Genomic DNA, 144,179 nt, shown 5'->3' on the forward strand with positions numbered 1-144,179 from the left:
TTACTTTCTCATTTATAATATTAGTAGGGATTGTATTATAATTACAAGCTGTTATAGACTAACATACAAAAATGTGCAATTTTGAATTATATGAAATACAATAGGGTCGAATTGATAACCTCCTTTTTTCGAAGTCGGCTAAAAGTGAAGAGCACAAAAAAAATCGAAGTAAACCTAAAATACTTTTTAGCGCCATCTAGTTTGAAAGACGCCAAGCGGACGATTTAAGTCTAGAAAACGTCTAATTTAAAAGAATGCTTATAATAATGTGAATATACCTTTAATTTAGGATTAAAAAACCCAAGGCTGCCTTGGGATTTAGAGTTAACGTGCCGTGTACTTGTAGATTGCACCTTATATCCGCCTCAGAGAGTAGCTATTCGCTTGAGTAAGATGTACAGTCACCAACATGTAGTAACTTCCTCAATTTTGAACCCTTTATGTGCAAATTGTCAAATTCGCAAATTGTCAAGCGGTCGCAATTTGCCAAATTCGCAAATTGTCAAATTCGCAAAATGTCCAATGTGCAAATTCGCAAAATGTCAAGTGTTCAACAAAATCAAAATACTAATATTTTCGTGTTATATCAAATCAACAAAACAAAAACCAAAGTTAAAAGTTGTTCAATTTGAAATGAGGTATAAAAATTTGTACCTAAAAAAGATTTTATTGTTGATTTTATATTACGGTTTTATGGTTTCAAATTTAAAAAAAAAACCTTAAAATTTTAATGATTAAATGTTCTGCCAATTAATTACTTGACTTTTATCATTAAACCTAAAAAACTAGACATTTTGCAAATTCGACAATTTGCGCATTTGACATTTTGCGAATTTGACAATTTGCGCATAAAGGTTTTGACCTTTTTTGAACCTTATGGTAAAGAATTAAAGTTCAAAATGGGCAAGACTTGTTGGCGATCGTACTATAGTAAATTAAGGACTAATATTTATAAAGTAGGGTGTACTAGTAATGGGGCAGCTCTCTTCTCTTTCTACCGCATAGATCTGTCTCTTTATATACCATTGGGTTGCCAAATTATGTTGCTTTTGTTCGTTTGAATCAAAGAATGTCCACTGCTGGACAAAGGCCTCTCCCAAGGGTTTCCACAACTACCAATCCACAACTTCCACCTTCGGCCTGATCATCATTTACCATCAGAGATACAGGCCAAGAGCTTCCTCGTTTATTACATAAAATAATATCAGCTATGCTTTCACCACTTACAGAATTCAATCCATCATCAATCTGATTAGTCTGTGTCCGTTTCAAGCATACCTACTCTTGCCATTTTCGACATGTAGAGTTGATTGCTCCGCATTCATTTGCACGGTGATCAGGCTTCTGTCCTCATATAACCTGCGACCAACCTTTTCCTCTGGCACGAGAAACTTTCGTCTTCGAATCGAAAAAATTCTGTACTCAGCCTTCGAATTCAACGACAACGTGACGATCTCGATTGTCAAAATTAGTTTCATGCTACCATTTCTCATACTAAGTTCACATTACGTCACGCTCACGGGCGCTGTTTAAGTCTTCATACTAAATCTTTTGATGGCGATTCGAATACGCAAACGATTCGAAGTCAAAAAAAAGTTAACAACATTGTTGTATTCCGGCAGTCAGGTAATATAGCCAGTTCCTCCGTGGTTGAGGATTCCGGGTGAAGCCCGCTTCCACCTTCGGCCTGATCGTCACTTACCATCAGGTGAGATACAGGCTAAGAGCTTCCTCGTTGTGGATAAAAACAAAGTTTTTCGTGCTAGAGGTACAGATCATTGGTCCTTCGAGCGAGTGGCCTATACTTCGTCTTCCCGTGGTCGCCAATCGAAAATTTTTCTGCCCTAACCATCAGTTCTATGAGCTATGTGCCCCGCCCATTGCCACTATACTCGGAATTATAATTCGATTCCACATTTGACAATTTCAGTGTTGCAACGTTATGACAAGTACTAAATAGTGACGTTGCGAAATTATTCGATATGGAATTGGAATAATTCCGGATCGATTCTTCTCGTTTATAATTTTACTCTCGTAAACTAAGTATATCAGGAAATTAAATATTTCTGAACCGATAATTTAGTTTTGACGATTAACTAACGATCTGAGACTTTTCTTTTATAATTGTGTGTGTAATAAATAAAAAAATGTGATCATGAAGGAATCAATAATTTAGTCTTTAATTGGCACACTGATGGCATGATGTCTGTACACTGAGGATGTCTATACACACTGATTGTTTATCGATTTTTGTGTACACATCACTACACTATTATATGTGGTATCATTATTTCACAAAATGACAGTAGCTAATGTCAAATGTGGAATCGAATTATAATTCCGACTTTAAGTATGGTATTTTGTAGGCTATGTCAGTTACTTTGGTTCTTTTACGGATCTCCTTATCACATTTCAGACCCAGGTTTAATTTAATTGTGGAGCTATAGGTATACGCTAGACCTGTAGTTTACCATACAAGGTGTCCCAAAATTAGCACGTCACACTGACACAGGTAGCTGAGTCTAAGACGCGTCTAGGGTTACCAGGTCCAAAAACACAAAAGCCGAACTCTGTGTTTCATTTGGCCGGACATTTTAAAGCCGGACAGGCCGGACAACACAATATTTGGCCGGACAAGACCGTAAAAAGCCTAACATGTCCGGCTAAAGCCGGACACCTGGCAACCATAGCGCGTCGAACAAGCTTAATATGCCCATAGAAAAGTTTCATAAGTTTTAAGATAATTGTGTTTTAACCAATTTTATTTGTTCATTTCAATTGAAATGTTTGATCGAGTTTTGAAATATGACTCATATTACTTATTTTTCAAAATGGACTTAATATACTTGTTAGAGGCGTTTTAAGCTCATTTACCTCTGGTGTCAGTGTGACGTGCATATTTTGGGACACCCTGTATATTAATTTAAGGTACAAAATGTCTATGGACAGCATATTTCAACAAATATTACACCCCCATCGAGCTAACTGCACCTCGCTTGAATGCTAATCTCCTCGCACTCACCCGCACACCTTTTTTCGCCCTGTTCGTACCAGAGCGGCGATGTGACGTCACGGCTGCCAGGTACGCAGTTAACCATATGTAACAAAACTGTAGTCTGAATTGATGTCGTACCTTTATTTTGATGCCATTGTTCTAATGAACTTGAAGTATAATTTAGTTAATGTATTAGATATTTAATCGTATAAGTAAGTTATATTCTGTGTCTATGATGTATTATTTGGTAATAAGCAAATATAATCAAGTATTTTGTAATGAATTATCAACTCTTGTGTTTAAATAATAATCAATGATATACATTTACTACTCACACATAAGCATCGTACAATAAAACTGGATAGAATAGAATTACAAATTATTTATTTATATTTCTATTAGTTGTACTTTTACCGACATTGTAACAAAAGTAGGTAATATTCGTTCGTTTAATTTGAAAAGTTAAGTCATACAGGGTGGAAACGATAAGTGGTCTCACTCGATTATTTCTAAACTGGTCAAGATATCGAAAAACTGGTTACAGATCCTGAAAGTGCTTCACGAGTTCATTCAAACGATATCAATAAATAGGTTACAGAATAAACTGAATCTATCAGAAAATTTAATGTTTCCAGCTTCCATCCAGTTTTTCGATAATTATCTACTATTTATTTACTATAATTTAGAAATAATCGAGTGAGATCACTTCGTTTCCACCCTGTATACACGTGATTCTCTCTAAACTTATCATCCGGTACAAAGAGAAGTTTAGTTCTTATGTTGGTGATATGTATTTGATGCCTCCGACTGCATTTGTGAACACTAAGTTGTCTTTTCTACTCGTCGTATAAATATCAAATTAATCAAATAAAATAAAAAATATTTTATTCAATTTTGACCACCAGTGGTACTTATAAACGTCAAAAAATTCAGTAAAAAAAAGTTAGCCCTTAAGTGTCACTTTACATGTCTCTTTATCATTGATGAATTTTTAGGGTTGCGTATTCAGGTTTTTTGTTTTTAAATAACAACTGTAATTCTATTACTACTCTAGCATAATAAACTTATTTAGTTGTAATAATATTCCGATAATATTTTAATTTATTGTAACGGTCACATAAATGATCTCTTAGTATAACACATTTATAGAAAATGTAGTAACTTATATAGGGTGTTGATTTTAATGTATGCAAGTATTTATTTAATAATACCTTTTATACAAACTCAAATCGACGTATTGTGCTAGGGATTATTCCCACCTCTCGTTCCCACCGCTGCAACTCCTGTGTAGCCAGGATCTACAGCTTGACCGCCAATAACCCAACCAGTGAAGGTCAAGTTTGTCCCGGGGGAAAGTTAAACTTTCATTAGAAAAACAAAGGAGGAGTTCAAAGTTAAGAATCGATTTCCCTATTATATGCCGACAGTTAAAGTGCCCTCGTTCTATGTTCGAAGATATCTATAAAAGCGAAAGGTCACTGATTGACTGACTCACTCACTGATCACGAAATCTCAGAAACTACAAGTGCTAGGAGTCTCAAATTATTGTATGGGGGTTCTTTTTAGAACGTATTTTAAAACGGGATTCACGCGTACGACGCCGCGGGCGGCCGCTAGTTTACATTAAAATCAACACCCTGTATTTATGTAGGCGTGTGTAGACTCTTATCACTCGACTGTATTTTAATTTATATTACTGAACGTAAACGGGGTTTTATCAATATATCTGTAAGTAGAATAAGATTTGGCATGTATTCAAAAATAAAATATTTATAATTAAATAATTATAGCGTTGTTTTTTCTTAGCAAAGGCTCCTAGTTTTCTTCTAACATCTCTACTTATATGCTTAGTGCGAGTTTGCATTGAACATCGCTAGCGAGTGCGTCAAAATATCTATGAAAATTTTAGTTCTTGAAAGTATCCGCTAGGGACTAAACTCGCACTAAGCACACTGACCATCAGAGTTCAGGTTTGAATAAAACAATGTATTTAAAAACCATTGGTGTTATTACATAAAATTAAAACAGACGTTAAACACGTTTAAAATGTCATTTCCATACTACAACTCGATCAAGCTAACTGCGCACCTCGTTAGAATGTTTCCGCGTTCGCCTCGTCCGTGCTAGAGCGTCTATATGACGTCACGGCTGCCACGTGTGCAGTTAACTCGACGTTGTAATCATTGTAGTCAATTTGAACAAATATTCAACGCCCGTTTAACTTTTTGTAATAAACCCCGTCTATGCAATTTATTGTTTTTTTTACATTTTTCATGCTGCTTAATAAATAATGATGCTTGTCAGTCCATCGAGTGAAGATTGTGAAGTTACAGCTCTTCATGGATGAAGAGGTAACTACAGCTGGAACAGAGAAAACAAATATAATCATCATCATCATCATTTCAGCCACAGGACGTCCACTGCTGAACATAGGCCTCCCCCAATGATTTCTGTGTTGATCGATTGGTAGCGGCCTGCGTCCTCCTTGTGGGTGGACGTCCCACGCTGGGTGGCCTCCACTCCAGAACCTTACTGCCCCATCGACCGTCAGTTTTGTGTACTATGTGCCCGGCGGTGGAACTTACCAATAGTCTTCAAGTTATACAGTAGGTGGCGCGGTGGTATCACCAGCAGCTGGAGTGGTATCTTTCGTCACATTGGATAGCAGAGCCACCTTTTCAGCATCGAAGCATGTGGTCTTACCACTACGGCACTATTCCCACCGCTGCAACTCCTGTGTAGCCAGGATCTACAGCTTGACCGCCAATAACCCAACCAGTGAAGGCCAAGTTTGTCCCGGGGGAAAGGTAAACTGTCATTGGACCCGCAACGAATTTAATCAGAACATAGGAGTTCGAAGTTATGGTTCGACTTCCCTCCAGGGCAAAGCCGATGTTAGGAGACAAAACAAAGACCAAAGGCAGTGGACTTACCAATTAGTCTTCAAGTTATACAGTAGGTGGCGCGGTGGTATCAGGCTCCGCCGGGATGGTATCACCAGCAGCGGGGGTGGTTTCTTCCTTCACATTAAACAGCAGAGCCACCTTTTCACCATCGAAGCAGGTGGTCTTATCACGACCACAAGAGGTTGGACTTACCAATAGTCTTCAAGTTACACAATAGGCGGCGCGTTGGTATCAGCAAGTACCGGGGTGGTATCACCAGCAGTGATGGTGGTATCAGCAGCAGCCGGTATGGTATCTTCCGTTACATTTACATTGGACCGCTGAGCCACCTTTTCTGCATCCAAGCAGGTGGTCATACCACTAGACTAGAGGCGATGGACTTACCATTAGTCTTCAAGTTATACAATAGGCGGCGCGGTGGTATCACCAGTCGCCGTGGTGGTATCTTCCTATACATTGGACAGCAGAGCCACCTTTTCAGCACGAAGCAGGTGGTCCTATCACTAGACCCTGGGTCAGACTGGCCGACTCGAGATCCGAGGAACGCGGGTTCGAAATTCGAATCTCACCGCCGCTCGACTATTGTGGTGAGCCCACTCGTAACACAAGCTTATTTAGCTTAACACGAGGGAATAGTTATTTGTGCAATACAAATTACTAATAATCTTTAAAAAAAAGCACAGGTGGTGGAACTTACCAATAGTCTTCAAGTCTATGCAGTAGGCGGCGCGGTGGTATCGGCAACCGCCGAAGTGGTATCAACAGGTACCGGGGTAGTATCACCAGCAGCGAGAGTGGTATCACCAGCAGTGGTGGTGGTATCACCAGCGGGCATGGTATCGTCCTTCACATCGCCGTTTCCACCTTTTCACCATCGAAGCAGGTGGTCTTATTACGACCACAAGGGGTGGAACTTACCAATTAGTCTTCAAGTCTATACAGTAGGCGGCGCGGTGGTATCAGCAACCGCTGGAGTGGTATCACCAATCGCCTGAGTGGTATCACCAGCAGTCGGAGTGGTATCACCAGCAGTGGTGGTGGTATCACCAGCGGGCGTGGTTTCGTCCTTCACATCGCCGGACCGCCGGAACGTGTTTTCATTGTTGGCATCGCTCTCCTGGTCAGATCCAGAGGGATTATCGGATGCTTCAGTGGTCGTCTTCGTGGTCGCTGTAAAAGGTGTAAGATTTGAAAGGTATCCCACTTTGATCACCCAGGTGATCAAAGCGGACTTCTTATCCATGGGTGATCAAAGGACACCAAAGTGTCGCTTAATTCCACTTTGATCACCTGGGCAAGGATAAACCTTAAAAAAACGAAATGGGGTGATGTACTTAATAAAAAAACTGTCCAAAATTTGTGGAGCACTTTTTTATCACTGTGTATAATAAAAACACATAATTCGTACTTACCAGGTACAATTTCTGAAAAATGTTACCAAACAATAATTTAAAAATATTTTATTTATTAACTTTATTTCTTGTATAGTCCGGTCGCCGAGCACGTAGAATTTCGTACAATGACCCCAAGCTACCCTTATCGCTCGCGCGTAATTATATTGCTGTCGCGCTCGCACACTCACTGCGGCCGCCCGTCGCACAATAGCGACAGCAATAATAATTGCGCGCGAGCGACAAGGATGGGTTGCTTGGGGTCATTGGACGAAATTCTACGTGCTCGGCGACCGGACTTTAGATAGAGATACTTTTGTCAGAAACTTTACTTACCATCTTCTAGAATTTTTATAACAAAATAAGTAACAGTATTTAACTATTAAGCTTTATTTTAATACATTAAGTACATAGCAATTAATTGTTTACGAAGCATACCAGTAGGTATTCTTTTTAGTAATAAAATTAGTCTTACTTTCATATTCTGCAAAAATATAAAAAATTCCCTTGTAAAGATTCACATAAAAATACATAGTTTATGATGGTATGAACTAATTTTTATAATTATGAAATCCCATGAAACTGAAATATTTCAAAAAACATTTGTATGAAAAAAACTCCGTAGCACCCACCTTCAGGGTCTGTAATTTTCAAATACAATAATATGAATTACCTAGTTAATTTAATATTGTTACAGTGAAATCATCATTATGTGAAAAATCTAGGTATTTATTCTAGTAATTTATAAACTACACAATACTTACTCTCAGCTGTAAATTATACCATCAATTTATTAAGTGACAAACAAATATCCAAAAACTTTTTCTATAACAAGTAACATCAATAAAGATTACTTACTGTAATCATCTGAAAATAAGTTAAAAAAATAAATTAAAAAATATCGACTTCTAAAACTGATAAAATAAAGTAAAAAAAATGAAAATGAAGCGTTATTTAACATTTTATTCGTTTCAACCAAACGGCGTTCACTACTACGAAGGCCTCCAACCAAAGGTTTCCACAACGAACGGTCCTGCCTTGACCGCCAATAAAAACCCAACCAGTGAAGATCAAGTTCGTCCCCGGAGAAAGTTAAACTGTCATGGGACCCGCAACGAAATTAATCAGAAGAACATAGTTCATAGTTCTACCCGGTCGAGTTAACAGCGCACCCTGACAGCCGTGACGTCACCGGCGCTCTGATACGGACTGGGCGAGCGCGGGTAAGTGCGAGGGAGACTCGCATTCCAGCGAGGTGCGCAGTTTTAACGGGACTATTCCCACCTCTCGTTCCCACCACTGCAACTCCTGTGTAGCCAGGATCTACAGCTTGACCGCCACAAAAACCCAACCAATGAAGGTCAAGTTTGTCCCGGGAGAAAGTTAAACTGTCATTGGACATTGGAGGTGCGCAGTTAACTCGACCCAGTTAAGGCTCGATTTCCTTCTGTCTTTTCCATTTTGATTGATCACCCAGATGAGCAAAGTGGAATAGACCCTTCCCTCCAGTGGAAAGCAAATGACAGTACGTCTAGCACGAAAAACATTCGAGTTCGAATCGTTTGCGTATTCGAATTGCCATCAAAAGATTTAGTACGAAAACTACAACAGCGCCTTTGTAAACGTGTCGTAAAGTCACAGAATAAGTGGTAAAGTGAACTTAGTATGAGAAATAGTTGCACGAAACTTATTTTGAGAATCAAAATTGTCACGTTATCATTTAATTCGAAGGTTGAGTATCGAATTTTGTCGAATACGCAAACGATTCGAAGACGAAAGTTGTTCATTCTAGCATGAACAATTTTTGTTGTTTGGTACAGGTGACAAGGCTTGATACTCACGCCATAGCTCGTTGGCTTGCAAGGCTTGATCAGGAGAAGGTAAGCTGTAGATGTAGCCTATTTGACAGGGGTTCCAGTGATCGCACACCTCTCGATCCGGGTCCAATTCTGTCACGAATCTGTACGTCTGGAAATAACACGAAATGTAGGTTAAGGAGGTAATATTAGTAATATTTAAGTTTGATAAGCACCCATTCTTTGGGCATTCGGGCAGGAAAGTCCTCGAGTGGCGACCACGGGCTGGAAGACGTAGCGTGGGCAGGCCTCCTACTAGGTGGACCGACGATCTGGTAAAGGTCGCGGGAAGAGCCTGGATGCGGGCAGCGTAGGACCGTTCATTGTGGAAAACCTTGGGGGAGGCCTTTGTCCAGCAGTGGACGTCATTTGGCTGAAACGAACGAACGAAGCACCCATTGCAGGTGGTACCCTCAAGGGGCTTATTCCACTATTCCCCGTTAACGCCAATTGGAGCTTATTAATGGGGAATAATGAACTTAAAAGTTCATTAATCCCCATTAATACGTTAAAAATAAAATCCTAATATAACGATGTGGAAGTAATTGGGAGAGGCCTATGTTCAGCAGTGGACGTCCTATGGCTGAAATGATGATGAAAGGATATTTTACCCTATCGGGGTAGTATCTGTAGTGCACCACCACGTCATCAGTGTCTTCTAGCGCACACTTCGAGCTGGTGTAGTTGAGCGAGGTCCGTTCTGCGGGCGCGCAGCCGATGACCACCGACCCGTTGCGAGGCAGGTCCGGGCCCTCCACTTTGTGCCCTGAAAAGGTACAGATGATGGCATATCAGATCAGATTATACATTGGTGTGTTATGTTGCAATATTGATTGCAGTCGCCTGCGTTTAGACAGCTGAGCCCCGATTACGGTAATTTTTATCGTCTCCAATCCAGACGCGTTTCTCGATTCTGCGATACGATTGGTCAAAACAGCTGACGTACGCTGTTTTGATCATTACGCTGACCAATCGTATCGCAGAATCGAGAAACGCGTCTGGATTGGAGACGTTAAAAATTACCGTAATCGGGGCTCTGATTTATTTTTCTACAAACTTCACAAACTACGACAATCGGTCATTTTTAACAAGGTTGTGAGAAAAAAAAAAATGTACGACAACGCGTAAAACGGAACGTTAAGATTGCAAATAATATGGGTAGTTGGTAGCGTTGAGTGTTGGCGTTGTCAAAAAGTTAATACAATTCAGTTGATCACGAGCGGTGGTGAAGTGTGTTTCAAGTGTAATAAAATGTTTATAGTGATATGTGTGTGTTGTTTTGTTACGGCGTGTAGCGGTAAGTCCATAACATTTTATTTAAGTAACATTTTAAGATTTCGTTAATAATATGACTTCTTTATTAAAACCTCAAGTCGGGTCCAGACGGGTGTAATGTGTAATGATCTTACATACGTGTAATGTAACACGAATTCTACGTGTGGACGACACTATAGCATTACATGTAAAGTGCTACCCACTATGGGGGTTACCTACGCCATATCGAATGACAAATGATCGAAAATCAAAATATCGAATACGTTTCATCGAACGATCAAAATATCGAACGTTCAAAATATCGAATGCTCAAAATATCGAACGTTCAGAATATCGAAAGATCAAAATATCGAACGATCAAAATATCGAACCATCAAAATATCGAAAGTCGATATAGACGTTTTTATTAAATTTCATCTACCTTGCTCGGCTCCGGTGCATGGTTGTGTTTGGTGACATGACTGTTTTTCCTTTTTGGGACAGGCTAGGCTTATAATAGGTCCCCACGGACATTATTCTCCAAATTTATAAACTTTTCAGGCACAAAAATACTTAAGGCACACATTAACTGGCAAAACAAAACTGTACGACCAAACACAACCATGCACCGGGGCCGAGCAAGGTAGATGAATTAAATAAAAACGTCTATATCGACTTTCGATATTTTGATCGTTCGATATTTTGATCGTTCGATAAAACGTATTCGATATTTTGATTTTCGATCATTTGTCATTCGATATGGCGTAGGTAACCCGCCCATAGTACCTATTTCCATTACATTACAGTGAGTGTGCGAGCGTAACAGCAATATAATTACGCGCGAGCGATAAGGATGGGTAGCTTGGGGTCATTGAACAAAATTTACGTGCTCACAGACCGGGATTTAGCTGGGATGGTGCAGAGGTGGACAGCTATAGCGTGTTTTTTTTGCTCAATTTAGTGTAGGAGGTACTCACGGTTGCAAAAGAAGTACTTATTGTCAGCGACATAGAGGTCCTTGTCCTCCGCACTGAGGCACGAATCATACATGACGGGGGTAGGCTCAATATCGTTCTCGCACATGATGATGCCCGAACCGTCGGGCTCCTTCGGCACGTGGTTTGCTGGGCAGCGGAACATGAGACCTGGAACATAGACAATCTATTAAGTAAATAGGTACCAATTTGCCAAGAATGTGGTCTCAAGACAAAAGTCTTTGACCAGTAGGTGTATTGCCAGTGATGGTATATGGATCTGAAACGTGGTCGCTTACTATGGGCCTCATAAGAAGGCTCAAGGTCACCCAAAGGGTGATGGATCGGGCTCACCTTTCTTAATCAGGGGATGTTGTTCCCAATTACTTATTTTGGCTCAAATACCTACCCTTCCTAAATAAGGGGATATTTGTTCAGATAATTTTTCATACGTTTCCTAATAATGAGGGGAGGTTTGTTCCGTATTTCCGCGATGGTGACCCCCATCTCCCCTTTCTGGATGGCGGTCATGACGCGTTTGTATTATTGAATGACAGTTTATAATGAAAGGATATTAAAGAACTTTGTTCCGATTTTATTCATACCTTTCCTAATAATAAGGGGAGGTCTGTTCCGTATTTCCGCAATAGTGACCCCCTTCTCCCCTTTCTGGATGGCGGTCATGACGCGCCTGTAAATGCCTGTAATAATGACTGACGTTTATAAGGGGAGGATGTTTGTTCCGATTTTTTTCGTACCTGTCTTAACAATGAGGGGAGGTTAATTCCGTATCTCAGCGATCGTGACCCCCCTTCTCCCCTTTCTAAATAGCGGTCATGACGCGCCTGTAATAATGACTGACTTATAAATGAAAGGAGGATGTTTGTCCCGGTTTTTCTGTACCTTTCCTAATAATGAGGGGAGGTTTGTTCCGTATCTCGGCGATGGTGTCTCCCTTATCCCCGTTCTCATTGCCAGTCATGATGCGCTTATAATAATGACTGACTTACAATGAGGGGAGGAAGTTTGTCCCGGTTTTTTCGTACCTTTCCTAATAATGAGGGGAGGTTTGTTCCGTATTTCCGCGGTCGTGACCCCTTTCTCACTGGTCATGACGCGCTTGTAAATGCCTGTAATAATGACTGACGTTTAATAAGGAGAGGATGTTTGTTCCGATTTTTCGTACCTTTCCTAATAATGAGGGGAGGTTTGTTCCGTATCTCCGCAATAGTAACCCCCTTCTCTCCGTTCTGAATGGCGGTCATAACTCGCTTGTAGAGGCTCGTGCGCCGCTCCTGTTCTGCTATGATGTATGGCAGCAGTTCTTCTGATAGCACATCCACTTTCTTCTTTGCTTCTGCGTTCATCTGTGTAAAATTAAAACTTGATAACTGTGTCAATTCACTCAAAATTATGATTATTGTTTGTGTACTTACCCTGTCAGCATCTTTGTTGAATTTAATACCGGTGCCATCCTAAATCAAACAAAACAGTATAGTTTAAATAAATTTTAGACAGGAGTATTTATACGTGTCTAGACAGTGTTTAATTAAAATTAGAAGTTTTTAAAGAGAGTAAAGAGTCGTAAAGTAACAATCAAAGTAGAGCTCCCGCAGACTTCAAACTTTTTATTGGTCGATCGTTTGGTCGCCTTATTTGTATGAGAAATCGATCAATACCAAATCGGTGTAATGTGCGCACTTGTATTACATGATGTTTATTCTGATTAATTAACAGTCCGACTAAACTATTGGCTGACAAAAAGACTGCGGGGACTAAGGCTGACTTGCCGGCAGTACTGGATCTGTCAATAGGCCGTATAAGCCGCGTCCTAGGGGCGGCAGATTTCAGATGACGCTTACTCGATTTCAGAAGATAAAAGTTAAATAAAGATCGAACCCCACCCTAGCCTACGGGCGGCAAAAATCCGCCACTGGTTGCCGGTGTTTTTTGTATTAAATTAAGTTTGACAGATGTTTGACGTTTGTTAAAAAAACCCAGCCTAAAAGTGATTTTGAACTAGAAGTGTGATGTGAGTACTTACCACTGCCTGTCTTCGAATGATGTTGGCCAGATATCGTCCTCTTCTGGTTGAGGGTAGCAGAACACTGCCCGGCTGGACCTCGTCTCCTATCTGATGGAAAATTTTCCCATAAAGCACTCACGTTGTATTTTTATTGGCAGTCAAGCTGTAGACTGGCTACCACAGAGTCCACAGACCACACAATGTGCTGGCTACACAGGAGTTCGACTCTATGAAAACCTTAACTCGAACTATCCTTTCTGATTAATTTCTGATTAACTTTCCCCCGGAATAAACTAGGCCCACGATCGGAAGATATTGCCAGTAAAGTTGTAAATTCTGACCGCACAAAAATTGCAATTTTTTTTTATGTGACAGGAAGCAAACGAGCAGACGGATCACCTGATGGTAAGTGATTAGCGTCGCCCATAGACACCCGCAGTGTGTAGTGTGTGCAGTGGTGGGAATGAGAGGAAAGAGCGTTTTTTTTTTGTTGTTTCCATATCTAGGGTAGAAACAGAGATTCGTATTTTGGAAGTCCCGTTATCAGTTCTACGTAATTTCCTTGTAGTCAGGGCCTCAGAGGGTAGCTATAGGAAGGGTAGGGAACGAGCACGGTCGTGTCTAAGTACTTAGTTATAAAGCTACAACCCGATCGAGGTAACTGCGCACCACTGAGGGACAGAGTAACACATTTCTTCTCAGTGTCCACCAGTAGGGCCCAACGGGAAAATTTCAGTAGCGCTGTCCCCCACTGGTGGACATTGCAACTTTTCTCGATGTCCACCAGTGGTGGACAAATAGCGGGTAAACCCTTACCCATGTGACATGCAATAAATAATTTGAATTTGAATTTAAACGCCTCGCACTCACCCGCACACCTCCCCGCGTTCGTCCCGTCCGTACCAGAGCCCCGATTACGGTAACTTTTAACGTCTACAATCCAGACGCGTTTCTGATAAGTTTCTGATTCTGCAATACGATTGGTCAAAACAGCTGACGTGCGCTGTTGAACGACCAATCGTATCGCAGAATCGAGAAGCGTGTCTGGATTGTTGACGTTAAAAATTACCGTAATCGGGGCTCAGAGCGGCGACGTGACGTCACGGCAGCCAGGTGCGCATTCAACTTGATCGGATTGGCTCCTACTCTTCGGTTGGTGGATTTACCAGGAGCCTAGGGCGTTAAACCAGAGTAAATACAAATGAGTAGGTTATCTTCATAGAAACGCACCGAGCGCGGTTTGTATGTAGGAAGCGCGCCAACACAAAACGCGCACTGACAATGTGCCGCTCGTTCGTCGTCGTCGTTTCAGCAAAATGACGACCACTGCTGGACAAAGGCCTCCCCCAAGGTTTTCCACAATGAACGGTCCTGCGCTGCCCGCATCCAGGCTCTTCCCGCGACCTTTACCAGATCGTCGGTCCACCTAGTAGGAGGCCTGCCCACGCTACGTTTTCCAGCCCGTGGTCGCCACTCGAGAACTTTCCTGCCCCAACGGCCATCGTCTCTACGAGCTATGTGCCCCGCCCACTGCCACTTGATTTTAGCAATTCTGCGAGCTATGTCGGTTACTTTGGTTCTCCTACGGATCTCCTCATTTCTGATTCGATCACGCAGGGAAACTCCGAGCATAGCCCGCTCCATCGCCCTTTGGGTGACCTTGAGCCTTCTTATGAGGCCCATAGTAAGCGACCACGTTTCGGATCCATATGTCAACACTGGCAACACACACTGCTCGAAGACTTTCGTCTTGAGACACTGCGGTATTTCGGACATGAGTATATGGCGAAGCTTCCCGAACGCCGGAATGTGCCGCTAATCCATAATAAATAAATTTTGTCAGTGTGTGTGTGCGCGCCGCTTACGTATTGGCGTGCTCACATACAAACCGCGCTCGGTGCGTTTTTATGAAGATGACCTACTCATTTGTATTTACTCTGGTTTAACGCTCTAGGCTCCTGGTAAATCCACCAACTGAAGAGTAGGACACCTGGCAGCCGTGACGTCACATCGACGCGGGGCGATCGCGGGGGGTGTGCGGATGAGTGCGGGGGAGAGTACCTTGTATTTACTCTGGTTAAACCAACTTTTACTTACAGGCGGGTACCCGCATTTCGCCGTCACAAAAATACAAAAATACAACGCCAAACGTCGTACTTCCATCTCCTGTGAGTTTGACAAGAGAACTAAAGGTCATAAAATATTGTTAATTGGTCCCAATTAAAATATACCTATTGCAGTTTTATGCGTTTCCCAATTAAGTAGTGGAGGTAGTGATGGTGCTAGCATAGCATACCTAGAGTTGAAATTTACCTTCTTAGTACCAGCACAGAATAGTAACAAGTACCAGCCCATATGTTGTCCCGAAGTGGTGGTAGGGCGAGCTATATTTGGGACGTGTATTTAACAAGCACCCTGGAAAGTGTCTTCTAAGTACTGAATTTATTTTATATAAATCTAAACTTTCTGTGAGCGGGCAAAGCCGCTGGCTGAAACTAGCATTTTCATATTAATTGAAAGTTGTAACATTAACAACGTCGTGTCGTCGCTAATTGAAACAAAATGAGTCAAATTATCAACAAATTAGTTTCTCTTGCTTGCGTGTGGCACCAGCGCTATGATAGGCTGGATATTATTGTTTTGTAAGTATTTTTATGTATTTAAAACATTATCTCTAAGTTACTGGCTTATTTATTACGTAATCAAAATCCCTCAATTGACTAAGCTACGACTCTATAATACGTGATTTTGTGATGATGTTAAATGTAGGGTACATCATACTAGGGGATAGTACCTACCTAATTTAAAGTTAGGTCTTTCACAGTCAAACCAAATAAGTTTATAAACATAATTTCGTGTTCCGTCATTAGAAATGACCTGATGATGATGAAGGAAGTAACCTACCTATTAAAGCTGTAGAAACGTAATTGGTGTTTTTCAGGTGCTTTACCCCATAGCTCTGTGACCAACAATGTTACTCTAAACGAAATAGCAGAAGCATACAAATATTTCGAAGCAGCTCACAGTAAGAACAATGACGTCACTCCACGAGAACCATACAAATTGCCACAGCTTCCTCCCAAAGACGTGTTAGCTGTCATTCACGATCTGAGGCCATATTCTCAAGGCCTAGCTGCAGATATAAAAACTCTTCCCCCATTGCTAGAATCCAGAGAAATAAGTCTGGAGGATGACCAACAAACTTCAAAACAAAACACTACACCAACGCCAATTTCAGAAAGAGAACAGCGAAGGAACTTCTTGTCATGGATCCAGAATCTTTTCTCTGGTGGTAGTGGCAATAAGAAATCTAAAAAGAAGAGTAACGCAACACAACCTGTTACTAAAAAAGTTACAACTACTACTACAAAAGCACCGAAGAAGAACAGAAGAATGATGGAATGGTTTAAGAACCTCTTTAAAGGCACTCCCGTAATCACTACAACAGAGCTAAATAATCCTGAAGTACTAAATACAGAACTATTTGACATCATAGCGAATATTACTGTAGTTTTCAATAAACTCCACGATGTGCTTCAGAAGCTGAACGAAAATATTGCAGAAGAACGCAAAGTTAATAGAAATAATGCTTATTTTGTGCTAAAATTTCCAGTGACTCCTAAGACCGATACTGATGTGCATTACAGGCGTAAGAGAGACACGAAAACAACACAAAAATATGCTAAAAATGATACTGAAATTGAAAATGAAGTTGAAATCATAACAGAAGGTCCAGAACTTTCAACAAAACAAACAAGAAGGACCACCAATGAAATCGCGAAAGATAGTTTGAAATTCAAACTTCTAGCGCACCTTGCAGATAGTTTCAAAGAAATCAAAGAAAAGATTGCACCGCTAGCGTATGTTAAAGAGCTACATTCTTCTAGAGATGATTATAAAATTGGCTACATCGCTGCTAGCGTGGATACTTTAGAAGCAAACTTAAACAAATTAATGAAAGAGCTCCAAAAAAATAAGTACGTCTGGGATGAGACAAAGATTCTGGAATTTTTCGATAAATTAAAAACATCAAACCATGTGCTGAGGAATCTCATGAAATACCTTGATGTATTGACGCAAAGAAACCAGCAAGTTTATGGGGTCAAAGAAGAGGGCGTAGTGTAGCTTATTAAAGTACCTAATAACAATTATACCAATGTTTCATTAAATACTTCAGTATTACAAAGAGAGCAGAAAATAGCGGAGTTCTTCATCTTCTTCGCTACACTCTTGCCAGAGTGGTCGTGGTCGTCACACCCGGTCACACACAAATAGAGGAGCCAATGTAGGACCTTTAGGAATACCAGAACCACTCCCGCTCTTTCCATAAATCTATGCCCCAATCCACCAGACCATAAGGCATTTTATCGGTACCTAGAAGAACTTAGAAGCATATTAGTTCATTAATAAAGAGAAAATTACCCGCATGATTTAAATTTTATAGGAAGGAAAAATAATAAAAAAAAAAACAAATTGTTTCTTAACTACTTTATTCATATCAGTCTATATTTACTTATAAATAACAAATATATTTTATTATGATTCGTAACGATCACATCCATCCTTATCTTCTACAAAATAGTGTTTTTTCATATTCAAAACTTATAATTACAGTTTATTCTGTATTTTGCTAAAAACAATTTTATTATTTAAAATCTTATTATTACCATGATGATCCATGAAAATTGATTTTCTTTAAAAACATTTCAACGTGCTTTTAGCGCCATCTTTTAATGTCTTACTTGACTTAAGTTGTAGAACAGCAGCAACAAATTGTACTACTCGACAACAGATGGCGGTAACTTTTAGCGACATCTAGTGTCAAGTACTCAAAGATATTTTATAATAAAAACTTGAAAATACAGTGTGAGTCACGTTAAAGTGTACTTATGAAAATAAATGAAACTAGACCTATTTTTATCGACAAAAAAGAGGTCAAAATTTTTTTGGGATTTAAAAAAAAATAGATTTTTTTTCTTTCAATTACTTATTGTAAAGAAAACGTAATAACTTTAAAACTAAGAGGTATAGCCTGATAAAATAAAAAGGATAAATAATAAATAACAGACAATACTAATTAAATACATAAAATACCCAGAAAATGCCAACAAATAATAAAAAAATATACTTTTTGAAAAAAACCTGCTTTTAAATTCGTGTTTTTTTGGTTATTTGATAAATTTCTCCAAAAAATGCCCCTATAACCGGTAGTTTTTATTATTTTGTATTATTCTCTATCGTATTACCTTCGTAAAACCAAAAATCGCATGTCTCTATCCCTATCACAACGTTTGCAATGATCGTTTGAACTAAGCCTCTCCGGGCGCGCCATTCAACGCTTCGTTAACAACGAAACTGAAAATGACTCTAGATTTGTAATTTTGATAAAGGCAAGTTAGATTTCAAATAAAAACAAAAGATTTCGACGTAAAATAAGCATTTTAGTTAAAATTAAAATTGTCTCTACCTGCAGCGGAGAATAATGTTGTGGCAGGCCTTTGTTCAAACGATCATAGCAAATGTTGTGATAGGGATAGAGACATGCGATTTTTGGTTTTACAAAGATAATACGATAGTGAATAATACAAAGTAATAAAAACTACCTGTTATAGAGGCATTTTTTGGAGAAATTTATCAAATAACCAAAAAAACACGAATTTAAAAGCAGATTTTTTTCAAAAAGTATCGTTTTTTATTATTTGTTAGCATTTTTGGTGTATTTTATGTATTTTTTAATATCGCCTGTTAATTAGCATTATTACTGTTTTTATTTTATCAGGATATACCGCTTAGTTTAAAAGTTATTACGTTTTCTTTACAATAAGTAATTGGAAGAAAAAAAAACTATAAAAAATTAAAAAAAAATCTCAAAAAATTTTTGACCTCTTTTTTGTCGATAAGAATAGGTCTAGTTTCATCTATTTTCATATGTACACTTTAACGTGACTCACACTGTATAAAGTTAGACAAAACGTTTTTTGTACTTGTCTTGTAAGATTAGTAATAAAAATAATCAATAAGTTTATTTCTATCCTTACGCTCTTAGTATCTAGTGAAGTCGTATTGTTCACTGGTAAATAAATAAAATAAAGATCAACAAATTCAAATGAAAGATAACAGTTACTATCTTTACAACTTAGTTGACTTTAAATTTAAAGTAGAGAAATCTACGTCCACTTGATGATTAATTGAGCAAATTCCCACAAAATATTGAATGAAATTTTAGGCACAATATTAAACATAGAAACTTTCTCTAAGCGCCATCTATCCGGTAATTGCAACATCTCTTGATATAGCCACTGCTGCTATGAGCATTCTATATTTTTGGTGAGAGAGAGAGAGTTATTTTTTCCTATCCTTCTCTCTCTCTCTCTCTCTCTCTTATAATGAGGGCTATCGTTTTAGCGCTCACCAGTCAGCGCCACTGTAGAGTAAGGTCCTGTCACTTGCTAGTAGCGAAGACAGTGGCGCCAACTTGTGAGCGCTAAAGTGGTAGGAGGACTATCGCATCTGCACTCATCAAGATGGCGCCACTGTAGAGTAAGGTCCTGTCAATCACCAGGGGTGCCAACTGTTAAGTATAAAAACGATAGCCCTCATTATGTGACTTTCACTACTCTATTCAGGATTTGACGATCATAACCTATTTGCTTGAGCTTTCCTGATGGGTTGCAGTATTGTGTCCATTACCACTGTAGCAGCATTCACTTTACTGCACCTGTAATACGAAAAAAGAGATTAGGAAGTGAATTAACTTCGAATTCGTTAGATCGTTTACTAGCACCGCCTGCGACTTCGTACGCGTGGATCCCGTTTTACAACCTTAGGGGTGGAGTTTCGTATTTAATCCGTTCTTAGTGAGCACTTACATTCTAAAAGGAACCCCCATGCAAAGAGACTCCTAGCACATGTAGTTTCTGAGATATCGTGATGAGTCAGTCAATCAGTAAGTCAGTGACCTTTTGCTTTATAGACTGATATAAAATGACATAGATTTTATCACTGTCGTCTGTATCTGTCGCAGAACTAATGAAATGTAGAGATTATGGGTTTTCAATTAGAGACACATAATATGCCCGTTTTCACCATTAATCCCTAATTTTTAATGTGACCTCTCGAGATATTTAGTAGCTGATGCAATTAGCTGTGCTGTGATACGATGATTTCTTTCTCCTTTAGGACGTAGCACACTAATCAACCCGGAAAGGGATCATAACCGTATCAACTCGAGGCGGTCAGTATTCTTTGTATGGAACCCCATACTGCAACGCACACTTATCCGCACCGTAACGTAAACGCCTCGCCTCGCAGTTGACAGCGAGCGAAAGGCGATGACAGCTCGCGAAAGGCGATACGGTGTTGATCAGTTTACGAATTGATGATTTACGGAGAAAGAAATAAAACAAACCGGCCAGTTGGAGTATAGAACGCCTTCAAGTTTATGTCTTGGAAAAATCTGTCTTCTAAAGGTGATATGACCATTATTTGCTATCTTGCTATTACAACTAAAAAAATATAGGTACCACAATGTCAAGCTTGACGCGCCACATACCTCGGGAACAGCTCGTCGCACTTGAGCGGCGCCCAGCCCGCCAGCGCTTCTGACACCATCGTCTCCAGCGCCCTCTCTGCTGCCAGCTCACCCGCGAGCATACGGAGCGCCATTCTGCGAAAAATGTTTAAAAATTCATTTATTTTCTCTAAGTAGGCTGTACCTAATTCAATTATTTTATTTTTATGGTTAGTAATGAATACTATATTAATTTTATGTATATTTTTTACATAATTCCAAACATCCAGCGCCTTCCTGCTACATTTATGAGGTCGTGAACTTTACAACTGCATCCGAACATTAATATGGGCTTGTAGAAGCAGTAAAAAAAGAAGTCACTATTGTCAACCTAAATTCTCATTCTTGTTGTTGATGTTGTTGATGGAAAATCATCAAACACTTATGATGCAACTTTTCACTACCACACAGCCTTATAGATTTATTTTTATACTAAAAACTTTTCAATCATCCATCATGGTTCTCTTACCCATTAATCCTCGCCATGGTCCCATAAGGCGCATTCAATTTGCTCGTCGCCACCAAGTTTTTACAGTACAGCATCCACATACAGTCCAGTTCAGTATACGTCCCGTTAGAGCTCCCAGAGAATGACGTCTGAAGGTGGTTCAATGCTTGGGTGTTGCCATCGATGTTGCGAGAGAGCTGTGCTTGCGGAGCGTCTCGGGTGGAGAGCTGGTTGAGGACCGCTCTGAAAGTGGAAAGGCTTTGAGGTCAAATCATTTTTTTTTTACGTGACAGGAGGCAAACGAGCAGACGGATCACCTGATGGTAAGTGATTACCGTCGCCCATAGACACCCGCAGACCCAGGGGCGTTACAGGTGCATTGCCGGCCTTTAAGGTGAAGATACGCTCTCCTCTTGAAAGCTTGCAGGTCGTATCCGTCCGGAAACACCGCAGACGACAGTCCATTCATGAGGGAACCATTCTGACTCTATGCGTTGCACGCTAGTCTGGGGAATAAATCACCAGATCATGCGGGAACACGACCCTCTCTACCAGAAGCAAATGGAAGATCATTCCTAAATAAGTACTCTATGCTGACCAGATCAAGTTAGGTAGATATGACTGTCACCTTTTACGACATAGGATTGATTCTAATCTGCTTCGCTGGAACCAAAGGGCTATGAACAATGTTGGGTGCATAACTTCACCAATCGACAAGGTTTAATGAAACTCATGATAACGGACTTTTGCACCTATTGGGAATTGAAGTCAGGGTTTCTGACCACAGAGGCGGGTGTTTTCATCGCCATAAATGGCTAATTTTCATGGCTAAGTAGACACAATAAAATTGAAGTTTCATTATTTGTATTGGTTGCTGTTGGTTTTCCTAATAAAATCTGTCTAGGTATAAATAAAAATGAATTGCTGTTCGTTAGTCTGATTAAAACTCGAGAACGGCTGGGCCGATTGAGCTGATTTTGGTTTTAAAATGTTTGTTGTAGTCCAGGGTAGGTCTAAAGGGTTGGTCAAAATTTGCTTATTTACTGCCTTTAAGGCGGAACAAAGTTCGCCGGGTCAGCTAGTAAATAAATAAAACTCACTTGGTGTTCTTGTAAGCGCGTCCCAGGTGTATGGCGGCGCGGGCAGTACTCATGCCGACTTCCAAGAAGCTCTCCAGCAGACTCTTGCCGAGGTCGAAGTCTTCCACGTCTTGACGGGCGTTCTGGCGTTTACTGGAAAACAATTTAAACTCGGTTGAGTTAAATGCGCACTTGGCGGCCGTGACGTCACATCGACGTTCTGGTACGAACGAGGTGTGCGGGAGAGTTCAAGCGAGGTGCGCAGTTAACTGGACCGGGTTGTAGGCTCTTATTAGGGCACTTAACATGTCCAAATATAGTTTTTTTTTTTCACAATTTCCAAATTCCAACCACAAGTTGAGCACCATTTAGTTTAGTGGCTATAGCAAGAGCAGACTTGCTGTCAAGTCATCCTGGACCCTCATGGGTGTCTAGAGAATGAAAAAGTACGTGAAAAAGTTTGTGAATGTTTTTGGAGTTAACTCTGGCAATTTCGAATATTTTTACAAATCTTGTTTGTTACTTTGTCCAGGAGGACTGAGGGCTTAGTTTGAGTTTACCTCAAACGTCGTCCGTCACTAGTGAGTGCGTAAAAAATGACATATGCATGAAGGATTGATTGTACAGTGGAAATTTTCAAGAACTAAAATTTCCATAAATATTTTTAACGCGCTCACTAGTGAGGACGTTGATGTTAACTCACACTAAGAAAATAAGAAAAACTTTATATTTGACACAAAAAGAAAATAAAAAACAGAACAAAGTGACTTAAAACTATACACGCGATTTTTGTGCCAAAAAGCGCCCGCTCAGCATTAATCAAGACACGCGTGCCCCGACGCTGGTTTTCAGCGGGTGCCTCTCCGACCAACATTTTAAATTACAAAAGAAAACAATAATGAAAACACTAAGCCGTCTAGTCATCTACTCTCATTACTGCACTAACCTGAACACCGGGACGCTATTGTCGTGGTGGTAGACCTCGTTCTGCTTAGTTTCCACCTTGCTGGGGTCCATGAAGAGTGCGTTAAACGCGAATACATCTGGGTCTTTCAACATCTTAGCACGCGCTGACTCCTGGAATTAAACTCTGGGTGAATTTAACCCCCTTACTAATAAAACGTTACACAGTTGTTCAACACTGTTTTAAAATGACATTTCCATTCGTCACTTTAAAACACTGTTCAACGAGCGTGTAAGTTTTATTAGTGAGGTAAGGCATTTTATGGCTCAGTGTAAAGTCCTAAAAGTGTATTAATTGAAGCTATTTGGCTTTGAAAGTTCCTAAATATTTTGAGTTCCACCTCTGCTTGATCAGGACAATAAAGTAAGTCGATTTTGAGAAACAGCACCGCAGTAATTCAGTGACCGTTGTCTGTCAGTCTCTTTTCCATATCCCAAATTCTTTATTTGCCTATAAAGCAAATGCCACGCTTATGGAGACAGGCTTGGGGATTGGGGAGCGGTGGATACTGGATTCTGGCAAGACCCAATGAATAGCCGGGTACTTCTCATTTACACTCAAATTTGATGGTCACACAATAATAGTTCATAAACGGTGTAAGTTAGAACAATAACTTTGAAATCAGATGATAAAATATCTATTTAGCTACATACAAAATAAATTTTATCGTAATAGAAGCAAAAATAATACGAAAAAATCACATGAAACGATAAAAAACGGGGTCATTTTTCGCGTTCTCATCGTGTCACACCTTCATTTTCATTCAATTTGTGTGTAGCATATACTAAAATCATCGTAATTAAATATACTTTCCACACAATAGTCAAAAAAATTCTTCTTATAATTATTTTGAATTGAGAAAGCGAAATACGTTGGTCACACGATTTTAGGTACCTAAAATTTTGAGTAATAATACAAGATTGTCGTTAAACCGAACACCAGCAACCAATCACAGCGTTTTATTCGGTTAACGTCAGTCGCGCTTCGAACATTGGGGAGGTGAGATAGGTCGATCGTCGCTCCGGGAAAAAAATACGTAACTTTTTGTGATTATCCATAGACATACCGTCGATTGCTTGCACAATATTTTCTACCTCTAAAATTTAAACAATTTAATTGAAACTTTACCATTGAAAACTTAACATGTTAGACTTATTTGTGTAGTATTCGACTTGAACCGTTAAATTCAAAATTAAGGATAATTCATAAAAAACTAAAATTTTCGTCACCTTCGTGGCATCACCTTCGTGGTGTTTTATACACGAAGGTGATTTTAGGCCACGAAAGTGATTTCTTGCTTTGGTTTATTTTAAAATATAGTGACGAGAGTGGTGTTTATGTTTTTACAATATTTTAAAATTAATTATACGTGGTAAGTAGAGATCAGTACATCAATAAATAAATAAGGGTCTCGTATTTTTGTTATCGGTCTGTATGACTGTATGCATGTCTGTATATGTGACTGTGTATCTGTTTGTAAGATAAATTTAATCTGAAGTTTGAGTTAAAAGTTGTACAACAAAAATACGAGGCCCTCTGGCCTAAATAAAAAAAATATTTTTGTTGAGGGACTGATAATCAGTTAGAGTTCTTTTTATTGAGGTACTGATAATCCGTTTTTTGCTTCTTTAGCATTTCAGAATGCCACCAGTTTCCCCCTAAAACCAATTGCGTAGAATCTTGTAACTTAGTAGGTGACGTAATCGGTAAAATTTTATCTTGTATTTACCTATTTATATTATGTTATTGCTATTTATCTATGAAAATAAGACAAAATATATGTTTTATAAACACTTAAGAGTCATTTACAGTAATAAAGTTTGAAAAAATTATTGCTGTGAAGTACAGAATCACTTTCGTGGCATCAAAAAATTCAAAACGTTAAAGCTTCCAAACGAGACTCACTATTTTACTGGTTTACTGAGAATACAATCTTCACATCAAGCGCTACAATTTTTGTTTACAAAAAGTTGAAATAAGTTAGAAATAAAATTCGCCACGAAGGTGACGATGAGAACCGTGGCGATGAGAAATAGCCAGCCATGATCCTAAGAAAGAAATTAACTTAAATGACATGAAATATTACCTGATTTTCCCACGCCATCAGCTGAATGTTATGCAGCAACATTACATCCAGGGTCAAAATACCAAACGACAGCAAATCCGTGCTATTACTCAAAATCATCCTTTTACTATGATTCGCACTAGTGTAGTTATCTCCAAAGTAAATGTCTTTTAGTTTGCTCATTATTATACTAACATTCCCTTGCACTAGACTTTCATTTAAAGCTTTCAAAACTTGACTAAATTCAGTACTTTTGTTAGCAATTTTCGTAGAATTCTTCACAGTATCAAAATCGGGATCCGTGGTTATCCAATCATGTAGTTCCTGCACTTTTTCAATTAAGTAATTAGTCATTGTATTACTTTGCATGTAATCATCGTATAAGTTTTCATCGTTGTAGTATTCTTCGTAATCATCATGCTTTCTTAGACCAACCATGTACCCGTTGGGTAGTTTGATTTCTTCGTGGATAAATACATCGGGCAGTGTTGGCTTGAAGTCTGGGATAGGTCTTCTGATACCCGTTATTCCCATACCAGCTAAGATATGGCTGGGTAATCTTGCCTGATCTTTCTTCTCGATCTTTCTTTCTGTGTGCTCAATAGTTGTGTCATGTACTGGGTGGATTTGAGGTTTGGAGATTAGATCTTCAGTTTTCTTGGCTTTTTCTCTGTGAGCGACTACATTTTTGAATATGGACAGCTTTTCTAGAACGTCTATGTCGTTTTCTACTTCGTCACTACCAGTAGATGTAGGGTCACTTTCTGTGGTGGTGGGGATCGGTTTTGGTGTGATATACACTGGGTGTGGATGCGAGTAGATAAGCTCCTGTAAATAAATGAAAATTTTATGTAGGATATTAAAAGAACTCTCTCTTGGGTAAATACAATTATATCTTAAAGAGCTCACTGGTCTACTATTTCAATTTCGTTGGTGTTTGACTCAAGCATTACGGCTCTTCAGTATAGAGATGGGTTTCCACCCGGGTAAAAACCCACATGAGGGTAAAAACCCAATAAAAACCCGTTTCATTCCACCCGTGGGTGTTTACACCGGGTGAAAACAAATAATTTTATAATTATTTCAAATGGTATCTTTTCTTTATTTTTATTGAATTTTTCTCATTTAAGTTTATTGATTAATAAGTAATAAGTCAAATTTAACACTAATATGCATTTATATCGTGGCCAAATCGTAAAATTGAACACGTTATGATGATGTGACCAATTATTTTATAAAATGGTGTTATTTCAAGAATCGTTGAACCGATTTAGAAGAAATTTGGTAGGAACACAATAATTTGTGATCATGGCAAGGACATGGAGGGGGGGATGCCAAAGATGCCAAACTCTCTCTTTAATGACATTACGGTATAAAGTTACAAATAACAACACCAACTACAAAGTACTTTCGCTTAAAAACTTGAAATCGAACCGCCCTTCCGCCACTGTAAGGCATTGTAACGTTTTTCAAGACCTCCTCTCCCCCCAGATTGCATTACGTAACACTAGAACGCCCCCTTAGCAACAAATACCACTTCTCACTTTAAAAAAACTCTATTTTTGTTTTCACCCACCAGAATGGGTGATAATGGGTAAAAACCGGGTTTTTACCCAAATCACCCAGTTTTAACCCAATCGGGTGAAATGGGTTTTTACCCACTACCCATCTCTACTTCAGTATCTTCTTTTGAGTAACGCAGTCGGGTAAAAAGGTATGGATTCAATAGTATTGTGGATCCAAAGAAAACAGCAAATAGTGAATATGTCCCTAAATATATATTTTTAGAAATAAAGAATAAATAAATCATAATAAAAAATTAAGCAGGAAAACTATTTAATATTCTGGGAAAACAAACAATATTTACTTTTCGCGATGTAAAAATATGACAGCGCCATCTCTCATTCAAATCCAGAACGAATCTCTGGCAGCTTACACCTAATAGCAACTCTGGACACATCTGTGGCAAGACTTACCGGCTCCTCCAAGGGTCTGGTGTAGGCCTGCGAGCCCCAGCGTGTGACGACGATGGTGGCGAGGACTAATGCTGCGCATACCGCGAAACAGGAGGCGCTTGCGATGATCCACACCTTCAGAGGGACCTGTGGGATAAATTAGCTGCTTTAATTTCAGTGTAAAAAAGGTCTTATTAATAGTGCTTTTTATGAACTTTCAAGGAAAACTATAGCGGTTAAGGTAGATCATATTATAGTTTAAGAGTAATAGTCGTTTAACTCATCTATATTAATATTATAAATGCGAAAGTATCTGTCTGTCTCGCTTTCACGCCTAAACCACTGAACCGATTTTGATGAAATTTGGCATAGAGATAGTTTGAGTCCCGGGAAAGGACATAGGATAGTTTTTATCCCGGTTTTTGAAACAGGGATGCGCGCGATAACGTTTTTTTGTGACAGACAAAATTACACGCGGGCGAAGCCGCGGGCGGAAAGCTAGTGTATTATAAAATTTCATACCTCATGAAAATTCCTTAGAAGAAAATATGAAAAGTGACTTTGGATGAAGTAATTGCTTGGCTCTAAAATTATATTATGGTAACGACGAACAACTACGGAACCCTACACTGCGCGTGGCACGACACGCACTTGGCCAATTTTTAAATAATCATCGACTGGTTTTGCAGGGTCTTATGGCTTTCATACCGATCACCCACGACCCACGAGGGACACGATGCCTGAAGGGGGTGAGTAACGTGAATAGTGATGTCAATCAACCAAAATCATTTTGTTACGAGTCAAGGGTCTTTTCACAGTCTACAGTCCGAAAGCAATTAACACATTGAACGCCAACGCGGTCAATGTTGTCCGACACTGCACTTTCCTACCAGGCCAAGTAAAAATTTCATTTTTTTTCAATTTTCGTCGATTGTTTTTTTTTGTTAAATCGTTACATTATAAACATAAATAAAGGATTTTATTAACATATAGTTGTTTTTGAGTCTTTACATCGAATTATTAAGCGTCGGACATCATTGACCCCCATGGCCCCAGCGAGCGAAAATTCGAAAATCCGTTCCGTAGGGCCGCGCGGTCATGTTGTCGACCATCCCCGCTCGCATCCAAAAAAAAAAAGGAGAACAACCAAAAAATAAAGAGTTGTACATTGGTAGGTTTTTGATATATTATATTACGCATAAATAGGAATATTATAAGGTATAAAATGAGAAACGAAACTAGCAGGATAAGTCTTAAATAGTGATTAAAAATAATAATAAATAAATCGATGATACCGTAAAAGGAACGCTAAAAGTGATTTTTTTCAAATTGTTTTAATTAAAAAAGGTTTAAATTTTATTTAAAAAATTGAATTTATCAATAATTCGTATAAAAGTTGTCCAAAACTGAGCCGTCCCAGCTATGGCATTGTCAGGAAGGCGCTACTATCAATACTGAACTATTAGTTCCCATTTTTGCCTCGTTGGACAGCCATATAATTATGAAATTTACAGGAAGGTGCTACTAACAACTGGGTTATTAATCCAATTTTTGCGACTTGACGTTTTAGAAATTGTTTAACTGTATTTTGAATTTTCCATCCATCACTGTAGTGTCACTTTCGATCGGTTCTTTTTTCAAAACCAATTTTGAATTGTCAGTATATCAAATAATATTTAAAAATACAGGGTGTTTGGCGCATCGTGTGCCAAAATAATTTGGCGGATAGAATGGGTCATTTCCTATATTTTCAGCCCCCTTAACACGTTCCATGACAGGCGGCTACTTTTAAATTATTTTTTTTAGTAATTTCACCAAAATACCCAAATCGCATCATTTAACTTCGATTTAAAAAGAAACTACTAGGCGTAGCTTCAAAGTAAATATTTTGTTTTGACGTGCATTGATGTAGGGTTGCATCAAATCTAAATTTTCTGGCAAATATCATCTAGGTTTTTTTAAATTCAACTTTGAAGTTTTCCGAAAAGTTAAAAATGGACTGAACATTTAAGTTTACATGGCTATAAAAAAATAAATAAAAGAGATAGCGATCTTCGGATTTTATCAAAACTTCTCTATTCTATCCCTATTCAAACGGTATACTAATCTTGTTTTAATAATAACAACAACTTTACAAATTCCTTAAATTAGTGAATTGACTCTACTCGGACTGATTTGCGAAATTTGTGTTTATAGCCCCTTTTTGTGTGAATAGCACGTTAAACACCTAACAGGTAAAAATAATTTATCTTATGCAATGTAAAAACCTTTTCCCTATCGTTTTTCAATGTGGATTTTTTGAAATTAAGGACGAAAATAATTATTTTGATCGTTTATTAATTATTACAAATTTAGTTCAAAATGTCCGCCTCGGCAACGTATACACTCACGACATCTTCTTCTAATTTAGACTGTTGTCGTATGCAGCCACATTTCTCTTTTTATTACTACAAAGGCTTTTTTTATTCGTTGTTGTAGTTCTTCTATTGTTTGAATCCGTTACGTACACCAGTTCTTTAGCTCGTCCCCAGACGTAAAAATCTAACGGAATTAGGTCTGGGGAACGTGCAGGCCACTGTATAGGGCCATCTCTTCTAATCCACGAGTAGAAAACGTCTTTGTAGTAATAAAAAGAGAAATGTGGCTGCATACGACAACAGTCAAAATTAGAAGAAGATGTCGTAAGTGTATACGTTGCCGAGGCGGTCATTTTGAACTAAATTTGTAATAATTAATAAACGATCAAAATAATTGTTTTCGTCTTTAAATTCAAGAAATCCACATTGAAAAACGATAGGGAAAAGGTTTTTACATTGCATAAGATAAATAATTTTTACCTGTTAGGTGTTTAATAACGTGCTATTCACACAAAAAGGGGCTATAAACACAAATTTCGCAAATCAGTCCGAGTAGAGTAATTGCACTAATTTAAGGAATTTGTGAAGTTATTGTTATTATTTAAATAAGATTAGTATACCGTTTGAATGGGGATAGACTAGAGAAGTTTTGATAAAATCCGAAGATCGCTATCTCTTTTATTTATTTTTTTATAGCCATGTAAACTTAAATGTTCAGTCCATTTTTAACTTTTCGGAAAACTTCAAAGCTGAATAAAAAAAAAACTAGATGATATTTGCCAGTAAATTTAGATTTGATGCAACCCTACATCAATGCACGTCAAAACAAAATATTTACTTTGAGGCTACGCCTAGTAGTTTTTTTTTAAATCGAAATTAAATGATGCGATTTGGGTATTTTGGTGAAATTACTAAAAAAAATAATATAAAAGTAGCCGCCTGGCATGGAACGTGTTATAGGGGCTGAAAATATAGGAAATGACCCATTCTATCTGCCAAATCATTTTGGCACACGATGCGCCAAACACCCTGTATACTCAAAATTAAAAATAATTATAATGACATAGCTGATTTAACATGCCAATAATTTGACCTACATGAATAATAAAAAATGTTCTCGAATAGAGTATCGAAAAGAGAAAAAATTTTTTTTAATACATTAAACAAATCTATTTTTCTCGACAATCCTGCTAGGTGTAAGCATCTAATAAGTACAATAATTTATGCCACTAATAAGGTTTAAATGGCATAAGTTTTGTAGCTGTACAAAGAACTTAGTACCTGTACCAACCCTTCGTACAAAGTGGTTGTTCAACAATGACAGTGATTTTTTTTTATTGTCCTGCATATTATAAATTATATAAAATAAGTAAACGATATGTTTTAATTAATAAACCGTTATTATCTTGCTAAAAAGTTGATAAATTTGCAAAAATACATTGTATAATTACCATGTTTCATTGCGCTACCGTTATCCACATTTTTTTTTCTAAGTCCGAGCTTTACCTGAGAACCAAGTGACGTACACTTATCTTGGGAGCCGCGCGGGTCAGCTTATATGAGAATTATTGAAGAAATGCTGTCCATCGGCTCAATACAGAGGTTTAAACATAGGTCTGACTCGCGGTCATCATTGTCCGACGCGGCCCGAACGGAAAGTTAAAGTGTCGCCCATCATTGTCCCCCATGGCCCGAACGGAACAGTGCCATTTTTAGGCTGGCAGCGAAGGTGTTAAGTATTTTTGGGAGATTCGCACCGCGGTCCGAATTACTCGTGGAGCGAAATATCTGACCTATGGTCAAAGTAAACTCTTGAGACATCTTGTGTAGTTGTAAATTATACCCAGGTGCTGTTCTTCAGAAAATTGTGAGTGTTGAACTTACGTTACAAAATTTTATATGCTAAAAATGTGCAGTCAAATGTGCAGCAGCGCCTAAAAATACTTACTTATTAATAAGGAACAAAAGTTTGGCCTAATTACCAACACCTAAATTGTCCCAGAGAAAGCATGCAGCCGATTATTTCATGTATAAAGACAGTTAAATGCAATCGGAACACTTCGTTTCCGTGGTTGAATTTGTGCCGCTGTCCGTTTTGCATAATTCATTGCGCCTTACTCTGACCTTTAGCGCTATTTGCCTTGTATTTTGTTATTGCGCTACTTCGAGTGTATTTTTAGTAATAAAAGACGATCAAAATGACCAATTTATTGCTCTATGACATCATACATTATAATTTTCCTTTGTCGAAAGCTGCAGGTAGTCGAACCTTAACTTCGAGCTCCTCCTATGTTCTTCTGATTAATTTCGTTGCGGGTCCAATGAGTTTAACTTTCCCCGGGACAAACTTGACCTTCACTGGTTGGGTTTTTATTGGCGGTCAAGCTGTAGATCCTGGCTACACAGAGTTGCAGTGGTGGGAACGAGAGGTGGGAATAATCCCGTGCCGAAAAGTACAAATCATTTATTATGCTAGGCCCTTTCATGAGCTTGCCCACCACCACTAATCAAATGCCTTATTAAGTTTTTTTTCCAACTAAGTATCTATACTAATTATTACAATCACACTAATATAGTGTGTATGATTGTTANAACCAAGTGACGTACACTTATCTTGGGAGCCGCGCGGGTCAGCTTATATGAGAATTATTGAAGAAATGCTGTCCATCGGCTCAATACAGAGGTTTAAACATAGGTCTGACTCGCGGTCATCATTGTCCGACGCGGCCCGAACGGAAAGTTAAAGTGTCGCCCATCATTGTCCCCCATGGCCCGAACGGAACAGTGCCATTTTTAGGCTGGCAGCGAAGGTGTTAAGTATTTTTGGGAGATTCGCACCGCGGTCCGAATTACTCGTGGAGCGAAATATCTGACCTATGGTCAAAGTAAACTCTTGAGACATCTTGTGTAGTTGTAAATTATACCCAGGTGCTGTTCTTCAGAAAATTGTGAGTGTTGAACTTACGTTACAAAATTTTATATGCTAAAAATGTGCAGTCAAATGTGCAGCAGCGCCTAAAAATACTTACTTATTAATAAGGAACAAAAGTTTGGCCTAATTACCAACACCTAAATTGTCCCAGAGAAAGCATGCAGCCGATTATTTCATGTATAAAGACAGTTAAATGCAATCGGAACACTTCGTTTCCGTGGTTGAATTTGTGCCGCTGTCCGTTTTGCATAATTCATTGCGCCTTACTCTGACCTTTAGCGCTATTTGCCTTGTATTTTGTTATTGCGCTACTTCGAGTGTATTTTTAGTAATAAAAGACGATCAAAATGACCAATTTATTGCTCTATGACATCATACATTATAATTTTCCTTTGTCGAAAGCTGCAGGTAGTCGAACCTTAACTTCGAGCTCCTCCTATGTTCTTCTGATTAATTTCGTTGCGGGTCCAATGAGTTTAACTTTCCCCGGGACAAACTTGACCTTCACTGGTTGGGTTTTTATTGGCGGTCAAGCTGTAGATCCTGGCTACACAGAGTTGCAGTGGTGGGAACGAGAGGTGGGAATAATCCCGTGCCGAAAAGTACAAATCATTTATTATGCTAGGCCCTTTCATGAGCTTGCCCACCACCACTAATCAAATGCCTTATTAAGTTTTTTTTCCAACTAAGTATCTATACTAATTATTACAATCACACTAATATAGTGTGTATGATTGTTACTTCTTCACGCTAAAAGTACCTACTGAACGGATTTTGATTAAACTTTCCAATATTATTTTTTACTAAGTGCTATAATTTATGACAAACGGAATTTCACGCGGCAAAACTATAGGTATAGCCGAAAAGGGGCGGCGCAGTAAAGAAAAATTAAAAAAACGGGAAATACACCCTTATTCACAAACGATGCTTGCTTAAGTGAAGCAGCAAATCGAACGCACAGCGTTGAATAGAGCTCTGTGATTGGTTCGTGTGTCGCGCACCTGAGAAATAAACTTTGAACTGTCATTAGGTTTATCGTAAGTTCTGACGATTACACCTTTTGACCCAAAATTTGAGCAACAATTGACATTTAACGTCAAAATGTAATTTGAATTCAAAATTGGAATGCACGCTCTATCATCGGCTCAAATCCAGCGCTTGCGCATAGACTTCATACATTTCCTGTATTACGTGTTGCTCGTTACCCAACGATAGCAGTCAACCTGCTTTTGCTCGCGGTGTATAATCACAAGTGACTCCACCAACCATGCCATCTTACGCTAGAGGTGATAGAGTGGGATCTGCCTGCTTTACCTATACATAAACTAAGAAGCTTCTTCCGGCGGCTTCTCTCGCGTCGGACGCAGAAAACTTTCATATGACTATTAAGGTAGCCATGTTTCTCTTAGCTCTTAGTATCATTTATAAATCTCTTCATAGTTTCAAACCAATTTGTATGGGTAACTAAAAATGTGACTTCGTAGGCGTGGACGTGGACCCCGTTTTAACCCCATAGGGGTAGAGTTTCGTAAAAGAGTTTCGTAAAATCCATTCTTAGCGGATGTCTACACCCTATAAGGAACCTACCTGCCAAGTTTGTAGATGTTATTAATAAGTAGTTTCTGAGATTTCGTGATTAATGTCAGTGGAATTTCATTTTGGTGAAACTCAACAGATTAGTCCAAAATCACTAGCATCTTCGTTTTTTATTTGTAAAACTTCGCTCTGTGAAGGGTTCGCAAAATTGACTAACACGCTGGTGGATGCCAAAATCATCGGTCTGAGTCTGACCTGACAAACTAAAATTTTTTTTTTTGCAAATTTGAGGGTAGAAGATAATATACTCACAGCTCTGTCCCTCTCGCACGGCAGCGGCCTGGCCCTGGCGGGGGTGGGGGGCGGGTAGCGGCGGCTCCAGTCGGTCGTGACGGTGGCGCGGCTGTCGCACGAGCCGGCTGACGGCGGCCGCTTCTCGTACTCGTATTGGAACATTTTCTGGAACAACAATATGCCAGTTATTAAAAAGCCATTATTATCTGCAAATGGGCTTTTAAAAAGCGCTTGTAGATGTCCCAGTAGGTATTAACTTTAACCTACCTACCACTACATCGGGACACCGGGCCTTGTTGCATGGCAACATTAAAATGTAGAAGTCGTCTCGACTCCCACAAATACACAAGTGAAAACTGAAGATTGTGTTTTAATTAGAAAACCTGCAGTATCCAGCCTTTGCTGAGAAATATACTAATGTGCTTATTTCCCATTATGAAATAGGTCATCATCAGGATATTCACCCTCCACTAGGAGAACGATCCTCTTCAATTTACTAGACTAGAGGACAAAAGGAAGGAGTTGGCCTACACTCCCCACGCTGGCTAGACGGATTGGGGAGGCCTGATGTTCGCATTTTTCGCTAAGTGCCTCTAAGGGAAGAGTGGGAGTGGTTATTTCAACCAAAGAACGTCCACCGATGGAAAAGGCCTCGCCCAAGGATTTCCACTAATCCCGGACTTGCGTTGCTCGCATCCAGGTGCTTCCCGCAACCTTCACCACACTACGTCTTCCGGCCCGTGGTCGAAGGACCCACGATACCCCCAGGGGTATCGTCAGGGGTAACGTGGGTTTGAAGCCCTAGCCACATCACACCAGCACAGCCCATTAATTATTTACTTTCGTAGCAGATCTAATTTATGTGTGTGGTGCATTTTTCCCCATGCTTGGACATTGGTTTTAGAGATCATGCTCATCATACCATGAAATCTAGATTAAACAGCGTGAGAAAACTAAGAAATCACATGTTACAACGTTGCATTTGCTGACAAAACTGAAGATTTTCAATCTTGTGTTGTAGGACATAATGATTTTTAGAGTGAAAGCGCATAGAGCGTGGATAATGTGTGGAAAAGTGAATAAGCATTTACGGAAAATGACTGTTATGATGATGGTTGGGTTGGGTGACTGCTCATTTTGTTGGGGAATTGTTTTTTATTCTCGTGGGAGTTTTAGCATGATGATTTGGTCATCATTCCCATAATTTTGATTTCTCTAAGAAATAGGTAGTAATTTATTTGTTATATTCCTATCTACTTCATATTTACTTCACAATAAAATGCATTCATAAATTTAATCATAAATAAATAAGTGCAAAGGAAATTATTTTCCTTGAATTTTAGGTATGGCGCCATCTAGCGGGGAGTAGTCAAATTAAAATTTCTCATGCTATTTTCAAAACAACGTTGGATTACGTCTAAGTATTATATTATCTGTGTGGTCTAACTAACCATTGAGGAACAATAAAAAAACAATACTTAATTGCTTGCTGCTGAGTTAGCTAGGTATATTGTTTTAATTACGAAAAAATTTATTACTCTCAAATTTGTACTTCCTTCCCAGGGCCGCGCCGCCCCTGTGTGCGATGTGTGCGGCGCACACAGGCGCCAAGACAATAGGGGCGCCGCACCGCTACTGCCACCTTTTTTTTTTAAATGGAGTATCGATAAGTAAGTAGGTACAGTATGCGCAACATAGGCCTTGTACACAACAAAACAAATATTACGCTTATTAAACAAGTCTCTCTTTCCACACAAACTTTCATCCCTTAATTCTATTACTCCCTTTAGGATAACATTCTTAGAAACTTTAAATGTCATTTTTATTTCTGTCTAATTGATAAGTAAGTGAATGTTGAGTTTGATTGGTAACTCTATATGTGTTTTAGAATGCTGTCTGTTTTCTTAACAATAAAATAATCAAAACAGACTCTGGTCTGTCTGTATACCAAATTTCATTCAAATCGGTTCATACAACCTTTCATCCTCCTTTTCAACCCCTTATAACCCCTTTTTAGCAATAAAAATTAGCCTCTGTCCTTTCTCAGGCTCTAGACCCTCTGTGTACACAATTTCATTCAAATCGATTCATACAACCTTTTTTTTTTCGTCAGGAAATGCATGAAATTTCATACCCACTGGCCCGGAGACCACTGGAACCAGTAGGTTATGAGAGGCTCTCCCTGCCAGATGGGCAGGGCCTACTCACTAAAATCTGACGGTGTCCTCCCGAAGTCTTTGGGACGGATCTGCGAGTTATTGTCCGAGCTAGACGGCCTAGACATTCTTTCGCGGCTCCGCCCCAGACTATGGCTCGCTCTGTTTGAGCGAGGGACGACTGGCTTCAGGGGAGTAGTACCTCCCCTGGTCTTCGCTAACGGTGCGCGTGAACACATGCGCGCGCCCCCGCCACGGGNTATGGACACCTTTCGGCTCCATCATCAGACCCTGATGGTTACCATCTATGATTAAAGTACTCGTCAATAAAAATTAAACGAGCCCTGTAGGCAGGGCCGCGCCGCCCCTGTGTGCGATGTGTGCGGCGCACACAGGCGCCAAGACAATAGGGGCGCCGCACCGCTGCTACTGCCACCTATTTTTTTTTTAAATGGAGTATCGATAAGTAAGTAGGTACAGTATGCGCAACATAGGCCTTGTACACAACAAAACAAATATTACGCTTATTAAACAAGTCTCTCTTTCCACACAAACTTTCATCCCTTAATTTTATTACTCCCTTTAGGGTAACATTCTTAGAAACTTTAAATGTCATTTTTATTTCTGTCTAATTGATAAGTAAGTGAATGTTGAGTTTGATTGGTAACTCTATATGTGTTTTAGAATGCTGTGTGTTTTCTTAACAATAAAATAATCAAAAGCCTAAAAAATAAGTTTCAAGATTCTAATTGATTCATTTAACCTTTTATCCCCTTTTTACAACCTCTTTTTCGCATTAAAAATAGCTTATGTCCTTTCTCAGACTCTGGTCTGTATACCAAATTTCATTCAAATCGGTTCATACAACCTTTCATCCTCCTTTTCAACCCCTTATAACCCCTTTTTAGCAATAAAAATTAGCCTCTGTCCTTTCTCAGGCTCTAGACCCTCTGTGTACCTACACAATTTCATTCAAATCGATTCATACAACCTTTTTTTTTTTTCGTCAGGAAATGCATGAAATTTCATACCCACTGGCCCGGAGACAACTGGAACCAGTAGGTTATGAGAGGCTCTCCCTGCCAGATGGGCAGGGCCTACTCACTAAAATCTGACGTTGTCCTCCCGAAGTCTTTGGGACGGATCTGCGAGTTATTGTCCGAGCTAGACGGCCTAGACATTCTTTCGCGGCTCCGCCCAAGACTGTGGCTCGCTCTGTTTGAGCGAGGGACGACTGGCTTCAGGGGAGTAGTACCTCCCCTGGTCTTCGCTAACGGTGCGCGTGAACACCATGCGCGCGCCGCCGCCACGGGTCCTCCTTTAGCGGCCACCAAACACCCTCGTGTCTAGTGGCCGAGGACCCTTTAGAAGGGGCATGGATATGGTAGTGTCTCCTGCGGTGTCCTGGACGTCGGCGACGGTTCAGTGGAACATCAGGCGAGGCCTCTCGCTCCCTCTCCGCCGCTTCTTCTGCGACATGACCTCCTCGCAGAAGTGGAGCACCACATGCCATGCATCTGGGCTCTCTAGCATACGAGGCAGGATGGCCCGTAAAGAGAGATTTTGTCCTACCTGTTCCACGAGGATTTCGCGCTCTGCCACCCAAGCTTGGCACACTTCGAGTGTGTGCTGCGCGAAATCCTCGATGCCTTCTCGACAATGCCAGCAATTGGCACTTTGCTCCCGTCCTATATCCGAAACTCCGAAATAAATAGTCGCCGAAACAGCCGTGGCCATTAGTATTTGGGTCGCGCTATAGGAGAGATGACCGTGTCGGTTCATACAACCTTTCATCACCCTTTTCAACCCCTTACAACCCCTTTTTAGAAATAAAAAGTAGCCCATGTCCTTTCTCAGGCTTTAGACTATCTGTGTACCTTTCATTCAAATCGGTTCATACAACCTTCCATCCCCCTTTTCAACCCCTTAAAATTCCTTTTTAGCAATAATAAGTAGCCTCTATCCTTTCTTAAGCTCTAAACTATCTGTATACCAAATTTCATGAAAATCGGTTCATACAACATTTCATCCCCATTTTCAACCCCTTAAAACCCCTTTTTTGCAATAAAAAGTAGCTTATGTACCCTTCTCAGGCTGTAGACTATCTGTGTACCAAATTTCATTCAAATCGGTTCAGTAGTTTTGACGTGAAAGCGAATACATACTTTCATACAACCTTTAACCCCTAACAACCCTTTTTTTTGCAATAAAAAGTAGCCTATGTCCCTTCTCAGGCAGTAGACTATCTGTGTACCAAATTTCATTCAAATCGGTTCAGTAGTTTTGACGTGAAAGAGAGACAGACAGACAGACAGAGTTACTTTCCCATTTATAATATTAAACAAAAAAGCGTCAAAAGTGGATATATTTATTATAATTTAAGTATGTTTAACGGTCATTCTCCGGATCTGGATTATTTTGTTGATTACCCCGACCTTTTTTATTTTTGAATTTAGAGTAAGTTTAGGTAAAACATTTCAAAATAGACATTATTACGAGCATATTTTTTATATTGGCCCATCTGTAGCAAGCAGGAATAAAAAGTTATGCGACATCAAAATTTTCATGGTCGGGGTAATCAAAGTTGGGAGTCAGAGTAATCAAAAATAAAACAAAATATTTTATTTTCTAAAGTTTTTTTTAAGTTATGGTAAAATAAATGTTATTATAACTAGCCATTTGTTATTTTGATGTATAAACGACAATATTGTAAAGTTTCAACAAAATCTGTTAAGTAGTTGTTGCGTAAAAGAGTAAAAAACATACATATTTGGTTAGTGAATTGGCTATTTCGAAGAATTTACAAGGAGATTTAAATAAGAAGATAGCAATACTACAGTTCACACTAAAAAGAGAGGTAGGGCCACAGAGAGCGAGATAGATATAAGTAGGTATTTGACTCAAGTTTTTGTTTCAACTTTGCCCTCCATTTTTATCTTTAGCTTCATGGAAAAGAGGCGCTTCATAGGTTCCGCACACAGGCGCTGCCGGCGGTCGGCGCGGCCCTGCCTGTAGGTACACATTAATCAGAGTAACAGAGCGTATTGAGTAGCGTCCTGCTGCGTTCCCACATCATTGCCCAATACAATTAACAATAGGAAACAATAGTTATACTGTTCCTTGTATGTGTCGGCGGCTGAGCCCGCCAGTTTTATTTTAGTCGCAAATACACCTTTAAAGAAATCACATGTTTTACTGTTCCAACCTTCTGACGTACGTTTTGTGGAATCTATACTAATATTATAAAGCTGAAGAGTTTGTTTGTATGTTTGTTTGTTTGTTTGTTTGTTTGTTTGTTTGTTTNATCAATTTTTGACGACTTACGATTTTTTTTAAATTACTTAAATAACTATTATTAACTATCTCTGTAGTTTAACAACAAGAACCAAAGTTATTCTATTAGATAAAAATATTTGTTACTAAAATATTATGATATTCGGGTACTTTTTGGCCCCGGACACGTGATTTTCTTAGCCGGTGGAATGACCCTTAAAATATTACTGTTTTTATTTTATCCGGATATACCTCTTAGTTTAAAAATTATTACGCTTTCTTTGCAATAAGTAATCGGAAGAAAAAAAATTCTATAAAAAATTAGAAAAAAATCTCAAAAAAAATTTGACCTCTTTTTTGTCGATAAAAATAGGTCTAGTTTCATCCCAACTTCCCATCCCAACTAATATTATAAATGCGAAAGTAACTGTCTGTCTGTCTGTCTGTTACGCTTTCCCGCTTAAACCTCGCAACCGATTTTGATGAAATTTGGCATAGAGATAGTTTGAGTCCCGGGAAAGAACATAGGATAGTTTTTATCCCGGTTTTTGAAACAGGGACGCGCGCGATAAAGTTTTTCTGTGACAGACAAAATTCCACGCGGGCGAAGCCGCGGGCGGAAAGCTAGTCTATTTTCATATGTGCACTTTATCGTGACTCACACTGTATTTAAGTATAAAATTCTTTGTATTAAGTATGTAAAAATTTAGTTCGAGTTTTCTTTTTCGTAGTAATTGGCAAGCAGAACGAACGGGATTTACCTATTAGTATCCTAATTCCTAAGTGGTTTCCAGTTTTAATACACTTATGATAATAATATCTAAGTACTGTAAAACTGAAGAACATTTATTTTAGTCAAAGTTAACAATTAAAATATTCGTTAAAAATTTAAATTCGTTTTTTTATGACGATTCATTAGAAAAGAGGCGCTTCATAGGTTCCGCACACAGGCGCTGCCGGCGGTCGGCGCGGCCCTGTTCCTTCCGAACCGGTGGGAATCTTATACAATAGCCAATCTGTATGGTGAATGGGACTTATCATTTATCAATGAACACAAGCGTACCATAACACAAGGTTTGTTGCACGTGTGAACCATTGTTAGTGTAGGTACAAATAGTTCGCAAATGGACAAGGAAATAATGATAAATATGAATGTCCATTCCATGGATTAGAGTCCTCCACAGTCCTCCAAAGATTTTTAAGACGGATTTTAGGACCTAGATGTCTTAATATTAGGTAATTTTGTTAAAAACTCCATCTACATTCAACTTCGAACTCCTTCTAAGTTCTTCTGATTAATTTCGTTGCGGGTCCAATGACAGTTTAACTTTCCCCCGGGACAAACTTGACCTTCACTGGTTGAGTTTTTATTGGCGGTCATTGCGGTCAAGCTGTAGATCCTGGCTACACAGGAGTTGCAGCGGTGGGAACGAGAGGTGGGAAATGTCTCTGGCATTCTCACTTTGGCAATCGACAATGCAGACCGAGTTTCACGCCCGTATTCACAAACGATGCTTGCTTTTAAGTGAAGCCGCAAATCGAACGCACAGCGTTGAATAGAGCTCTGTGATTGGTTCGCGTGTTACCCTGTGCGTCCACGCGCACTGGGAGACCTCATAGTAATGTTTGTGAATACTTCACTTCAAGCACTGCATAATATTAGTTTGCATACTTAAAACCACCGTCAGAGGCCATCGACCCGAGCATAGAGCAAGTAGAGCGGCGCAGACGACACATTCTGCGCGGGAAGCAGATCGCGACGACTTCCGAGTTCGGCGCATGCGCCTCAGCCTCGCTCATGGCGGGAGAGAGAATATTAACAAGCTCTTAATGATTACAACAAAAATATCTTTAGTCTTGGAAGTACTTAATAAATAAGTTCACTAGCTTTTGCCTGCGGCTTCGCTCGCGTTCAACTTTGGGTGCGTTCAGACAGGGCGTACGGGCTCGCGCGGCTATCTCATCATCCTGCTCACTCAAGAGCAGGGTGAGCAGGATGACCAGCGTGCCGCGCGAGCCCGTTTGCCCAGTCTGGACGCACTATAAGGGGTGAATTTTGGAGATCCTTCTGAGTCAGACAGTATCCGTTTAGTGTTTTGATGGAGCTGTATGTACCTACATTGAGATCAGTCAGTCAGTATTGTAATGGTTTGCTTTTTATAAAAACAGAATACTTAAAACTAGATGTATGGAACATTTTAAGGTAATAGGAACCCTCAACTAAATTACAGTTTACCTATAGGTACTACGTTAATTTGTGACGAACCCTATAGTTTCAAACGAAACTTGAAAAAATCTCAAAACTGCCTTAATTGCGAATTGAACCCACGACCTAATCGCATGTCGAGCTTCTCTAACCACTAAACTATGGAGACATTCGATCAAGTTCATAGTTCTGTATTCTGAGTATTTCTGAGGTAGCTAGATACAAATTTTAATAATCTGCCGATGCCGAGTTTCTTTCTTCGAAATTATTATTTAACGACGTAAGTAAATAATGACTGTATTTTCCCATACAACTTTTACATATTAGGTTCTCGCCATCATGATAATGAAGACAAAAGAAAAGAAGCTAAAAGCCATGGTACCCATACCACGCTAGAGATAGTGATGTCAACATTCGACCCGATGACCTGTCGATAAAATTCAATTGATTTCTTTCGTCGATTACCGAGAGCGTCTAAAAATAGAAACCGTATCGTTTTTCTCTATTTGTGTCTGTGACCATAAATAAATCAACGTCCGATGATAATTTTTTGTCGATCACTTGTCGTTGAGCTTTAAAATTAATTGTTTTGTTGATATACATTTAATTTGTTACCTAAAATAAACTGGAGTTTAGAGACTTGCGTTTGAATATTTATTTTTAATCACTATTTTTAAATGAAAAAAAAATCATTCTAAAACAATATTAAAATTATCTATTGATTGAGAGATTAGTAAAAGAATTGTTCCTAATAATAGAAATTCATCTTTTGAGTTATTAAATTATTTTTTTCTGACGATGAGACTTCTGAAATTTTGGTTTGATATTATTCCTATAGTTAGCTGTTATCCGCGTCTTTATACCATAACATAGGACATAATCTGGAAAAACATCTTATCATTGTAGTCCTTTTACATGACACTTACATATAAAAGCATTTTTTTTTGCACTTTTATGTATTTAAACATTGTAGGAATATAAGTATTAATTCTCGCAAAAGGTCATAAGCCTTGATCTCCTTAAAAACAAAGGTTATTCGATCAAAGTCACAAAAGTTTTGTGAAACATACTTAATTACTTAATAGGAACTTGACCAAAATTATATAATTGCCACGGACATTCGCACGGTCGTTTCAATGGTGTTATTATGACAGAAACAACAATTTATTTGAAGGATAGTAGGTACCTCCCATCATTAAAACTTCTGTAAGTAGTAGGTACTTACTACCTACCTAATCATCCATTTGCAATAAAAATATTTGTACTTTTATTTGGAAATACTTAAAATTCATGTCAACATAATTTTTTAGTAAGACTTCCTAGTGCCAAATTAACTACTTCTTTTTTGTTACACGAAAAAAAATGTAATTAGGAGGCAGTTAGGAGATATTTTTTATGCAGAACAAGGCTTGATTTTACCGCAATCGACAGAATGTTGCCCAATGGGCAACATGGAAAGCATTGGGGGAGGCCTATGTTCAGCAGTGGACAGGTATGGCTGAGATGATGATGATGATGATGACCAAATGTTGTGAGAATGCTATCTATGATGGTGCATCTGCCCTGTAAGTCCTTATTCACTGTCGGCTTGAAAAGGCCGGGGTTTTTGTAAGGATTAATCAAAGGATAGCGTCTTAAACCTAGTAGTGGTGTAGAAGGTAATAAGGCGAAGCCTAGCATTCTACCCGCGGTAGAGGCAATAGTAGCTATACTAGAATGTCAATACATTCATAATCTTAGTGAAGCAACGCTGGGCGTGGTTGGGCTGTGGATGGGTGACCGCTCGATGGTGTTTATAAGAACCGCTTCGAAGAGCACAGTAAGCGTGGTGTTCCGGTTTTCATCATTGGATCGATAATGGATACTAGCACTTTTCTTATTCACTGATAAAAGTTATTTATTTTAATGACTATCACCATGCAACATGCATATTGATTTCTTGCGCTTTTTATGCAATTTAATAGGCACTCAGAGGGCAGGTATGTATGTACCATCCTAGACTGCATCTCACTTAACACCAGGTGCGATTGTGGTCAAAATACCTGCCTTACCTAGCATAAAATAAAGAAAAAAGTTAATACTATAAGTTAACAGAATTAATTAGGTATTATAGCTAAGTAAGTTAAATAACACACTTTTGCATTGGGATACCTACTTAACTGTTGTAATGGTTTTGTAAATAAATAAATAAAAAAAAAAACACTTTTGTTACAGTTATTGGAACATGCCAAATTCTTCTGAAACCGTTAAGCTTTCGTTGTACGTGAATGCATAAAAAGTTCTTTACCGTAATATTTTCATTATAAACTAAGAAGTATCACGTTAAACCTTTTATTAAATCAGTCTGATAAGAAAATTAGCATACTCTGGATTGCAGTACACATTTCTGCATAAAAACCGGTTGACTGCGGTACAGTTAGCGTCTGTTATATGTATAAATTACTTTAATTAAAATAATTGAGAACGTTGCGCCGAGATACGAAGCGGGGCGCGTGCGACATAATCTGATACAATTAAATGAAAAACGAACTTCATAAGCTAGATAAAATTTTATCTTATTATGATCATCATCATTGTCATATTTAGTCTCTCCTATAGGAGGGAGACCCTTCCTAATTTACCAGAGGCAAAAGAGAGGCAGCACTCTCTACGGCTGGCCAGACAAGTTGGGTAAGTCTGAATTTACCCTGAAAAAATTGTCCGGAGAACGCGTTAACTACGATGATGGCACATCAATCTTAGCCCAGTCACTGGTATCTTACATCTTACTAATGTTAGTAATAAGAGTACCTATCTAATTTTGCAAAAAAAAGTATAGTCTGATGTACTGTCGACTGTGCTTCATGAATGCAAAATGTGGTACGCATGTGACATGCGCGGAACTCCATTTGCTTGTATTGGTGCGATGCGTGTTGGTTTTATTAAGAATGAAAATTTTAGAAACTTTTATTAGCTTCTGTTCTTTCAGATAATATGTTGAGAATGTATGCATTTTCAGCCGAATGATGTCCACTGCTGGATATAAATGCCTCCCCCAAGGATTTCCACTAGGTGGACCGACGATCTGGTGAAGGTCGCGGGAGATGCCTGGATGTGGACGCCGCAGGACTGGTCTTTGTGGAAATCCTTGGAAATGCCGAACTTATTTCAAACCAATTTTAAAACTTGAAACAATGTCACCTCGGGCGTTAAAAGGTCGCGTGAGGGTTCAATTTCCACGTGAATCAATCGTTTTTTTTTTTCAGTTTTACTTGTTCGTTTCAGCCGAATGACGTCCACTGCTGGACAAAGGCTTCCCCCAAGGATTTCCACTTCACACAGCTCTTCACTTTAGTTTTGTGCTTTAGTTCTCTTGCGGATCAGATTGTAGATCAGTGAGGAGGAGGATTTACCCAGGCATTTCCAACACTGACCAACCAGATGGGTTGGGGAGGTCTGATGTTCGCAAATTGGTGTAAATAGCAAATAGTAAATAGCAAATACGTAGTGGCGTAATCTAAATATACATCCGCTAAGAAAGGATTTTACGAAACTCCACTAAGGGGATAAAACGGGATCCACGCGTACAAAGTCGCGGGCGGCCGCTAGTCCTATTTATAATTAAGTCGTCTGCCTAAACCACACGGCTAAAGTCTACATTACGTGAAGTGAATTAAGGAAAGTATCAATAGTGGTTAACTAAGTAACCTGCAAGACTGTAGTAATCGTAACAAAGAATCCTCGCAGTTCTCGGTTCAGATACATATCAATTAATCGTATGCCACGAAAGTCAATTAAACGACTTACTTAAAGGGCAGTCTCACGTGTTTATTGACCTCACTGGTTACTGGAAAACACCTATTTTTAAAACACTACCTTCAGTCTGCGGCTTTACCTGATAATATAGCTCTGTCGATAATAATATCACACATTTCCCAAAAAAATGTACCCACTTTGTCTTGTTCTCACATTTTAAAAATAAATAAATGGATCGAGTGAGACATCTTAAAATTATTTTTAGGCTAGAAATATTTTTTAGTAAAAAAACAATGATCAAGACAAGAATAACGACGGTTTTGGTCGGTTTTTAATAGGTATTAAAGGGCTGTCGCTCAACTTTTAATATTTGAAACATATTTTTAATTTTTTAATTATCAGAATATTTTAAACTGAATGGGTCTCATTTATCAAAAATCATACATTTATAGTAGCTGTAGGTACATGTGCCTGTAAGTTTGTGTCTTTTTCATAATTATCCTGGGTGTAACATGATCCTGCTGGCGTGGCTGGCTCCTTTTAAAGGACTTCGAATAGAAAGTAGTTTCAAACTTGAAATAAAGCTCACTTTTAAAACGTACAGGCTAAAATTTTAAGGACTTTCTCTTATCAATATTATTACGTCAACTCTATCACACCGCTCTCTTATTGTTTCTTCATACACAAATGTAGAAATTAAATACTTGGCCAATATCTGAAAAATTCAAAAGCAAAAAAAATACTTGCATCCTTTCAAAAAAAATTACCTAATCATTTCAAAGAGCGATTAAGTGTTTCTAAATATCCAATGTACATGGAGCAATCGCCTCTTTAGCTACGTCTAGTCATATGCATATCCATGCAATACCGTTGCAATTGCAATACGCATTCCTGTTTGTATGCAAATTAATTGAAAACACTTCGTAAATAATGATTAATGTTTTTTAAAAAAAAAGGCCAGTAAACAAAACAATACGACTTACCAAAAACTAAATCAATTATTTTATTTTCGAAGTTATCGATATATTTTCCTAATACGTATCTGTCACATCACTATCATTTTCTTTTTTCGTAAATGTCATTCATAAAAAAATAAACACAGAGCAAGGAGTTTTGTCGGAAAAGTTCGCACCAAAATGGCGTGTGGTCCCGCGCGCGCTTTTTACCAAACTAAAGCAAGAAACAGTTATGAGTACGTTGTCACCGCGATCGGGGAAAGTTTCAAAGATGCGCGATGTGCGCAAATAATTTACGTTTATTATGCTGTGCTCTAGTTTCTCTATGACCCTTAACTTTTCGGTGAAAACTTTTTAGATGAATCTGCGACCATAGATTACAGCTATGTTGGTTTTTACAGCTTCTTTTTACTTTATGGCTGAGTTTTTACTGTTAAATGCATTAGCGTACTTTAAAGAAAACATAAACAGTAGTTAGTAGGTACCTACTATGATCCACCATTAAATTAGTAGTTTTGGGACAGATAAGTAGGTACATAAAGTCTTTTAACAGTAAAAATTGTATAGTTATTGTTCCTATAATTCATTTTAAGATTACTAACGAACCCCTGTGCGATCTAAAATCCTGAAACAGATTCAGTATACTATTATGTAATATTTTTTTATTTTTATTAAGAGGGAAAACATAAAACTGAAAATTATTTAGCCATGGCACGATCGACTGGGCTAAAAGCCGTGATATACCGGTTGGCCAACGGCCACCCCACTATACTCAACTCAAATTCCCTGTTTTGCCTAATATTTTGGTTAGCTGGAAGACAATGCCACATGACATTAAGCTGCTCCATCTGTACCAATAGCGATTTAGATAAAACTTCTATTACTCAAACTATGTATCCCAAAATTTTACCTCAGAAGGACTCAAACCAACGCAGCTGGAACGCAAACCATCTTCATCTTTCTAACTATCCATGATTTTTATCACTGAGAAATTAACTTAACAGTGACAATTAACTATTAACTATGATATAAAATAATCATCACTGCTATAAAAAAGAAGAGAAAAAGTAATGTGTAATTGTAAGTTCAAATGGCACTAACGGTTCATACAATGACGGTAATTCTACAAATTACTCTCGTCCAAGCCCTGCTAAGGGCCGCCGCAAACGACCACACAAAAGGGTTGAAGAGAATTTTCTTATGGCATTATGTAAAACAGAAAAAACATACAGTCGAATCGAGAACCCTTTTTTAAGTCGGTTAATAACCAGTTAAGTCCTAGCGGACTAGGTACTAGCACGGAATCCCAGAAAACACTCACTATTAATAATTACTTTATTTATTTATTTTACTAGCGGCCGCCCGCGACTTCGTACGCGTGAATCCCGTTTTTCCCGCTAATTCCCGTTCCCGTGGCAATTTCGGGAATTCCTTTCTTAGTGCACCTCTACGGTACCTAAGCTACGTCCCTTCCAAATTTCAAGTGCCTACGTTTAGCCGTTTAGGCTGTGCGTTGATCTGTCAGTCAGTCAGTCAGTTTCTCCTTTTATATATTTAGATTAATTTTATTAGGGATCACAAACAATTGTACAAACAGATTTAACAAAATGTCTAAATCTTGTAAACCTTATTTTTATTAAAATAGTAAGACACGGGTCTTAACGTGACGTTTTAGTTGAAATGGAACGCGAAATTTTAAAATCTTATAACGTTTTTTTATGTTGTTAACCAAGTAGTTAAGTATTATTGTTTCCTGTCATTGTAGAAAAACTTCCAACACCAAGTCTAATTTTTTGTCGTGCGTTCTGCCTAACTCTATTAGTAATGTAATCGCGATTACGCTGTTTACATAAAACAGTAATGACTGAAAGATGCGGTTTTACTACACGAAGAAAGTTGTAATGTGCACTTAAAAGCCTCTTACTTTACGGAACTTGAGTACGGAAATAATAAAATTTTATAGTAATTAAGAATCTCTTTACTTCCCAAATACACGAAAATTATTACCTACATTACGTTAAAATTTATACGTTAAATTAAGCTCGCCTGTTGTACCACTGTTTTTTTATGTGTGCAATAAAGATTTTAAATAAATAAATAAATAAAATTAATTCTGATTTTTCAGCAATGTTAAATTCTAATCATTTTTGTGGTTCTGAATAATTTAGATTAGGTAGATAAAATATCAGTTATTATATTGACTTCTGAGTTTTTGTAAGAAGATTTAAAACTACGTTCCCAATTTACAAAAAAAAATCACTTAATTGTTTTCTAAGAATGTCTTTTAGCACCATCTATCGCTCGATATAAAAATTAAACTACAAAAAATGGCAGCAAAGGCATTGCGTATTTTCTACCCCTCAACAGATGGCGCTAACTAAATAAACAACAAAAATTGTGTTCAATATCAATAAAAATTTTTTTTTACACATAGATGGTTTTGTCGACTTTTCATTTTATATTTACTCCTCACATGTCATGTAGGTATGACCAATTTGAACGTATGTACGTACACGTCTCTGCTCTCCAGCATTAGCGTTGTTTTAGCGGGTACACGATAATCAAAGTCGCAGCCTCTCTCAAACAATTCACTCTGGTTTGTGGGTCATGTGTATTGGTACTTTCATGTCATGCTCATGACCAATGACCTCATTTAAGTACCTAAAATTTAAAGACCAAAGGTTTCCTTGCTATGTATGTCATGTACTGTCATGTACCTAATGGTTTCGTGGGAGTACATAATAGTTCTTCCTTATTTTACGTAAAAAGTTAGGGGTTAAGAGCCCAGACACAAATATTTATATTAGTGTACCTAATATTAAAATGTGAGCAATATTAAGCGACTAGTTGTTATGAGCAGATGCTTGATAATTTGCATTTGAATATTGTACTTGTTTTTGTTTTCTAATAAACAATCATATTATTATATATCGAAGTACGATATCCCTGGCAAGTAGCTTTGAAAATGGCGCCAGGTTTTTTTTAAAGATTTGCTACGTCATTGGGTATATGTTTTTAAGAAAAAAAAGTTAAAGTCTTGCTATACTTAAACAGTACATTTTCTACTAAAAAAAATCTTATGTTGTTTCTGTAATACTAAAAAAAGTATAGGCTGTATTTATTCACAGTTAATTTGTTAAAAATCAATATTTTTTATTTATTGGGACTTAGGGAGTACATAATTTCAAACATAATATTCGAAGCTTTTTTAAATGACCAACCCATAGTGGCACTGTCAAACAGTCTTCTACTACAATAGTAGAAATTCTCAGAATATGGTAACATTTTTAATGGCGGAAAAGCGGCAAATGGTATTCGTCATTAGAAAATTTTACCATGAAAAAAAGTGAAAATGGATCGAATTATAAATTCTAACACAGAAAAGCAGACAATTTATGAGATATATCGAGCATGTCGTCTTTGCGGTGCCGGGGCTGGCTACAAAATGCCGATAATTCAAAATGTTGTGGATTTGGATGCTAGTGGTATTGAATTGACTCAGAAAATACGGGATTGCGTGCAAATTGAGGTAAATTGTTCATTTTAAATTCAATAAGTTACCTTTCCAGCTATATTTTGTGTAATATAACCGCACAGAACACGATTAAATAGTGGTTGAACTTAAAAGTAGGTTATGTGATGTTGTCAAAACAACAACACTCCAATTTCAGTACTACAATTTAACAGCATAACTGATCATAATTTAGCCTTTAGAAGTAGATTTTATCACTACGAAATTTTCCTCTAACATTTCATTCACACACTTCACATAATGCGACGTAGGTATGTATGCATCGATTTTGAGAAGCTAGACTTTTACAATTTTATTGGTTTGAAGTACTTTTTACTGCTATACATCGCTTGTTATGGCTAAGAATCGAGTACAAATAGTTTCTTACTCCTTTATTCTTCTTGTTTCCTGAATAATTGAATTTAGTATAAAACTTATCATAGTTTGATACTATAGTGAAAAAAACAGAAAAACGTTTATATAATTTGTAACATATTAATGCATTATGATGTAAGATTACTCTAGCTGGATTCAAACCCACCTAGCATGGCAATGCTCAGTTCGTTCGTTTCAGCCAAATGACGTCCACTGCTGGACAAACGCCTCCTCCAAGGTTTTCCACAATACACGGTCCTGCGCTGCCCGCTCAGTTCACTTAACCTTCATTCTTGTGCATTTTTCTGATAGTGACTGAGTTTCTTGCGCTGCTTCTTCTCAGCACTGGCCCATTTATTGTCCCGAAGCAGTGGTAGGGTTAATACTGGGACGTGTAAAAGTGCTTTTTAAAAGCCTACTTGCATAAATAAATGAGTTTTATGAGATTTTTCCAATGATAATATGTGGTTTTTCCCTTTCTATAGTCTGGTTTGTGAGCACGTAGAATTTTGTCCAATGACCCCAAGCTACCCACCCTTATCGCTCGCGCGTAATTATGTTGCTATCGCGCTCGCACACTCACTGCGGGTGCCAGTCGCACCGATATAGTAGCCTCTCAAAACACTGCCTTGTCGGCGTACCATGGCTATGTGTCTTCAGTCTTAAGGTACGGTATAATTATATGGGGACACTCAGTTGAAGTACTAAGAGCGTTTAGAGTGCAAAAAAAATGCATTCGTGCTATAAGTGGTGCCGACTATTTAGAGCACTGTGAACCGCTATTTAAGCGCCTTAAAATATTGCCTTCACCTTGCCTATACATCTTGGAACTTTGTTTGTTTGTTAAAAACCATCCGCATCTCTTTCCTTTACATGACACGGTCCTTGGAAAGTCTAACAGCAGAGACGCAAGTAGATTATATGTACCAAGCCAAAGACTTACAATATACTCTAATAATGTGTATTGTAATGCAATCAGAGTATATAATAAGCTGCCCAGTAGAGTTAGAGAACTAACATTAAATAAATTTAGACACACTTTAAATAAATGGCTGTTGGAAAAGTGCTTCTACTCCATCAAAGAATTTATTGACATTAAAATAAATGACTCTATGTTTGAATGCTAATTGACGACTCAAAAGGAATAAAGGTTGACATTGTAATGTGTATCTATATTATATAAAGCTCGATTACCACTCACTGACTGACTCACTGACTGATCAGGGGTATTTTTGGGGTATTTAGAGGGGAGAGGGGTAAAATTGTTAGTGTTTGTTTTAAACTAGATTTTTCGACTGCCAGCTTTATTACATTTTTTGAACCAAAAAACAAAATGGCGGCATTTTTTGAAACATCAACTTTTTTGTTTTCGGTCCTGAATTTTTTCCTTTTTGGGAGTTTATTTTGGTTGCCAAGGTGTGTTAAAAAATGTTAGAAAAAAACGGAAAAACAAAATGGCCGCGCCGCCATCTTGGATTGAAAATGCGATTTCGGGGTGTTTTTAGGGAGGTGTCACTCCGAGATGCGCAATTGTTTTTGAAAAATTATTTTGGGTGTTTGTGACATGTATAGTCTTCTTCAGAGCCACATTTACAGATTATCAAAAAACAAGATGGCGGCTGAGCCGTCGGCCATTTTGTTGCGATCAAAAAATTTCAAAACTTTGACAGCAAACTTCCGGTAGATGGCGACACCGGAGTGGGGTACAATGTTCCGGGCGATTGTTGGTCTGTTATTCGAGTGTTGCCATGAATAGGAAAAAACTACCATTTTGGAAGAAAATTTTCCACCACGGCCCCGGATAGTAGAAAATGGAAATTTCCAGAAATTCCAAAAACTTGGGACTGGTTACTGGGCTATGGATGGAGACTACGGGACACCTGCCTGGTTCATAGTCTCGGACTGAAAAAATGGCAGGCGGTGACTAGCCAGCGACTAAATGGGCCCCCCCTGGCGTCATGGGTCGTATAGACCGGACTGAGGGGCAACATTGGCGTCTGCCAACTCAGGGGTGTAGAGAGGTGTGCTGCGCTTTCTCCGAAGTTACTCGCGGCGTTATGCCCTTTAACACTTCCACCCCTGGAGCATATAGCTCTAGCGACTCCACTCTGGCCGGCCGGTTAAGGCAAGCCAGAGGTGAAAGTCCTGCAGACCCTCTCGGATTCCACTTCGGCAAGCCGAAGACGAGGGTCTTGACCGACTCTCGGGAGCACTCGGATTAACAACTGGCCCCGTGGTGTCGCTACTCACCAACAGCTCGCCACAAAGCTGCCCTGCGGGGCTTATTATTATTATTATTATAATTACGCGCGAGCGATAAGGATGGGTAGTTAGGGGTCAATGGACAAAATTCTACGTGTTCACAGAGTGGGCTTTACCATCATTTTAAATTATTTAAAATAACAATTCCAGGTGCACCCAGATGACAAGATGCCTCCGCTAATCTGTGAACTCTGCGTAGACAAAGTAAACGATTTCTACGAGTTTGTCGAGCTCTGCCAACGCACAAATAAACGCACGCGGATGAGGCTAGGCTTGCCACCGCAGAATCCATCACGAGTACCGGTAAGATTCTTTTAATGTTTTTATTATTATTAGAAAACATTTTATTCTTGTTAAGTGTAATGGAAAAAATGTAGACTGTCTATCCAATCATTTATTTGTTTTTTTAAAAAGATTAGTAATTTGTTATTGCACAAATTACTAATAGTCTCGTTAGCCCCTCGTACTAAGCTAAATATGCTTGTATCATGAGTGAGCTCACCACAATAGGGACTGAACCCGCGTTTTCCGGATTACGAGTTGGCCAGTCCGACCTTTTTTTTTTTAAAGATTATTAGCAATTTGTATTGCACAAATTACTAATAGTCCCGTTAGCCCCTCGTGTTAAGCTAAATAAGCTTGTGTCACGAGTGGGCTCACCACAATAGTCGAGCGGCGGTGGGATTCGCACCCGCGTTCCTCGGATCTCGAGTCGGCCATTCCGACCCCTTCACCGTTCGGCTATCGTGGCTACCAATCCTTCATTGTGTAAAAGCAGTATAGCCTGACCAGGAACATAAAAACCCTGGCATAGAGGCGCGTCTATTGCATTTGATAGTGCAACACTGAGTACAGTCGTACCTGTGTTAAATTAATAGGCTAACTTTATGTAATTCAGGAGTCTGGATTACGGGCTAATTTGATATTTTCATAAATTAACGAAAAAATATTATTATAGGTAACCTGGTTTAAATAAATTAAATGAAACCATCAATCGAGTTAGTAGGATTTATTTTATTATTCGTCAATAATCAAATTCAGAACTTGAATATTCAACTGCAATGTCTGCTCATGAACGCTTCAAACTCGGTATTTCTTTCCCAATTCCATAAAATTCAACACTTTGAAAGTGACAGAAAATTTTAAAATAGGTAGTTGAAACAAACCACAGCTAATTTTCACAGTGGACTGTACTATACGATAAACATGTCAGTCAATTTGACAACCTTTGTCGGAAACATTATTCAATGAAAATATTGTCCGAACCCTTAGTATTTCTCTTCGACAAATACTTTAACACATTGTGAACCACTTTTCTTTCACGACTATAAAAAGATTTTAGCAATTTAATTCACAAAATCAATTGCGCACATTTAAAATAAAGTTTGTTTACACTTTGACAGCAATAGACTGACATGCAAGGTGACATGTCAATGAAGTTTTCAGTTACTGTTGCCATTAAAAGAAATTAGTACCATTAGTTTTCCGCAACATGGCGAGGGTTTTTATGTTCCTGGTCAGGCTATAATTTGGACAATGACTATTCTAGTAAAAGGTGAATATTATCAATCTTTCAAGAAGAGTACAAACTTATAATTTTAAGGCCAGCAACAAAGAAAGAAAGAAAGATACATTTATTACAATGGACATCACACAAATACAGGCAATTACATAGACATGACAGTGGCACATAATAATAAAAGAAGAAAAAATAAAAACAAGAGTAAACTGAGCAGTGCCACCCACTCACCAACAAGATGCCCACTGCAACGGGACCCCACTCAGCATATGCCGTGGCCCACGGTGACGAAGGCCACGGCGCTGGTTTTCAGTGTGCCCCATGCCAACACACTTGTAACTCTCCCGGGGCTGCGTGTGTCTATGGGCGGTAGCCCATACGTGATCACCATCACTTACCATCAGATGATCCGGCTCCTCGTTTGCCTCTTGTCCCATCTTCTTTTCAGCCAAATGATGTCCACTGCTGGACAAAGGCCTCCCCCAAGGTTTTCCACAATGAACGATCCTGCGCTGCCCGCATCCAGGCTCTTCCCGCGACCTTCACCAGATCGTCGGTCCACCTAGTAGGAGGCCTGCCCACGCTACGTTTTCCAGCCCGTGGTCACTCGAGAACTTTCCTGCCCCAACGGCCATCGTCTCTACGAGCTATGTGCCCCGCCCACTGCCACTTGATTTTAGCAATTCTGCGAGCTATGTCGGTTACTTTGGTTCTCCTGCGGATCTCCTCATTTCTGATTCGATCACGCAGGGAAGCTCTTGTCCCATAAAAAGAAACAATTTACATATTGTTCGTTCGTTCGTTCGTTTCAGCCAAATGACGTCCACTGCTGGACAAAGGCCTCCCCCAAGGTTTTCCACAATGAACGGTCCTGTACATATTGTATATACATATTGTATATCTTTACATATTGTACTTTAGAATAATTTGGCTAAAGCTAGGGGACACATTTCAACCAAGATAGAATAGAGAAACACCTCTCTATTTATCTAAAAAATAAAGTTGTTTCAAAATGTTTCAGAGTTCCGACGCATCTTCAAACTCAGGCGACTGTATCTTAGGAGTGACGGAGCCGGTGTACCAGAATGATGACTCAGACGAACCGCTGGCACCTGTCACGAGGCGGAGCAAGCAGCCTGAGGTTAAAAAAGTCAAGGTAAAATTGAAATTGTAAAATCAGTTAAAATCAACTTAATACTACCACAGAATAATAATAAGTACTACGTACAGAAGGTTTTCTTCGCGAAGGTATTAAAAAAAATTATGCTCAATGTCGTCAACAATATGGTGTAATTTAGCTTGTCTCAAGAGTCGAGTACCGTTTTCTTGACATACGTCAGTGATCGGTAGAGCGCCGATTTCCATAGGGCTGACTTCGGTAAAATAATGTGTGACGTGAGGTGCCAAACTGTGGAAAATTGCAGAGGAAATACATGCATGAGGAAATGCATGAATAATATTTTGTGTTTCTATAATTATTCAGGCAGTTAAAATACTGCATAGTATTAATTAAACCACCGTTTTTTTCTACTTTCCATCAGACATAGTTTATTGTCTTTACAATGCAAAATACAATGCAAATGGGTGAAGAACACACGTGCGTGTGTCAATGCTCGCTCGTGAGTGTCCTGTCGATTAAATGTCCCAGTAGGTGCCGTCGCGCGTGTTTTGTTTTCCATGCAAACTCGCGGAGATGAACAGGCCTGGCACTACTTACTGTTACAGAGAAAATTGTGCAATTACTTGTTTACTACCTTATTACTTGCAATCTGCGAATTCACGCTCATAATCATGATTAACATCATCAAGTGACATTCCTCTAATAGTTATTTAGAATCTTAGATCGTTTCAGCCACTCGGACGCGCTCCACCGACGTTTGGTCTCGGTCTCGCTGGGAGCTTAGTACGAGGGGCTAACGGGACTATTAGTAATTTCGTCGCTTGCCTCTCTAACTGACGTATCTGACATTTTTTTCGAAACTGAGTTATCTACACCATCTTAATCAATTTCGCAAGACGAATCGATCTGTCTAAAGCCTGGTCCGTGAGCACGTAGAATTTTGTCCAATGACCCCAAGCTACACATCCTTATCGCTCGCGTAATTATATTGCTGTCGCGACTGTGCGACGGGCGCCCGCAGTGAGTGTGCGAGCGCGACAGCAACATAATTACGCGCGAGCGATAAGGATGGGTAGCTTGGGGTCATTGGACAAAATTCTACGTGCTCACGGACCAGGCTTTAATTAATCACCTGAAAATTTTGCAAAATGTCATTTACGTCAGTTAGAGAGGCAAGCGACGATTTGTGCAAGCACAAAGATAAAAATCTGCATATGGTAATATGAATAAAGAAAGATTTTTCTGCGTCTACATACGTTTTGTTACACAAAGTGAACCAACAAACCTCAACCTCATAAAGGTGGCAGGAAGGCGCTGGATGCAGGCCGCTACCAACCGAGCGATGTAGAAATCATTGGGGGAGGCCTATGTTTAGCAGTGGACGTCCTGTGGCTGAAATGATGACAAAAATTTTTCTTTCTATCTAATTGAATGTCTTAGTTGGTAAGAAGAAAAGGCCAATGCCCATTACCCATGTATTACCGTGCCCATACCCTTAGATTAATAAATCCCCGTACCCAGTGTAAATACAAATGAGTGGTTCATCTTCATAGAAACGACCAAGCGCGGTTTGTATGTGAGCGCGCCAATACGTATGCGGCGCGCACGCACACAGTGACAAAATTTTGCGAGGATTAGCGGGGAGTTGCGCCGAATGTTGTCAGTGTGTGCGTGCGCGCAGCATACGTATTCTATGAAGATGACTTACTCATTTGTATTTACTCTGCCGTACAATATTGTGTCACAGGCTAATTATCATCAAAACTAATATTTTATTTATATGTGTACCTCATTAATTTTAAACCGTCTTTCTTAACCGGATTTAGAAAATTAAAATAAGCAAAACGTAATTACCTACTTCCGCACAAAAACGGCATATCCGCAAAACAAAAACTTTTTTGTTCCTATTTCAGCTGTCACCTATTTTCGTGAGTGGACAATGAGCACATGAGGACATGATTTTTATAATAAACTAGCTTTTCGCCCGCGGCTTCGCCCGCGTGGTATTTCGTTGGTTAAATGGCAATGCCAGATTTTGTATGGAAAGTGGCGTCTTTTTTTTTTCGCGCGGCCATCGACCAAACTTTGTTTTTTGATTACAAAATAGTGTAATAAACAAAACTTACTATGACATGTATACCTCTAAACTCAGTCTGAACTGAGTTACGAGCATTAGAAGTTTGATGATTTTCATACTAGATTTGCTTTTTGTGCGCAAGTTTTGTAAGAAATTGTAACAAAATATTGCGCTATTTTTTTATTGCACTGATTCTGCTCCATACTGATGTCTGGAGCCTTTAATGGATGGTATTGTTTGTTTACACATACAATCTCACTATTTTGTTGCAATTTCTTACAAAACTTTGCGCGCAAAAGCAAATCTACTTAGTATGAAAATCGTCAAACTTCTAATGCTCGTAACTCAGTTCAGACTGAGTTTAGAGGTATACATGTCATAGTAAGTTTGGTTTATTACACTATTTTGTAATCAAAAAACAAAGTTTGGTCGATGGCCGCGCGAAAAAAAAAAGACGCCAATTTCCGGCATTGTCTTTTTCCTGAATTTTCTTTGCTATAAACCTCACGGAGCCCGAGACCTTTCCAACGAATGCAAAACCGTGGAAATCGGTTCGTGCGTTCTGGAGTTATAGCGTCAGGGAGGAAAACCCGACTTATTTTTATAGAGTAGATTAAACTACTTCAAAGGATTTAAAAAAAAACTATTATTGACTATTGACAGTGTTGAGTTGAGGTGCATCGAGATAGTGACTGAGGGTCTAGTGTGAGTTTTCATCAAACGCGCTCACTAGTGAGCGCGTCAAAAAATGTCATCTAATGTATGACAGATAGTACAGCGCCCCTAGCGGGAAACGTTCAAAAACTAAATTTTTTATACATTTAAAAAAAATATGTAAACTCACACTTAGCCCACTGTTTATAGATGCCGGCCGGCCGGCGTATGGCATCGGTAAAAATGGATCGAACAGGCAATGTGATTCAAGAGATCAATCGCCGACGATGTATCAACTGTTCTTTGGCAGTACCAAGGAACATGTTGATACACACAGTGGAAAATGTGCACAACAAAATACGCGAAGTTTTGAACTCATGGGTGACACCTACTCTGGTAAGTTTTTTCATTACTCGTTCATAAACGTATTCATGATCTTGATCTGTGTATATTTTGGAGTTTGTACGAAGTCACATTAATGTTATACTATAGTCCGATTTTTAATTCGGCGGAATTCTGACAGCTGTCATTTTTTGACAATTCAGATGTAATGAGCCTTTTTTGCTTTGAATTACTCATAAAAAATATGACTTGAAATTACATCAAGTACAACTTACATGAATGAATTATTGTTTGTTTTGTGAATTCAATGTACAGTAATTATTATGTACATTTTAGAGATAAAATAAAAAAAACGTGTTTTTAACACAGTAAAACAACATATTATCATAAACGAAAATATGTATTGATCATCAATCAACATTATCGTCATCATAATCAGCTTGGATTATAAAATTGGCTTCTTGTTAAATTGGCTATTTTATGAAGCGAAGATTTTCATAAAAAAGGTTTGTAACCTATGGGTTATTGGTATCTTAGTAGAAATATAATGTCCCTATTTTTTTTTGTATAGCCTGACCAGGAACATAAAAACCCTCGCCATGTTGCGGAAAAGTAATGGTACTAATTTCTTTTAATGGCAACAGTAACTGAAAACTTCATTGACATGTCACCTTGCATGTCAGTCTATTGCTGTCAAAGTGTAAACAAACTTGATTTTAAATGTGCGCAATTGATTTTGTGAATTAAATTGCTAAAATCTTTTTATAGTCGTGAAAGAAAAGTGGTTCACAATTGTGTTAAAGTATTTGTCGAAGTGAAATTACTAACGGTTCGGACAATATTTTCATTGAATAATGTTTCCGACAAAGGTTGTCAAATTGACTGACATGTTTATCGTATAGTACAGTCCACTATGAAAATTAGCTGTGGTTTGTTTCAACTATCTATTTTAAAAAAAATTGTCACTTTCTAAGTGTTGATTTTTATGGAATTGGGAAAGAAGTACCGAGTTTGAAGCGTTCATGAGCAGACATTGCAATTGAATATTTAAGTTCTGATGATGAATAATAAAATAAATCCTACTAGCTCAATTGATGGTTTCATTTAATTTATTTAAACCAGGTTACCTATAATAATACTTTTTCATTAATTTATGAAAATATCAAATTAGCCCGTAATCTTGAATCCTGATACATAAAGTTAGCCTATTAATTTAACACAGGTACGACTGTACTCAGTGTTGCACTATCAAATGCAATTGACGCGCCTCTATGCCAGGGTTTTTATGTTCCTGGTCAGGCTATAGCTTCAAAAATATGATAAATAAAAACTTAAATAACTATTTATAAATAATCAGTACATTCTTAAGTCTTAGTATTTCAATTGAAACCTTAAATTCAAGAAAGTTTTCAAGTAACTTTTGATAATGCATGTTTTTTAATTTGTGAAAATGCTCTCCTTTCAATGTTGGCAACACTTCTGAAATGTCAAAATTCCGTGGAATTAAAAATCAGACTATAGCATTAATGATACTAGTAGGCATGCAAAATTTGTCTTACAATATTTTTGATGGCCTTGTGACTTAATGTGCCATTGCTGTAGACGTCCTGGGTTCAATTTCCATTTTTGTTGAACAATTTAATCAGTATTGCTTGTTTCAGGTAACTGCGGAACACATAATATGCCACGATTGCTACTTACTGTTGCAAGAAGGAACGATTGGCAGCCCTGAAGTTGGCCATCAAAGCGTTTGTTTTGGCTGTGGCGTGTCATTGTTACGCACTAAAGGAAGGACATATCAAATAAAACCTGAATTTCCTCAGCGAAATGTCTTTTTGCAATGGACACCAGCCCATCTCGTAAGTACAATAAGTATTTATTGTAAATTAAAATAAAATTTATTTTAAATTTAGGGATGGATTTAAATTATGGATATGTAGTTTCGGTTATGGATACGGTTACCTTTGAACCGGTTATGGTTACGGTTACGGATATTTTTTTATTTCGGATATCCGAAAGTTACGGTTACGGGGCTTATTCCACTATTCCCCATTGACAATCCCCGTCAACGGGGATTAGTGAACTTTTTGTTCACTAATCCCCGTCAACGCCAATTGGAGCTTATAATAGGGAATAATGAACTAACAAGTTCATTAATCCCCGTTATATTAGGATTTTATTTTTAACGTAATGGGGATATTAATCCCCATTACGTTAAAACTTTTTAGTTCATTATTCCCCATTATAAGTTCCGATTGGCGGCTTATTCCACTATTCCCGTAGTGAACAAAAAGTTCACTATTCCCCGTTGACGGAGATTGTCAACGGGGAATAGTGGAATAAGCCGGTTACGGATATCCATAACATCCCTGATTTTAATCCATATTTTTTTCTATTAAGTAAGTATCTAAAAATTCATGCAACTTTAAAATTATTTTAGGTCTCCAGACTTGAGAGAGCGTGTGCTGCATGCTATAGGGCAGCCATTAGAATAGTCGACAGACAGCAAAAACATGATCGTCAAAGGCCAGCGGGAGAAGAAGTTCAAACAACAAACGAGCCACCACAACAAGAATTGCCTCTTTTACAGGGTGTCCCAGAATGAGTGAATCAAACTCATAGGTAGCTCTACTAATGTACTATCCCAAAAAAATATGCAAAAAAAATTTTGAGTTCGGATTTTTTTTTAATAAAGTGCTCTCAACTCGAAATCTAGTCATTATTTTCAAAAGTTTGTTTATAGATAAACGAAGCGATCGTGTACAATTAATATTAGTAAGAAAAAAGTACAAATAAAATAATATCCTTGGACATTTTACACTACGCCTCTAGTCCCAAACTAAGCAAAGCTTGTACTATGGGTACTAGACGACGGGATAAACATACTTATATACTTTTTTTTTGTAAATACATACATATTTATACATAGAAAACACACAGACCCGTCACAGAAATTAAAATTCATCATTTCAATTTCTGCCCGGCCGGGAATCGAACCCGGGACCTCTCGGCTTAGTAGTCCGTTCTGAACCACTACACCAAACGGCCGACAAATAAACTCCAAACGAAGCAATTATAGCCAGATACTTAGGCATAGCTGATTTATTTTCACTTTTAAAAAAAATTTTTTTTCATTTCCTTATGCGCTTTATTATTTTTTTTTCATATTTTTTTGGGATAGTTTATTAGTAGAGCTACCTCCCCTATCAGTTTGATTCACCCATTCTGGGACACCCTGTATACAACGTGTTAATGAAAAAGCGCAAAAACTGAAATTGGTTTGTTCGGAATCGAGAGTAGAATCGATTCCACTAATAAAAAATTAGGGTCAAATTTTATCAAAAAAAAAATATTTTAATTACGCCGTGTTTAATCGTTACTTAACTCTATTATCAGAGGGAATGAACTATCTACGTTAACTACTATAGTCTGGTCTGTGGGTACGTAGAATTTTGTCCAATGACCCCAAGCTACCCATCCTTATCGCTCGCGTGTAATTATATTGCTGTCGCGACTGTGCGACGGGCGCCCGCAGTGAGTGTGCGAGCGCGACAGCTCATAGGCGTGCATGCCTTGCAATCAGCGTGTGAAAGGTCAATACGTTTCCGTAAAATGGCACAATGTTTCTTCTTTTTGTAATTTATGTAAATTTGATGTCGCTCTTTTTGTCAAATAAAACATTTTTTACTTTTACTTTACTTTTAAAAAAGAGTTAACAAGTGCGCGGGGCGAAAACAAAAAGAGTGAATATCTTTTTTATAATAAAAATAAGTTGGGGTGTCCGCTTTTTCATTAAAGCCATGTATTCATTAGGCAACATTTGTTGATAAACACTGTTTATAAACAATGTTTCATCATCTCTGTAAACAGTTTATAAACAGTCCATAAACATAAGTGATGAAACATTGTTTATGATACATGTTAGCAAGCGTGGACGGCCAAGTTTCAGAAACCTGTGTTTATGGTAAACTCGTTACACACTAGTCATAAACAGTTTATCAACAAATGTTGCCTAATAAATACATGGCTTAACACGTTGTATACAGACAAGCAGCGAGCACAGCCAATCACTGATTGCACATAATAATAATAATAATATAATAATAAATAACTTTATTGTGTCTTTAACAATGCTCATGGTATCTTAACGAAAAAATTACACTTAACAATAGGAGCTGTATTAAGATAGGGATCATTAACGTCTATACTATAGTCTATCCAATATAGCTTGATTAGAATGACAGCTGCCATCAAAAGTAACGACATAACTTTGTAGTTGCGATCAATGAGAGCTAAATATTGGCGGACAAGAAATAATTCACGTCTGACCTACAAACAATATTTTCGACGACAGTGCTTCCAATAAAAATGTTAATTTCGTGTAAATGCAGCGTTAAATTACACCAATAAGTAGTAATTCGAAATTATAAAAATCAAGCTAGAGTATTAACGACGTCTCTACAAGGTTATCTCGAGTTACAAAAATGTTAGTGTTGGGACATATCGACAAATGTCATATTAAATTAAAACTAATTGTTTAACATATTTAACAAATTTTTTTGTAACTAATTTTTTAACATATTTAAGTCAAGTTATACGTTTTTCTAGATGTTCACTATCAAAAACCAAAAAACATTTCATTTATAAATAATCAAACATCGAAAATCAATCACCGGTAATTTTTTGGGTATTCATAGTACCGTTGCTCTAGAAGAGATGCCCACCGCCCTCTAGCGAGAGGAAAAAACCACTGAAGAACACTGATGATAATGACTACGACTTAGGTTGTACACCCTTGACATGAATTTTAAATTTTACTGTCTTTAAATTTAAATCATAATTGTCATTTTTATGAATAAAGATATGAAGAAGAATTGGGTGCATTTTTTTATATCATTTTTTCGAAAACTTATCGATACATCTATGTGAACCGTACGAAACATTCCCAGCACTAGTCACATTCGTTTGACAGCCGTCATTCTAATCAAGCTATATTGGATAGACTATAGTTAAATTTAAACTGTGTGACAGACGCTAATTCTTCCACCAATTTAATTTCACAGTTGTAATTTAGTTGATGATGCCAAACACATGAACATGAACTGTACTGGCTCTCTTTAAATGAGTTAAAAAGATTACAATCATTATAATAACTACTTACTTACTTAGTACTTTAAAACATTAAATGTTATCTGATTACACATAGTTATTTTATTTATAATACCTTGATAAATGTTTAAGTGGTTTGCTAAAGGCTTCCACAGACCAAACGCGGGTCAGATGCATTGCGGGTCAGTTGCAGCGCGGCTGAGGCACACTGAAAGCAGCGCAGTTTCAAAGCAGTTGCAACGCGGGCGGTTGTCAAAATTTATATTCGAAAACCGCTTTCAACGCGCTGCTACCGCCCTGCGTCCGGTGTGTCATGCTAATATGGCCGCCATAGTAATACAACAGCGCGGGTCCGCGTTCGCGCCGCTTCTGTCCCGCACCCGCGCCGCCTCGTTTGTCGTTCGGCTGTTGCAGTGCGGCAGGTTGGAGCGCGGGCCCGCGTTCAAATTTGGTGTGACACACTTCAAAGAGTTTCTTGTATTACAACTTGCGCGGGCCCGCATTCAAACTGCGCTGCTACTGCACCGCGTTTGGTCTGCCCAAGCCTTAATAGTCATTGAACTAAATTAAACTGAACTGCCCGTAACTGGCTTTTATAACTCAATATTTTTAGTAATACGGCATTGTATAAGTTGTACTAGTACTGTGTATAAAAATGTTGCAAAGATAGGAAATGTTACGGGCACAGCTTGTTTAATTTAAAGTAACACGCAGTAAGTTTAGGTATAGTCTGGTCTGCGAGCACGTAGAATGTCGCGACTGTGCGAGCGCGATAGCAACATAATTACGCGCGAACGATAAGGATGAGTAGCTTGGGGTCATTGGACAAAATTCTACGTGCTCATAGACCGGGCTTTATTCATAAGTTAATATCTATAACAGTCTGAAGTTCGTGTTCTGGATAGGCATAGATAAAGAGTATATGTAACACTAGCTTTCCGCCCGCGGTTTCGCCCGCGTGGAATTTTGTGTCACAGAAAAACTTTATCTCGCGCGTCCCTGTTTGTTCAAAAACCGGGATAACAACTATCCTATGTCCTTTCCCGGGACTGAAACTATCTCTATGCCAAATTTCATCAAGATCGGTTTAGTAGTTTAGGCGTGAAAGCAAGACAGACAGAGTTACTTTCGCATTTATAATATTAGTATAGACACGACGATTAATCATTGCTAAAAAAAATATTCAGGCGTTTTCTAACTTTTTAAATATTTTGAAAATGCGGTTAAATATTGAAAAAAATCTTGTTGGTAGCGAAAAGGTAAATAAAAACTAGATTTTTCAGAGTGAATTTAGGTTGACGCATGTTGGTACCGATTCCCTTAGGAAAATGGGCATTGGCCTTTCTAATGCCCGGTCTCTGAGCACGTAGAATTTTGTCCAATGACCCCAAGCTACCCATCCTTATCGCTCGCGCGTAATTATGTTGCTATTGCGCTCGCACACTCACTGCGGGCGCGCGTCGCACAGTCGCGACAGCAATATAATTACGCGCGAGCGATAAAGATGGGTAGCTTGGGGTCATTGGACAAAATTCTATGTGCTCGGCGACCAGACTTACCACATTTGAAAGCTAGTTTCTAAATGAAAATGCTTGTCTTCCAGAAGGTGGTATCCTCGAAGCAGAAGAGGCCTCCGACGCCGCCGCGAAGCTCGCGGGCCAAAGGCTCCAGCGAGGACACAATCTCACTTAGCAGTCTCAAGGTCAGTTACCATAATGGACAAGTTTCCAATTTTTCTTTTAATAAACCTTGAAAATATAACTATACCCACTGCAAACTCGTTAGCTTTACATCAAACCCTAGTGGTTTTTAAAGCTATCTAAATATAATAAGGATGATGACTGGGTAATGAAATCGAAATTCTATTTAGTCCGTCAGACAGATAATAAAAAAATATTGGAGACATATTTTTTAATTTTTGTTCATTATCGAATTATACAGTATTATATTGAGTTGAAATGTCGCGTGACGTCACTTTTGAGTAAAAAATCTACTCAAGCGTGACGTAACGCGCCATTTCATTTCGATGTAGCAGGCCTCTTCTTCTCAGTCCCATTTCAATAACAATATTCAAGTTTCATAATAAACGTTTACAGCAGCAACAAGCAAAAAAGTCTTCAGTGAAAGTGGAAACGCCTCAACCAAAGTCAATACTGAAGAAAAGTAAAGAGAGAGAAATTGAAAAGCCTAAAGTCAAGGTGAAGGTATGTAATAATTGTACTTTACTAAAGCCTGGTCCGTGAGCACGTAGAATCCCGTCCAATGACCCCAAGCTACCCATCCCTATCGCTCGCACGTAATTATGTTGCTGTCGCGCTCGCACACTCACTGCGGGCGCCCGTCGCACAGTCGCGACAGCAATATTACAATACAATTACGCGCGAGCGATAAGGATGGGTAGCTTGGGGTCATTGAACAAAATTCTACGTGCTCACAGACCGGGCTTTAATAACATTCTTATTTATGGAATAACCTGCTGAAGCGCGTATAATTTCTTCTTTTTTCTTTTTAAATAAATAACTTAAGTAATATTTTTTTAAATCTGTAACAACTGCTGTGCGTTAACCCAAAATTCGCAAAAAAAAAATTATTTAAAATACTTATCAAAATAAAACATTAATTACAGAGAGAAGATACTCCGCCGCCTGTGAGGTCAAAAAGGTCGCGCGAGGCTGCGAAACCAGAAGTGCCACAGAAAAAAGTCAAGTTAGTATAATTTTTAACATTTTCACTGAACGGTGTGTTCCTATTCGACGCATATAGTTGTAAATGCCGAGCCGGAAGACGTAGCGATGACAGGCCTCCCACTAGGTGGACCGACGATCTGGTGAAGGTCGCGGGAGGTGCCTGGATGCGAGCGGCGCAGGACCGGTCTTTGTGGAAATCCTTGGGGAAGCCTTTGTCCAGCAGTGGACGTCTTTCGGCTGAAACGAACGAACGGGCGCCAATAGACTGTTTGACACCATTCCCCAATAATTCAAAATCACAACTTTTTTAAAAAGACAATTCATTCTGATATTAAAAACTGAATTAATTTTAAATTACCTGTAAATTAAGATTTTTGGTTGCATTGTAATTGAAAAAAGTAGTTTGAGTTGACAAAATAATGACGTCACTTACCTACTTGTATTGCCATTAAAAAATCTATGGGAGACTCGTTTTGACAGTTTTAAAAAGTATTCAATGAGGGCTATCGTTTTAGCGCTCACCAGTTAGCGCCACTGTAGAGTAAGGTCCTGTCACTTGCTAGTAGCGAAGACAGTGGCACCAACTGGTGAGCGCTAAAGTGGTAGGAGGACTATCGCATTTGCACTCATCAAGATGGCGCCACTGTAGAGTAAGGTCCTGTCAATCGCCAGGGGTGCCAACTGTTAAGTATAAAAACGATAGCCCTCATTGATTGGTGGTGTCAACACGTCTATTATATTTGAGCCAATGTTACACTGATATACAGTTACTGTATTGCCAGAGTTTTGACCTAGTGCCGATGTTCACAGGTTGTCAGTGCCAGTCAAGCCACCAGAGTTCGCTTGTGTTGTGTGCGCGATGTCTCTACGCAGCAGTCAGGCGCTCACAAGTCATGTGAGATGTCACACTGTCCAGTACACAAACCCCGAGTGAGTATATACAATGCATTATTATACACAGACGCGGAGTTACGTTGCCAGAGGTGCTGATAGGTATATGCCACAGGCTTGGCGAGGTAGCTAGAGGCCTAATTAGGTAGCCAGAAGCCTAGTTAGGTAGCCAGAAGGTCCAGTTAGGTAGCCAGAAGAGTGTCTAAATAGTCAAAAGAGTTTTTAGGTATCTAGAGACCAAGCTAGGTAGCCAGAAGCGTAGCTCGACACGTACCGAGGTAGCCAGAGACTTGGCTAGGTAGCCAGAAGAGTGTCTAAGAAGCCAGAAAAGTGTCTAGCTAGCCAGAATAGTGTCTAGGTAGCTAGAATAGTGTCTAGGTAGCCAGAGGCGTAGCGAGGTAGCCAGCGGCCTAGCTAAGTAGCCAGAAGAGTGTCTAGGAAGCCAGAGGTCTAGCTAGGTAGACAGAAGAGTGTCTAAGTAGCCAGAAAAGTGTCTAGGTAGCCAGAAGTGTGTTTATGTAGCCAGAATAGTGTCTAGGTGGCCAGAAGAGTGTCTAGGTAGCCAGAGGCACATCTAAGTAGCCAGTCTACAGGTTGTCAGTGCCAGTCAAGCCACCAGAGTTCGCTTGTGTTGTGTGCGCGATGTCTCTACGCAGCAGTCAGGCGCTCACGAGTCACGTGAGATGTCACACTGTCCAGTACACAAGCCCCGAGTGAGTATATACAATGCATAATTATGTATATTATACACAGAGGCGGAGTTATGTAGCCAGAGGTGTTGATAGGTATATGCCACAGGCTTGGCGAGGTAGCTAGAGGCCTAACTAGGTAGCCAGAAGCCTAGTTAGGTAGCCAGAAGAGTGTCTAAGTAGCCAGAAAAGTGTCTAAGTAGCCAGAAGAGTGTCTAAGTAGCCAGAAGAGTGTCTAAGTAGCCAGAAGAGTGTCTAAGAAGCCAGAAGTGTGTCTAAATAGCCAGAATAGTGTCTAAATAGCCAGAATTTTGGTAGCCTGGGGTTTAGCTAGATAGCCAGAAAAGTGTCTTGATAGCCAGAGGCATATCTAAGTAGCCAGAAGAGTATCTAGGTAGTCAGAAAAGTGTCTAAATAGCCAGAAGAGTGTTTAGGTAGCTTGGGGCTTAGCTAAGTATCGAGACGCCCGCCTAGATAGGTAACCAAAAGAGTATCCAGGTAGTTACAGACCAAGCTAGGTAGCCAGAATAGTGTCTTAAGTGGATAGAAGCGTAGCTAGATTGCTAGAAGTTTAGCTAGGTAGCCACAGGCCTAGCGAAAAGGCGTAGATATGTAGTCAGAGGCCTAGCTAGGTAGCCAGAGGCACATCTAAGTAGCCAGTCCACAGGTTGTCAGTGCCAGTCAAGCCACCAGAGTTCGCTTGTGTCGTGTGCGCGTTGTCTCTACGCAGCAGTCAGGCGCTCACGAGTCACGTGCGATGTCACACTGTCCAGTACACAAACCCCGAGTGAGTATATACACACAGGCAGTGCTAGAGACTGAGCAAGATGGATCAGAGGCTTAGCTAGGTAGACAGAAGAGTAACTAGGTAGACAGAAGCGTAGCTAGGTAGACACAAGTGTAGCTAGGTAGACAGAAGCGTAGCTGGGTAGACAGAAGCGTAGCTAGGTAGACAGAAGCGTAACTAGGTAGACAGAAGCGTAACTAGGTAGACAGAAGCGTAGCTTGGTAGACAGAAGCGTAGCTAGGTAGACAGAAGCGTAGCTAGGTTGACAGAAGCGTAGCTAGGTAGACAGAAGCGTAACTAGGTAGACAGAAGCGTAGCTTGGTAGACAGAAGCGTAGCTAGGTAGACAGAAGCGTAGCTAGGTAGACAGAAGCGTAGCTTGGTAGACAGAAGCGTAGCTAGGTAGACAGAAGCGTAGCTAGGTTGACAGAAGCGTAGCTAGGTAGACAGAAGCGTAGCTAGGTAGACAGAGCGTAGCTAGGTAGACAGAAGCCTAGCTAGGTAGACAGAAGCGTAGCTAGGTAGACAGAAGCGTAGCTCGGTAGACACCTAGCTAGGCAGCCAGTAGTGTTTAGTTAAGTAGGCAAAAGAGTTCCTAGGTAGCTACAGACCAAGCTAGGTAACCAGAGATCGAACTAGCTAGCTAGAGACTAAGCTGGGTAGCCAGGGACCAAGCTAGGTAGCTATAAGCCTACCTAGGTAGCCAGAGGCACATCTAAATAGCCACAAGAGTGTGTAGATGGCCAGAAGAGTGTCTAGATAGCCAGAAGTCTAGCTAGGTAGCCAGAGGCCAAGCTAGACAGTCAATGACTTAAGCTAGGTAGCCAGAGACTTACGCTAGGTAGCCAGAGGCCTAACTAGGTAGCCATAGGGGGAGCCATAGTGTCTAAGTAGCTAGAAGAGTGGCTAGGTAGCCAGAAGAGTGGCTAGGTCGCTAGAAGCAGGGCTAAGTAGCCACAGGCGGGGCTAGCTATCCAAAGGTGGAAGCAAATGATGTTTTACTTACTTCTTTAAGCCCTGTCTGCCCAAAGCTAGATTAAAACTATGTATTTTATTCTCCAGGCTAGCATGTAACGCGTGCTCCGAATGGTTCAGCTCGCCGGAAGAAACTCTCAACCATCACACGCAACACCGCGTCAAACACCGGCCCTACCGCTGCCGCCGCTGCCGGGGCCGGTACAGCAGCGCGCAGAGATATACAGAGTGAGTGGATAAATAAAATAAAATAAATAGAACTAGTTACTATTAGGTACAGCAGGCGAGGCGTGGTTCAGATCTCAAGGCATGAGATTCTAAGAAGGAGCAGTCAAAAGCGCCGTCAAGAGTAGTCAACGCAAGCCAGCGGTGTAACTAGGTGACCAGTGGCATCGATAGGTAGCTAGAGGTGTGGCTAGGTAGCCAGAGGTGTGACTAAGTAGCCAGAGGCGTGGCTAGGTAGCTAGAAACCTAGTTAAGTAGCTAGAGGCGTGGCTAGCCAGCCAGAGGCATCACTAGACAGCCAAGGGCGCTGCTAGCTAGCCAGAGGCGTTGCTAGCTAACCACAGGCGCACCTAGCTAGCCACAGGCGCACCTAGCTAGCCAGGGGCGCTGCTAGCTAGCCAGGGGTGCTGCCAGCCAGCCAGAGGTGCTGCTAGCCAGCCAGAGGCGTCGCTAGCAAGCCAGGGGCACTGCTTGCTAGCCAGTGGCGCTGCTAGCCAGATGTGCTACCAGCTAGCCAAGGGCGTTGCTAGCTAGCCAGGGGCGCTGCTGTTCTCGAAGGGTGACTACGGTAGCCAGATTGCGCCGCTAGCTAGCCAGAGGCGCTTCTAGCCAGCCAGAGGCGCTGCGAGCTAGCCAGGGACGCCGCTAGCTAGCCAGAGCTGCTGCTAGCTTTCTAGAACGCGTGTAGCGTTTAATAGGAGACCATAGCCACAGTTGATAACCCTTTAACAGTCATAACATAATCAAATTTTTTTTTGTTTTTGGACCTCAAGATAAGCGAATTAAATTCAAAATATTGATGAAACTTATTCCCACTGCCTTTTAAAGGCTTAAACACAGACCTTCTAATTAATATTAATTTGTTCCAGACACATCGCAACCTCCAAGTGTGTGCCCTGGCCAGAGGTTCCGGACAAGAAGTGCCCGTCTTGCTGGCGACTGTTCCCCACGAGCAACTTGCTACGGCTCCACCATTGTGGCGGCGAGGACAACAGGCCTGGCGGTAAGGCACTATACACACCATATAGGTAGAAATGTACTTGAGCCCGGTCGCCGAACACGTCTAATTTCGTCCAATGACCCCAAGCTACCCATCCTTATCGCTAGCTCGTAATTATGTTGCTGTCGCGCTCGCACACTCACTGCGGGCGCCCGTCGCACAGTCGCGACAGCAATATAATTACGCGCGAGCGATAAGGATGGGTAGCTTGGGGTCATTGGACAGAATTCTCCGTGCTCGGCGACCGGACTATAGCTATAGCTAAGGACTAAAGGATGTAGCACATTTACCAACCCGGAAAGGGATCGTAACCGTTATCAACTCGATGCTGTCAGTATTCTTTGTATGAAACTCCGTACTGCAACGTAAAAATGAAAGAAAAGTTGATCATTTTACGAGTATTAAACTCGGAAAATACTATACAGTGTGAGTCACGTTAAAGTGTACATATGAAAATAGATAAAACTAGACCTGTTTTTATCGACAAAAAAGAGGTCAAAAATTTTTTGAGATTTTTTTTAAATTTTTTATAGAATTTTTTTTCTTCCAATTACTTATTGTAAAGAAAACGTAATAACTTTTAAACTAAGCGGTATATCCTGATAAAATAAAAACAGTAATAATGCTAAATAACAGGCGATACTAAAAAAATACATAAATTACACAAAAAGGCCAAAAAATAATAAAAAATTATACATTTTGAACAAAATCTGCTTAAAAATTCGTGTTTTTTTGGTTATTTGATAAATTTCTCCAAAAAATGCCCCTATAACCGGTAGTTTTTATTACTTTGTATTGTTCTCTATCGTATTATCTTTGTAAAACCAAAAATCGCATGTCTCTATCCCTATCACAACATTTGCTATGATCGTTTGAACAAAGGCCTGCCACAACATTATTCTCCGCTACAGGTAGAGACAATTTTAATTTTAACTAAAATGCTTATTTTACTTCGAAATCTTTTGTTTTTATTTGAAATCTAACTTGTCTTTATCAAAATTACAAATCTAGAGCCATTTTCAGTTTTGTTGTTAACGAAGCGTTGAATGGCGCGCCCGGAGAGGCTTAGTTCAAACGATCATTGCAAACGTTGTGATAGGGATAGAGACATGCGATTTTTGGTTTTACGAAGGTAATACGATAGAAAATAATACAAAGTAATAAAAACTACCAGTTATAGGGGCATTTTTTGGAGAAATTTATCAAATAACCAAAAAAAAACGAATTTTTAAGCAGATTTTGTTCAAAAAGTATTATTTTTTATTATTTTTTGGCCTTTTTTGTGTAATTTATGTATTTTTTTAGTATCGCCTGTTATTTAGCATTATTACTGTTTTTATTTTATCAGGATATACCGCTTAGTTTAAAAGTTATTACGTTTTCTTTACAATAAGTAATTGGAAGAAAAAAAATTCTATAAAAAACTTAAAAAAAATCTCAAAAAATTTTTGACCTCTTTTTTGTCGATAAAAACAGGTCTAGTTTTATCTATTTTCATATGTACACTTTAACGTGACTCACACTGTATACCTTTAAAGTCGCGACCTACTAGCTTTTGATCTAATATGGTGGTGTCCTAAGTCTACGATGAGCGCCACGCAATAATGTGCGACGCAACATCGATATCGATGGTCCTCATAAAATAGTGACAGTATCGATCGATACTTATCTACAGTCAGCGTCAAATAGTTCGTGACACCCAAAGTGACCAAAAAGTTCGCAACACGTCTTTGTCACGATTGGAATAAAGTTGAACTATTTGACGCTGACTATGTAGTATAGTCAGCGTCAAACCACAACACAGAAGGTCTTAAAGTGGTGATCAGGCCGAAGGAAGAATAATATTAATGTTCCCATTTAATTTACAGGTAAATGTAGCAACTGCAAGCGTGTGTACAGTCTTCTAAAGAATCAAAAGAAACACGAGGCCATTTGCATGTCTAAAAAGAAAGGTGAGTTTTGTTTGTCCTTACAACCTGTACAAAAAAAATATATATAAAAAATCTTTCTATACTCTGGTCTGTGAGCACGTAGAATTTTGTCCAATGACCCCAAGCTGCCCATCCTTGTCGCTCGCACGTAATTATGTTGCTGTCGCGCTCGCACACTCACTGCGGGCGCGCGTCGCACAGTCGCGACAGCAATATAATTACGCGCGAGCGATAAGTATAGTTAGCTTGAGGTCATTGGACAAAATTCTACGTGCTCACAGACCGGGCTTTACAAAAGTTTAAAGTTTGTGAGAGACAACGACCTATATGGTAGAGATTTTTTTGCAGTACGGATGTTTGCGAAAACATTTTCGCATAATGCAGGAAGCTGCTAGTGGGAAAACAATACATGTAACAGGCTAGTGTCCTAAAAATACTTTTAGTCAGTAACGGTCCCGGTACCCAGTAAATATCCCTATTAAATTGGATTCCCTGTGGAAAAGAGCCTTTAAACGTATTTTTTTTTCCAATTTACCAATGAACAAAAATTAAGTCGGCCGTTTGGTGTAGTGGTTGAAACGGACTACTATTCCGGAGGTAGCGGGTTCGATTCCAGCACAGTACAAATTTGTGGGCATGAACATATTTGTTTGTATTGGACTGGGTGTTTTCTATGTATAATAAGTATGTATTTACAAAAAAAAGTACGTATTTAAGCATGTTTACATCCGTTGTCTAGTACCCTAGCTTTGCTTAGTTTGGGACTAGAAGCGCAGTGTAAAATGTCCAATGATATTTATTTATTTTAATTTTGTTCTTCAGGCTCAAGTGAAATAAAGGTTGACCCGGACGTCAAGGCGAGAATCAAACCGGTGCAAGTGCGGATATCCCGATGCGACGGTCTTCTGGAAACGCAAAACGACGTGTCTCGCGTACCTAAGGTGAGAATACTGTAGTTTTATCGAAATTGGTTCAGTTGTTTTTGTGTGAAAGAGTAACAAACATCCAGACATCATCATAGTCTTTCACATTTATAGTATAGTAGGATAGGATCCATTCATCATCATAGTCTGCCCCATCTAGGGGACATAGGACCATAAGTCAGGATAGGATTGCGAACTTTTGAAAAAGGCTGACAAATGTGACTGAGTTTCTTGCGCTGCGTCTTCTCAGCACTGGCCCGTTTATTGTCCCGAAGCAGTGGTAGGGTTAATACTGGGACGTGTAAAAGTGCCTTTTAAAAGTCTACTTGCAAGAACAAAGGCGTTTTAAGAGTTTTTTTACATTCTTGGGGGAGGCATTTGTCCAGCAGTGGACTACATTTGACCGAAACGATGTGCTACTTTATCATAGAGAAAATAAATTACTAGAATTTTTATGACATAATTTTGTTTCAGAACTACGGCCTCGACAGGCGCTGTGTCTACCCCTACCTGTCAACTGTCAAGTCCCAACTGTGTCTTGACAGTATGGTCAGCATTAAGACTGAACTGGACGATATAGAAGACGAGGAATTTATTCACTGGGATAGCAGTTCTGACAGCGAAGGAAAAACTACAGTGGATTCATTAACAACATTATCTTTGAAGAAGATATTTTCTAAAAAATGTCTTGGGAAAGTCGCTAGGAAGCGCAGAAAGGTGAAGTTAGAGTTTGAAGGCACTATGAAGAGAGATATAGAAAATATTATTAATAATTTCGATAACGAAGACAGTTGGGATAACGGCAATAATGGGTCTGATGAAGAATCCTTGTTGACTAATTACGTGCCGTTTGATGAAACGGTTTCTAATATGAAAGCAGATGTAGAGGATTCTAATGATAGTCAGTCGATTTTAGACCTTAACGCGGGGGCTAAAAACGATGAAAATAGCAAAACAGAGGCAAGTGATACAGTGGGAGTAGATAAGAATAGTGACGAAAGTGGAATAGAAACTGATGAAAATATTAATAAAGAAGGTTTGAACAGTAGAGAAAGACTAGACAAGGACAGCGAAGAAAGTGCGAGAAAGACAGAAGATAAAACTAACGAGGATGTTAGTACAGAAGATGGTTTAAGTAATAGAGTGAGTGATAAGGACAGTGAATGTGGGACAGAGACGGCTGATAAAGTCAATTCTGAATTAGAAAATTCAGAGAAGGATGTTACCGAAATCTCTAGAGTAAGTGTTATTCGTGAAAATAATGACAGTAGAAGTAATGATGTAGATACAGATAGTACAGGAATAAGCAATGACAATGATGCAAAAACAGAAAACAATACTGAGGTCTCTAATGACGATAGTAGAGAAAGCAATAATGATAAGTCTAATAATGATAATAGAACAGAACCTATTGCGGATTTTAACCATGTAGATAGCGTTGAAAATAAGCCTGAAGAACGTACAAATACTGATAATGTTGATTTGGATAACGAAAACAGTAATAATGACTGTAAAGACGTTATTAATAATAGAAATAATAGCTCTACTGTAGATACTAAGAATGATAATAGCATGGAAGATGATACTAATGATTCTACTCTAAATAATGATAGTGGAAATACAAATAATGATCAAGAAAATACAAATGATTATGAAAATACAAATAATGACAATGAAAATACAAATAATGATCATGAAAACACAAATAATGACCATGAAAATACAAATAATGCTCATGAAAACACAATTAATGATCATGAAAACACAATTAATGATCATGAAAACACAAATAATGATAATGAAAGAATTAGCGACACAATTTCGGCGAAAACGACGAATGGGGAAGTCGAAGAAAAATCAGATAAACTTAGTTTTGGTGATATGAATGACATTAGTGATACAGAAGTAGATGATAAAAAGCTCATGGATGATTTAAACGAACATATCGGTGAAGATAACAAAAACAATGATGAATCCAATGAAAATAATGATTTCGAATCACAAAACCAAAATGGTGCTAATAATGATGTCACAAATGCCTGTGAGGACAGAGAAAATTTAACAGATCATGAAAGAGCAATCAATGATTTGATTTCTGAAAATAATGAAAAGTCAAATTACAATCATGTTGCTGACAGTAACGATAAAGTTGCTGAGAATAATGATGTTAATGATTATGAAGCGGATAAGATTTCTTTGGAAGACCTCTTGCCGCCGAAGTCCGATGCGAAATCGATGGATTTAGATAGCATATCGGATGACGAATTTGATTTTGATGCGTGTTAACCTATCGCAGAAAAAATACAACCTGAGGGCTTACGCCCGTATTTATAAACGATGCTTGCTTAAGTGAAGCAGCAAATTGAACGCCCAGCGTTGAATAGAACTCTGTGATTGATTCGTGTGTCACCCTGTGCGTCCACGCGCACTGTGAGACCTCATAGTAATGTTTGTGAATACGGGCGTAAATATATCACATAACTAAATTTTATTTAAATTCTTCTGAGAATTATAAGTTCTATAGTCTGGTCTGTGAGCACGTAGAATTTTATCCAATGACCCCAAGCTACCCATCCTTATCGCTCGCGCGTAATTATGTTGCTGTCGCGCTCGCACACTCACTGCGGGCGCCCGTCGCACAGTCGCGACAGCAATATAATTACGCGCGAGCGATAAGGATGGGTAGCTTGGGGTCATTGGACAAAATTCTACGTGCTCGGAAACCGGGCTTTATAAACCTAAAGGGAACTGGATATTTTTTTTTAATTGTGTAATTTTTTACTTATGTATACTTGAAAGGAGTAGTGCTTTTAATTAAACAAGCTTTACAATTGATTTGTTAGTTTTAAGTAAGTCTTTTATTGTATTTGAGCGGTGTCAGACATACATGGCGGCTCATTGTTTGACACTAGAGTTGTGACATTGTTACAACGGTGGAAGAAAATTATTTTGTGCTTTTTTTCCAAGAATTGTGGAAGTGCTCATCGAATTTTAAAGTGAAATTGTAAATTTTTCGAACAACCTCTGTAACTTAAGAATTAGCCTTGTTTATAAGCGTATATTTTAGTTAAGTTTAGTACAGTCAGCGACAAATAGGTCGTGACATCCAAAGTGGCCAAAAAGTTCGCAACAAAACTTGTGTTGTCTACTTTTTGGCTACTTTAGGTGTCACAAACTATTTGATGCCGATTGTACTTATGTGTATGAAAGAAAATTAGGATATTATTTAATTTTTTGTACCATTAGAGAATGGTTTTGGAATTAAGGGTCAAAAGTAATTGTCAACTTTTTAATTCATTAGTTGATACGTTTTACCCAAAATACTTACTATTAGTTTTTTCTCACTATATTTTAATTTGTGAGGAAATGTAGATCGTTTCATCCACTCGGGCGCGCCCTACCAATGTATGGTCCCGGTCGCGCGGGGTGCGGGGAGTGTGGTCCGAGCAATCCGTAAGGCATTACTGTAGTGTGCGTGTGCACTCATGGATAATTTAGCGTGTACCGATAACACTCAAACATAAGCGGAAGAATGGTGGGGCGCGTCTTCGTGGATGAAACAATCTAAATATGCTTGTTTTAGAAATGGGTTCACAACAGTCCAGCGGTCGATAGGGATTGAACTTCCGACTCTAGAATCAGCCATTTATCATTAATTTTAAGTATAAAAGCATTGTAATTATTTATTTGCTTTTTTCTTGAGTTTATAGTCCACTGTGACGTCACTAAGTTAGTCCATAAAACAAAAAATAGTTTCTTACTGAATAGAGTGTAATTTTCGATATTGTGAAAGTAAGTTTACGTCTGATAACTATATATTTTATTGTAAATACATTTAAATACATAATTATGTTTCATACATTGTTTTTTATTTACATTTGCAAGATCATAATTTTGGATCTTTAAAAATATCGGGCTGTTTCTTGACAATTATAAATAACTTGAAAAAATCGAACTGCCTAAGGCGGGAATTGAACCCACGACCTTCCGCTTGCCGGGCGACTGCTCTTCCAACTGAGCAAGCGGAAGGTCGTGGGTTCAATTCCCGCCTTAGGCAGTTCGATTTTTTCAAGTTATTTATAATTGTCAAGAAACAGCCCGATATTTTTAAAGATCCAAAATTATGATCTTGCAAATGTAAATAAAAAACAATGTATGAAACATAATTATGTATTTAAANGACTCCAAACGCTAAAAATTTAATAACTATGTTTCTTGACAGTTTCAATTTCTTTAGTAGGTAGGTTTGGTAGGGCCAAAAAGATAAGGAGACATGTAAAGTGCCCCATAAAGGGCTACCTTTACTTTTTTTATTATTTACTATATTTTGACGTTCATAAGTGCCACTTGTGGTCTAAACTGAATATTTTTTTTGATTTTGATTTTATTATTATGTTTGTACGCTTTGGAGCTCACGGGTCAAAAGTGGCCCGGTCCTTTATAAGGCTTGCGTGGGGATACAGATCCAACACGTAGAGGCCGTTTTAAGCGCAAAATAATCGACAAAAGTGAAAGTGGTGCACATGCTGGATCTAGTCTCTGACTATATCATGGGATGTAGCCAGAAACCATCTCCGGCCTGTGCACAGGAGCTATTGCAGTTATTGGAGAATGGACTAGGGTTATGGATGAAGGATGGATGGACTGGTTACTGGGCTATGGATGGAGACTACGGGTCACCTGCCTGGTTCATAGTCTCGGACTGAAAAAATGGCAGGCGGTGACTAGCCAGCGACTAAATGGGCCCCCTCTGGCGTCATGAGTCGTATAGACCGGACTGAGGGGCAACATTGGCGTCTACCAGCTCAGGGGTGTAGAGAGGTGTGCTGCGCTTTCTCCGGAGTTACTCGCGGCGTTATGCCCTTTAACACTTCCATCCCTGGAGCATATAGCTCTAGCGACTCCACTCTGGCCGGCCGGTTAAGGCAAGCCAGAGGTGAAAGTCCTGCAGACTCTCTCGGTTTCCACTTCGGCAAGCCGAAGACGAGGGTCTTGACCGACTCTCGGGAGCACTCGGATTAACAACTGGCCCCGTGGTGTCGCTACTCACCAACAGCTCGCCACAAATTTATTATTTATTTAAAGATAGTACACAGCTTCAATTTAGCTTAATTTAATTAGCAAATGGAAAATAGAATTTTCAATGGACGATGGAAGCAAGGTAATGGCGGTGTATAACGCTTTTGTATTTAACGCCATCTACCTTAGTTATTTGAAATTAAATGTACAGTGTGGAAGCAGCATCACTACTACTTATGAAGCTAACTAGTTCAACGCCATCTATTGTCGAGTAGTAAAACTAAATAGAAATAAAAGGTGGCGTATTACCAAACAACACAACTGATATTTTTTTCTTTGGACTGGGTACCAAATAGGTAGGGTAGGGGTCTACTTAAAAATAAATTATTTATTATTCATCTATCTGCTTACAGTGATACTGGTGCTGCTGGTTATCTCAACTTACCTATCACATTTATTCTTAAGTTAAGACATTATGTTAAAACCATACTTAATTTATCATTAAAATTAAGTGCAGTTTTACTATCTAACTTATCAATTCCTTTTTTCTTAAAGAAAGTCACTAATCCTTGCATTATTTCCAAAATGTCGTGTCTGGTCCCGTGACTCCAAGCAGTCAAACTGGTTTTGATGTCGTTCCATTCGAGCATATTCTCATCGTTAGCTGGTAATTTTTTGTCCAATTCATGTATAATTTCTAAGAAAGCTATGGTTTTGTTAATTTGTCCGGAATCATCATCCATGACGTTGAGTGGCTTATTTTTCATTGAAAAGGCGTTTATTGCGATCCAGAACATAGCTTTTAACATGAGCGGGTCCAAAGATTCAATCTCCTCGATCTTTTTCATAAACTTTTTCCTTGTATTCCAGTCCATAACTTTGCTAAAGTCCGTGTTTTTCATAACTTCAGTGAGCGCGTCGGCTGCTTGCTTGATTTTTGCATCGTCGTTCTTAGCGATAATCGTGAACACATCGATCATAAATTCGCTAAATCCATTAGAGTTTCTGCAAATGGAAAATTTACTGCACGCATGCTTCAACTCCAGTACAGATTCTCTCTCAACTTCTTTCTGAAGCACATTCGCTGCTGCCATATTGTTTCTTTGAATTCCTTCCTTGTTCATGTCCCCAATAAAATAGTTTACAAGTCGTTTCAGCAGCCGATTCGATGTGTCAATGATATTTAATACAACCCGCTCGGATCCTAGACGCGTTTTGATTTTTTGGTGCAATGTTTCGTTGACGAACTCACGGAATTTATCGTCGTAACTCCGCGCTAGGAATTGCACTTTGTGTTGAATCGACGGATCTACTTTCTTCTTGATTTCGTCGAACACTTTCATCGACTGTTTGTAGACGTGATAAGTGAATTCGTTGATTTTGGAGTCGTCTTTGACAGAGTGAGGTCTATCGTAGATGCTTTTTGGCTTGAAACGATGCGAGTATTTCGTGATTAGTGAATCTGGGTTGATGTCAGCTGCTGGCGTTGCGTTCTTTTTTCTCTTCTTTTCTTTTTTCTTAGAGATCCCTCTGAAGAAATCGGGAGCGACCGTGAACGGTTCTGTGGGTTCAGTAGTAGGGAATGTTTCGGAAGATTTTATTTTGTACTCGTAGTTCCATTTGGGGCCAAGGTCTATGACTCCGTCTATGTTCACGCTGACGCTGGTAACGAACATAGGTGCATCTGAAGGAAAAAGGTGAAAAAATTGTCTTAATTTTATTAGCGCCCTACCTATCATTAGTTGATATTGGGGGAGTTCTATGTTTAGCAATGGGTGTCCTATGGCTGAAATGATGGTGATGCTATCTACGAAACGTAATATGTGAATGAAATACCCTAATTGTCATGTTTTAGCTCTATTTAATTCTATTAAACAACTTACATAGCGTTATGAGCCAACTCAAGAAACACAACATTGTTTTACGGCAACATGAGTAACTCGCCTAAAAGTATTGTGTGTGAAATGTATTTTATTTTAGCTACGTGAATGCGATACCGACATTTTCAATAATCCTTAGCGATAACAAAAAGTTTTATGTAACTAAACAAATAACTTGGTCATTTTATTACCGGTCGCGCATTAGTTCAAAAAATATGTTCCCACGTTAAGGGGATTTGGTGGACGAACTGAATAAAATTGTTTTTGCTTCTTCATTTGCGGTTAAAAATGTGATAATATTATGATTAAAACGAATGCATGATGTAGGTAATTGTAAGGTTTCACTCTGGTTAGTTTATTTATTTATTATAAGAAATCTAGACTTCCAATCAATTGAAATCGTAATAAAGTAAACATTTACCCATCACTATCTACAATCGGTCAGTCATTCACTTGCTTTGACATGTGTCATTCCTGAATCAATCATTCATTCACTTCACTTGTTTGTTCATTGAATGAACTTCATTCGTTCGCGGTTGTTGTGTGCGCAAGTTTCACATGTGGTTTTATCTTCAATTTTGTGCTGATACGTGAATATTCAAGTGCTATCGTGAGTGTTTTTGAAGGAGAATAAAGTTGCAGCAAATATCGCCAACTTAGGCTTTGTCATTTTGGGTAAGTTTTGCAAATAATTCGATCAACATTTCAATGTAGGCTAACCTGCTAAATTGAGGAGATTTGAAATTCGTAACCGTTTCGCATTGTATTTTGAATCCAGTACATGAAACATGATTAATTTACTTGTTATTTTTTACAATAATAAGTATTTTTAATCACATTTACATAACACTGATGTATATTTTATTTGTACTAAATGCAATAATTGCAAGTTGCAGAATTTGAAAGTTGAAGTCAGCCATGCGCGTACCAAAACTGGTTGGATTATATGTCAGTCAGATATTTTGGCGTACCTAAAAATTCTCGTGCAATTTCTCAAATTTTATCTTTAAAATTAATACCAAATACTTATAAATCATTGTACTACTACAATTAGCTTTCAGTTTGTTTGTTTATATTGCCTAACAGTGTATGTTGTGGTATTTATATATAGGTTATATTTATGTACTTAATTGACTCATTTTTCCTTGTTTCACCACGTTATTTCATTGCAAAAACTCCGTAAAAGCTTTTACAGATTGCTATTCATCCCTATCTTTTTAAATGTTATCTAAAAAAGTCAATTTTTCCATAAAATCGGATGTATACCTAGTTAAGAACTTAAAAAATACTGTATCAGCAAAAGCAGTTGGCTTGACCTAGAAATTTTATGAAATTCATCATAAACATTGTGTAACATTCTACCCTCTTACTAATCAATGCTACATAGCTATAAGTGCACTTTCTCTGCCTACCATTGGTCAGTATAAACTCAAAGATTGTAAACAAAACATTAAGATTATTTAGAGCAGTGTAAATTTTATCAAAACTACACAATAACAAGTAAATTATCCTCATATTTGTGCCGATACAGTATTTTTTATAAGAATAAGAAAGAATAATTCACTAAAAATTCATTTTATTGATCTGTATTGTAATATCTTTGATACCAAATAAATATTTTTTCTTTCTTTCTTTCTTTCAAAAAGGTTTTATTGGGTCAGTTTAAAAACTGTAATGTGTAAACAAAATGGATAATGTGGTAGAATAATCAACACATAATTATTGACTCATATTAGCAAAAATTCTAGAATATTTTTTAACAAAACCTAAGATTTACTGGTTTAATATGGGCTTTTACAGTAACAATATCATAATATTTCTAATTTTTTAAGTTCTTAACAAGTATTTTATAGAATACATCAGTGCACTTGTGTAACATTTATGCATCACTGCTTACTGCTACAAGTGTGCTTTTTAATATACAATACATTATAAAATACATAAAAGTATAATATTTGCGACAGGAATCAACATGGTGGGACTTGTTTGACAAGAGACGCAAGCGACAGTGAGTTTGTGTACATCGGCAACCGAGGAAGTCCAGCAAAATGTTCCAGAAACCAGCATTTGGTAGCACCAACACGTCAACGTTTGGTAAGTGTTTGATATGAGTTTTTTTTAACAATTTCTACAGTAAAATAATCCCATTTCTTTTAAATTACAATGGACACAAGACTTTATCAGGGAAAAGAATAATGTACAAGAACCATAATGGAATGGTACCTTTGCTAAGGAAAAATGCTGAAATCTTTGAAAAAGAAGCTGACAATAGTGACTGAATTTCTTACACTGTTTCTTCTCAGCATTGGCCCAAATTATTGTCTTGAAGCAGTGGTGGTTTTTAAAAGCCTAAATGCAAAATATTATAATTTTTATTTTGAACTAAATAAGACCCTAAATGGTTTTAAAAACGTAAGTGCTTTTTAAAAGCCTACTTGCATAAAAAAATGAGTTTTATTTAGGGTTCCGTAGCCAAATGGCAAAAACGAACGCTTATAGATTCGTCATGTCTGTCTGTCCGTCCGTATGTCACAGCCATTTTTTACCGAAACTATAAGAGCTATACTGTTGAAACTTGGTAAGTAGATGTATTCTATGAACCGCATTAAGATTTTGATGCAAAAATAAAATAATACATAATAATATTGGGGGCTCCCCATACTTAGAACTGAAACTCAGTAAATTTTTTTCATCAAACTCATACGTGTGGGGTATCTATGGATAGGTCTTCAAAAATGATATCGAGGTTTCTAAAACATTTTTTTTTCTAAACCGAATAGTTTGCGTGACAGACGCTTCCAAAGTGAAAAAAAGTTGGTCCCCCCCTCTAACTTCTAAAATAAGAAAATTAAAAATCTAAAAAAGACATGATGTACTTTACTATAAAAACTACCAACGAAAATTGTTTTGAACGAGATCTAGTAAGTAGTTTTTTTTAATACCTCGTAAATCGTAAACCGCTTATTACCGCGTAATCTTTCATACTAATAACTTAAATAAAAAATAATAATTTTAATTTCATAAATAAATGGTACGGAACCCTCGGTGCGCGAGTCCGACTCGCACTTGGCCGGTTTTTTTTAGCTCTAAATGAGTTTTGGCTTTTGACAATAAAAATCTCCACTCTGGTCTGTTCTGTGTCACTTCTCGCCAGTTATTTGAAATTGAAATTGATTTTCTCCCACAGGCTCGTTCAACGCCGGAACGAGCACGGCGTCGCCGTTCAGCGGGTTTAAACCGGCGACCGGCGGGAGCGCGTTCGGCGCGCCGCCGGCTTTCGGCGCCGCCGCCACGCCGCAACCCGCCACTGGTGGCGGTGAGTACAGACATATTATAGTTGTTGCAATTCACGAAAGCGAGTGAGCTTTACATATTTTATATGTGGTGGCTCTCTGTAGTTCGTTTTTCAAAAGTTTTGATAGACATTACACTATCGTTATGTGCATGTACACTTACACACACAAGTAAAGCTCACTCGCCTTCGTGAGTTGCAATAACTATGTAGCTAAGATTGAAATATTCTAAAAGCATTTTATTTATTTCTGAGTTACCTACCTTGATGAACATTTTGATAGTTTGGTTGATTGGGAAATGTAAGATAATTGCCAATACTCATTTTATTATATTTCTAACTAAACCTCGACCTCAACTGGTTTAATAAAAAGTGTGACTGCAGATACATAGAAATTAAAAATGCACAGTTTTCAAACACACAACTTCCTTGTAACAATGTTTTTATTAACATTTATGAAAAACAGTTTGGAATACACCTCTTTTTTGCAAAAACTAATAAATCATGACTTTTATAATCACTTGATATGTGCACTTGATAAACATTGTGTTAATATAAAAGTAAAATTGTGACTCCTTTAATTTATAAAGTGGCGCGGATATAATTTCATCATTCACTCATTTAACAGGCCTCTTCGGCTCGTCCACGACATCCGGCGGGCTATTCGGCAACACCGCCGCCTCGACCTCGGCGCCGGCGTTCGGCGGCGCGTCCGGCGGGTTCGGCTTCGGCGCGAGCACGTCCGGCGGCGGGCTGTTCGGCGCCAACACTAGCACGGGCTTGTTCGGGAACACGCAGAACACCTCGGCTTTCGGCGCGAAGCCTGCAGGTACGCAAAGTACGAACATACATTTTATTTATTACTTTCTCTTTTTTATTATTTAGAAAACCACAGCTCTTTATAACACTGCTTAGTTATCATCATTATCATCAACAGCCGTTTACAGTCCACTGCTGGACTATGAGCCTCTTCTATTATAGTGGAGGGTTTTTCCATAATCCCCACGCTTGGCAGGCGGGTTGGAGATCGCAGTTTAAAAGAATTATGTTTTTTAGAGAGTGCTGCTGCCCATTCTCTGTTTGATGTGTAGTCCCTAAGTCGCCTCTTACGACACCCGCGGGAAGAGGGGTTGGTGACAAATGTATTCTACTCTGCCGTCACTACTACTTAGTTATGCAAATGGAAAATTATATGACAACTTTAAAATAACAATTATTATTACAAACCATTACTGTGCGGTCTTATAATCATCATCATTACAGCTACAGGACGTCCACTGCTGAACATAGGCCTCCCCCAATGACTTCCACATCGCCCAGTTGGTAGCGACCTGCACCCAGCGCCTTCCTGCTACCTTTATGAGGTCGTCGGTCTGGCTAACGCACGACAATGTCCTGCTCAAAATTTCTTATATGAAAGAGCCCTAAGAGCCAACTTAAAGAAAGTAAATGAGCCTGATAATGACGTTATGTGTATGGTAAATCATTTATCTACTTCTTCAAACAACTGTATAACCCATATTGTGCAAATAATAATGTGTGTGTTTTCTTAACAATAAAATAAATAAAATAAAATAAAGTATTTTATTTGATTTTGTTTTGATTGATAAATTTTCGTACCAGGTTTCGGCTTCGGCAGCACATCCACGGCGGCGCCGGCGACCGGCGGTCTGTTCGGCTCCACGCCGGCCGCCGGAACTGGGTTGTTCGGCCAGCAGAACAACTCTATGACCGGCGGGGGACTGTTCAACAACACTAGTGAGTTTTCTTGTATTGTGTATGAGAAATATATTTTGTTCTTAGCTATGTTATAAAAACACTAACTGAACGTGAAAAAAATTTGAATAATATTACCCGTTTTTGCAACATTTTTCTTTACTGCTCCGCCCCTATCTGTCCTAAACTTATAAAGAGGTAAAGTTTGTGCCTTTGTATATTTGTTGAATTTTAATTGTAAGGCGTCATCTCGAGATCTATTGAACCGAATTTAAAAATTATTTCACCAATAGAAAGTCACATTATTGCCGAGTGTCATTTGATGTTAGTTTGAGTGGTTATATAAAAAACTAGTTTATTCATATTTGTATTTTATAGCTTTGGAAATTACTTCTTTCTTTCTTCCCAGGCGCGTTCGGCCAGCAACAAACCGCCACAGGCACGGGCCACGTGAAATACAACCCGGTGGTGGGCACAGATGTGGTCGTCAAGAGTGGTACATCGCAGAACATCAGCATCAAGCACCACTGCATCACTTGCATGAAGGTAACAGTCACGAGAGAAGAGATAGAGCTGTACCTCTAGCATGAACAACTTTCGTCTTCGAATCGTTTGCGTATTCGATAAAATTCGATACTCAATCTTGAATTAAACGTTAACGTGACAATTTTGATTCTCAAAATAAGTTTCGTGCAACCACATCTCATACTAAGTTCACTTTAGGACACGTTCACAAGGGCGCAGTGTAGTTTTCTTACTAAATCTTTTGATGGCGATTCGAGTACGCAAACGATTTGAACTCGAAAGTTTTTCGTGCTAGCCGTACAGGGGTGGCCAACCGGTCGATCGCGACTAATCGTCCAGTCGATCGTGGCAAGGCAAAAAATACTACATGATTTTGTACTAAACTATGCTGTTTCATTTAAGATTTCAAGAAGTATGTAAGTGGTAGATCGGCCAGGGTTTCGTTAGTAAACAGTAGATCTTATGTCTAATCAATTTTTAATTATTTTTTTTAACATCCTTTATTTATATTTTTTCCAACAACAATGTACTTTTATAAAAAGGGAAACCTGTCATTGGCTATACTATTCTAAATCTTATAACTAACATTTTCAATGTATCGCTGTTGGTTTCTATAAATAAATACACGTCCCAGTATTAACCCTACCACTGCTTCGGGACAATAAATGGGCCAGTGCTGAGAAGAAGCAGCGCTGTTATCGTATATACTTCTGTGCGTTTTTTGCACTATTGACGACGTGTTACATGAGTTATTATTTATTTATTGTGAAGATACACCAACAATCACAATATAAATTATGGTGGTTTGGAATTTTGATACACAACAAAATTTTCCAGGTGTGTTGAAGATCCTCGCTTAGATTTATTTACAGAGTTCCTTTTTCTTGACCGAAAAAGAAGAATTAATGACAAGTTTATTTATTAAATTATACATTAATGGTGTCGAACTCATCGTCATCATAATTTCAGCCACGGTGTCGAATTAGTATTCAAATAAACAATTAACTATATTACTAAATAACAAATAACTAAATATAGTTGTACGAGCACGATCGTACATCCTGCTGCACCGTCAGCATCGACCGCCGGGCGACCCATGAACCCTCAGCGTGCACCGTCGGCACTCTACACCCACGGCACACTAACTTATAGACGTAAATGTGTACATACAATAACCCATATATAAATAGCTTATCATTATACCAATAAAACAGATATCAACCGTTCGTCGTTGTGTCTCATTTCCCCCCGCTGCGGCCAAGACACCCTTAGCCGTCGCTATGATCAGTCCGGTGAGTCTGCCGGGCTGGCAGCGGGTCCCCGCCGCCTACCTGCCGTCCTAACGCTGCTGCCCTGGGCGACCTGGGTGCAGCTTCCTTCCTATCAACCCTTATTATGTCTATGTATCTATTGTTAGGCAGGGCTAGGGCTCTAGGGACTTAGTGTCTTAGGGAATAGGGACTCTAGGCTCACTAGGGAGTTAGTTCCCTTCCTGACCGCATATCCCGGGCACGGGAGCGGTGCCCTACAACCACTGCCTCCCACCCGTACAATAGTATATGGTAGAGAATGACTTATGGCATTAAGCTCGCCTTTTTGTACTGAAAATTGTTGTGTCTGCAATAAAGTCTTTAAATAAATAAATTATTTAATTAATAATGTTCTTTTTTCTCCAGGAATATGAGAACAAATCGCTAGAAGAGCTCCGGCTAGAAGACTACACGGCGGGCCGCAAGGGCGCGACCGGCGGCGTGTTCGGCGGCTTCGGCGCGCCCGCCGCCGACACCAAGCCGCTGTTCGGCGGCGCCGGTAAATGAACAATCATCATCATCATCATTTCAGCTACAGGACGTCCGCTGCTGAACATAGGCCTCCTCCAATGATTTCCAGATTGGCCGGTTGGTAGTGTTAATTATGAAAAATCTAAAACGTTAAAATAACGGTATCGTTGTGGCCAATGAGATGCTGTCATAGTGACATTGACAATACGTCAATGTCACGCTAGCATCAAACGTCAGAATAGAGGGACGCGCGGAGACGACTCCGCGCGCTTTTGTGCTAAGTGATGAATTATATCTAAAATAAGGCAATATAATGTACAAGATGAGTATCCAGTGTTTTATTTATGAGAATAGATCGACCGGCCTCTAATAGTAGCGGCATGCATCTTAGCGCCTTCATGCTACATTTCATTTTGATATAGTTCATTTGCTACCAACGCCTTATTTGCCTTATTACCGCAGATCACGGCATATTCCGAGTGGGTTTGCAATGGGCTTCGCTATTGCCACAAAGTGGCACTGCTCAGTAAACGTTTTCTTCTTTCTTGATGGCTTCATGTGATGTCCACCGTAATAAATGTTTATTTCTTTCTTTTTACCAGTTAAAGAAAACTTATACAACTCATTTAAATTTTGCTAGTAGGCTTTTAAAAAGCTCTTGTACACGTCCCAGTATTAACTCTACCACTGCTTTGGGACATTTAATGGGCCAGTGCTGAGAAGAAGCAGCGCAAGAAACTCAGCCACTGTTTGTCAGTTGTTTCAATAAATATTTATAATTTGTTGCAGCATCGTTCGGGCAGCCAGCCGCCACTACAGCATCAAGCGTTTTCGGTGCGCCGGCGCTTGGGACCAGCGGTGGTTTCGGACAAACTAGTGAGACTTATTACATTACTTTTTATAACTCACACAGTGAATCTGATAATATTAAATTTCTGACTTCACCATACTTTTTAGATGCATATTATGTTGACATAGGCTATACTCGACGCAAAGACATCTTAAGTAATTTTTAAAACACAGATGGACCCTCGCCAATACTTTATTAATTATTACGTATTATAAACAACGCTAAGCCTGCCTCTGTGTGACGTCACCCATAACCAGTGTAAGTGCGAGAGAAAATGTGATATGCACTTATTTATTATGACACCGCCTGCCACGAGTCTGCGTTGAGTATACCGTTTACCTAACACCCTGTATATATTTTCTTTTGAAACAGGCACATTCTCATTCGGCGGTAACGCGGCCAACACAACCAGTACCACGGGGCTATTCGGCGCTAACAAACCGGCATTCGGCGCTACTCCCGCCCCAAGTGAGTATACTATAGTCCGCGCTATTAGAAACTGACATGTTTTGTATAAAATAAAGCCTAATGACAGTTTCCTATGTATTTTTTTTTGTTAAAAAGAATATTAGTATAGTCTGGTCCGTGAGCACGTAGAATTTTGTCCAATGACCCCAAGCTATCCATCCTTATCGCTCGCGCGTAATTATATTGCTGTCGCGACTGTGCGACGGGCGGGCGGTGCGAGAGCGACAGCAACATAATTACGCGCGAGCGATAAGGATGGGTAGCTTGGGGTCATTGGACAAAATTCTACGTGCTCACGGACTGGGCTTTAGTTTGTATTGCACAAATCACTGATAGTCCCGTTAGCCCCGCGTACCTACTAAGCTAAATATGCTTGTGTTACGTTACGAGTGAGCTCACCACAATTTAATGTATTGTTATCAGGCACAGGCCTTTTCGGCGCGACGACGACGCAGGCGCCGACTTTCGGCACCAACACCTCTTCGGCCTTCGGCTTCGGCACCAACACACAGAATCAGGTACTTTAATTTTGTTGCATGTAAATTTTTATACAGATCATTATTTATTTTTAGCGAAAAGAGTTTGATTTGAGTGAGTTGAAATTGTAAACGTGTCCACTATTCGTACTTGCGCTCTTTTATCAGTAACTTTTGTTTTTAGAGCATTAATAAACATCCCATTATGTGTTTTAAAATGGTATCTTTTAATACCTATGTGGTTAACTAATTTAATTACATATCGTGTCTAAGTCTGTTGGATATATTTATTTATTTTAAACTCTCATGCACATATAACGGTGTACATAAGGCGGACTTAATGCGTTTCGGCATTTTCCTCCAATTAACCTAACCTTATATTGCTTAGAAATAAAGTCAACAGTATCCGAAATCACTTGTAAGAAGAAAATGTTGCCACAATTTAATATTTCACAATGGGTTGATTTTGATATTTGGTTTCGTTTATAAGCAATGATATAACCATTGTAACTTATACTCCAGTCCGGCGGGCTATTCGGCGCGAAACCGGCAACGACTGGTTTCGGCGCGCCGGCGACGTCTGGCTTCGGCGCGTTCGGTTCCGGCGGCGGCCTGTTCCAGAATAAACCGGCGACCACAGCACCGGCGTTCGGCGCCGCCGCTCCAGGTGAGTGGAGTTAATTTTGATAATTTAACTACTTTCGCGAATCTTGTACGTCGTTCTCATGTATAAAAAAAATAATTTTATTCTGTGAAGTATCATTTAAATCCGTTAAGTTATTTTTGCGTGGAAAAACTTTCTGAAACTTTCACACATAAATTAGAAGGTATTATTTGCTTTCCTTTTTCAGAAATCTATTTGTAATTTTATGACATCATTATACATAATGCAACTAAGCAGCGTCTCGTGATGTCTTATTCTACTAATCTCATACAATGTTTAACGCTTGCATTTTATTTGTTTCTAGTTTGCCTTCAGTACGGCTAGCACGAAAAACTTTCGAGTTCGAATCGTCTGCGTATTCGAATCGCCATCATAAGATTTAGTACGAAAACTACAACAGCGCCCTTGTGAACGTGTTGTAAAGTGAACTTAGTATGAGAAATGGTTGCACGAAACATATTTTGAGAATCCAAAACTTTTCGATAAAATTCGGTTAAGGTTAAGTATCGAATTTTGTCGAATACGCAAACGATTCGAAAACGAAAGTTGTTCATGCTAGAGATACAGTGCTTATTTTAACGATTAAATGATATTAATACTTATAAATGGAAAATACTTAAACTGAAACTCTATTAGTGTATACTGTGAATGTCTTGTGTTTTGCTGTAGGTGTACAGTCAGTGTCAAAAAGTTCATGACACCCAAAGTGACCGAAAAGTTGAGAACACAGCCATAGTTCAATTTTATTGTACCAAAGACGTGTTGCGGTCTTATTGGCTACTATATTTGACGCTGACTACCTTTATAAATAATTAATAAATAATGTTTTTCGCAGCGTTCGGCTCAACCCTCCCCGGCGGCGGTTTCGGCGCGGCGGCGGCGCCGACCGGCGGGCTTTTCGGCGCCAACTCCAGCTTCGGCAAGCCCGCCGCCGCGCAACCGGCGTTCAGTTTCAACACGCAGCCGACGCTCGGTGAGTTCGTTCGTTCGTTTCAGCCAAATGACGTCCACTGCTGGACAAAGGCCTCCTCGGTGAGTATTGTGTGAATATGGTGTGGATATTGCGTAAACGAACTAAAGTCGCTGACATAGCCCTGTCGCAGGCAAATTGTATGATTCCGCATTTTACAAACGGCGGCGTCAATTTACAAACGCTCGCTGTTCTATGAAATGCCGAAGGCAAATTGGCAACTCGTTCAATTGATAAAATTTCGACTATTGATTGTTGCAATAGGGTGACCATCATAAAACACATGTTGGACAAATCAGACATAATTTCAGAAATCAGGTAGGTATCTATTCAAGTAAGACAAACCTAAAATACTTGACACTCCTAAAGTAATTAAAATATTTTCGTAACAAAAACAACCATGTAAAGGAAAACGCCGCGGACGTCCACCTACTAGCTGGACCGACGACCTTATAAAGGTAGCAGGAAGGAGCTGGATGCAGGCCGCTACCAACCGGGCGATGTTGGAATCATTGGGGGAGGCCTATGTTCAGCAGTGGCTGAAATGATGATGATAGTGTGAAGGGTTATTCGGCATCAACTCCAGTTTCGGCAAGCCGGCCGCCGTTTCAATATGCAGCCGACGCTCGGTGAGTATCGCGTCATTAAAGTGTAAATATTGCGCCAATATAGTGCCAATATGGTGTGACAAATTGTGCACAAATTGTGTTGTGGGATTCGTGACAATCTAATTTACATATTGTGCCAATATGGTGTCTCAAGTATGGCGTGAATATGGCGCCGAAGAAAAGAATGACAGTAATATTATTGGTCTGACGTTTAAATCAGTGAGTAGCTAAGGTATAGTTCCAAAATACTGAACTGTCCTATCCCTGACATTGACAGTGGGGCGCCACCGTCAATACCGGATCGCTGGTTCAGATTTTTGCCATGTTGGAAACCATATAGTTGAACGATGGTAGCGCCCCCCTGTCATTGAGTTTGGCGGGACAGTTCAGCTTGGGTCATCTATTCCTCAGACACTGACTTAGTATCCTTTTGGTTAACTTACAATGTATGTATTGTTCCAGGCACAGGCGGGCTTGGCACGCTAGGCGCCAACACGCAAAACACGTTTGGGCAACAGAACAAGCCGGGCGCGCCCACGTTTGGGCTCGGCGGCGGCTCTATGTTCCCACAGCAGAACACTACGTTTAGAACCGGTAAGTGTCTCAGAGCTCCCGGGTTCGATTCCCAGTGGAGGCATGTTTTTTTCCCGTAGCTTAGTTTGTCCACATGTCAAAACTTTTGAGGTAGCTATGTTACCACAGCAGAACACTACGTTTAGAACCGGTAAGTGTCTCAGAGCTCCCGGGTTCGATTCCCAGTGGAGGCAAGTTTTTTCCCGTAGCTTAGTTTGTCCACATGTCAAAACTTTTGAGGTAGCTATGTTATCACAGCAGAACACTACGTTTAGAACTGGTAAGTGNCACAGCAGAACACTACCTTTAGAACTGGTAAGTGTCTTAATCAGAGGTCCAGGGTTCATATTCATATTCATTTATTCATTTCGCAATGTTACAGGGTTCGATTCCAAGTGAAGGCAAAATTTTGCCTTTAGCTTGGTTTTTCACAACAACGTCATAACTTTTGTAGTTCTCTAGTGTAGTTTAGAGCTAGGTATAGGTCTAACGCCCGTATTCACAAACGATGCTTGCTTAAGTGAAGCAGCAAATCGAACGCACAGTGTTAAATAGAGTTCTGTGATTGGTTCGTGTGTCACCCTATGCGTCCATGCGCTGTGAGACCTCATAGTAATGTTTGTGAATACGAGCATCAGTTAAGGTTAAGATACTCACAATAAAATAGAAAATGTGCTACAGCTGTGTTTTCTTTGAACAGGTCTGGACAGCGGATTGGGCGGCAACATGTTCGGCAACAATTCGTCTCTAGGCGGGCTGGGACTCAACGCTAACAACAGCAGTCTCAACAAGTAAGTGCTTTTTTCCTACATATTCATATACGAGTAATATTTGTAAATTATTGTCTTTCTACACACACGGGGTATGTGCTTGATTTTATTGTTTCTTTCATTTTTGTAAAGACAAAAAAAGATATTGACTAAAATAAGGCTTAGAGAAATTTTTTTAAAACTATAATATCAAATATTGACTAATTGGTGCACCCCACCCCCCATATTTAACGTCTCCTTATTTTACCTACACAACCTACCTTAGTTTTTTACCTCTAAAAATTTGCCACACTATGCGTTCTGAGGTCTACGGCCAGGTCAAAGTGAACTCAGCCCGCATCATGTATATGAACATTATTAAGGATGACCCACGCTGAACTGTCCCACCAAACTCAATGACAGGGGGCGCTACCATCGTTCAACTATATGGTTTCCAACATGACAAAAATCGGAACCAGCGATCCGGTATTGACGGTGGCGCCCCGCTGTCAATGTCATGGAAAGGACAGTTCAGTATTTTGGAACTATAGTCTCCAATGCAGATAATTTCTACTCTATACATATTTGACAGTGCGGGCACGAACAAAGAACATAAACTGACAGGTGCGGGTTGCGTTCAATCAAGAACGCATCCAGTATTTCAAATGCTTGATTGTCAAAGAGTGGATGTGTTATTTTAGATTTGGAATCATGTATTTAATAAAATAAGAGTGTGCAGTAGTACAAATTGGATAATTTATGCTAACCTGTGTCGTATTGTTTTCAGTAACAGCCTATCCGGAGCATCAGCGACGAACGACGTGCACGCGCAGATATTGTCGTTAGCGGCCCGGCCCTACGGCGACGAGCCGCTGTTCAAGCATTTACTGCCCGAGAGCTGTGAGTTCAGACACGATGACACCTCCAATCAATGAGGGCTTTCGCGAATGAAAGATCCGCTAGATGGCGGGACGAGGATGTGGGGTCTGACTGCTGCGTGATTGGTGGATTTTGACATATCTGTCAATGTCATTGTTTCGTATGAGAATTGAAGATTTCAGTTGCAGTAGATGATGAGCAGAAAAAAGACAGTTACAGGTTCAAAGGTTGTAATGCGTAGACCAAATAGTAATGATATGCATGAAATTCAAATTTTGACAGCGATACGTTTTTTAAAGTAGCCAATAAGAGCGCCGCTGAGTGACGTCACTGCGTTCCGTTTTACGTGGGTTTTAGTTTGGCTTCAACAGTCATGTCAAAAATAACCAATCATGCAGCATTTGGACCTCGCGTCTACGTATTGCCATCTGGCGGATTTTTCATTCGCGAAAACCCTCATTGACGTACTTTTTAAAACTGTCAAAACGAAACTCTCCCATAGATTTTGTATGGCACTCAGTGGCGGATTAACGTATAAGCACTACAAGCACGTGCTTGGGGCCCCTGTTCTCCAGGGGCCTCCATCCTCTGCTGGCGCGCCAGCAGAGGATGGAATTTGAGGCGTTTCATTTCATACCTACATTTTATCGAGATTTAGCCTATGTTACTCGTGAGTAATGTACCTAGCTTTCAAATGGTGAAAGATTTTTTAAAAACGGTCCAGTAGTTTTTGAGCCTATTCATTACAACCAAACAAACAAAGTTTTCATCTTTATAATATTAGTGTAAATAAAGTAAAGTGCGTTTTCCCAAATATACAAGTGGCGTTTAAATAAAGAAAGTAAGAAAGAAAGAAAAATTTATTACGATGAACATCACTAATACATGACAAAGAATGTACACAGAAAAAAAGACAGAAATGGCACATAAATATTACAAGGAAATAAAAAGTGAACTGAGCAGTGAGCAGTGCTATCCTGTCGCAACAGCGATGCCCATCGCAATTGGATTCCACTCAGCATAGGCCGTGGCCCACGGTGGGGAAGGCCACGACGCTGGTTTTCAGTGGGCCCCATGCCGAGTGGAAGTCACGGACACTAACCTAAACTGCATATCAACAAGGCCGTTTAAATATAAATATACAGTGTGAGTCACGTTAAAGTGTACATATGAAAATAGATGAAACTAGACCTATTTTTATCGACAAAAAAGAGGTCAAAATTTATTTGAAATTTTTTTTAAATTTTTTATCGAATTTTTTTTCTTCCAATTACTTATTGTAAAGAAAACGTAATAACTTTTAAACTAAGCGATATATCCTGATAAAATAAAAACAGTAATAATGTTAAATAACAGGCGATAATAAAAAAATACATCATCATCATCATCAACAGCCCTTTACAGTCCACTGCTGGACTATGAGCCTCCTCCACTATGGTGGAGGTAAAAAATAATACTTTTTGAAAAAAAAAACTGCTAAAAAATTCGTGTTTTTTTGGTTATTTGATAAATTTCTCCAAAAAATGCCCCTATAACCGGTGATTTTTATTACTTTGTATTATTCTCTATCGTATTACCTTCGTAACACCAAAAATCGCATGTCTATCCCTATCACAACGTTTGCAATGATTGTTTGAAGTAAGCCTCTCCGGGCGCGCCATTCAACGCTTCGTTAACAACGAAACTGAAAATGGCTCTAGATTTGTAATTTTGATAAAGACAAGTTAGATTTTAAATAAAAACAAAAGATTTCGAAGTAAAATAAGCATTTTAGTTAAAATTAAAATTGTCTCTACTATTAGAGGCCGGTCGATCTATTCTCATAAATAAAACACTGGATACTTATCTTTCACATTATATTGCCTTATTTTAGATACAATTCATCACTTAGCACAAAAGCGCGCGGAGTCGTCTCCGCGCGTCCCTCTATTCTGACGTTAGATTCTCGTGTGACATTGACAATACGTCAATGTCACTATGACAGCAGCTCATTGGCTATAACGATACCGCTATTTTAACGTTTTATATTTTTCACAATTAACAGTTCGGCCTTCCTGCAATTCCTTCGCCCTCGAAGGTCTGCTCATGGCACACTTGACGCCTCGTATTGGGATCCAGCTGAGCACCTGGCTAGATCCACTCTGCCATCTCCACCACCATTCGCACCACACGCTGACCACCTTTGGTTCTGCTGAAACGAGAAATCATCACACAATACATCTATATCATCGTCACACGGTACATCTATGTTGGAATAATCGATAATAATAATAAATCGTACCTGCTCTGGGGCCATCGTTAGTCGAATTGTTCACCACTTACGTGACCACAAGCCAAGTTACGGAGGGAGTATCTTCATAATTTGCGTCCATCATTTCTCGTACTTAAATACTTTTCTGCATCTCACACAGTTGTCAGCGTTTCCTTGACATTCTTTCTTCATCATATTCCATTATAATCATAGAATCGTGGGCGTTTTGTGTTAATATTCGTGACAAATAACACGAAACATTGGTCACCTGGAACACTTTGAAATCACGTTACATCATAGGTTTCAGATCTCACTTCTGAACTATTAGAGGCCGGTCGATCTATTCTCATAAATAAAACACTGGATACTTATCTTTCACATTATATTGCCTTATTTTAGATACAATTCATCACTTAGCACAAAAGCGCGCGGAGTCGTCTCCGCGCGTCCCTCTATTCTGACGTTAGATTCTCGTGTGACATTGACAATACGTCAATGTCACTATGACAGCAGCTCATTGGCTATAACGATACCGCTATTTTAACGTTTTATATTTTTCACAATTAACACTACCTGTAGCGGAGAATAATGTTGTGGCAGGCCTTTGTTCAAACGATCATAGCAAATGTTGTGATAGGGATAGAGACATGCGATTTTTCGTTTTACAAAGATAATACGATAGAGAATAATACAAAGTAATAAAAACCACCTATTATAGGGGCATTTTTTTGAGACATTTATCAAATAACCAAAAAAATACGAATTGTTAAGCAGATTTTTTTCAAAAAGTCTCATTTTTTATTATTTGTTGGCATTTTCTGGGTATTTTATGTATTTTTTCAGTATTGCCTGTTATTTAGCATTATTACTGTTTTTATTTTATCAGGATATACCTCTTAGTTTAAAAGTTATTACGTTTTCTTTACAATAAGTGATTGGAAGAAAAAAAAATCGATAAAAAATAAAAAAAAAATCTCAAAAAAATTTTGACCTCTTTTTTGTCGATAAAAATAGGTCTAGTTTTATCTATTTTCATATGTATCTACACTTTAACGTGACTCACACTGTATAACAATAATAATAATGTGCAAACATTTGTTGAATAAACATAATTATAGTAAATTAAAGATGCTACATAATAAAATAAAACCCGTATTAAAATAATAATAATTGTGTATATGTTACGGTTAATGTGATAAATTGAAAATTATTAATAATAACCGGTTATTATGAATAATTACCGACACTCGCGGTAAAAGTGATAAATTAATCACATTTTTAACAGTGATTATTTAATAATTCAACCTTAGTACTAACACATTTCATAAAAGAGAACAACATCTTGTGTACGTGCTCGTGTACAGCCAAACTTTTGAACGTTTTGATATCATATATTTATATAATTTGGCATAATGAGTTTGGAATGTTTCTTGCATAATATTACTTTTCCATGGATGCCCATAACATAATGTTTTGATTAAAAGTGAAAAATAGGTTAAAGTGCGGCGGGGGAGGCCCTTGGGCCATCCCTAAGCCGCCTATTTAGTTTTATACACACATAAATGACCTCATATTAATCACATTTACCAAATCATGTAATTACCGACAGTCGCAGTAAAAGTGATAAATTAATAACATTTAACAGCGATTATTTAATCATTCAACCTTAGTACTAACAAATAACATAAAAGAGAACAACATCTTGTGTACGTGCTCTTGTACAGCCAAAATTTTTGAACGTTTTGATATCATATTATTAATATAATTTGGCATAATGAGTTTGGAATGTTTCTTGCATAATATTACTTTTCCATGATGCCCATAACATAAAGTTTTGATTTAATGTGAAAAATAGGTTAAGGTGCGGCGGGGGTGGCCCTTGGGCCACCCCTAAGCCGCCTATTTAGTTTTATACACACATAAATGATCTCATATTAATCACATTTACCAAATCATGCGGTAATTATTCATAATAACCGGCGATTATTCATAATTTTCACATTTATCACTGACCGTAACATATATATTAAAATAAACATGCGATGTGAAAAAAGAAGAGAAACAAAAGAAGTGTGCTTGTGTAAGACTATCATTGTGGTTGCGTTTAGAATCTTTCACAGCTTAATGATTACTAATTGCTCTGCTGAACGATCCTTCTCACAACTAAAAAGGTTAAAAAACCCGCAAAGAACAAAAATCCGTCCAGACAAGCATAATTCTTTAGCATTAATGTGTATTGAGGCAGACATACTTCGTCGGATAAATTTCGACGATGTAATCTCGGAGTTTTCTCTGATTAAGGCAAGGAAAATTAATGTTTTATGTTTTAAATTTTACCTACTACACTTTCTACATATTTTATTTATTTATTTATTTATTAGGTCTACCGACATTGTTACATTACAACATGTACACTTAAAAATTACCATTATGAACAAAGTTACAATGCAATTATAGGCTGACACAACATGCAATATTTTGATGAACTTTCATTTTATACTTTATACCTTCCATTCCATTCCTTCCATTTCCATTTAAAGCAATAGAGGGCCTACACAGGCTCTGTGCTTAAGGCCTCGGATACTCTTAATCCGCCACTGATGGCACTACAAGCAAGTGGCGGACAAAAATCGTAATTTACAGGTAATTTAAAATTAATTAAGTTTTTAAGACCATAATGAAGTGGCTTTTTTTTAGAAAAGTTTTGATTTAGAATTTTTGGGGAATGGTGTCAAATTGTCTATTGCTTTTAAGCCTGTTACATAGATGTCGTTCAAATACAATAGTTTCGTTTCTTTAAGTTTAAAACATTTAGGCTGAGTTGCACCGCCCAACCTTGACCGTAACTATAACGATAGCCGATGTTTTTTGTACGGAGTTTGACAGATTTTTGACGTTTCTCAAAGTTAAAGTAAGATGGTGCAACCCAGCCTTAGTCCAGAAATTATATTATCAAAAAACATTGAAAACATTGGACACAAACCTACATTTTTATTTGTCAATCAAATGAGTAATTACGAAGCTATGGTGCGTTGAGTTCCGCGTTACATCATGCCGTGCTACACTTTTGGAGCCGTAGTGACGTCACGACCCTTTATTTTTGAGCTTAGGTGTCCTTTCTCTGTATTTTTTGTTTTATTGAATATGCACAAGTAACCCTTAAAGTTTTTGTAGTAACAAATAAAATTGGATTGTATTTAAGTAATTTAAAGCAACCTTTACAAAATTTTCAAATTATTAAGATTTAGTACATAAGCCCTCAATGTAACTGTTTGTTGTCCCAAATAAAGAGAAAAAAAAAAAAAACTTTTTGTTTCAGCAACAACAGCAGAGGACGTGCTAAAGCCCACAAACCCAGCGGCAGTTAAAGCTGTGCTAGACAACAGCGGGTACAAAGTCACTTCGCCCGGCGCTCGTCTCAAACTCCATCCACGAGCCGCCCTGCCTACCGACAAGGTAACCTTACATTTATTACAGACTAGCGCCCGCCTGCTACTTCGTACGCGTGGACCTCGTTTTACCCCCGTTAGATATCATGTTGATAGATGGCGTTTCACGGCTTCCCCCGCATGAATATTTACGAACGTCAAAAACAGTAGTTTGTCCAGCGCTGTAGATTTTAACCATTGACGATAGATGGCGCTTTTTAGACACGTCTTATTTATTTATTGAAAATTTGCCACATATCGTCATAAATTATAGCCTATAATGTGTTAATCTGTGTTATAAACAATAATACTGTAAAGTTTCATCAAAATCCGTTCAGTAGCTTTTCCGTGAAAGAGTAACAAACATCGAGACATCCAAACTTTCGCATTTATAATTAATATTAAGTAACATTAGCAAGACTACCGGCCCGCCCCGGCTTCGCACGGGTAGATACAGGCGTTTAACAAAAAAATTAAAAATAAAAAACAATATGTCCGTCCATGCTCATCAGCAAAAAATTAGAATTTCAATGGTGAAAGAATTTTTCAAATTGGTCCAGTACTTTTTGAGTTAATTAGTCACAAAAATACAAATATTTTTTCTTTATAATATTAGTATAGATAGATTCAAACTCAAACATTTAATTTGCCATAAAGTAGGGTACATATTTTATAGAATACAAGAAAAAGTTCATTATCCTAGATATTGCATGCAAATGTTATTAAACAGCTTTACACTGCATCCATCCTTTTGTAATCAACAAACTACTCAATTCACCCATGCCATTGTAAGCATAGGACCATTCAATCCATCCATTCCTATGTATTTTATAAACGACTAGCTTTCCGCCCGCGGCTTCGCGCGCGTGGACCCCTGAACGCCTGAACCCTATGTTTTTCCAAAATAAAATTTAGCCGTCAGTTACTCGTGGATAATGTAGCTTTCGAATGGTGAAAGAATTTTTTAAATCGGCCCAGTACTTTTTGAGCCTATTCATTACATACAAACATACAAAAATAGGTACAAATCTTTCCTCTTTATAATATTAGTGTAGATTTATATGTACGAGTATACTAAACGATAAACATTTCCCTACAGAAGTCCCTATTCGACGGGCTAGAAGAATCGGACGCGAGTCTAGAAGACAAACTCAGTTTGAAGCCGAGCAGAAAGCGACTTGTACTACGACCGAGCAACTCCCACGGGGACTACCAGAGCAGAGACCATAGTCTGGCGGACCACAGCCAGACTAGGGACCAGACCAACAGGTATTTCAGCTTTTAGGTGGACCGACGACCTCATAAAGGCAGCAGGAAGGCGCTGGATGCAGGCCGCTACCAACCGGGCGATGTGGAAGTCATTGGGGGAGGCCCATGTTCAGCAGTGGACGGCCTGTGGCTGAAATGATGATGATGTCTAGAAGACAAGCTCAGTTTGAAGCCGAGCAGAAAGCGACTGGTATTACGACCGAGCAACTCGCATGGGGACTACCAGAGCAGAGAACATAGTCTGGCGGACCACAGCCAGACTAGGGACCAGACCAACAGGTGAGAGGATTGACATAGTAAAGGTCTAGCGTTTAGCTTAGTAAGTCAAACGGGAGTGTGATGTATCTAGACAATTTTATGCAGTTATTTTATTTTTTATTTTACCAATGGTCCTTGACCCTCACTCGGCATGGGGCACACTGAAAACCAGCGCCGTGGCCTTCGTCACCGTGGGCCACGGCATATGCTGAGTGGGGTCCCGTTGCAGTGGGCATCTTGTTGGTGAATGGGTGGCACTGCTCAGTTTACTCTTGTTTTTATTTTTTCTTCTTTTATTATTATGTGCCACTGTCATGTCTATGTAATTGCCTGTATTTGTGTGATGTCCATTGTAATAAATGTATCTTTCTTTCTTTCTTTCTGATGTCTTAAATAAAACACTGGTATACGTCGACGTCCGTCCCGTGTGGCGGCCCGACTACGACTGACCCCCCACCGCGCCGTACTAGTCAGTGTTGCCATAGCGCACACTCTTTATTTGTGTAGTAGTACATCACAGGGAGCATGTTTTTTGAGACGTTATACGTCAGCGAGACTTCAGATTTGCATGCTCATTACATATATGTCAATGTCATCCCTCCCGTGCCGCTCCCATACCTCAGGCTCTGAGTTAAGCGATGGACCTATTTATAGGGTGTCCATTTTCTTTTAAGACAGTCTGCTGATGGGTAAAAATCTCCCAGAGTCCACAGCTATACAGAGGGACCGGAACAACAGGTATTTCAGCCTACTAAGGCTTTTAGGTGGACCGCCGACCTCATAAAGGTAGCGAAGGCGCTGGATGCAGGCCGCTACCAACCGGGCGATGTGGCAATCATATGCAGCAGGGGACGTCCTGTGGCTGAAATGATGATGAAGGGTTACAGCAGACATGCTACTTTTAGCATCGGCGATTTTGCGACTGTATCGATGCAGCATCGCGACTTCTTGTGTTCGGACGTAACGGTTTTATCGACTGCTATCGCGTCGAGCTACCGAAAAGCGACTCACGTGTTTGGCGTTCTAAAGTGTGCGGTGTGGGATGTGTGGTCACTGCATTCAACTTCTAAATTCACATCCAAATATAGAATAGCTTTCTTCTTAAGATTCGAGAACCAGTTCACTTCACCTTTAGTACTGTAATTTTCTTACATACCAAAGTAAATGCTTACTTAGTGAACTAATACTTTTAGAATTAATTAGAGATATCCTAATGGGAAGCAGCGAGTTATTCCCAATACAAGTGTCTCTGACTACTTACCGGGAAGACTCGGTAATAACTCTGTATACAAGTATTTTTGGAAGTAAATGAATTTTTATTTTTATTTATTATTTAGTCATTCTCGCTACTGCGAAAAATATAGCCAGTCCATTGTCCCTTCTACTTGCTGTAAATTTTCGGGTTTTTTTGCGGTAGAGATTTTATGACTTCATGATGTTGAAATACTTACTTTTTTTAACTATAGGTCTACTGAGGAGCCGCCGCCGGCGCCACAAGTGAACGGCTCCCACAGCGAGCCCAAAGACTTGCCCGAGGCGCCGCGACACGAACAAGTGGAGAGGGCGAAACGCGCCGTCAACTTCAACGACAACAGTGAGTGTTGTTTAATTTTATGCACGAGTTAAAGTTATTATCCACGTCGATGGTTGGCGAGACGTCGCGCAAAATATACCAGAGTGGAGATTCTTACTGTCGGAGGCCAACTCACTTTGGATCTATTGTTTTAAACTTTCATGGTCACTAACATAATTATTATTACTGACGGGATTGCTAACTTCTCTAACTCAACTCTGATCGGAAACTTAAAATTAAGGTACATGCTAGCAACCACTTTGGGTCGTTGCATACATGTTTAGCTCTAAAACACCTACAATTTAACATCCAATGTACTACATGGTGCAATGAATAAGTGTGCGAGCGCGACAGCAATATAATTACGCACGAGAGATAAGGATGGGTAGCTTGGGGTCATCGGACGAAATTCTATCTGCTCGGCGACCGGACTTTACATAAGTTATAATACGTATGTATACTGTGCATTTTCATGTAACATTCGTCCTTCCAGGCGCGGACACGAGCGCCGACAAGAATGGCAGTTGGCTGAGCGGGTCTAAAGTGTCGTGGAGCGAGAAAGACAAGCCGATAGAGGAGCCCACGCCGCGCCTCTACCCTAGTCTAGGTAACTCTGTCCATCATCAGGTCAATGGATTTAGTCTCCATTGTATATGCACGATCCTCTGTATAGTTAGGGAGGCGAGGTAGCTAAATGGCGTAATTCAACGGCGCCGTCGAGACCTATCAAAATCGAAAGATAAAATAATTTGGAAAAGAAAAGCTCGTATGGCAAAAACCATTTTAGCGGTGGGTTTGGCGTGTACGGTTTTTCAAAAATGTTAAAAAAAACAGTTACTTGGGCATTCTCGAGCGCGTCAGATATTCATACTACGTATGCCCCGAATGCCTCTGATAACAACGGTATACTAATCTGCCGGTTTGCGTGGTGGGGGTAGGCATATAAAGAAGTCAAAAATGAAAAAAAAAATACTCGATCGCGTCAGATTTTCATAGCGGAGGTTTATCTCGGTATCCTGAAAGCATATTTTTTTAATCTGACAAAAATGTTGGTGGGTTCTCTTAATTTGACCGAAAAAGGTTTTTTGGTTTCTTTTTTTTCCTTTCTTTCTCCTTGATAAAATGGGGAATTTAAGAATGTCAATAAAGCGATAGATACGATTTTTTTTTGCAAACTCAACCTTATTACAACTAGAGAAGGCTCCACAGTGTTTAGCCTGATCTGTACTAGAGGCAAATGGAGGACTTGTCCTATACTCCCCACCCTGGCCAGACGGGTTGGGGAGGCCTGATGCTCGCATATTTGCCCCTTAGTCGATTACGACATCCACGCGAAAAGTAGGATTGGTACTTTTTCCACTGTCGAAACCACATTGCCCAGTAGTGTCCAGTACTTACTACAAAAATGATATTAAAAGCGTTTTATACTTTTTAATCTACTTCTCTATAGATTAAACAAAAACTTGTATTTGAGCTCCAGAATCACACCTAATATTTATTTTTAATTTCACAGAAAAAGAAATAAACACACAAACATCGGAAAGGCGGGCTAGTTGGTAAGAATTAATTTCATTTAAAAAAGTAAACTGTACGTACACTATTATTGAATGAGTAATATTTTTGTGAGTTATACAGGGTGTTTGGCGCATCGTGTGCCAAAATGATTTGGCGGATAGAATGGGTCATTTCCTATATTTTCATCCCCCATAACACGTTCCACGCCAGGCGGCTACTTTTATATTAACTTTTTTAATAATTTCACCAAAATACCCATATCGCATCATTTAATTTCGATTTAAAAAAAAACTACTAGGCGTAGCCTCAAAGTAAATATTTTGTTTTGACATGCATTGATGTAGGGTTGCATCAAATCTAAATTTACTGGCAAATATCATCTAGTTTTTTTTTAATTCAGCTTTAAAGTTTTCCGAAAAGTTAAAAATGGACTGAACATTTAAGTTTACATGGCTATAATTTTTTTTTTAAAAGAGATAGCGGTCTTCGGATTTTATCAAAACTTCTCTAGTCTATCCCCATTCAAACGGTATACTAATCTTGTTTAAATAATAACAACAACTTCACAAATTCCTTAAATTAGTGCATTGACTCTACTCGGACTGATTTGCGAAATTTGTGTTTATGATTGTCCACCCAATTTCTTCTAGGGATAAGATTATTGTTATTTGCAATCGTCGTAATAATGCCTGAGGGGAGGTCATTGTTTTCAGCACGTTGTTTACCAGGACCGGATAGAAAGATTATTATTATCGCTAAATCATGATAAGGGTCTTAATTTATATTAGTTAAATTATTGAGGTTTTTGTGTTATACGGGGTGGAAACGATAAGTGATCTCAATTCCGATACAAGATATCGAAAAACTGTTCAATACTGGTCCTGAAAGCGAGGTCTATCAAATGGTACCAATAAATAGGTTACATAATAAACTGGAACTGGAATCTATCCGAAAATTCAATGTTTCCCAGCTTCCATGCATTTAACCTTTTTTTTTTGCGGGGAAAAAATGCGTTGAATCGCATACCTACCCTGCGGGGACAGGGTAGGTTATGTGGGGCTCACCAAGTCAGAAGGACGAGGCATACCCACTAAAAAGACCCCGGTGCTCCGTCACTCGCCATAAGTGGGAGGAAACTGTGGGTTTCCGGACAAAGCCTTCTCTACCACAGCCCCTCCCGGCGATTGCCCGCCTACACGGCGGGCCCTACAAGCCCCCCAGGACGGGGGGCGACAGGAACAGCTGGAAGCACACAGCTGTTCCCGTCCGACGGTGGTGGTGGCCTGTGCAATGCAGGCGGGGGCGCCCCCACGCCCCCGGCCCGCTGGCCATCACCGAGGAGAGGAAACTGGAGGCGATCATATTGTCGCCTCCTCTGACCCCTCCGCCGTCGCCGGAGCGAGGGCGCGTTTGGATCATCCTCGCGCTCTCGCTCCGCGGCTTCCTTCTGACACATCACGTCTTCACAGAAGGATGCCATTGCCACCCAGGCCTCGTTGCTGTCCAGCATAGCTTTGACTATACTGGGCAGCACAAGGTCCCGGCCTACCGCCGCGATAAGCGTATTGCGCTGCGGAGCCCACGCCGCACATACCGCAAGGGTATGGTGCGCCGTGTCCTCCGCACCGCCACGACACGCGTGGCAGGACGGCGTCTCTTCCCTCCCAATGCGGTGCAGATATGAGCCAAAGCATCCGTGCCCGGTCAACACCTGCACCAAATGGAAGGAAAGGTACCCGTGCGGGCGCTCGAGCCACCTTTCTATGGTCGGCGCGAGCGCATCCAAGGTTCGGCGGCCCGACTCGGCAACGGCGAGGTGGTCTGCCCACTGCTGGACCACAGTTTCACGAGGTTCGCGCCGAACCGCCTCCCTCTCCTCGAAGGCTGGGTGTTCGCACCGCTCTTTCTGGGCCGCAATCCATCTGTAAACGGCGGCCTGGACATGAGGTATCTCTTTCCTAACTTAACCCAAAATGGCAAAGAACGCAAGAAAGGACAATGACCAAAAGTGGTCCAAATGTCCACCACTAATGAGACCTATATTGGCTTATAGTCCGTTAAACAGAGATTAACTTTCAGTATGGGACTAAAAAAATAAGCTGTCAGTAAAAAGTTATGACCGTATGAAAAATTGTAGTAGCTTACGCGCTAATCTCAGGAACTACTGGTCCGATTTGAAAAATTATTTTTGTTATGGATAGCCCATTTATCAAAGATGGTTTTAGGTTATATAACATCACCCTACAACCAATAGGGGCGGAGCAGCGACCACCCGACCATAATTCCGATATTGTTGTCTTTCTTCTAAGCTTATTTTTTTTCTTTTAGCGAGAATCTAACACGGAACACTAAGTGACATGACATAACATGCATAGATTAATCCAAAATGTGCAATGGATAGAATGATATCAAGAACATTTTTCGGATGAAAAGGTAAAAAACATGACTTTTCATTCAGTCATAACTTTTAACTGACAGCATATTTTTTATTGTGGTTTGGTTAAAATGAATCAGTATTTAGTAGACTATTTTACTACATAGGTCTCGTTAAAGGTGGACATTTGGATCACACTCCATACATTTTTGGTCATTGTCCTTTTGCTGGGTTACCCAGTAATGTTGCCGTCGCGTTACGGTCGCGCTACAATAGATGTCTACAAGCAATTCCCTAGTTAGTTAAAGTCAAAGTCAGAGTCAAAATTTCTTTATAATTTGTTTAGATTAGACTAATTTATAGTTCTTACAAATCGTCATTTTGCTCTTAAGGAGCCTCTACATGTCTCATAATCTTTTTACCAAGACCAACATTTGGCAAGTGCTGAGAAGAAGCGCCGCAACAAACTCAGTCACCACTGTCTGCCGGTTATGTTACCTAACACCGCATATATTAATCTTTACACCTTACCGCTCTATACACAATGCCACCGTGTTTGTATTAGATAGCAAACAAGAGCAAAGCTTTAGTTCTGTTGCTAAATCAATGTTTACAGAGATGATGAATCGGTGTTATAAAGGTTGATAATCAAATAAAACGGTCATTCTCACGATTAGGCGTTCTCAGCCTAATTACCATATCATTTTTGAAATTTGGCTTAATTGACTTAACCTCGTAANTTAATTGATTGTATTTAGTCAAAGTATATTTTAATACTAACAGCCGGCCGCGATTACGCGTGGACTCGCATTTTACTACCTTTGTGGTGGAGTTTCGTAAAGTCCATTTTTAGCGGATGTCAACACCCTATATGGAATCTGCCTTTCAAGTTTTAGAGGAGGAAACTATCACAGTTTCAGAGAAGTGGTATTCTAAATTCGTGATTGTTTTCAGTGCCACAGTCTACATTTTGTTTATTTATAATATAATCTAATCCCTTAGAAATACTTAGAATGCAAGGTGGACTATGATTTCAAGTGATAAGTCATGTTTGATATAATTATTATCACAATAAGATTAGAAAATCTTCCTAACTTCCTAAATAGGTAAGTCTAGAGTTTCATTATCAATTTTGAGGATTGAATTTATCTAAGATAAAACACTTGCATGTGAAAGTTGCATTATATTATCATTATTATCACCAGTGTGCAATATCATCGGTCTGATCATCACATTCCGAATTTCCAACGATGAGATACAAACCAAGTGCTACTCAGATATTTCTTTAAAAATTAATAAACTGCTGGACGTAGCGCTCTCACTGCACGATTAACTCTGGATTGCTACAATCGATCCCAATCTAAATCCGTTCTTCAACTGTCAAAAATCGATCTGTTTTTGGTCAAAATACGGTTTTTACATTTTCATATTGTTTCTAAGACTGTTTAAACAATATAAAAGTGTAAAAGTATCGAAAATTATGGATATTTGATCGAAAACAGATTGAGACCATTGAAGCAATTGAAGTAATGGATTTGTATTAGGATTGATTATAGCAATCTCGCGTCAGTGGAACTCTACATTTTTCAAGATAAAAATGTAATGCATTCTTATGACGTCGCTTAGACATTATTGTAATGTATACAAACACTGACTCATTTGCTAAGAACGCGAATGTTTCCACGCGGAATTAATTTCATGCTCACATTATTTCTTTACTTTGATGCTAAAAATATTGCGAAACTAGGTATAGTTCATGAAGGCACATTGTTTGTCTTTAACTCTGTAGTCAACATAAAAAATTCAATAAGAAAACAGGATGTCATCACATTTATATAGGCTTGTAAGAATGAGGGTTTTCACGAATGAAAAATCCGCCAGATGGCAATACGTAGACGCGAGGTCCAAAATGCTGCATGATTGGTTATTTTTGACTGTGACATTGACAGATATGTCAAAATCCACCAATCACGCAGCAGTCAGACCCCACATCCACGTCCCGCCATCTAGCGGATCTTTCATTCGCGAAAACCCTCATTAAAGAAGAATACGTTGTTTTTACCCGACTGCTACAGAAGGAGGGTTATTAAATTGTTTTCTGTCTATTAACATTATTTCTGTGCTTAGAAAAATACGTTTGCATACATTCGTCTTGAATATTAAATTATATTGCACACACTGAAATCGACTGTAGTGACAATACAAGGTCAAATCATATACATATAATATTTTAATGGTCGCGTCATATCTGAAAACTCCTGAAAATAATTAAATTAAGTACAGATTGGACAAAAAAGACAGATTGACCAAAGTTAAACTTAGATCAATTTCTTATGAGTCCGAATTTTTAGGTACTGCTGGTTTTCCACTTAGATACTTTGACGAAAACTTTTTAAATAAGTATTTTACTAATTTTGTCCGTAACTTCATGTGGGTAGTTATTACATTGCATTCAAAATTATATTGAGCTATTAAACTGCCCCAACAAATCTTAGTGCACGCAATTTGAATATATTATGTGGTTTACGTGGCTCGTAAAAATTTAGTTTATGCAACGATGACGTCACACTGCATGTGACGTCACGACGACCTTGAACGTCTGTTGGAGATGATGGAATGCATTTGCAGGTGCAATTGTGTGACTTGTATGTAGTTACTGAAAACTTGAAATATATTTTTCCTAACCCACTTATTTTACTTGTCTTTCAATTCGTTTGTAATTTAAACTGGGCTGCTTTTTATTTTAGCAGAATAGGTGTCTACGCTATTTTACAAAACTGATGTAAAGTTAAAATGCAGAAACGCCTTTTTAAAAGCGTAATAAATAACTTTTTGAGACTTTTTTAGTTTGTAACAAAGTTTTGGATACCACCCAAGTTATAGGATGGACGACATGTTTTGAATTTCCATTATTTCATTTTTTAAGTTACGTAACTACCTATTCAATGAATGTTTAGTAAAAAAATATTTCACAACCACGTTTTACGTGAGTCTCAAAATAAATAAAAGGCAAAGCCACGGGCGATGCCTTGTAATTTATACAAAATACAACATGTTTTTCTCATTAGATCATATCTAATCGTATAGATATTAACGAAGAGGAATGCTGAAAGCAAACAGTAAGCCGACCAGCAACACAATAAAATGATAAACAAAATAACTACTGATAACTACTTAACTAGACCTTGGTTAACTTTCACATTATTATGTAAAAAAAAAAGTTTTCACGCGTTTTGTACAGAGTTCAAGTGTTGAACTCTATGAAAATCATTACAGTTTTGTGAAATAAAATGAATTTGAATTTCAAATAAAACAACGGTTTACCTCTTGCATCTGACATGCCTTCAAGGTTCTTCAGCAACTGAATTTCAAGTAGGTAATGTGTGAAAAACTCACCTTTTCATTTACAAAGTAAATAACAACAGGTTTAATGTATTCAAGGAATTTCAATGCATTTGTGTACTTATGTCATGTTTTTTTTATTGTTTTCAATGTCGTTTACGACAGAATTTATTGGTGGTTAAACTTTTATTATTTATTTAAAGCAACAATAGTTATAGTTACTTAATTTTATATATTTTTTAAATCATTGTAATGTTATTTTATTTTTATTTTTAACACAATTTTCATGACTTGTTTAAGAGCGTATTTTAATCGTTGCGATGTTTTTTTATTTCCATTTCTTTTTTATTTTTGGGCAGTATTTTTTATACTTAAAATAATCGCGAAAATTTTTTGATCAATGTTCTAATTTAATTTCTCCTATCAAAAACACCTTTATCAAAACNAAGCTTAACAAAATCACTTTTAGATCACTTTTTCAGTAATGATTCTGTTCACAAACCTGCGCGTGCGCCGAGATCGCGGCGAGCGCGAGAAGCGCGGAGACGGCGTGCGCGACCATCGTGCACTGCGCGCGCAATGCACGTCTTATCAGGTGGATGCTTTGGACAGCCGCCGACAGAGCACTTAATCATACTAATAATAAAGAGGAAAGTTAATAGGGATGATGACTAGGTAATGAAATCGAAATTCTATTTAGTCCGTCAGACAGATAATTAGAAAATATTAGACTCATATTTTTTATTTTCTTTCATAATTAAATAATGACAGTGTTATATTGAGTTGAAATCTCGCGTGACGTCACTTTTGAGTAAAAATTCTACTCAAGCATGACGTATCGCGCCATTTCAACTCGATGTAGCACTGTCATTATTTAATTATGAAAGAAAATAAAAAATATGAGTCTAATATTTTCTAAGTATCTGTCTGACGGACAAATAATTGAAATTTTGTCATCTGGCCTGGCTCCGACATAAATTAGGTATTTGTTAGGCTCCACTATTAGTACCTAGGTAGTTGTTTTTTTCTACTATAATTTTAAATTTCCCTGTGACGTCACGGCTGAACAGGAAACAGGCATAGTTTTAAATTTCATAGGTTTATACCCATTTATTCATCATCATCATCATCATCATCATGTCAGCCATAGGACGTCCACTGCTGAACATAGGCCTCCCCTAATGCTTTCCACGTTGATCGATTGGTAGCGGCCTGCGTCCAGCGCTTCCCTGCTACCTTTACGATGTCGTCGGTCCACCTTGTAGGTGGACGTCCCACGCTGCGCCTTCCGGTACGCGGCCTCCATTCCATTTATTAAAATTTACAAATTAAAAACTATAACTGTTTCCTGTAGCAGCTATTGACGTAGGTAGGGGAGACCGAAGAGTTGTAACAGAGGTGGTGGTGAGAGAACAACTAAATCTAAGTGTTTAAATTAAATCGAGCTAGCAACTTCGCGAATTCCTTGTTTTTTCGACACACCACAGTTTGCGTGAAACTGTCAGCTCGTAAACTATTATCATAGGTGTAGAGAAATTGGCTTTGCAACAACTCACCTCTGTTACAACTAGCCTCGGTCTCCCCTATTATTACCAACAGTCTGGATAAAATCAAAATATTTTTTTCATAACACTCTTGTGCGCAACTGTACCTACTATTGGAGCATGTGGAATGCCTATACTTACTGATTATACCGCGCATACGTTTTGTGACGCACACACTGCACCTTGTGACGATTACGGCATCACTATTCGAAACTGCAATGATAAAAAAATATGAAATAGTTTTAGACTAATAGACTCAAATATTATATTTTAGTGCTCTATTCAATTAGTTAACTTTTCACCATTTTCTATCAGTCACTTTTAAGTTCGAGTCAACTACTTGATTTTGGGTACGGACTATTAAAGCGCTCCTGCACACGACGCCGCTACCGCGCCTCCGCCGCGCCGTCGCCGCGCCTTAGCACTGTTTATACGCGCCGCGTGAAAACCGCGCCGCGCCGCGGGCAAAATTATGCTTTGATGGCGTGGTTGCGGCGCGGCGGCGGTTTTACTCGGTGCGTATGAACAGTGTAGCGGCGCGGCGACGGTACGGCGGCGGCGCGGTGGCGGCGTCGTGTGCAGGAGCCCTAAGATGAGGTTTCAAAACTAAGTAAGATAATATTATTTTGAGACTTACCATGTTTTTTATGTAGGTGTGCCAGCTCTATGAATGAAATTTGGGGTAAAGTAATGATTAGTTGAAATGTATCGTACATAGTTATTAAGGTTTTTTTTAACTTATTATACTTAAAATTCCTTTTATTACCCTGCTCGCCCATTATGGTTTACGGTTAAGGTCATAGCCGACTTATCAACTCGGAAAGGGATCACATCAAACCGTATCGCTTTTCGAGAGCTGTCATCGGATTTTGCGTGCTGAAAACCGCGAGGCGGTGCGTTTATGTTTCGGTGTGGATAAGTGTGCGTTGCAGTATGAAGTTTCATACAAAGAATACTAAACGCTTCGTTGATACGGTTACGACCCCTTTCCGTGTTGATAAATGTTGCTGTCTATCACGTCAAACTGTAGATCCTGGCTATACAGGAGCTGAAGTGGTGGGAAAAAGAAGTGGGAAGTCCCGCTTACACGTGGTTCACCCAAGTATTATGTAGGGTAGAAACCAAGCAAACTGTATAACTGGGATTTCATTGGAGGCCAAACTGTATATCCTGACTCTACGGGAGTAGCAATGGTGGGAAAGAAAATTGGGAATTCCCGCTTACACGTGGCTTACCCACGTGATATAAAGAGTAGTTACCAGAGTAGGTGATATCATGTGTCATTGTTACATTTTCACCTTTCCGCTTAATTTTGGATTACCAACCAATATTACAAAGTAAAACGATAAATTTCTGAAAACAATAAATGATTAATGCATTCTCGGTCACTGCTCAAACAATTCGGGATTATTGTTACATGATTTCACTTTCGAGAAATAGTTTCGCATGACGTGTGATTAAGCCACGCTATGCCAAGGCCGCGAGAAATATGTGGAAGGTAAACATTTGTGACCTAATTAAGGTAGATTCACATCAGTACACCACCGGTGCGATAATAAACAAAGTTATGTGCCCTCCCGTTTTCTACAGCACACAAATCACGAAACCTTAAAACTTTACATCCAAATATAATATGTTTGCGTACCGGAAAACGCAGCGTGGGACGTCCACCCACAAGATAGACCGACGACATCATAAAGGTAGCAGGAAGGCGCTGGACGCAGGCCGCTACCAACCGGGCAACATGGAAAGCATTGGGGGAGGCCTATGTTCAGCAGTGGACGTCCTATGGCTGAGATGATGATGATGATGATGATGATGATGATGTTTTACTATTTGAGGTTAAATAATAAGCTTACCTCTCCCCGACTCTGGAAGAGATCGCTTCCTAGCTATAGAACTGCCTGTTTTTTGCTCCTACCTTACCTACTTTGTTGTGTTAATCTCCAATACATTAAATTGTATTTTAGTTCCTTCCATGCATCTTTAAAGCAGTTTTTTTTACAGACAAACACCAGGACAATAGCTTGTAAATAGTAGGGATTGATTGCTATTTGTGATGTAATTATTATATTTGCCCTTATCTTATCATAAGTGCTGCTTACTGTCTCTACTAGATAAGGTATTCTGTGAAACTTCTGAATAATTGACACTTGATGTCAAAGCGCTGAACTGTCCCGCCAAACTCAATGACAGGGCGGCGCTACCATCGTTCAACTATATGGTTTCCAACATGGCAAAAATCGGAACCAGCGATCCGGTATTGACGGTGGCGCCAGTATTTTGGAACTATATGATATTTTTCTAATCTATTCTTCAGCTGAGAGAATAATATAGAGTGAACTAGTGGCATGTAATGTGTGGTGGTGTATTCGGTGGTGGCGGTGGCACTGTGATTTATCGTTTACTAGCTTTCCCCGTGGCTTCGTCCGCGTGAAATGTCCGGCACAGAAAAACTGTATCGCGCAAAATAAACATGTTGACGTTTTCTTAAAGCGTGCGGTATGAGTGCTCCTATTTACTGGCCATAACATTTTTATCTTAGGTTTAACAAATTTTTAAACTTCATCGCAATGTTTTAACATATTTTAAGTAAAACTTCCTCGATTTTTGTTAAGATTGAAGCAAGGATCACTCAATCCACATGCACATGTATCGCGCGCGTCTATGTTTCAAAAAACGGGATAAAAAACTATCCTATGTTCTTTCCCGAAACTCAAACTATCTCTCTCTATGCCAAATTTCATCAAAATAGGTTCAGTGGAGGCGGGAAAGCCACACAGACTCACAGAGTTACTTTCGCATTTATAATGTTAGTAGGGATTAACTTTTTAGCACTACCTTTACTAATTAAAACACAATATTGTGGACCAAAAGTGTAATAGAACAACAATTTGCAACAACATCGGACAGCATCTAAAACCGACTGTAAACTTCACTATTTATAAGTTTAGACTCTAAATTCACTTCATTTTGTGACATTCTGTAACTCAACTTTGAGTCAAAAACACTTATATTAAATAGTACGTATTAATGTTAACATTATTAAAATATTCTAACTTTAGAAAACAGACTCTACATCAGTATACAAAATTGCCAAAGTCTTGAATCGCCTATTAAGTCCATAACCTCTGAAAGAAAAAAGAGTCTTGAGTCACTTCCGTAAATTTAGAGTCCAAAACCACTCAACCGATAATCGAGGCCTGGTACATGGAGAGGATGAGGAAGCCGACGGCGTACACCACCAGGACGACGTCCATGGCGGTCGCAAACAGGTCCCTGGCCACCTGATCCTGGGCGAGCCTTCGGAGGTGGGCCCGGACCCTCTCGCAGATGCTCGCGATGTGGGCGATGACCAGCTCAGCAGTGGTCAGCACGGCACTGAGGGCATAACAGATCACACTGCTCGATTTACATTTGCTTGTTCAAGATTCAGTTGATAGAGCAAGCATAAGAGTAGGTCATTTTGGCGTATTGGCGCGCTCACATACAAATCGCGCTCGGGCGTTTCTATGAAGATGACTTACTCATTTGTATTTACTTTAGTAATTATGATTAACGCCCGTATTTACAAACATTACTGTTAGATATCACAGTGCGCGTGGACGCACAGGGTGACACACAAACCAATCATAGAGCTCTATTCAACGCTGTGCATTCGATTTGCTGCTTCACTTATGCAAGCATTGTTTGTGAATACGGGCGTAAGTCGAGATTCTATTATAAGATCCGAGATGGCTGAAAAGCATAGGGACTTACCACAAAAAGTAAAACGTGCGTTAAGAGCGTTTACGCGAAGCGCGGCCTTTCAAGGGGCATCATTGGAAATGATTCGCGCGCGGCGTTTTTTAATACTTTTCAAATGTTTATAGCAAAACAATAACAATGAATTATATATCGTTTCAAAGTAAATATTTTAAAGAAGATGTTATTTTATTATATTAAGCTATTTTTATGTTGAATTAGAGAAGAATAATGGTGTAAAAATAACTTTGATTTTTGGGTATTTCACGTTCTTTGAATTTGTGATTTCTTATTGTAAAATGCTTAAATCTAAGAATTTTCTCAACTACCTATTTGCCTAAGGATCTATGCTATAGGATATAAATGTTTTTTATATCGTTTTCACAGTATTTTTATAAAAAAATCAGTTTGTAAACTGACGCTAAAGTGGAAATTTCAAAACCTGTGCGGACTTATCTTGATAGAATTTTTAAATACTACACTAATCGAAATATTTTCTCAACTATTTAGACGACGAAATTGCGTAATTATTTATGCCTATAACATATTTGTAATTTAACTGGTTAATGATTGTAACGGGTTGAAAAAGTACTGTTTTTGCGTCAAACGGCGTAAACGCTCTTAAACGCTAATTTAAAATTACTTTTCCGTAGTCAATGTTATTTACATTAGTATTTAACGCGCGTTTAACTCTTTCTGGTAAGACAGTTTCAATTGGGAAAAAATATTTTTACAAAAATAACATTTCAGCAAAAACGGGACATCTAGTGACCGTTGCTAAACTCAAGCTAAATAAAATGTAGAGCGGTAATAAAACATCCCTCAACAAAGTAGTAGCTTCAACAGACACTCGGTAGATGGCACAACTAGCAAGATGATCCGGTTCGGTTGAAAACCAGAAGGCAGATATTTTACGCCAACTGAGAATAGGTGGCGTTACGTGTCTCTGGATTGGATAGAGACTAGTTATTATGGGAGAGACCATATTAAATGTTTCTCTCTTTTAGACTAGGCGCAGACCATCGATTTTTAGTTGGCCGATAGGTGTGCCCGATTTTAAATTGTAATAAAGAATCGGCCAAATCGAATCGGCGTAATGTGCGCACTTCCATACATGCCCATACTGATCAACTGCCCGACTAAACTATCGGTCGACGAAAAATCAATGGTCTGCGCATAGGCTTAAAGACAATCTTTTTTTATCAATTTATCTAAATCGATATAAAAATAATAAATCTGGCTGAAATAAGTTTTTAAATGGGTATAACATTTTTGGTAGCTTTGAAGTCAATAAAAAGTCGATTTAATTCACTAACTAGTGACATCGCATGGTTCTTTTTACCACACAGAATCTATGAAGAGCCTATAAAGGATTTGCAGCCGTGGGTATATGAGATGAGGAAGTCTAAAATTTTGGAGACTCTATAGTATAGAGTCTATACAGTTTGCAGCTGGTACATGAGATGGAAAAATTCCCGTGCTTTGTGGTATTTACCTAGGGTTACACCGCCAATGCGTGCAGTTGGTGTTGATGCTGAAGAGCGGCAGGATCATGGCGAGCACGTACCACATACCCGAGGTGCCCAGGGACGGCACCATGGCCAGGGTTGAACGCTGGACTAGGCGGGTCCTAGAAAAAGGTCATCATCATCAGCTCATTAAGTCTCCACTCCACAATCCTCTTCTTGAATTTTCCAGAGGAAAATAAAGGATTTGGCTTATGCGCCACGCTGGATAGTGGAGCAAGGAAGCAGCTGTAGCATAAACTGGGCAAGAGACTCCAGACGTAAAGATATCGGTTCAGAAAAGGAGAGCCTAAAGAGTAGCTGGTTTAGAGTTTTCAATATTTCCCAAATTAATTGATCATAAGACCTGCTATTCTGCACTCCAGTGCTCTCCATAGAGGTGCCCCGGATCCATCGGTCCACATCGCCACTGAACTCGCTCTGGCCACTCGTCAGGGTGTATGAGGAAGAGGAGTTCAGGTTCTGGATAAAAATTACTGATATTAATACCACTTCTAACACTATAGACGACGTAAAAATCGGCAAAAATACGAGTACACAGACCCTGAAATCAAAGCATTGAACACATAAAAACATTTCACTTTTGTAAATACGTTAGTATTGCTTTAGTGGATCAATATATTATTAGGGTGTCATCCATATCAACCTGATGATCATCGATGATCTCCTTCGTGAAGGTCTCCGAAGAGATCCTCGGGTTGAGGCCCTCAGCCAGGGGGTTTCTGGCGATGCTGCCCGCCAGCCGAGCCGCCACCGCCGACGCCATCGCCTCACCAAGCACGCCTCATGCCATGCTAGTGTACTGAACGATATTTACATGGTCTTGTAAAAAGGGATAAAATATTTCTGGGTTTTGATTGATTGACAGAAGACAGAAGTTTTGACAGATAGATAACGCGAAAAGTTTTTAGAAAAAAAATATCCGATTACAAAATAGGTCGTACTTTTCGTAATTTTTTCGTTGCACATTTTTCTGTCAGTGAAAATGTTCAATGGTGTCAATCCTATGCGTCAATATAGATCTCCCCAAAACCACCTGAGGTGGAATTGTGTAAAGCAATCGAAACAAATTAGTTTTGGTGTTTTGACCCACAATTGGGACTTTTAAGGTACTAAAAAATAAATATCCCACCCAAACCTTCACCCATGACCGACGATTCTAATTAAATTAAAAAATTGAATACCACAACATAATTAATCTGTTAATTCAGAAGCCTGTAGCTGAACGCGCGTAAGTACAAAACTCAGTTTTTTGCCACTTCTTTAGATGTCATTCCCGAAAAGGCTCGAACCGCGTGACGCCATTGTTCGAATTCGATTTAAATTTAGAACGCAGGTCTCCCGCCGTTTCATTATTCGCGGGTGCTAGTGTGAAAAACTTTTTTCGACGATTGATTTGGGAACCTTTTGATTGACTTATTTATAAAGAAAGGTATCTGAGGAGGTCTAGGGAAATTTTATGAAATCAGTTTGTCTATTGACCTGTCTAATAGTTAATTTTAATGTTTGAAAGTCATAACACGCATCTTAATATTGTAAGAGATTAAAAGTCCAAATGAGTTTTAATTAGCTTACGAAATTGCTCTTAAAATGCAAGCAGAAAAAACGTAATGCCGATGTTTTTCCTCTTAAGTTCGAAACGTAAAATCCAGATTAAATACAACCCGGAAATCTTGATACCCAACAATCACAAACGCAAACGACGTGTATTCAGAAAATGGCGGCTAAGTGTTGATATCGACACATTTAGGTGATGACTTAATCAGAACATCCTTTGAGTTGAGAAATAACTGGAAATAAGCGACTTACGTTTGTTATGATAAGTAATTTGAAGTGCTCCCGGAGACGGACCCGATGGCTGTCATTAGCGAGGGTACTTGTGTAATTTAGCGTATCAGATCTGACCTGGATAAAGCAGTTTATTCCCTCAATTGCCGGGCACTTGAAACCAATGTGTATGTTTTTTTAGTTGTTTAAAAAATGTGACAGAAGCAAAATTAATACATTTAACTTTTAATCTGATACGAAACAGTTAAATGAATTGAAATAATAATGTGGGTGGGTGATCATTACTCGTCTTATACGCAAGCAACAGTACTTAAATTGAAAACTCAAATTTCAACCCAACTTAAATAAATATTTTAATTGGTAAGAGCGATTTTCTTGAATTGCCTTTTTCTAATATTTTATTTCCCATATTATGTTTGCAGCCGCCTAAGTATTTGTTTTATCTACAAAAGTATTTATTTACTAAGTTCAACTGATATCTTGTCCCGTCGGAACCTTTGTCGTCACAGTTCTATGATAGCGAAACAAAAAACAACTACAATGATTGGCGTATTTTTTCCGACCTGTCCATCGGCGTTTGCCCACTGAGTGGGCGTGCAAAATCAGCTTCGTCCGAATTCACCGAAAGTGAACACTTTTTTTGCAAATCGATCAGTTTTTTTTACCACCCGCGGTAGCAACACTGGTCACACCGCGGGACTTCGCGCTACCGTGTCTTGGTGCTGATTGATTTTGTAATTTTTTGACTTATGAGCTTTTAATCTGCGCGCTTGTCGCGGCTGTCGGCTGTTGCTGGAATCTGCCAGATTCACTTTTGTTAGATTTTTTGGTGATGTAAAATTGTATAAAGCTCTACAAAAACTACGCACCCAGATACCACAACAGATACCTACTAGGTACCTAAGTATGTTAGTGAAACAAATGTAGGTACTTTAAATTGATAACTAAAATTACAAGCTTTTTAATTAAGGGCTGATTTTTCAATAGTCGGATAACTTTTATCTGAAGAATAAGTTTAGCATATTGACAGTTTCAGTATGGGAAATATGTCAAAATGGCAAGTTTATTCTTCAGTTAAAAGATATCTGATGATTGAAAAATCAGCCCTTAATAGTTTATCTTGAAATTATTACAAAAATATTTTTAACAGAACTCCAAACAAAACAAAGGTGATGTCTCAATTAAAACTCCATCTCACTAAACGTTTAGCTAATATTTAATAACAATCATACAAAATCCTATGTTTACTCAAATCATCAACAAGCCAAATATTTGATCCAACAAAAAAAAGCGTCCATATGTTGGGCCAATAAATTCGGAATCAACCCTTTATTTACCGACGGATCGTTTAGACCCCTATTATAATATTTAATGCTAAACAAACAACGGACTCTTGGTCCAAATGACTTTATCAAAATCTCGTCGCAATCAGTGACCATTAACGTGAAAAGTGAGGGTTTAGTTAAAAATTTTGTTTAATTACTACAAAATATTTGAAATTGAAGATACTTTAATATGAAAATGTTATCTAAAACTTTTTATTTCAACATTAAGCTATAGTAAAATTGTATTGAAATGCAGTACATACTTTTTGCATCCAAAAACCTAAGGATTATGCATTATGAGAACAGAGAAACGATTTTTATAAAGATAGACAATTGACAAGTTTAATTAGATGTGATTTTCTTTATTTCTTGATCAAACGCATTACAAAAGAAATTTGAATAGAAGTAGCTTTAGTGATGTAAATACAGTGTTACATTTTAAATTGAAACCCTGGCTCCTGAACTAGTGTAAACTGTATTTCAGGAGCCAGTGTCTTCCTGTGTAGGTGAATACAGGCAGTTGTTAAAAGTTTTATAACTTAAATTACTTAACTTACTTTACTGCTTTTTATAAGTCATATTTTTTTTATTTAAAAAAGAGTAATTTTTTATAAATCCCATAATATCCAATCCAACGATTCCCATTGACATCCCTCAAAGTTAACGTAAACTAAACTATATTTTTTATGGACTCAGTCGTTTAGGAAAGGGTTAACTATCCGTTTAGCCAGCTATACTTAGTTCGCGCTTCGATTTATGGAGATTAACCCTGTTTAACTAGGCCGGGTCCTTTTGATCATAAACACCGCTTTTTTAAGTTGACGACTTTCTTTAACGGGTTATTTGAAAAAAGCTATGGTTGTTTGTTTTTTAACGTCAATATTAGAAAGGCACTTATTTATTTATTTAATTAATCTTTATTAATGTCATATAAATTGGTACATAAAACATACTTAATGCTATAAGACTATCCTAAAATTAGTTTTTTGAATGATTATGCCAGCAAGATGAATTACAGCTCAAAAAGGTCCCAAACTAAATCTATGGTAGACAGATATCTAAAGCTTAGAAGCAGTTTAATTGACCTTCTGACATGACGATGTTGTAAATAACACGATAATGTTTTTTTATTTAATTTAGATTAAGCTACTTCCCCAAAGTTTACGCCTCTAAAATCTTACATTTTGAAATTTTGAAACAATACTGTAGCTATACTTTACCTAATCTAGATTATAAAGATTTAATCTCTCCTGTTTCAAATAGTGTTGTGTTTACATAAAAAGTTGTAGTAGGCGATTATTCACGCCACAATTACACTCCAAACTCATCAATCCCCAAATCCTACCGTTCTTGGTCCTTGCTGACCATTTTTTACTGACACGTGCGGCGATTGGATCATTACAAAAATCGATCGATCGGTCATGGGTAAAACAATTATAGAAATTACTATTGGTTATTACGTTTGTGAAATTAGGCCATTTCTTTGAGATATGAAAGAGCTTTGTGAAGAATGCGTGACTGCGGTGGTTGGAAATTCGTAATTAAATCGACGAAATCAATTAGGTAGAATATAAAGTTGGCTTCTATGCATTATTATCTGTTTTTTTACAGATATTATGTAACATGCTATAGTATACTTTAAGGTATGATGCATCCGTCTTGCACAACTTCTGGACTGAAACTTCTGTGAAAGTGAAAATCGTTTACTGATTTACACTATTAAAAAGGTAGAACAGTTGTTTCATTTGCCAACTCCATGCATGGCTCTAACGGGACTATTCCCACCTCTCTTTCCCACCGCTGCAACTCCTGTGTAGCCAGGATCTACCTTGACCACCAATAAAATCCCAACCAGTGAAGGTCAAGTTTGTCCCGGGGGAAATTAGAACTGTCATTGGACCCGCAACGAAGTTAGTCAAAAGAAAATTAATCAATGCATGGCGCTAGCTTAATATTTCATCTGCGTTTTCATGTAGCTCTATAATAATAATTCTGCATTTGACGTAAAAAGATGAAGAGGATGGCAGTTGATGCGTCAACCTTAATTATTACCAAAATTATTATTCGAAGCTATTGTCCGATGTTCGTTTGTCAATCCCATTAAATACACATCTCGTGATGCGCGTGCACATCATCCGTAATGAATAGACAAAGCAGTTATCGAAAAGTCGCCGTTTTGGAGCACCCGGGTAATTTTCGAAACCTCAACAACATATGGCAACGGCATACGCCGATCGCAGCCAACTGTCGGCTCCTCCATCCCTCTCGAATAAACAAATTACGTCCAAAATAGAGCGAGATAGACATACGATTCATTAGTCGGTAGTTACTATTTGAATGGTCGCAAAAAGTTTGTATTGTGAGACGCGTGCGCCGCCCCACGTGCGCAGGAAGTAGGGTAGGCTTTGGCGCGAATTTGAGCATAATTCCAAATTTGAATTTTCGAACAGGATATTGGAACGATAATCGGCTGGATGTTTTTTGTTTTGAGGAAACAACATATGCATTGTGGCGTAAGCCTAGGGAAGGAGATCGGGGTGACGATACAAGTTATGTTTCTCGTCCTGTCTTCAGAGATTGCTTCCTGTTCTCGAGGATGCAGTAAAATAAGTTTATTGTATGATAAACGCACCATTAACTTGTTCCCTTCTCTGAAAACTACTTAACGAAGGTTTTTTGGGAATTTTAGGCCTTTTGATAGGAAATACAATGTGATTTCTCAAAGAAATCTATCTTAAGTTCTCAACACAATAACAGAAATAGGTTATTTCGAAGTAAATACCTGAGGCAGTTGATAATAATTTCCACACTTGCCAAAACATTTTCTTGAAACGGAAGCATTATTAAATATTAAAAGAACTCCTAGCTATAGTGAGTTTCCCTAGCCAAACTAGAGCAAAACTACCCCTATAATACTTACCATTTATTTTATTTTCAATTCATTTTCAAACAAAACAAAATAGGTGCCTTCCAAGCTAAACCTTTTGCCTGCGACATGTGGCGCGTGCGCAGCTGAGCGTTTGTTTTTGTTCCATTTTCCGCGAGCTTATGGCGCTTCTTTTGAGTAATTTGACAAATTGTAGAAAGGAGAAAGTTTGCATGCTTTGTTTTGGCATAAGAAGGTCATAAAACAAATATTTGATTTCACTTTATTTTCTGCAAATGAGCTTTTACAAAGACCGCTTTTACACGTCCGCGTCCCTTGCACTGCTTCGGGTCAGTGAGGACAGTGCTGAGAAAAACTTAGTCTAGCATAAAATCAACTCAGTTAATCATTACATAATATAATAACTATGCAATTTGTTTCATTTTCAGGTACTTACACGCGTCGCAGGAATAGGTATGTAAAGATGAATATAACTACAGTGCGCATGTGTAACCTTAGTGAATTTATAGCTGAAGTGTTTTGTCATCAATATGTACTGTTCTTTTATTCATAATGCTGTACGTTACTTCATATAATAATAAAAATACAAAGCGTTTTGTATATCATTATGTTGATCTAATGCTAAAAGTATTATTTTAAGGAGGTTTATTCTAAGTTGTGTAACATATTTCTAATTAGCAACTACCTCGATCATTTCCAAAGTCTAAGCGAACATTAAAGTAAATAGAATATCTTAAGTTTACAGCAAAGACGATAGCACTACGAGTATATTGGCATTTTAAGTATAGATATAGAATAGGTGCTATTAGTAAAGAAAAATGTATAGTTTGATGTGCTTTCGCCTTGTTTGGGTATAGAGGCCCACACAAGATCCTGAGCGTGGACACGCCTGGAGCGACGCACGCGCACAATAGCTCCTCATGAGTCTCCTTAGCACAATTGAAATTATCGCTTTCCTGGGAAGCTATTGAGATTCCAACTGCCTTAATAAGTATACACAGTGTAAGGTATACTTGCGTTTAATAAGAAATTAGCGGCAAACAAATGCTTTTGGAGGTCTCTAGCAAAGAGCGAAGCTTCAAGTGCTCTCTGCAAGAAACCATCTGTAATTTCAGTCACTTGGGATTGTTCAAATATTTATTTACTTTACAAATATTTAAAAAAACTTAATCTCTTTTTGTAGCACATTAGCACATCGTATTGCCGAAGCTTTTAGTGAGTTAAAATGATATTACTGGAACGTGTATGTAGGTATTGCTTTATAAAAACCTAATTTCAAAGGGCCTTTAAAAGCCTAAAGCATCTTTCAGACTTACCAACAGATTTGAGCATAGTGACTGTTTCTATAAGATAAATCTTTCTCAAACAATCTTTATGGCACATCAGTACAGTAGCCCACTATTTCACTTAAACCATTTAGATGCTAGATATCAAGTTTTATTGTTTAGGAAACGTATAAATATCGGTTTTTTGGCCCGAGACGCTAATTTGTTTTAATAACCCATAAAAATTTGGCAAAAAACACATTAGTTCCGCTTTTTAGGGTGTCGCTAAAAAGTTTTATTAGTTTCGCTCGAGGCACTGGCTGAAGGCGTTTTTTAAGTAAAAAATAAGTAGTGGAAAGGTTAGTTAATTGATACAATTTGCTTATAATTAGGTTAGTATCTGTAGTTCATATTTTGCTTCTATCATAAAGGTTGTATGTAATAATTTAGAATTTTGGAGCCAAGATAGAGATAAGGCTCATCGAAGCTAGCTCAAGTCTTTTCCTTTTGCCCGACTTGAATGGGAAAAATGAAAATAAAGTTTCTACGATTTTCTTAAATTTTCTCTTCATAAAACATTATAAAATAATATTTTCATTTTTGGAAATTAATTCATGTTACTAGATAACTTTTACTTTTTTTAAATAGTTGACCATCGCGTTAAAGACCCAATTTCAATCGATTAAGATGATTATCTTGTTTCTTCTGAAAATCATCGGTCCTACAAAGAGTTTCAACAAACGCAATAACTTTACACCTAATGTGTTAATTCCTTTTAGATAGCAACACCTTTGACACAAAAAGGCTTATTTTTAATATCCCACAAGCAAAAATGCACTCTACTAGGTGCACTTAAAGTACAAAATAGCTTGACTGTGTAGAGCGCATTCATTTGACGCTTGAAAATAAAAACTAAACCTAACTCAATGCAAAATAGATCATAAAGCTTTCGGTTTAAAGTAGAAACTCTTTTGTTTCCTTAAGGATAAGGGTTGTCACATCCATTGTAACACAAAATAAAGCCTGTGACCATTTTGTTAACATTAACCGGCGCGTGGACGCTATAAATCGTTGTTTATGGGCCTTCCAATAGACTCTATGGTCACTCGAGCACTTAATTGGACGCTATTGATAAGTGTTACTTATCTTTCACTTTTGTTTGTTAATGGTCGGGCTCAAAGTAGCCGAGAAAAGGTTAACAGTTAATGTGTTAAGACATACTTTAATAATTAATGTAGGGAGTTGAACATACGAGCTGTGATACACAAATTAAAAGGTTAAGAAATTCCTCTACAGATCATCAAAGATCATTATTGTAAGCTCATAGTAAGCTCATAAGCTAGCTTCTATTATTTATCAATTTTTATAACATAACAAAATACAAGGTGATAAATCATTAGATTCATATTCTTATAGGCTGTATTATGGTAGCGAAAATAATGCGAACGAAGAACAAACGCCCGTTACCTAATTATGTACTTCAATTTTCCACGTAGAAACATTGTAGATGAGTTATTTGATGTCAGTCAATCACTCAGATTCATCTTATTGTGTTTGACATAAACGCCACATTAGAATGAAATGCTCTAACAGCTAATAGCTACTTGCATTGTGAACGTGGACTAAAAGCCACTTTTTGCAAGTTTTTGCAACTTGTGCGGTAACACACAATAGAAGTAAAGATCAAGATCATCGATTATTGAACCAAATACACTTTTAATTACAGGTTCGGTTCAAACCTATTTATTATGCGGTTGCAAACATCAAAATATGCGGTTTTTTTGTAAAATATCGCATTTTAAAAGTCGGTGTGCGTAAGGGCGGTTCCCACCCTCTTTGGGAGGATTTATTTCAATTTGAATCAAGATTTAATGGGTAGCGTTTTGTTTAATTATATATTTCGGTGGTGAAATTAAGTTGCATACCATTTGCCCATCTAGGAATTTGACAGTTATTGATTAATGCAGAATTTTTATTAAAAACTAAATTGTGACCATTATACCATAGGTAAATATTTTTATCAATAGCAAAAATATTGATACGCTACGTGATATTTTTAATAAACAAGATTTTATTTCTTTCGATAACAGAAATAGCGTCGCAAAAAATAACTCGAGCACACAAAACCTTCATAACCATTGTTGGTGGTCCGACTAAGCTATTAAAATCAATAAATACTTGCTTTTATATCGCAAATACACCACACACTTTGTAAACAATTTCACAAAGTATCCAGCTTTTTTACGCGGATTCACAAATCATTTCACGCATAACCCTGCAATGCTGCAGTGGTCGGAATGACCACGATATAGTCATAAATTGACCACGCCACGCCTGCGGGCAGCGTTTTTTGCCACTCCCGCGCATATTGGATTTATGATTTTATTTGGGGGTGCGCGTGGCAAAAAGTTAATCGATCAGGTCAAGCGGACCCTTTGAGCAACTAAGGGTTGACGGGTTTGGGAAGGGAATGTCGTGGTGTTACAAAAATGTTGCGTTTGTATAAATTTTTATTCTATGTATTGGAGGTAGAGCTACCTACTTATGAAATTCTATGCAAAATATTGCCTGGGTTTTTTGTAAGAATAATCAAAAGTAACAACAATCAAAATATGTGGTTGTGATGGGTTTGAATTTGAAACAAAAATAGTGATCACGTATTAACGATTCTACCTACAGGCTTTGATCATAATAATATACCTACCTAAGATTAGGTATTGTTCAAATTTAAGTTCTGAAAATTAGAACCATTTACATCAGCTTCAGGAAAAAAAGACGTCTTGCAAAATATTCCTTTTGTTGTCAGCTAAATGAATGTAAAGTTCAGTAACCAGCCAATTTATAAGGAATCGTCTAACAAGACACATGCTTGTCTCTAAACACAGGAAGTTCTAATGAATAAAACGTCAGACGCGTCTAATATCATACTATTACTCCCAAATTATACCAAATCAAATTCTATTAGTGAATTCGGGTTAGAAAAAAAGACGCAAAAGTTGTCATCAAATTGCGATCAAGTTAGCAAGGTTTAACGAGGTTGGTTAGGGTTCCGTAGATTGTTAAGAAAGCACCCTGGTTAAGTGAACGAATGTATGTTTAAGGCAATAATTCTGTAAGTATCTTTATTGCTTTACTGTCTCAAATACGTAATGTACTAGCTGCTATTGATCTGTAGGAACTACTACTTGCATGTACTCTTCTGATCTTGACTTACTTCTTACTTTAAACAGTCCTTCATCGCATTCGATCTTGAGCTTCGTGTTTGATCTCGCTACAAGTCTTGCCGATTTTCTCTCTTTCTTCTTTCTCTTCTGATCTAAATCATACTAATCTTTTGGCATACTATGTGTAATTTCTTTATTCCTTCGTGATAATCCTTTCAACAAAACTTTAATCGTATCTAGTTTGACACGACAGCAAGTAAGTTACAATTTTACAATATCAATATTTACGGAACCAACATTCTTACCAAAAGACCCAACAAGACCAATAACCATAATTGAATTAGAGATTCGCAAATATAGAAAGAAGCCGCCAAGTCGAAAATGACAGTGCGGTAACCGCATCGCGCCTAATTCGCCCTAAATATGCCCCTAACGTCATTTTTTCATTTAAAATCAGCCGAGTTGACAGCTAAGTGTTTTTTTTTTTTTGTTATTTTGACATGAGACAAAAGTTGCGGTAATAAGAACTCAGAATTGGAGATGATGATACGCATTTTTTCGTCCGTTAAAAGTGTATATTAGGTACCTAGATAATTGTAAGTTACTGAAAAACGCTATATGCATTTTTTCATATAGGTATGTTCTCTAATAAACTATTCACAGAAAAAATTTGCTATTTTATCTCATTATAATTAGGGTAGATATTGTCAACGCCATCACTACCTACCTACTTTTTATGAAAGTATGCTCTCTACATTTTATCTTACCTTTTTCTTTCTAACTTATCCGCTACTTGCCATAAAGCTAAAAAATGGCTAATATCTTCTGGTTTCACATAATCATAAAACGTAGAAACGGATCCATTAAAAATTAGGACTAATCCACAAATTATTTGGCACATTAATTCCGAATTAGTGCACTTGGGGCAATAACGGGCACCGTGTAATATTTACAACTCTATCTGTCATGTTTTGGTGCCGTAGGGGTACTTTTTATTGCTAGCCACTTTTTAAACGTGCAAAAGAAAGATTGAACGACGTTTTTGATTATGAAGGTGACTAAAACACGGGAAAAAGATAAGCATATAAAATTAGCACGTTCATAAAGACCAATGCCGGTAGGCATTTTAGGAAAAAATGATTCAGGCATCGGACTAGCGATCAACATAATAGGCACTGCGGTAAACCTACTCCTAAATATTGATACTATTTACTAGGTAGTTTAAAAAAATATATCCTTGGACATTTTACACTGCGCTTCTAGTCCCAAACTAAGCAAAGCTTGTACTATGGGTACTAATAGACAACGGATATAAACATACTTACATACTTTTTTTTGTAAATACATACTTATTATACATAGAAAACACCCAGTCCAATACAAACAAATATGTTCATGCACACAAATGTTTGTACTGTGCGGGAATCGAACCCGCTACCTCCGGAATAGTACTCCGTTTCGAACCACTACACCAAACGGCCGACAGTAAAATTACTACTGATTTTGCGGAGTCTGGTGTTTATTACATAAAGTACGAGTATAATCTCATTTCGCGTATGAAAGGCGCTTTATGTACCGAATAATATTTTTCTAAAGTATTTATTGTCATTATGATAACAACAAACCCTTTTTTTCATATCGAGAGCAGTTTTTGCGCCACTCCGGGAACTTTCAGCTCAATGGCGCGTGCAAAATGTTCACCATGGCTCTGGACTGGATGTCCGCTTGTAGTCTAATAGAGGCGGGCGGTCTTGATACTTGCTAATTTTTTTCAACAAGTTCAGCTAATCTCATCCTTGGATGAAAAAAGAGAGTCCTTCTTTTACATCCCCTTTTACAGGGCAGATATGTACCATCCTAGACTGCATCCCACTTGTGGTCAAATAACTGCCTTGTTATGCATAAAAAAAAGTAGGATTTGCGCTTTTTCTTGGCGCATACGACTACGATTAAACCGCATCGCATTTGTACCTAAATAGAAGGGAAAATATTAATTTATATCATGAAAGTGCCGAGATTTACTGACACAACTTTTATCTCAAGAGTAAAATCGACATTTTAACTTATGTTTACAGTTTCTGTGTAGGTTGCCGGTTGCCAAACATGTCTTTCTACTATATTTTTTTAATCCACAACGAGGAAGCTCTTGGCCTATTGCGACTGAAAAAACAGCCCTTATCTACTAATGAGTTTAATCAAGTATCAAGCGTCACAAGCGCGGTACATTAGAAGCGGCTATTTGTCCCGGAAGCGCGATATCTTACAAATTCGGTTCCGGTGGCGAAACCCCGGAGTTCAGAAATTGTAGGAAGTCTCAATTCGATACACCCAGTTGAAACGCACACCCCGTCGCCACGTCACTACGGATTAGAGTGTTGTCGCTAATTTTGTGACCCCCACACCTAAAATATTGGAAATAAGGGGTCAAGTTTGACAGATCACGTGTCATTTTGGGGTACGGACTTTGTAACCATCGTTCCAGCCAATGGAAATCCACTGCTAAACTTAGTCTCTCCAGAAGATCGTCACTAGTAAATTAATTGTGAGTAAGATATGCTTACTTTTTCATTGCCATCTTCTCTAGCTGAGTGAGACGTTGTACACTGCTTTTGCTAGGACGTAGTGGTCTCCACTGTAAAGCTATGTAGGTACATACATGTTCATTAGATTTAATAATTTCACTTTAAAGTCTGCTTCAAAGACATGATTGGAAAGTCGATGAGAATCAGATGGTTTATAAAGTAGGTACCCAACTGAAAAACGTATCTTTTAAAATGCACATTAAGTATCAATTTTTACATTATTTTTTAATGAATTTAACTAAAGGTGGAAAAATAAAGCATTTGAGCGGTTTGTTAATTTAATTTCTTTATTTTCTGTAGTTTAATTAAATGTATGAATTTGTATGTTGCTTGCACTTGCTGCTTATTTATTATAAAGTGTATTCTGTGTTTTTCTTTTAAGTTAATATAATTGTATTCTTCTAGAAAAAAAAATCTAAAACCATAATCATTTTTCAAGACATGAGAATAGGCTCCTGAATTACAATATCGAAAAGCTGTAGGTATTAACCCTAAATAACAAATAAGTACCACAGTAACAATACCTACTCGTAAGTAGCCTATTGGCAGCCAATTGGAAAGCACCTGCGGCGCGCATGCGCGGAAGCCTGCCGACCGCGGCCATCTCGATTCGCGATCAAATCGTCGCAACTGTCACTGCTGCCGCCATTTTTTCTTGCGCCTAAGATGGCCGCGCTCTTTTCTTTTTCTTTTCTGCCTACGGCCAGTATGTTTTCGAAAAATCTACAACAGATGCGCCGTTTTTTGCAAAATCTCAGCTCCCTAATGAACGGGATAATTGCGCAATGAGTAATGAACAAGTGAGATGGCGATTTAGGTATTTTCGTGTGAATTTTACGGCAGATGTAGGTCAATCTGGGAGATGTGGGAGGAATTTTGATTGATGGAATTTTTTCACACGCTCGAGAAATGTCAACTTATTTTTTTTATCTTTAGGTAAAATAGCAGACATTTTACCAACTTTCTAAGAAATAGACAGAACTTTGTAACAATGAATGTACAGTCGCGGAATGAAAAGGTTCGTCACCTTAGTGTCGGTTTTCGCTTACACTAGGTATTGTAAGAGTCAAACCTGCCAACATAACAGTGCAAGAAACAGTGCTGCTAACATTTAAATAAATATGACGTTTGCTAACGAATAAGGTTTTGCTTGTTTATTTTTCTATCCCATCAGTGCAATGTTACAAAATGTAGTTTTTTTTATTTAATAGATAATGGCAGGTTGAACCAACAAGAAGGTTTTAGTTTCTCAATCATAATAATCTTCTTGACAAGATAAATCGTCAAACAACTTTGATCTGAATAATTTTGAACTTTACTGACGAACAGTTAAAGATTATTTTCTCNTTTTTTAAATCATTGTAATGTTATTTTATTTTTATTTTTAACACAATTTTCATGACTTGTTTAAGAGCGTATTTTAATCGTTGCGATGTTTTTTTATTTCCATTTCTTTTTTATTTTTGGGCAGTATTTTTTATACTTAAAATAATCGCGAAAATTTTTTGATCAATGTTCTAATTTAATTTCTCCTATCAAAAACACCTTTATCAAAACTAAACCACTTTCAGATCACTTTTTCAGTAATGATTCTGTTCACAAACCTGCGCGTGCGCCGAGATCGCGGCGAGCGCGAGAAGCGCGGAGACGGCGTGCGCGACCATCGTGCACTGCGCGCGCAATGCACGTCTTATCAGGTGGATGCTTTGGACAGCCGCCGACAGAGCACTTAATCATACTAATAATAAAGAGAAAAGTTAATAGGGATGATGACTAGGTAATGAAATCGAAATTCTATTTAGTCCGTTAGACAGATAATTAGAAAATATTAGACTCATATTTTTTATTTTTTTCCATAATCGAATAACTACAGTGTTATATTGAGTTGAAATCTCGCGTGACGTCACTTTTGAGTAAAAATTCTACTCAAGCATGACGTATCGCGCCATTTCAACTCGATGTAGCACTGTCATTATTTAATTATGAAAGAAAATAAAAATATGAGTAATATTTTCTAATTATCTGTCTGACGGACAAATAATTGAAATTTTGTCATCTGGCCTGGCTCCGACATAAATTAGGTATTTGTTAGGCTCCACTATTAGTACCTAGGTAGTTGTTTCTACTATAATTTTAAATTTCCCTGTGACGTCACGGCTAGGGTTTCTGCTCGAGCTTTCTCGAACTCGAGAAAACTCGAGAAATTTGGCTTCATTCGAGACGAGAAAACACAGTTTGCGTGAAACTGTCAGCTCGTTAACTATTATCATAGGTGTAGAGACATTGGCTTTGTAAAAACTCATCTTTGTTACAACTCTCCTAGATCTCCCCTAGTCTTACCAAAAGTCTGGATAAAACTGCCTCTGTGGTCTAGTGGTAAGACCACCTGCTTCAGACGCAGAGGTCGGGTTCGATTCCCAGTGGGGGCAGATTTTTCTGTTCGGTTTGGTTGGTGGTAGGGCTTGTTCTAAGTCCGCCTGGCTAGCTACCACCATCTTACCTAAGTCTGTCGCCATAACAACAATGTTAACAACATTGTTGTGTTCCGGCAGTTGAGGTAAAATAGCCAGTTCTTCCGTGGTTGAGGATTCCGGGTGAAGCTCGCTTCCACCTTCGGCCTGATCGTCACTTACCATCAGGTGAGATACAGGCCAAGAGCTTCCTCATTGTGGATAAAAAAAAAAAAATATTCATAACACTGTTGTGCGCAACTGTACCTACTATTGGAGCATGTGGAATGCCTAAGCTTACTGATTATAGTCTGGCTATACCGCGATACGTTCTGTGACGCACACACTGCACCTTGTGACGATTACGGCATCACTATTCGAAACTGCAATGATAAAAAACTATGAAATAGTTTTAGACTAAGAGTAGGCGCACACCGTTGATTTTTAGTTGGCCGATAGTTGTGCCTGATTTTTAATTGTATGAAGAATCGGCCAAATTGAATCGGCATATTGTGCGCCCATACTGATCTACTGCCCGACTAAACTATCGGCCGACGAAAAATCAACGGTGTGCTTACTCTAATAAAAATAAATTATTTTATTGCTCATTTCAAGCGATGCTTTACAGCATTTTCTATTAGACGCTTTCGAGGTAGAGTCAATTACTCAATTTTGGGTACGGTCTAATAATGATGAGGTTTGAAAACTAAGTAAGATAATATTATTTTATGACTTACCATCCTTTTTAAATGGCACAGTGCCAGTAGGTTTATTAANACGAACCTTTTCATTCCGTGACTGTACTAATATAATATGCTTCATTTCAATTCGTAATAAATGCTTTCAATAGTGACTGATTTTCTTGCGCTGCTTCTTCTCAGCACTGGCCCATTTATTGTCCCGGAGCAATAGTAGGGTTATAGTAATTACTGGGATGTGTAAAGGAGCTTGGTCTACTTGCAAAGTAAATTAATCTGATTTTTTGGCAGATAAACGGGACCTAGGAGAAGTGAGCAAGCTACGTTTTATGATACAAGTTTCACTGGGGCTATGTTTTGTTATTTAATTGCCTATGATAGGATTAACAAAAAATTATATTCTCAAAAATCTAAAATTGACACAAAACTAATAAAAAATTCACCTAAAATAATTATGTCTTCTAAATGATACATTATTCTAAGCCCTAATTGACCACTTTCTTTTTTATTGTCGACTGGTTCACAGGTCGCTGTGTGGCGAGTGCACACAGTGCGCACAAAAAGACGAGCGTGTGTAATGGGCCGCATGATGGCGCCCGGCGTGTGGCCGAAGCCCTACGCGACACCTACTAGCCTACTGACGGGGATTTTTTATTTGTTTTCGCGTAATCACAGCTGGGTTGAGATTGCAAATCTTATCACTATCCAACTGTATTGTATTGGTGGACGCTATGGTCTTTGTCTTGGGACTCTGTCCGAATATCAGCCTGTTACAGAAACTCTCACTGTCAAAATGTTTAAACCATTCAACCAACAAAACACTCTTTACTTTTTACCTTATTATGTACCTATAGCCAAACAACACAGCAAACAAGAACTTTTATACTCTACAAGTTTTTACCAAAACCAACCAAAGATTGGAAATGTAAAAGAACATAACCCATGGTTACATACCATGGGTTATGTTCTTTTACATTTCCAATCTATCCATCTCTATTCTTATTAGTCAGCTTTCTAGTTTCGAAAACGTAACCTAATTAACAAATAGACACAGACTGAATTGCACAGTATACAAAATATCCTTACGAGTATGAAGAACCTTTCTCACTTTACCCTTAGAGAAATTAATTTCCCAAAGGTAGCATATACCGTGACTTCCCTTCAAGCTTCTTGTTCTATAAATTTTATTTAGTAACAGATATTAATCAGAACCATTAAACTCCCTTCCCGACATAAACTTTCATGTCGTAGGTCCCACAGATCCTGTGGGAACACGTTTTTTCTAACGTTTTCTCGGGTTTTTTCGGGAACCAAAAAACAAATCATTACCATGTATGAAAGGAGGAAGAGTTCCGCAGCATCCGGTACGTAAGGCTTGGGGTACACTGAGTGAATTAAAGAAAAAGATTTGTTAATGTAGTTAAAAACATTATTCATACATCAACGACATACGTTAGGCGTGGTAAGATTGATGCGGAATTTCTTAAAGGGTTTAGTGAAAAAGCAATGAAATGAAATACAATTTCTTATTCAGTTTAGACCAACATTTGGCAGTTAAAAGCCCCTACCAAGAATACAATAGGTATGAAGAGTATTGTTAATCTTTAACAATAATCTCTATTGAATATGAAGACGATATGACAGAAAGATAGATAGATAGAAAGTATTTATTTATATCAAAACAGATCTGGGGGCACGGTAGTGCCCCCGCCAAGTCGAGCGCGAAGCAAACACTGCCGTACCATCCTTTACTGGAACCATTTCGCCGCATTTTCAGGCCCCTATTTGAGAACCTCTGGATAAGACCAGAACGCAGAAATTTTCGTCATCTAGTAAGCTATAATCACATACTTAAAATCCAAAATTTCAAGTCTGTAGGTCATTTAGTTACGAAGTTAAGCGAAAGCAAAGTTTCGCATTTACGACACTCACTCACTCACTCACTCACTGATGATCATCAAAATAGAACTAGTACTTCCCATAAACTCAGAGAGCTGAAATTTGGTACAGAGTTAGGGTTTAATGGCCACATAAAGGGAAAACTATAAAAACTAGGAAAATCAAGTGAAATCCCACCAAAAACATTCTGTAAAAAACTAGCCAAGTCTCGATGGAGCTGCTTGTTTATCTCTAAAAAGTAATGAAATCTAGACAAAGTCGTGCCAAGTCTATGGTTCCTTACTGCGATTTCTTTATTATTATAGTTAATGTTGTGTGACTTGGCCGTTGAACAATCTTTATTAAAATAATCATACATAAGTATTATAAATACGCAGCTTTACTGAACCTACAATTGAATGGTTATTGTTGAATCAACGTTTTCCAAGTGGCAATTTTCCATCGTCAATGGGTAGCGGTTCTGGCGACAGATTGGTGCAATGGTGTCATGGAGCACCTGGTTTTGTCACCCTTCAACGGCCAAGTCACACAACATTAACTATAATAATAAAGAAATCGCAGTAAGGAACCATAGACTTGGCACGACTTTGTCTAGATTTCATTACTTTTTAGAGATAAACAAGCAGCTCCATCGAGACTTGGCTAGTTTTTTACAGAATGTTTTTGGTGGGATTACAATTACATGATTGTACAACAGTAGTATAAGACAAAATGGCCTATGACTCAGTGATTGCAAAAGATAGATGACTCTACATTACCCAGTTTTGTTGATCCCTCAGTGTGCCCCGCACCTTAGGCCCATTTTACCTGCGCGTAATGACGTCCGTCCGCATCCACGCTGTATCATAGCATTCTAAGAAACTATAACAATACAAATAATTATATCACGGGCCTCTTAATTCATTCAAAAATCAATGCTTTTTCTTAGACATGAGTCCATTGTGATTTGAGAATTCGTGAAAGCTTTAAAGTTAGTTGAATCTTCATTTAAACTTATTTTATTACCATTTCATAACATGCCACAGTGTATGGCTCGATTTGATAGCGTCTTTACGTTAAGAGCTTCTTCTTCTTTACAAAAATTGATGCTCTATTTTCACACGCAAAAAAAAAACATACGCCCACCTCAGAGATTAGCAAAAAACCGTCAATTTCATTAACCTAAATCAAAATAAAAGCCTATTCTTTGTCAAAGAGGTCGTTAAAAAATAAAAACCCTCTCGCAAAGGCGCCAAACTGGCCACGCTTTCGTCATGCTCACTCTAAAAAAATAAAAAGTCATCGTAAAATCTAACAACATTGTTAATTGAGCAATATTAAGTTATGAGCTAGAATATCCAAAATATTAAAAAGTGATCCACCGTCCCTTTTTGTTAGGAGCGAAATGAAAGAGAGGGATCTTTGCTAAAAATGATGGGAGAGGCCACCCGTAGTGTGTAAAAAACTGGCCAAGTGAGAGTTGCACTCATGTCAAGAAGGTTTCCTACATTATTCGAATTCGATTGCTAGAAGTAGACATTACATAAGTAGTAGATAATGTAGAGACTAAAACATGACTTTCGTAATTAATCTATTTTTTTACAATAGATCTTAGAGACTACCAAATAGTTAATTAGGCACAGATTCATAGTTTTTAAGTAATTATAAGTTTTTTGTAAATGTGTCATTATAATTGTCCTAATTAAATAAAATCATAAAAGCTGGTACAGATTGAGTATATTTATCTACCCACAAAAGTAAGAAAATTCCTATTATTACCACTTGCTCAATTTGCAATTAAAATGGGCAATAAAAATTTAAACTCATCCCATTTTAGATAGCTCGTCACTTTCATTATACAGGGTGGAATTTTGTAATGCCATCTGGAGGGAAAGTACTCTTAATATTGTAGATAGAAAAAAAAATCTCAAAGAAAACATTCCTTTATTTTTGAAAAGAAATAGAACTGCATTCAGAAATTTCCAAAAATTTGCTTGCCACACCCGGGAATCGAACCAACTAAAATCTGTTAAAAATTACACTCTGTATTTTTATTGCATCGATCGTTAGGGTCAAGTATAAAGGATGAAATCTCTCTAACAAACTTGATAAATCAAATGAAAGGAAATTCATAAAATCTTAAATTATTTTAATTATGTACAGAAAATTGTATGGTATGGTAGTAAATTTTCGAAAAATTTTCGAAAATCTATGAATGCAGTTCTCTTTCTTTTCAAAAATAAAGGAATGTTAATTCTTTCAGTAAAATTTTCTATCTGCAGTATTAAGAGTACTTTGACTTTGACCCTCCCGGTGACATTACAAAATTCCACCGTGTATTTATACCTAATGCAAAATCATCTTGGCGTCCATCCTTGGGGGATCCTGTGTAAACCTTGAGGGATGCCTTTGTCCAGCAGTGGACATCACTTGGCTAAGGAACAAACGACGCACTATTTTGTTAGTTTTAAACATTGTGTAATTTATTTCACTGCTGAACCCTATAAACCTCCACTCGGAAGGAAACTCTTTTACTGCACCGACAGTGACTTGCGCATTTGAATTCGAAAAAAGTCCCAGTTAAAAAAGAGCCGACATAAAAAACGCGATGACTTGAAAATATCGAGTTCGCGACGACTTTTTAACGAGAATGTCTGACGACTCAATTTAGAAGACTATCCTTTTCTATCAATTTGTGTTGTATTAGTTTAGGACTCATATTAAAGCGGCTTCTGAAACCTTAGTTTTAGGGTTAAATCATAATATTTAAACTAGGCTTGAATCTAATTTTCATCTTATTAAAATACGATTCTGTGAAGAATTACAAATAATATTAATATCCTTGGCACAGTTAGTCAAAACAAGCTAAAAGTTGTTCTCTGCAGGTCTTGGTTCAAAAATTTACTTGTTTTAATCTTTACCCAAGGACATAGGAAGCCGATAAAACTATGTCAGATGACCATTTCATCATCATCATTAAGTCATCTAATGTCTACTGTAGGAGGACGACCCTCTTATTTACCAACAGCCTATAGTCTTATAACTATAGAGGCTGATAAAGTTCTGAAAGCACTAAAGTTCTGACCCTAGATGTTACATTATTATCAAAACATAACCCTCCTTCTGTCGCAGTCGGGTAAATAGTACACCGCTTCACACCCCGGGGGTGGCAAATAAAAAATGCAGTAGCCAACACAAACATTTGCAGCCACTTCAGTGGAGTGCTTTTCTAACATTGATTGAGAGGCCTCTCGACCGGATAGATATAAAAATAAAATACTTGAAATATTTTAAAATTGATAGGGATTTTTATAAATTAGGAATTTATACGTCAAAAATATAACAGTTACAAGGAGTTTTTATTTTAAATTACTATTTTTGACCCGAATCCCGGAGGTACGATTTCATTTTTACTTTAATTCTACACAATGTTTGAGTTTAAAACAGCCATTTTGCCATACTAAAACTGCATTTCTACAAAGAATAGATTTATTAATAGCGTTAAAAATCAAGCCTTTTCACACATCTCAATACTATAAAGGCTTTTATGTTATACAATGGGTATCTTGAACTACAATGATAGAACTATTAGCAATACAATAGAATGTTTTACCGCTACATCACACAATTGGCCAAAAATTAAGGATATCAAACCAAAAAATTGTATCAAATCCTTTGACCAATAAAAAAATTGTTAAATCCCAAAGAGACCACACTAAAATCGACTCTATCTCTTCACGAATAGACTGTATCATTTTACTATGATAGGTAGAGTTAGTTTGGTTTTTTGAACAAAAAAATGTCCCGCTGAGCAAATGCTCAAAAAGTGTTTTGTTTTCGCCTACAAACAGATAGGTGGTCGTTTATTCGAATAGTTTGATATATTGTGATTCGCCAATTGAAATAAAATAAAGGTTTGTTCTTCCGGCTTGGTAAAAAACTGAAAGTTACCTATGGTATTTTTTTCCTGTTATTCCTTTACAGTTATTCATATTTTTCACAGGGTTTAAACAGTGTTCAGATGTTCCATTGAAACTTTCAATTACCTAAGTAATTCTTAATTCCTGCTTGTAATGAAGTACATTGTCAAAAACACTAAAAAGTAGAAAAATAATTACCTACTAATTACTTATTTATTAGGACGAATTAATATTTATGTTATACCATGATTGATACTTCTGGAGTCGGTGCCAAGATTATGAAACGTGTGAAGTTTGCCTGCACCGACTCCAATAGTATCAATCATGGTATAACATAAATATTAATTCGTCCTAATAAATAAGTAATTAGTAGGTAATTATTTTTATACTTTTTAGTGTTTGTTTTTTGGAGTCGGTTTTATTTTTTTTATAAAAATTAACTTATTTCTTGCTTTTTAGTTCACTAATTATTACCTTGATGTTACCACTGAAGGTAGGTAGTACCTACATTGAGACTATATTCTTCATGTCAAGTGTAAAATAATATTCCCTACAAAATATAGGTTATCATATCGGCAACCTAAAAAGACCTTAAACCGTCAGCCTACCTTAAAAACATGAAAGAATACAACTGTGGGTCTAACTGTACCTATAATATTTAAAAAAATATCCTCCAACTCCTAAGCGTTAAGGAGTTGTACCTACCATGACCAGTTCATCGTAATGAGATGATGACTATCTGATGCAAATACTTAAATAAATTTAGAAACTATAGTTATCTATAAAATTAAAAGAATTATCCTCCAACTCCTAAGCATTAAGGAGTTGTACCTTCTATTATCAGCTCATCAATATGAGATGATGATTTCCAGGAGCAAATACTTGAATAACTTAAGAAAAAATTTGAAATACGATATACGTGCCTATAAAATTTGAGTGTTGCCCTCGATTTCCCTAGGATCCCATCATCAGATCCTGACTTGGTGACAATGGGACCACCTCAGAAGTGTACCCTATCGAACAAAAAAATAATTTTGAAAATCGGCCCACAATTGACGGAGTAATCGATGAACATACATAGAAAAAAAAAAACATACATACAGTCGAACATATAACCTCCTCCTTTTTTGAAGTCGGTTAAAAATTACTTCTATCTAGAATTCAAAATATTATGTCCTACCTTCTATGCGACAAAAATGAAAAAAACTAAAAGTTATTTATATTATAATGATCTACTTAGATCAAATCTATGAACTTTCGCCACAAACAGAAATAACTTCAAAAACCTTTGATTTCACCGCCTCTTTTTAATCCCTGTTCAAACAATAAAGACCTCACAACCGGCAAAAATGCACTAAATCGTTCATATTTTATGCAAACTGGTCTATAAAAGGGCCCAATCAAGAGTTTTTGAGTGTGAAATCTCGTGTGTGGCTCAATGACAGACGATCGCACCCAGCGGGAGTCAAAACAACCCTTGATTTTTACGATTTTTATTAATTCTTTGCGATTATCACAAATCACAAGTTTTGGGGAAAGAGTTGGTAAAAAAAGCTTTAAAAAGATTTTTAATATGCAACAGTTTAGGTATAAGATTGAGATGCTTTGTTTTAACGATAGGGGTTGATTAAGCGTTAGCCATTACCAGAATGTTTATCGGGACTTTTTCTAAATCGATACTAAACTTTTAACTAAAATATTAAAGTTAAAAACATTAAATGTAACTCATGATTAAATGAGGCTTCCGGCGACTGGGACCGCAATTAACTAGGACCGCGGTCCCAGTCGCCGGATCCATAAAAAAATAATAATTTTCTTCCGGCGACTGGGACCACTCATAGATAACTTAAAAGAAAATATTATTCAATCTAAAATTGGTACAGTNGACTGGGACCACTCATAGATAACTTAAAAGAAAATATTATTCAATCTAAAATTGGTACAGTACTAAAATCCATGAGTGGTCCCAGTCGCCGGAAGAAAATTATTTAATTTTTACGCATCCGGCGACTGGGACCGCGGTCCCAGTTAATTGCGGTCCCAGTTGACGGAATCCTCGATTAAATGAACCAAATTAGGTCAATAACATAAGCTTTTACATACCGGAAAACAAGTAATGGACATCTAAAATACCAAGAACTTTGTGAAACTTTTTTGAAATTCCTGAAATTCTTGTGTTGCTTCTTTTCAGCACTAGCCCACATTCTTCAGCGCCCTTAGTGAGCGGAGGCTTCTTTCCTATTCATAAACGCATATTTATTACGTTACTTTTCTTTTTAAATGTCTATAAATAAGTCTATAAAGACATTAAAATGTATCCAACTTATCAAACGGCCTAGAAATTAACCTCCACAGGAAACGAGGCCCAATGAAAACAAATTCGAAATTAAACTACCCGATTTACTTAATCAGACGAACATATGGCAAAACATCCTCAAAGGGTAACTAACAATTATATTAATACGTCCTTTATAAATAAGAGTTTTGTTGTATCCGTAAAATCACTTCCTTCGAATCCTGGTTAGGGTGAACGCACCAGTGCTGGTTTGCTATCGAAAATTAACTAAGTACTATGTAAAATCATCATTTTGCTTTTCAGTAAGTACCTATGTTGCATGTTAAATTTGTAAAAATATCATTCAACCAGCTTTTGTTTATATTTGAGAGCATCCTTATTTCGCGAAAGAAATGCTCCATCTAATTATAAAAAACGAAAGCAACTCTATCTCAGTTCTTACCTTTTCTCGCCTGAACCACTGAATAAAATATTATATTATCAGGTCATTTAGTCTCCACTGCAGGAGGATGTCCCTCTCTAATGCACCAAAGGCGGAATAATGGAGGATTTAGCCTAAACTGCCCACGCTGGCCAGACGGGTTGGAATAAAATATATTTCCACGAATCTTGCTTGACAAAAATGTAGATTGGGTCTTGGAGAATAACATGTATTTTCACGAAAATAAAACTTTACGGGATGGAAAGTGTAGAAAAGCAATCATTTCTCCTGTCGGCGATATGAAAACTCTTTATTTTAGATACTTCAGATAATAATCTTATTAGGCGTCCTAGATAATTTTCCCGGGCCAATCTGCGGGCTAAATCTATTACTTTATGAGACTTTAAAGAATAGTACCTAGAAGTCGTAAACTCAAACTGGAAGTTAAGAGTATAATTGGTGGAGTCTCCAAAACCGGCGCCCTCACCTCATCTCCGACACATGACGCAGTTTTTTGTGGCGCACATGTCGCACAGCACGTGTGCCTCATGAGCCATTAGCGGTTGCTGAAGAAAACATTGTATGATCACCAATATTATTATTAATTTACACCTTTTTAACCTTCTTTTCCATTCAATTATGCTTTTGGAAGGAGCGTGAAAATTTGCAGCATGTTGTTTAAGTTGTATTGTATGGTTTTGTCTGAATACCTGAGTTCTGATACCTGAGTTCTCTGTTACTCGATAAATATGAGTATATTCATCGTAAATAATGAGTTATTTTACATAATTACAGCTTTATTTTAGTCAAGGGGGACGACGAAGCTGAAAAACAAAGTTGTCTAATGCCCGTTTTCACCATCAATCCTTAATTTTAAGTGACCCCTATGAAAACAAAATGCCTGTTATGTGTCACCATAGGGGTTACTTAACCCTCGCTGTACGAGGTGGGGTGTGACACACCCCAGTCCTTTAAAAATATCCACAATTTTAAAAATTTGCAAGTGCTGAATTTGAAATTCTCAGTAGCTGGAATTATGACACTGCTGCTTCGATCAGCGTTGCAAAATCAGTCCAGCGGTGACTACCAACTGAGTTACATGCCTTTAAAGTGCGTGTGGGTGTCACACACCCCACCTGGTACGGGACGTTGTTAGAAAGTTTTAAAAAAAANAATTATTTCCGATTTAATCAATTTTTGTGTTTAATTCTACTGGCCTAAATGTTTTTTTGTTTAATTTTGATTGAGCTACTTCCCCAAAGTTTACGCCTCTAAAATCTTACATTTTGAAACAATACTGTAGCTGTACTTTAATCTAGATTACAAAGTTTTAATCTCTTCTGTTTCAAATAGTGTTGTATTTACATAAAAAGTTGTAGTAGCCGATTATTCACGCCACAATTACACTCCAAACTCATCAATCCCCAAATCCTACCGTTCTTGGTCCTTGCTGACCATTTTTTACTGACACGTGCGATTGGATCATTACAAAAATCGATCGATCGGTCATGGGTGAAACAATTATAGAAATTACTATTGGTTATTACGTTTGTGAAATTAGGCCATTTCTTTGAGATATGAAAGAGCTTTGTGAAGAATGCGTGACTGCGGTGGTTAGAATTTCGTAATTAAATCTACGAAATCAATTAGGTAGAATATAAAGTTGGCTTCTATGCATTATTATCTGTTTTTTACAGATATGTAACATGCCATAGTATACTTTAAGGCATGATGCATCCGTCTTGCACAGCTTCTTGACTGAAACTTCTATGAAAGGGAAAATTGTTTACTGATTTACACTATTGGAAAGGTAGAACAGTTGTTTCATTTGCCAACTCCAATGCATGGCGCTAACGGGACTATTCCCATCTCTCTTTCCCACCGCTGCAACTCCTGTGTAGCCAGGATCTACCTTGACCGCCAATAAAAACCCAAACAGTGAAGGTCAAGTTTGTCCCGGGGGAAAGTCAAACTGTCATTGGACCCGTAACGAGGTTAATCAAAAGAAAATCGAAATTAATCAATGCATGGCACTAGCTAATATTTCATCTGTATTTTCATGTAGCTCTACAATAATAATTCTGCATTTGACATAAAAAGATGAAGAGAATGGCAGTTCTGCGTCAACCTTAATTATTACCAGAATTATTATTTGAAGCTATTGTCCGATGTTCGTTTGTCAATCCTATTAATACACATCTCGTGATGCGCGTGCACATCATCCGTA

At 38.3% G+C, this 144,179-nt stretch overlaps 7 protein-coding genes across 10 annotated transcripts; 2 read left to right on the top strand and 5 right to left on the bottom strand.

The window, feature by feature from the left end:
- Positions 1-8,840: 8,840 nt before the first annotated feature.
- Positions 8,841-12,743, bottom strand: LOC114351609 (uncharacterized). Its single transcript, XM_028302889.1, has 4 exons — positions 12,563-12,743; positions 11,380-11,547; positions 9,760-9,914; positions 8,841-9,260 (listed from the first exon to the last, which is right to left on the bottom strand). The coding sequence occupies exons 1-4, from the start codon at positions 12,741-12,743 to the stop codon at positions 9,081-9,083; spliced, it is 684 nt and encodes a 227-aa protein (XP_028158690.1). The 3' UTR covers positions 8,841-9,080.
- Positions 12,744-19,323: 6,580 nt separating this feature from the next.
- Positions 19,324-47,215, bottom strand: LOC114351608 (uncharacterized). Of its 2 annotated transcripts, XM_028302888.1 has the most exons (10): positions 46,956-47,215; positions 34,621-34,767; positions 27,505-27,630; positions 25,550-26,356; positions 23,446-23,576; positions 22,521-22,652; positions 21,442-21,663; positions 20,955-21,068; positions 20,001-20,120; positions 19,324-19,787 (listed from the first exon to the last, which is right to left on the bottom strand). In XM_028302888.1, exons 2-9 carry the CDS (start codon positions 34,762-34,764, stop codon positions 20,039-20,041), a joined length of 1,758 nt encoding a protein of 585 aa, XP_028158689.1. In that variant the 5' UTR covers positions 34,765-34,767; positions 46,956-47,215; the 3' UTR covers positions 19,324-19,787; positions 20,001-20,038. The 2 variants fall into 2 exon arrangements, with proteins under 2 accessions (XP_028158689.1, XP_028158688.1); XM_028302887.1 differs by lacking the exon at positions 19,324-19,787 and having other exon boundaries at positions 19,927-20,120; positions 46,956-47,211.
- A 3,004-nt stretch (positions 47,216-50,219) lies between these two features.
- On the top strand, positions 50,220-76,306 carry LOC114351607 (putative uncharacterized protein DDB_G0282133). Of its 2 annotated transcripts, none has more exons than XM_028302885.1 (12): positions 50,220-50,457; positions 53,227-53,379; positions 55,617-55,751; positions 65,501-65,599; positions 65,994-66,101; positions 66,524-66,603; positions 67,395-67,514; positions 70,013-70,153; positions 71,020-71,153; positions 73,019-73,102; positions 73,904-74,022; positions 74,479-76,306. In XM_028302885.1, the coding sequence occupies exons 1-12, from the start codon at positions 50,281-50,283 to the stop codon at positions 76,288-76,290; spliced, it is 3,162 nt and encodes a 1,053-aa protein (XP_028158686.1). In that variant the 5' UTR covers positions 50,220-50,280; the 3' UTR covers positions 76,291-76,306. The 2 variants fall into 2 exon arrangements, with proteins under 2 accessions (XP_028158686.1, XP_028158687.1); XM_028302886.1 differs by lacking the exon at positions 67,395-67,514 and adding an exon at positions 68,832-68,951.
- Positions 76,307-77,595: 1,289 nt separating this feature from the next.
- LOC114351601 (uncharacterized) lies at positions 77,596-80,992 on the bottom strand. Its single transcript, XM_028302876.1, has 3 exons — positions 80,907-80,992; positions 79,646-80,707; positions 77,596-77,636 (listed from the first exon to the last, which is right to left on the bottom strand). The coding sequence occupies exons 1-3, from the start codon at positions 80,938-80,940 to the stop codon at positions 77,596-77,598; spliced, it is 1,137 nt and encodes a 378-aa protein (XP_028158677.1). The 5' UTR covers positions 80,941-80,992.
- Positions 80,993-81,430: 438 nt separating this feature from the next.
- Nup98-96 (nuclear pore complex protein Nup98-96) lies at positions 81,431-104,793 on the top strand. Its single transcript, XM_028302877.1, has 20 exons — positions 81,431-81,578; positions 82,868-82,997; positions 84,091-84,219; positions 84,824-85,024; positions 85,819-85,953; positions 86,321-86,457; positions 88,113-88,245; positions 89,007-89,093; positions 89,440-89,535; positions 89,959-90,053; positions 90,534-90,678; positions 91,511-91,648; positions 92,716-92,847; positions 93,527-93,617; positions 94,363-94,475; positions 100,025-100,161; positions 101,233-101,402; positions 103,127-103,254; positions 103,727-103,840; positions 104,747-104,793. The coding sequence occupies exons 2-20, from the start codon at positions 82,952-82,954 to the stop codon at positions 104,791-104,793; spliced, it is 2,274 nt and encodes a 757-aa protein (XP_028158678.1). The 5' UTR covers positions 81,431-81,578; positions 82,868-82,951.
- Positions 104,794-105,412: 619 nt separating this feature from the next.
- LOC114351603 (uncharacterized) lies at positions 105,413-111,026 on the bottom strand. The gene is made up of 3 exons (XM_028302878.1): positions 110,967-111,026; positions 106,137-106,684; positions 105,413-105,437 (listed from the first exon to the last, which is right to left on the bottom strand). Exons 1-3 carry the CDS (start codon positions 111,024-111,026, stop codon positions 105,413-105,415), a joined length of 633 nt encoding a protein of 210 aa, XP_028158679.1.
- A 4,109-nt stretch (positions 111,027-115,135) lies between these two features.
- Positions 115,136-118,134, bottom strand: LOC114351610 (uncharacterized). 2 transcript variants are annotated; one of them, XM_028302891.1, is made up of 4 exons: positions 117,925-118,134; positions 117,625-117,740; positions 117,248-117,382; positions 115,136-115,389 (listed from the first exon to the last, which is right to left on the bottom strand). In XM_028302891.1, the coding sequence occupies exons 1-4, from the start codon at positions 118,042-118,044 to the stop codon at positions 115,194-115,196; spliced, it is 567 nt and encodes a 188-aa protein (XP_028158692.1). In that variant the 5' UTR covers positions 118,045-118,134; the 3' UTR covers positions 115,136-115,193. The 2 variants fall into 2 exon arrangements, with proteins under 2 accessions (XP_028158692.1, XP_028158691.1); XM_028302890.1 differs by having other exon boundaries at positions 115,136-115,410.
- Positions 118,135-144,179: the final 26,045 nt, after the last annotated feature.

The sequence above is a fragment of the Ostrinia furnacalis genome, unplaced genomic scaffold (genome assembly GCF_004193835.3).
Source record: "Ostrinia furnacalis isolate ACB-3 unplaced genomic scaffold, ASM419383v2 OfSCF1166, whole genome shotgun sequence".
NCBI classification, from domain to species: domain Eukaryota; kingdom Metazoa; phylum Arthropoda; class Insecta; order Lepidoptera; family Crambidae; genus Ostrinia; species Ostrinia furnacalis.

Bases quoted from the DNA above. Each gene is read 5' to 3' on its own strand.
- LOC114351609 (XM_028302889.1), bottom strand. From the start codon at position 12,743: ATGAACGCAGAAGCAAAGAAGAAAGTGGATGTGCTATCAGAAGAACTG. The intron at 11,548-12,562 runs GTACGAAAAATC...TCTATGTTCCAG, and splicing joins TCCCCTCATTATTAGGAAAG to GTCTCATGTTCCGCTGCCCA. The intron at 9,915-11,379 runs GTGAGTACCTCC...GTACCTTTTCAG, and splicing joins TAAGTACTTCTTTTGCAACC to GGCACAAAGTGGAGGGCCCG.
- LOC114351608 (XM_028302888.1), bottom strand. From the start codon at position 34,764: ATGTTCCAATACGAGTACGAGAAGCGGCCGCCGTCAGCCGGCTCGTGC. The intron at 23,577-25,549 runs GTAATATTTCAT...GTTTAATTCCAG, and splicing joins TGATGGCGTGGGAAAATCAG to GAGTCAGCGCGTGCTAAGAT. The intron at 20,121-20,954 runs GTATGTGGCGCG...TTCGTATTACAG, and splicing joins TGCGACGAGCTGTTCCCGAG to GTGCAGTAAAGTGAATGCTG.
- LOC114351607 (XM_028302885.1), top strand. From the start codon at position 50,281: ATGGATCGAATTATAAATTCTAACACAGAAAAGCAGACAATTTATGAG. The intron at 53,380-55,616 runs GTAAGATTCTTT...AAAATGTTTCAG, and splicing joins AGAATCCATCACGAGTACCG to AGTTCCGACGCATCTTCAAA. The intron at 66,604-67,394 runs GTTAGTATAATT...CGATGTTCACAG, and splicing joins GTGCCACAGAAAAAAGTCAA to GTTGTCAGTGCCAGTCAAGC.
- LOC114351601 (XM_028302876.1), bottom strand. From the start codon at position 80,940: ATGTTGTGTTTCTTGAGTTGGCTCATAACGCTAT. The intron at 80,708-80,906 runs GTAAGTTGTTTA...TTTTTCCTTCAG, and splicing joins GAGTTGGCTCATAACGCTAT to ATGCACCTATGTTCGTTACC. The intron at 77,637-79,645 runs GTTTGACTGCTT...GGCTGATTCTAG, and splicing joins ATGGAACGACATCAAAACCA to AGTCGGAAGTTCAATCCCTA.
- Nup98-96 (XM_028302877.1), top strand. From the start codon at position 82,952: ATGTTCCAGAAACCAGCATTTGGTAGCACCAACACGTCAACGTTTG. The intron at 92,848-93,526 runs GTAAGTGTCTCA...TTCTTTGAACAG, and splicing joins GAACACTACGTTTAGAACCG to GTCTGGACAGCGGATTGGGC. The intron at 103,255-103,726 runs GTGAGTGTTGTT...TCGTCCTTCCAG, and splicing joins CGTCAACTTCAACGACAACA to GCGCGGACACGAGCGCCGAC.
- LOC114351603 (XM_028302878.1), bottom strand. From the start codon at position 111,026: ATGGTCGCGCACGCCGTCTCCGCGCTTCTCGCGCTCGCCGCGATCTCG. The intron at 106,685-110,966 runs GTTTGTGAACAG...CCTCATGTCCAG, and splicing joins CGATCTCGGCGCACGCGCAG to GCCGCCGTTTACAGATGGAT. The intron at 105,438-106,136 runs GCGGAGGGGTCA...ACCTCCCCTCAG, and splicing joins GCGCCCTCGCTCCGGCGACG to GCATTATTACGACGATTGCA.
- LOC114351610 (XM_028302890.1), bottom strand. From the start codon at position 118,044: ATGGCGTCGGCGGTGGCGGCTCGGCTGGCGGGCAGCATCGCCAGAAAC. The intron at 117,741-117,924 runs GTTGATATGGAT...ATTTTTATCCAG, and splicing joins AGATCATCGATGATCATCAG to AACCTGAACTCCTCTTCCTC. The intron at 117,383-117,624 runs GTCTTATGATCA...ACCTTTTTCTAG, and splicing joins ACTGGAGTGCAGAATAGCAG to GACCCGCCTAGTCCAGCGTT.